This window comes from Sylvia atricapilla, chromosome 17 (genome assembly GCF_009819655.1).
Source record: "Sylvia atricapilla isolate bSylAtr1 chromosome 17, bSylAtr1.pri, whole genome shotgun sequence".
In the NCBI taxonomy this organism is placed as follows: Eukaryota; Metazoa; Chordata; class Aves; order Passeriformes; family Sylviidae; genus Sylvia; species Sylvia atricapilla.
Window position 1 is genome coordinate 12,370,507 of NC_089156.1, and position 126,985 is coordinate 12,497,491.

The following is a 126,985-nucleotide window of genomic DNA, read 5'->3' on the forward strand; positions in this document are numbered from 1 at the left end:
ATTCGGGAAAATAAAGATCCTCCCGCAGCAGCAGCTGTAGGAACGGTGAGTGCAGAAGGAAATGTTCCTGCACTACCACTGCAGCTATGACACCACCTTCAAGGGGATAAAAACGAAGATGAAGTTCCCATCCCCAGCCCAAAGGATGGCAAGGGAAGGCACAGCTTCTGGGGAAAGGGAGAAAAGCGACCTGGAATTTCCTGGGGATGGGAAATTCTCCATCAGAACTGCGAATTCCTGGCAAAGGGAGATGCTCTCTCAGAACTGCTGCCCAGAGTCGTGCTGGGCTTGATCCTGCCCCACCCAATAGGCTCCAGATTTCTTTCTAAGAGGCAGAAAAGCCTGTCCTGCTCCTTATCCCCCTTCAGCCTGGCTTGTGCTGCCCCTCACCGTGGCCTCTTGGCACCAGCAGCCTCCTTCCTCTTCCTCCCTGCACACTGCACCTAGCGGGATTGGGAGCTTTCATTCCCACCACAAAATGATTTAAAAAGCAGAAGGGGCCAGCTCCTGCTCTCAGCTGCACAAAGGAAATTCCTGTCTGTCTCTCTGGGGCTTTATCCGTGCTGGAGCTGCTCCCACCAGCACCTTTTAATCCTTTCTGACTCTTACTTCCTCCAGCTCCTCATTCAGCTGCTTCAAGCAGCGAGTTTCACCATTTCCTGAGAGCAACTACAACAAATAATAATAATAATAAAAAAAACCCTATTAATGCTGAAAATAAACCTATTTAAGGGCTGCAGCTACAGGACTGAGTGGTGCAGAGCAGCAGTGGAACCAGCAGAGCTCCTGGCCCAGGGAAAACCCTTTGAAGTCCTGGGCACTTTGGCCAAAAATTGTAACCACAGAGTGGAGAGAATTCCTGAGACATGGGAGGCAGCAGGCAGCATTGGAGCAGGGATGATTTGTGCATCAGCCTGGATCCAGCTGCTGCTGCTCCGGGGTGGAGCCTGCAGCTGTGCCAGAGCCCGTGAGGGATGTTAAAATGATAAAATTATTGGTGCTGCTTTAAGTGATCCCAGCCTGGCTCTGAGCAGTGTGGTGTAAAATAAGGGTAATTGGCTCTTTGGGGGAGTTTTTGCTCTGAATTCCTAAGAAAAACAACTACTTTGGCATCCCACACAAGGTGAGGATGTAAAAAATCCTGAGTGGACTCCAGAGCATCCCAGGGACCACGAGGCACAGCCCCAGGGTTAACAGCTTGCTCTGAATAAGGGAGAAGCTTTTGATGGGGAAAAGAACTTGGGGGCTTTTAGGCACAGATCCAACAAAGGTGCAAAGCGAAGCAGGAGCCCTCCAGCCTCTCCCTCTCCCCCTTTTCCAAACGGAGGGATAAAAACCGGTGGGGAGAAAAGCCAGTGGCTGGATTGAAGAGGAAACCTCTGACCTCACCCATTCCCCTGATAAAGACATCAGCTGGGGATGAAGGGGGAAGGCAGGAGCTGAATCCAGACCTTGGGGATGGTTAAGGAAACATCAGTGGGGGCTGAAAAAGCTCCAAGCATGGCTCTGGATGGAAAACTTGGAGGTTGACACCTTGGGGTTCCTGTCTCTGCTTCACGAGCCTCCTGCTGCTCTGCCATCACCTCTGGAACATTCCCACCTCTCAGGCAGTAACCCCTGTGTGCCCAGCAGGAATATTTTACAGAGGCCTGGCCCCAAGGTGCAATCACACACGGAATTATGGATGGAGGAATCGTGCAGGAGCGATGGCACACGGAGCACTCAGCAGTGCCAAACGTTTCAAGGAGTTCCAAGCTGTAGGAACAGGGTTTTGGTGGTGGAAGAGTTATTCTCTGAAGGGATTTTGGCAGGTCAAATGGGCAGCCTGGTTCTGGGACACGAGCTGTGCCTGGCAGAGGTGTCACATAACCCCCTTGATTAACACACATAAATATTTTTGGCTTGAAGTTTTTATCATCCCTTTAGTAGCAAAAAAAAAAAAAAAAAAGTTTACAGGACCTGGAGATGTTCAGGGTTTAACTGTCTGCCTCAGGAGGTCTCTACAGGATCCTGCTGGGGCTGTGACCTTTGTCTCACAGCCCCCTGGCCCCTCTGTACCCACACAGGACCATCAAGGGCTGTCACACTCACAAACACGCCTGAAAAACTTGTCAACAGCCAAAGTCCAACCCTTTGGCTTCTGGGGACCCGACAGGTCAGTGCCCCTCTGGCTCAGCCCAGACTCAGAGCCCAGGAGAGTTAAGGAGAGGCCTAAAAAAAGCAGCTTTTGGAAGGTGAGGTTCATTTTTTTAAAACCTCCAATAATCATCAGACTTTTACCACAGCTTGGTGACTCTCTGTGACTAGATGCTGGGGGTGAGGGGACATCAAGATGGCACTTGGAGGAGCCCCTGAAGGGTGTCCCAGAGCTCCTGTCACCTGGCCAGGTGTGACAGAAAGGAGAAAAGCAGCACCTGCCTGGTGACTGTCATCCCCCATGGACACACCTGCAATGGGAGCAGCTCCTGCAGCAAAGACCCCCAGAACTCAGGCCACATCTTCAGAGAAATCCATTTAAAGGCAGCATCGGGTAAAAACTGAGATATCCTTGGCAAGAATCAGTTTCTGTCTCTTGGCTCTGGCTGAGCTTGTGGTGACACTGAAGATATCACCTGTTATATTAAGCAGGAGATGGAGCTTAATGGCCCAAACCCACACATCTGACCTTCAGCTCCTCACCCAGCCCCTCAGCAATCTGCTCCCTTTGATGTTTTGATGGGAACAGGTTTCCAGGCACGGCAGAAATCCACCCTGAGCAGAGAGAAGGAGACAGGCTGAGCAGAAATGTTTTCTAGACCCAGGAAAACCTTGTTTGCAGGTTGAGGTAAACAGGCACCACACAAACAGAGAGCCAAGGGATGAATCCTTGGCTTCCCACAGCTTTGGGATTTCAAGGACATGACTGGGGCCAAGCCACCCCAAATCCATGCCAGTGTTGGGGGGCACATGAACCCTCCAGAGGGACAGAGACACAGCTCCCGTGATATACCAAAAATCAGGCAAAGGCACGAAAAGCTTTTTGACTCCCGTGGAAAAGGGAAAATTCAGAATTCGGAGGCTCCACACCAGGCTCCCCCACGCCACCCTGCCCCAGGAGGGCGAGGAGCAGCCAGGGGCTCACACCAATTAATGGGGAGTGGAAATACAAATTGTTTAAGCAGCAGCCGAGGGAGTGCCGTCCATCTCCTCCCAACACCCGGCGGCTTCGGGCTGACAAGAGCTTTAATTGCAGCTGGGGGGAGAGAGAGAGAGAGTCACAGCCGAGCTGAGCATCCCCCGAGGCATCTTCCCCTGCGAACGAGCTGCTTATTTAATAATGTGCCAGAGCCAGGCACGTTCCCAGGCCCAGGAAACACCTCTTCATTAAGGGGAGGGAAAACAGGAGCTTTCCCAGCTCTAGCTGCCACCAAACCCCTCACCTGTGCCGTGCACAGCGCTTTTCTCACCCAGGGCACCAGAGCAGCTCTTCAGCACTTTTCAGCATTTCCCCGGGGTGTTTTGGGCAAACAACGAGCCAAGAGCATCCGTGCCATGTCCCACCACATTTGGTCCCCAAAATCCCTGGAAGTGTTCAAGGCTGGGCTTTGAGCATCCTGGTGCAGGGAGTGCCCTCCCTGCCCACTTGTAGGTGGTTGGAACTCAATCCTTGGGGTCCACATGGCATCAGTGCCAGGTCCCACCACATTTGGTCCCCAAAATCCCTGGAAGTGTTCAAGGCAGAGCTTTGAGCACTCTGGTGTAGTGGGTGACATCTCTGCCCTCTGTAGGTGGTTGGAACTCAATCCTTAGGGTCCACAGCAACCCAAACCATTCGGATCCCTTTACCCCAGCCCTGCTCCCGTTTTCCAGGGGCATCCCTCCCTGGCAGCTGCCGCTGGAGGGGAAGGAAGCCAAGGGGAATGAAGCTGCATTAGTGATTTAACAGGGAGAAGGAAAAGGACTGCAGATAAACCTTAACGATCTAAATGTTACCTATAATTAACAATTAACACGCAGGGGGGAAGATAGCCCTCAGATGGAGCCGCTGCTACCGAGGAGAAACGTGGTCATTTATATTCCATGTGGGTCCGGGAGCAGGGAGGGAGCTCCCACACACACACACACACAGCCAGCACTTTGCATGTGTAAATAAGGGCTCCTTCAAATGAGGGAAAGAATTTAGAGCAAACAACATTCCGTGCGCTTGCTCGAGTATCTTATGTTTAAATAATAGGAGCTAAGTGATGCATTTCTGCTCAGGCACTAATCACTTCCAGCTCCGGTAGGGAAATTGCCTTCTTCAATCATTTAGGGCCATCCGTGGCTTCTCTGGACCCAGAGCTGTTCATTATTTGCCTCAGTGCTCTTCTTATTCAAGCATGGGGGGGGGGGGGGGGGGGGGAAATCTTATTCAAGATTTTTTGGGGGAGAAGGAGAAAAAAAAATGAGAATTGGAGGGGTTTTAAGAGCCCATGTGTGGGTTGCAGCCAGCCTGACAGCTCTGGGAAAGATTCTCAGCATTCCCTGCCACAACTCTGGGAAGGAGGAGACGCAGAGGAACCTTCATTGCCACCTCTGTGACCCATCCCAGCCTGGGCAGCACTGCAGGGACCGGCAGTGAGGGTTCCCAGAGCAGAAATCAGAGAGCAGAGCAGCTCCCAGCAAGTGCAGCAGTGCCTGTGCCCTAAAAGCACGCTCAGGGTTTGCCTTGCCAACCTAAACATTATTTTAACTGCAAAACCGAGTCTGTAATCCCCTGTCACGCTTGGAGGCCAGCGGGGTTTGGTTTTTTTTTTTTTTTCCTAACCAAAGCTGGAAAACAAAAAGGCAGAGTTTAGTTTTGATGCATCCCAGCTTTGGGCCAAGCAGGTAAGAGGAGGAACTCCTTCCCCCAGCCCTGTGGATCACCTGGAGAGGGCAGATCCCGGAGGGATCAGGGCCAGGACAGGACATGGAGCTGCTAGTGAGGCTGTTGTGTTTTCCCAACTGCAAAAATCCCAAGTAGGCATTAAATATCTTATTGAGACTATCAGCACATACAATTTGTGGTCATTAAATGCATTTCCTTTATGTTTCCCCGAGGCCAGAACAAACCTTATTTTCAGCTCATTTGCAAGAAAACTCTCTAAAGACTATAATTTACCTGCTACCAACACCATAAATCTTTAAAATTAGTTACTTAACTGTTTGCTAATGACCGTGGATGTGTTCACTAATACAGCTACTTTTCAATTAGCTCACAGGAAGAAATTTGAGCAGAGAGGAATGCTCGGATTTCTTAAAAATGTAAGTTAACGCTATCCCAAGATAACTGAGACAGCACTAAAGGACCCATCCTGCCACTCCAAACCCTGCAGTTTGGGGACAATAGCCCCAGCCAGGCTTCGATAGGGGGGTTCAGGCTCATTTCAGCATCCAGGGCTGGCGGCACACACAGGTACAGCAGAGCAGCAAATAACCCAGTGAGTTAAGGAAAAAGAGAGATATCTCCATTATGAGCAGGCAGATGGGGATGCAAACAGCAAACTGGGTCAGCAAAGGGACCGGAAGGACACGGGGAGAGGCAGTGGGATGAACAGAGTTCCCCTGAGCTGTGCCTTCCCTGCAGCATCCCCTCCCCTCCAGAGCTGCTCCACTGTGGTTACTCTCCCCTCCTGCACAGGGCAGCAGCTCTGCCTCAATTCCCACATTTATTCTTAATTACCTCGTGAAGAAGTCAGATATATTGACTGCCACCTGTTCGATACATAATTCATGTGCCAGGAGAAGCAATTTTCCAAAAGTTCACCTTGCTGGATCCTGCCAGGGGAAGGGAAAGCAGCGTTTTTTCGGTGTTGTTTTTTTTTTTTTTTTCCTGGGTGTCAGCAATCAGATGCTGTTAGCAGAGATGGATCCCTGCACGTGCTGCAGGGGCAGTGGATTTCCAATCGCTGCTGCAAAGCACGGGGGGCTACGAATATTAGCGCTCGGAGGCATTTTGCAAGGCAGACATTTTAATTTAAATCGATGAGTTATTGATTCATTTTTCATGCGGGGAAGGAGAGCTCAGTGTGTATTTCTGCCACTCCGTCTGTACTTGTGATGACCTCAGGCATACAGTATAAACCTGATGTAAAATATTTCCTTTCCTAATAGGGAAGCTTTTATGGCCTTGGACCTGAGCGAGCAGAAAGTCATCTGGGGAAGGATGCCTGACTAGGAAACCATGGCAAGGGAAGGTAATTAATGTTTAGCACATACTCTCGAATTAGCCTATCCCCGAATAGGAAGGAAATGAATCACGAGCTGAACTTTTATATAGCCTCAGGGTCTTCTCAGACACTTACAGAATTTCCTGGTGTACAGGAGCTGATAAAGGGCTCAGATCCCCACACCTACAGGCTTGGGATGAGCAGAGTGAAGCCGGGAGGGAGACACCCGACTGCTTTTGGGAAGCTGCCCTATGCCCAGAGTTTCCTTTTGGGAATAGGGAAGGTGGTCGGGGAGTTTTTAGGGATGTTGTCTTCGTTAGGAAGCTCAGGGACTACAAGGAAAGCTGCCTTTTGAGCTGTGACCCTTGACTGCCTAATCTCCGTGCAATTAAAACAATTACCAAGATGTCATTGATCCTGGACACTTCCTGATGGGAACCAGCCCCACACCCACCACCAGCACTCAGGCAGGGTCCCCTGCCACCTTCAGCTGGCAGCAGGATGGGGAGCTGGCACCTTTCCCTGGCAATGCAGAGAGGGAGAGAATTTGGATACAACAGTCTGCCTGCAGCAGGAACACTGCCCAGCTTTTGCAGGTAAAAAAAAAAAATCTCTTTTCCAGCCATTTTTGCTCTTTTCTGAGATGACTCCCTGGCAATGGCTCTTTTGTCTCGCAGAAGTTCATGCTCTCCATCCCCAAAACCATCACCCAACATAATGCCATGGGAGGTGAGGGTGCCCAGCCAAGGAACAAATAACCACAGTCACCAAAGAACTTGTCTGGCTGCCACCTCCCTCAGAAATCTGCAAATGCAATGAAAATAACAGGAGTGCAGCCTGGCTGTGGAACGAGCTCTGAAGGGAAGTGGTTTTCCACAGATTTCCAGGAGATACCAGCAGGTCCTCGCCCGGGCTGCACAATTGAATTCTTTGAAGTCTGGCTCATAAACCAGCAACAACAACAACAAGAAGAAAAAAAATCACTTTCATGTCTCTAATAAAGCAGAGCTATAAACCCACGAGCCAGCTTCCAAGGCAAGCTGACCTGTGCAAGTCAGGACAGCCGGCAGGGTTTGGGCTGAGGAGGAGAGGGAGAGAGCAGCAGCCAAACCCAGCCTGAGCAGAGGGGCTGTGCTGGGGCAACACCAAGCCCTGCCCCGAGGACGTGCCTTTACACAAGTGCAGGGAAAAAGTTTTGCGATGCCCCTTTTGTGAATTATTGTGTTTTAGCCCCAAAAGCAGCTCCCACATCCCACTTCTGGCTCAGTTCCCTCCTAGCACAGCCCACATCTGGGTGCTGGTGAACTCCAGCAGGAGTTTGGGACCATCAGGATCAGCCCTTTGTGCTGCACCAGAGGGGTCTGACCCAGGGCATCAGCCCAGGTTCCTTGTGTCCTCTCTCTGTGCCAGCCTTGGGGGACAGATTTACTTTTCCCCAAGTGCCAAGCAGCATTTCAGCTTCATCCTAACTAAAAAAAAAAAAAAAAAAAAAAAAAGAGCAAGCTGCCACCACTGCGATGAGCAAGGTACAAAATTCTTTGCTCCTGGAGCCACAGCATCCCCAAACCAGCCCCCTCACACCATCCAGGCACCACGGTGGGTTTTAATCACCCTTTTTGGGTGATTAAAAAAATTAATTTGGGTGATTAAAATCTGGAGAAACATTTTCCCCGGCTGCCTGATGAGAGATGCCTGAAAGAGTCCCTAATGCAAAAATCTTCTGCAAGAGCACAGGCACAGGGAGCTGCTGCCCTCGGCCAGGAGTTAATCAAGGCTTTTTGGGGAAGGAGACATCACATCAAGGGCAGTTTTTCTCCCCAGCAGCACACGGACAGAGCAGCAAACAGACTCCAGGAGGTTTTTTGCAGGTGCAAGAAAAAGCTGCCTAAACATCACCTGGGTCAATCATTCGCGGGATGTCGGCACAAGAAACCCTGGTGGCGCTATGAAATGATAAATGATACGCCAATAAGCGCCTCAGCGGCGATCAGGAGGCATTTTCAGAGACGAGCAGGAGATGGGGCCGCTGGTGACAGTGACAAATTGGAAGTGCTGAAGCCACAGCGCCCTTCCCAAGGAGCCGGTGAGGAAATGCCGAGTGTCAGCCTTTACAAATGGGACCTGCGAGCCTCACAACAAATCCCTCCCAGCCCCTCGGGTTCAGGGCCGGCTCTCTCCGAAATTAGGCTGCCTACGGGCTCATCTGCAGGGGGAAAAAAATGCAAAAGGCACATTTGTCATGCCCCGGTGTCCCCAGCTGGCAGCAGGGCTCTGCTTTTAACCCTTTGGCTTTCCTCTCCAGCAGCTTCCCAAGGGATGTGCTCCAGGCAAGGAGTTTTGGCTGAGACCCTGACGCTGAGGATTTGATGCTAAAGGACATTAAAAGATTTAGTGCTATATATATATATATATATATAAAAAAAAAAAAAAAAAAAAAAAAAAAAAAAAAAAAAAAGAAAAAAAAAAAAAGGACATTTCGAGCCCAAAAACTCAGAGCATTGCTGCCACTGAGAGACAGTCAGGGATCAGCCCCAGGTCCCATCCCTGACAGAGAACAGGGGCACATCTCACTGTGGGAAACTCCGGGCTTGCGATTAGACCGAGGAAAAAGCAAGAAAAGAAAACCCAAGGCGTGCTGCTGGCAGGGACAAAAGGCTGCTCCAAAGGCACCTGCGCTTGCCAGCAGAGCAGAAGGACCCTTGGCAAAGCCCGCAAAGAGCTCCAGAAGCAGAAGTACCTCGCCAGAACACGGATTCCGGAGCAAACAATGGCTCTTTGTGCGGCTAAACCACACCAGATGGGCCGCGGGGTGAGCATCCAAGTTTGAGGATGCTGGAGAGGAGGAGCAGGAGCAGAGCAAGGCCAGACTCAGCAGAGCAGCAGAGGAGCAAAAGGGCTGCTCAGGTGACGGGGTGTGACATCCCCACCTGCCTCACCGAGACCTACAAACACATCCCAAACCCCAAAAACGGTCTCCAGAGAGACCCAGGGATGAAGCAGAGCCTCAAAGAGACATCTCTGTCTCACAAAAAAAGCAAGATGTAGGTGTAGGAAATAGGAGAAAAAACACATCCCAAACCCAGACACCTCTCCTGTCTCACAAAAAAGCAAGATGTTGGTGTAGGAAATAGCAGAAAAAACCAGCCAAGGCTGATGGCTGGCGTGCTGCAAAGAAAATCCTCTCCCAGGGAAGTGTCCTGTGTGTGCTACCCCCTGTACAGCAAAGGGGAGCTGTGCCAAAATCAGCAGCCTAAAGGGAGGAGAGCACGGAGCAATGAGTCAGAGGAGGAGATTTTGCCTATAGATGGTAGAAGAGCAGCAGAGAGTTGGGAAAAGGGCAGATGAGGAGTGAAAAAGGCCACCAGAACCAGCCATGGAGAGAGCCACGAAACCTGAGCCGAGGCAGGATGAGCCTGGGGCTGGGCTGGAGCTCCTCTGCGTTATGCAAGGCTGTAAAAGTGCAGCAGCCCAGGCAAAGGCTGCATTCTGCAGCGCTGCTGTCATCGTCCCAGCGGGCACCATAAACCATGGAACAGCAGAGGGAAGGCACGGGAGGAGGAGGAGGAGGATGTGAGCAGTGGAAAACCAACAGTAAGCTATAACCGGGCTGAATTCATGAATCAGATGAGCCCAAAGCAGAAGCCAGCGGTTCCTGCAAAGGGAAAATAAAAATCTGTGCCCACAGCTGTTAAAACCCCCAGGGAAATCTGCCCTCGGGTTACCAGGGCTGGAAAGGACAGAGAAGCTTCTGAGCACTAATTTGTGCTGGAAAATGTGAAAGCGCAGCATCAGCTCTGCGGATGTGCAGGTTGAACCCTCGGGGCACATCTGGCACCCAAAGGGAGGAGACACCCTCCAAGGCTCTCCAGGCACAGCAGCAGAGCAGAAACATGCTGTTTTCAACCCAAAACCCCTGGCAGAGCTGCCCAGGGCAGGTGTCAGGGGCTGGGCACAGTGTCCCCAGCGGGGTCTGGAGCACAGCCAGCCCCAGGCTGTTTCCACTCCCTCACACCCAGCTGAGCTCACCCAAAGCCTCCAAAGAGTTTCACATTTCCCTCAGCTGCCAAAACCCACAACCAGGAGTTTGCACCCTCACAGCCCCAGGGACAGCAGCACCCCCTACTCCTTCTTCATAAACCCCAAGTTGTTCTAAGCCACAAAAAGTTGGTTTCCTGTGGATTTGCACAATTTATCCTGGCAAGCTCATCCAGAGGGTCCAGATGCTGCTGGGATTGTCGTGGAGCAACAAAATAAATCTCCTGCAAACCCCTGACTTCCACCTGTGCCTCACTTTCCACCCCCCAAATCGCACATTTTTGTCACTTTTGCCAAGCTGAGCTGTTAGGACAGAGGAGGGGGAAAAAAAAAACTTCTGGGGATTTATTTCTTGGACTCAAAGCTATCCCTTTTGGAGGAGGCCTTGCATGCCAAGTCCTAACAAAAAAAAAAAAAAAAAAAAAAAAAAACACACACACACAAAAAAAAAAAACAACCAAAAAGAAAATAATAAAATCACATTCATTAGTCAGCTCACTTGGCTGGATCTGTAATAAGAACGTAATAAACTTTCCATATGTCTCTGATAAACTAGACAGCTTAAGTTACGAGCAGAAAAAGGCATCAATTTTTAAAATGTCAGATTTTGCCACGAGACTCGGGCCAAGCACTTGTTCCTAACGAGATGGTGGAAAGAGTCAGCTCCAAGTTTAGAGACAAAAGAGCTGGAGGAGGAGGAGGACAGGCCAGCTCAGCACTCCTGGCTCCTTTTAAAGCCCTTGTTTTCCCCAGCAACACCCTTGGTGAGCTCCTTCCCCTGGTGCTGTCTGCTGCCTCTCCCCGCTCCCAAACCAGGACATCCCTCAGCAGCTCTGGGATGGAGGGTGCTCCAGGCAAAGAGATTGGTGAAAAAACTTTGTTTTCCCAGTGTGGGCCTCGACACTTTGCCCTCCAGCTCCAGGAGTTTGATATTTTTCACTGCCACCATCCCACTGCAGGAAGCAGGGAGACAATGACCCTCCAGGCTGACACATGAGCAGGGTCATCACCCTGAGCCCAGCTCTGGTGAACCCCAGCAGCATGTACCAAAGCAGCCACACCGCTCTGGTGAACCCCAGCAGCGTGTACCAAAGCAGCCACACCGCTCTGGGAAAGGGTCTTGAGAAGTTCTGATGCTCCTGGGTACGAGCCAAACCTCCTCTGCTGGTCAGAGTCCCACACAGCCCCGGAGGAAGGCTGTCCCCTGCCACCTTCCTGAAGTCCAGCCCTGTGGGTGAGCTGTTTGAGGGACGGCCAAACCTTCATTTTATCCCCAAACCTCACCTTGACCCTCGATGGATGGCAGCACGAGGGGTGTTCAGTGGGGCTGTGGATTTTCTCAGACACTCCCGAGCCCCCAGCCCCATTCCAGCTCCTGGCAGCAGCAGGATGACAGCAGGCTGGGACCGATCTATAAATATTTTCCCTCTGTCCTCCTCGCAGGTAGGCACAGAGCTCACCCCGGGGTGAGTGTGAGCAGAGCAGAGTGATGGCCTTTCAGCACTTTAATTACAAAGCAGGAGGCGAGAACAGCGCGCCTGATGTTCTGCAGGAAATTGAAGTGCCCCAGCACAGCAGACATATTCCTGCACGGCTCCCCTAGCAACTCCGGGAAAGTTTCCAAATTCCTGCACCATTAACATTTAAGGAATCGTCTCTGAACCCTGGTAGTTAAACAGCGAGGAGAAACAAGACACTGTAAATGGATTTGTTCGGCGGAGGTCAGTGACTGAAGGGGCTGCTTAAATCAGGGCTCGCTGCTTCACACTGACAGCAAAGGGCTGCCTCAAAGCATTTCATCATTTCAACTTTGCCCCCTATTCTTTTACTCTTTGGCCACCCTCAGGCCGTGGCAATACCCTCCCATGGCACAGAGGGAAGGTGAGGGGACACAGAGCCTCAGGTGCCCACCCTGAGCTGCTGGTCCCATCCCAAATTCCTGGGTGGATCAGGCCAGGGGCTGCAAGCAGCAGTGGGTGGCACGAGCAGCCCTCATTCCCAGCACGGACCAGACCCAAAAAATCTCCTCCTGGCTTTCCCCTGGCTCCCCCCTGACGCTGCACCAGAACACACCTCGGGAAAGGGCAGGGAAAACAACGCTGTGATTTATTTCCCCACAGCCTGACATCTTTATTGGGGCTTGCAGCAGGAGCAGCTCTGCACACCCAGAACCCTGACAGCAAACTGTGACCCTTCAGTGGCCAGCACGAGGTGCTCCAGGGGGCTCAGGCTGCCCTGAGCAGCCCTCTCTGGGCAGGAATCCTTTCCTGCCTAAATCACCGTCTGGCCGTGCTGCAGGAGCTCCTTGTGCCTACAGCGAAGGCTCTGGTTCTGTTCTGTGCCCTCCTCACAGCAGAGCTCAGCCTGAGTGCCCCCTCTCTGCACATGGTGGTAGAAATTCCTTTTCAAACAAGTCTGAGCTCCCCTGGCCTCAGAGCTCACCACCAGCCCTGACGAAGGGTTTCTTCCTCCCCTCTTTTAGTTTACCTGCCCAATTTTACAAGTGTAATTATAGTTACAAGCTCCTGACTCAGTGCCCTCAGTCCCAGAGAACCAGTTCTGCCTCCACTACTCCTCTTGCAAATGCATGGATTTGGGGGTCTTAATTGAAAAAAATTTTTTTTTCCCTAAGTCTGGGTCTGTCCTAGTGCAAGCTGCTGGGCAGCACAACCCAGTCACGCTCCAAACCATTCCACCTCTTAAAAGAGGGAGTGTTTTCCATGGCCCCTGCCCTTCCTACAGGCAGCAAACCAGAGAAAACAGGAAAAAAACCTGACCAAAAGGTGCTCCTGGCCTGGCTGAGCCCTGTCCCTGCACCCAGCAGGACACACTGGCCCTGCCCAGCCCATCTGAGGTGGTCAGGCACATCTGGGAGTCATCACCCTGCAGGGAGCCCAGGACCACCCAGAGCTTCAAAAAGCAGCATCTGCACCCAAAAGTCCACGTGCAGCCCAGTCCTTGTCCTGCCCCGAGCTGCTGATGGCCTCTCAGTGCAAAATGCTGCACTGGAGCATTCCCAGCACCAGTAAATTGAGTAAAGTGTTTGTCTGGACACAGCCTGCTGCCAGGGGACTTGGATCCCTTCAGAGTATATAATTGTTAAGTTTACAGTAAGTTTAAGAGCATATAATGAGTCAAAATCACCTCCAATCAGTTCTTTCGGGACTGTGCATGAAGGAGTTTTGCTCCAGCCTAAGGGCTCTGCCTCTCCTGCAAAAGGAATTGTGGAGAGCACACCGGGAGAGGGGACTGTCCCCTCCCAGGTCTCACAGACCTGGCTGTGCTCCTGCCAGCTTCCGTGCCTCAGAAAACCAGATCTGGCATTTGGAGAGAGCACAAAGTTGTGCTCCTCTGCAGCCCAAACGTTTGCTGGACGTGTGATTTTCTCCACTGACAAATACAGGAGGGGAAAAGAAAACTAAATCCTGATAGGATTTATGCACACCCTCCCGTTTCAAGGCTAATTGCCACTTAAATATATTGAATTTCCAGTGTTGACCTCACAGTTTCTCCCAACGCAAGCTGAGGAGGGGGAGCAGAGCAGCTCCTCTCCCCAGCCCAGAGCAGCAGCAGTTGCAGTGGGTGCTGTGTCAGACAGCAGCACCTTTCCCAGCCCTTGGTGGGTGCCAGGGATGGGGCTGAGGCTGAAGGACCTGGATCCACAGGCATTGCCCCCGTCTGTGAGTGTTTGTACTCAGCAGTATTTCAATAAATGCGTGAAGCCAGTGAGCTGCTCAGCCCCAGTGTCCAGAAGGAGATCCTAAAATCCTCCAAAGCAGTGTAAAACTGGGCTGGGAGCAGGTAAATGGACCAGCAGCCCTCCCACAGCTGCAGCAGCGAGGCAAGCACAGCCCCCAAACACACCCTGGTCACACACAGCCCTGCTCTCCCCTGGAAGGAAAAAAATCTCACTTTTGGACACTCCTGGATTCGCTGTTCTCTATTCCCACAAGTCCAAAACCCCCCTGATGGGCAGCAGAGCCCATCACTCAGCCGCCCTGGCTCTCAGGCACGATGATGCACTGGCATCAATCACCAGGCAGGGCAGAAATAAAAGCACCGGAATGTTGTTGTTCCAGGATTAATGCCTCTTGCTGCGAAAACAAACGTCCCAGACCTGCCTCAGCACTCGGGTTTGATAAACGATTTGACTTCACCTTGACGCTCCTGTAGCGGCGGGAGACCATTATCCCGAGACAATGTTTTATTCTATTGACATTATCTCTTAATTATAATGTGAGGGATAGCAAAGAGAGCAGGAGCCCACCAATCCCTCAGGCAGCGGGGCTGTAGTTTCTCCTGTCAGGATACCTGGGAGAGGTTTTTTACAGCCCTTCAATGACCTGCTCCAGTCCAGCCTGCAAAGAGGACCCTGACCCCTGAATATATGTGGGCTTTATCCAGGAGCAAGAGACTGCTGGCCTGGTTTCTTCCTTTTTCTTTTTTAATTTCCAGAAGCAGAGAGCTTTTCAGAAAGACAGAAAGGTCGCTTGCATATTTTAAACCGAGATTTTTTTTTTTTTCCGCAAGATTCCAAAGGGATTTGGCATTTACTATACGTCACTTTAACATTCGGATGCAATTTTTGGAAGGGATCACAAACCTTATGCTTTCAAGGCGTTCTGCCAGTTGCTAACTGCTGCAGGAGAGTGACGGGGTGAGTTATGTGCTCACCTGTGCTATTTTGGGGTTATTTTTCCCTGCAGAAGCCTCGATGAACAAAGCAAAGCCCGGACAGAGCTCAGCCCACGCTCCGGGGCTGTCAGAGAGGCTGATTGGCGTTAATTGTTCCAAAGACTTGGGTTTGTAAAATCCTTCTGCAAGGCAAGGGGATAAACAAGAAGAGGTGGGGAACCGAAGTGATGGCTTGAATCCTTATTTATTAATATTGAATAATATCGTTGCTTCTGCCCCAGAGCCCTGCAGAAGGTATGGAAGGGGAAAAAAAAAATCAAACACTCCCCAAAAAATATAAAATAAACAAACCCAAACAAATCAAATAAAACCCCCCAAAAATTAAAAATGAACCAATCAAACAAAGTAACTAACCCCCAAACAAGCAAAATAAACCAAAAAAAAAAAATCCCCCAAAACCAAAAAAAAACCCCAAACCCAGAGAAACCCCTAAAAACCAAAAAACCAAAACAAAAACAAAAACCAAAAAAATCAAACAAAAAACCAACCAAAAAACCCAACAAAAACAAACAAAAAACCCCCCAAAAACCAAAACAACCCCCCCAACCCCTAAAAAACCCCAAAAAACTCCCAAACCCACCACAACAAAACCCAAAAAAAAGACCCCCAACCCATCAAAGAGCACGGTTTAACATTTAAACCCATCCGAGTGCCTTAACTCAGCAGAGAGACCGAGGGGACGTTTTGCAGCAGGATGAGCACAGGGAGCTCCGGGGTGGTTTTGGGTGCCCCAAAATCCAGCTGTGACACGTTCAGCCCAGCAGAGTCACAGTGAGGAGGAGGAGGAGGATGCTCACAGTGACATCTTCATCCCTGCCTCTTGTGCCAGTGACAGGGGAGTCCCCAGAGAGCTCCGGGGGCAGAGCAATTAGCAGCACCCTTAATGAGCAAGCAGAGCTTGGTGTGCCCACACAGCCACGAGGCTGTGGCAGCTGGGGACATCCCCGAAGGGTTGGTGGCCCTATCAGGGACACGGTGACGGGGACAGCGCCGTGTCACAGCCCCACAGCAGCGCTCCAACCCACTCGTGCCCATCAGCAGTCGGAAAGCGGAGCATGAAACTCTCCCTCCACAGGGAGCTTGTGTTGATTTGTTTCCCGATTTCCATTAATTACCAGGTAAATGAGATCCCTGCACACTCCTTGGGCACCTGGCCCCATCTGTCGGGGCTTTGGCAGCTGCTGGAGCAGTCGCTGTGTTTGCAGCACACGGTGGCCTGGCAGCGCTGCCTCTCTCTCTGACCTCCAGAATCATCCCATCTGCTTCATTGCCAGCATCCGCCCCTGGAGCTGGTTCTCAGCAGCTAAAAATCCATCCCAGGGCAGTCAGGAGGCCTCAATTAACACGGGGAAAGGACCTTGGAGCCTGGCTGCAGGTTGTTTTTTGGGGGAATGACACCCAGAGGTGCTGAATTTGGGAGCTGGCACAGGGCTCACGTCAGGCTGAGCTGCTCTACACAAGGAATCAATGGCTGGTGCCTTCAGCTTTCCCCGGGAAACCTTTCCTGGAAAGCCAATTAACAGCACCTAGTGCCTGCTCCACTGCTCTTAATTTGTAATTAAAGTCAGGCCACAGCTGAGAAATAGCAACCTTTGAGGAGAGGCGGTGGGGGAGAGGAGAATAATCTTGGATTTATTACAAGGGAGAGAGCCACAGCCTGGCTGCAAGAGGGACTGGGGGAACCACAAGGTTCGATGGTTTAAAGCCCTGTTGACCAGCAGGGGCTGGAGGGGAGGCAGATTCCCTTCTCCACCTCGGGAAATTCCAGGCAAGGAAAGCAAACTGAGCAGGGCAGGGGGTGCAGGAGATGCCACAGGGCTCAGGGAGGCTCTGGGGGACACAGAGCTGGGAGCACCCAGAGCAAGGAACACACAAGGAAACACCAAACCCATCCCCAACCCTCTCCAGGTGAGCATCCTGCTCCATTCCCACATGGAAACACCCCTGGGGGGCCAGACACGCTCCCACCCCACTCCCTGTGGCCATCCCAAGGCAGCAAGCTGCAGCTCTGATTTCACAGGGAGGATTTTTCTGGGCCAGGGGGAGGTTTTGGGGTCCCATGAAGGGGTGGGACACTCTCTCACCCCGCTCATTTACAGCCTGTGACATGCCCCAGTGATTTACAGGCACGAAAGAGCCCACTGGGCTTTCGAGGGATTACTTAGCACAGGATGAAGTAGATCAAATGCAAACGGGTGGATGGTATGTGAACCACTCGAGCCAGCCGGGGCTGCTAAACCCTCTGGTTTCTTTCACAAGGCTTTGAAATGGGGAAACGGAGCTTCAGATAATTTATTTGCTAGGGGCACCCAGGAGGGCAGGGGAGTAGTTTTATGAGCTGAAGAAAATGCACAAGGTATGTCTCCAGGGCTGCAGCCACCAGGAGACACTGAGGGCTGTTCAGGTGGGGAGGGGAAATGTGATCCCTGCCCTCAGCTCTGGCTGCCAGGGAGAGGGGTCACCTCCTCCAGAGCCCCCAAACTATTCCCTATTCCCATCAGGCCGTGAAAATTAACCTTGGCATTGTAGAGAGAGAGGGGGAAGCACAGCCATGAGCTGTCTGGCAGCTCTCTGCAGGCTCTGCCCTTTGGTCTCTGGGGGCAGAGAAGCTGTTTGGTTACCCACAGGGGATCCCCCTGCACCCCTCCAGCATCCTCAGCACATCTGGAGCAGCTGGGACGGGACTGAGTTACCAACACCAGCAATTGCTGTTTGCCAAAGCAGTGCCCAAAAAAAAAAAAACCCCAAAAACCCTAATCACCATTAATTTTTGTCCTCACTGAATGTAGTTTTACTGCTGCTGGTGGCATCCAGAGCTCTGGAAGCACAGTGCTCCCAAGGGAGAGGCTCTCTGTGCAGGAACTGGGGACACTTCGTGCAGATAAGAGCCATGGCCTGGAAACCTGGAAAACACCAACTCCCAGCCCCGGATGTTCCCATGGATCTGCTCTGCTCCAGTTACTACAAAAATGGCCCCGAGCCAGAGGATTACTTGGAAAAGCAGAGGAAGTCTGCAGCGAGGGGGAGAGAGGGTAATTCCTTGAAATGCTGCTGTCTTTGGGGATGCATCTGCAGTTGCTGGAAATTCCTTCCCTGGAAGCTCAGCCCCTGTCCCCCCGATGGCTCCCAGGGCTGTGCAGTGCTCAGTGCTGTGGATGAAGGGACACAAATTCCAGCTCGTGGGCACAAGGTGAAGCCCCCTGTCTGTGGCACCTCTTGCTCAGGAGGCAATTCCCTACAGGAACCAGTCCAGACGGAAAAGGCAGAAAGCAGCTGGGGGATTTAGGGAGGTGGGGGTTTTAATGATGCTACAAACGGTGTCATTGAGCCCAGAAATGCAGCTGGATACCCCCAGGAACACTCAGCACAACAGCCACAGTCACGGGGGCAGACAGTGAGGGTGGGAACCAGGCAGACAGCCCTTGGGTTGTTGCCTGATGAAGATTGTCTCCTCCTGAGGACAGCCACCCTGTGGGGCTGGGAAATCCCTGATCAAATCCCTGATCAAATCCCCCTGATCTGCTGTCAGCTGCTGGGGAAGGTCCCTGGTGCTGCAGAACCCATAGAGCAGCTAGAGAAGGGCACAGCTCTCAGACCCTCCTCATCCTGCAGACACCACACACATCCAAAGCAGCATCTTTAACCCTCGGCATCAAATCTGAAGCCAGTTCATATCCGGGAAAATTAGGAACTTAAAAAAGGCAGGAAATAATAAACTTTTTTTAAAAAAAGAAATTCCTCTGAAATAGCGTTATGTGCCTCTGTCCTAACCCCCAGGCACCAAACCTTGTTCCTCAAGGGACTGATAGCACCATTTGGTATCAATTTTCCATCTGACTGCTCCTTTTTAGGGATTGTTTCTCTTCCCCACAGAGCCAAGGTTTGGCACTTGAGCAGCCCCGGGAAGGCGGTGCCGGGGTGATTTGGGAATCCCTGTGCCCACAGCAGCAAGGGTGGAGCATCCCAAAGTGATGCTCTGCGTCTGTGGCTCTCGCTGCCAGCACACAGTAAAAGCAAGAAGTACAGGGGGTTTTGTTTCCCGTTTTGAAGGGCAGGAGAATTTCTGGCAGCCCCGGGTGGAGGAGCTTGCACAGGCACAAGCTTATTCCCAGAAATGGTCCAGCCTGATTCTGGTGACTGGCAAGGCAATAAAATTAAGCTCCCGTGTCCTCAGGAGCAGGAGGAGGTGGAAGGACACGTAGTCACACTCTCAGTGAGGCTCTAAGCACCGTGAAGTTTAACACCGACCTCCAACCCACCCTGCAGAGCCTGGGTTTATCTGTGCCACAACAACACACCCAGTGTGAGCCCCCCATTCCCACCAGGGCAGGGGACACCCAGGGCTGGTGGCTGTCCCCAGGAGGGGACACAGACAGAGATGTCCCCAGTGCCCGGGCGGGCTGGGTGACAGCCAAGGCAGCAGACGCTGCACAGAGCAGAGCTGGCCAAGCACGGAGGGCACAGCTCAGGGCCAGGGCTGCCTGCACTGCCCGTGCCAGCACTGCAGCTCCTCCAGCTCCGGGGCATGCTGAGAAAGGGGCTCCAACAGCACAGAGCCCCACACGCAGCCTGGAGAGCAGGGTGCAGGCTGAACCCCGAATTGCACACAGGAGAGTGATGGGTTTAAGGTGCACGTCCCCATCCAGGGCCTGAATCTGCACTACAGAGCCTCCAAAAGAGGATTAAACCCAAGCAGCACAGGAAAACCCTGCAGTGCCCTGGCACAGTCCAGGCTCTCCTCCAAACCACATGAGCTGCTGGTCTTCCTCCCCTCCAGCTATTTTCTTCCAGACAGAGAGGATCATTGTGGCCAAATGCCAGAGAAACCAGGTACCACAAGTCACTTCATCTCCTCCAAGCATCTCCTGCCTGGATTGTGGGTCCTGCAGCCCCACTCTGCAGGGACATAAAGCTGGGTACCCTATAGCTTCCAGAAAAAACCCACCTCCCCAGCAAACACCACCACTCTATACCTGCAAGAGTTACACACTGCTCTGTTTGTTTTTTTGGGTTTCTTTAAGCAACAAGAAGCAGAGCTCTGCCCCAAGAGATGTGTCTGCCCACACCCACCCCAGCCCCACTCACCGTCCTGCAGCACTGGAGGAGTTTTACACACAGGAGACCAGAGCACAGCTCAGGAAAGGAGCTGGGTGTGATGAGGAGGAGCAGAGCAAACACAGAGCACAGCAGAGACTTGCTGGAGCTCAAACCAGAGCCTTTTCTACCCAACGGGGTTTTAACCCAGCACAGCTAATGCAAAACTCCTGGGAGCAATGAGGCAGAGGTGAAGGGGATAACACTGATTTCTCCTGGTGTGGGAGGGTCTAAACCATCTCCTCGCCTCTGTAATCCCAGAGGATGGCCAGGGTGGGGGTGCTTCAGGAAAAGTGGGATGGAGATGGATACAGGGAATGGGAAAAGCCCCTGTGCTGCGTTTATAAAATGCCCCTACCCCAGTGAGGATGGAGAGGGCTGTGTTATCTCTTTCCTCTGTTCCAGAGGGGACAGTGGAGCCTCTGTCACCTCGTGGGGGACGCAGACCCCAAGCCCTGACAGCTCCCCGTGGGTGATGAAGTGCCTGGTGGATGGAGGTGACTCCTTCATTTCCCACGGCTGTGCCAGGCCCGGGTGAAAGGCGGCTCCCACAGTCAATCGAGATGTTTGTGATGATAACCGAGTCTGTGGGGACCAATTAAAATCCTCGGGAGAGGGAGAATGACTTCAACCTGGCCTGGCACAGGGGACGGAGCGCTGGGGCTGTCACAGCCCTGAACGGCGTGTGCAAAGGGAATTGGCAAGGGACAGTGAGTCAGGGCCAGGGAAGGACTGGAGCTTGCGAGAAGCATTTGAAAACGAGTCGGGAAAATTGCATACAGCCAACAAGGTGACTGAAGTACAGGGAGAGAAACAACGGGAGCGCTGCTGAGGGACAGACACACGGTGTGCTGGTGGACAGACACACGGCGTGCTGGTGGACAGACACACGGTGTGCTGGTGGACAGACACACGGTGTGCTGGTGGACAGACACACGGCGTGCTCATGGACAGACACACGGCGTGCTGGTGGACAGACACACGGCGTGCTGGTGGACAGACACACGGTGTGCTGGTGGACAGACACACAGTGTGCTGATGGACAGACACACGGCGTGCTCATGGACAGACACACGGCGTGCTCATGGACAGACACACGGCGTGCTCATGGACAGACACACGGTGTGCTGGTGGACAGACACACAGTGTGCTCATGGACAGACACACGGCGTGCTGGTGGACAGACACACAGCGTGCTGATGGACAGACACACGGCGTGCTCATGGACAGACACACGGTGTGCTCATGGACAGACACACGGCGTGCTGGTGGACAGACACACAGCGTGCTGATGGACAGACACACGGCGTGCTCATGGACAGACACACGGTGTGCTCATGGACAGACACACGGCGTGCTGGTGGACAGACACACGGCGTGCTGGTGGACAGACACACGGCGTGCTCGTGGACAGACACACGGCAGGGATCCCGGGGCAGGGATCAGGGCCGAGCATCCCTGACCGTGCCCCGGAGCCTGCTGTACCCCGGGATCAGACCCCGAACCTCTCTGCTCCCCCCGTGCCCAGGTCACTCTGTCCCGCAGGACCAGACCCTCTGTCCCCCAGGATCACACCCTGGGTCCCCCTGTCCCCCAGGACCAGACCCCCTGTCCCTCTTCTCCAGAATCAGACCCCCTGTCCCTCTGTCTTCTGTCCCTGTGTCCCCCTATCCCCCTGTCCCGTGTTCCCCTGTCCCCGTGTCCCTCTGTCCCCTTGTCTCCCTGTCCCCGTGTCTCTCTGTCCCCGTGTCCCTCTGTCCCCCGGTCCCCCTGTCCCGTGTCCCCGTGTCCCCCTGTCCCCGTGTCCCTCCATCCCCGTGTCCCCTGTCCCGGTCCCTCTGTCCCCGTATCCCCCCGTCCCTCTGTCCCCGTATCCCCGTGTCCCCCTGTCCCCGTGTCCCGATATCCCCTATCCCCCTGTCCCGTGTCCCCGTGTCCCTCTATCCCTGTCCTGTGTCCCCCTGTCCCGTGTCCCCCTATCCCCCTATCCCCCTGTCCCGTGTCCCCGTGTCCCTCTGTCCCCTGTCCCGTGTCCCCCTATCCCCTGTCCCCCTGTCCCCGTGTCCCTCTATCCCCCGTGTCCCCGTGTCCCCCTATCCCCCTGTCCCCGTGTCCCTCTATCCCCCTATCCCCCTGTCCCCGTGTCCCCCTGTCCCCTGTCCCCCTGTCCCCGTGTCCCTCCATCCCCCTGTCCCGTGTCCCCGTGTCCCGCTGTCCCCCTGTCCCTCTGTCCCCTGTCCCCGTGTCCCCCTATCCCCTGTCCCCCTGTCCCCGTGTCCCTCTATCCCCCGTGTCCCCGTGTCCCCCTATCCCCTGTCCCCCTGTCCCCGTGTCCCTCTATCCCCCGTGTCCCCCTGTCCCTCTGTCCCCCTGTCCCCTGTCCCCGTGTCCCCCTATCCCCCTGTCCCCGTGTCCCTCTATCCCCCTGTCCCTCTGTCCCCTGTCCCGTGTCCCCCTCCCGTCCCGCAGCCTGCGCGGCCCCACAGCGCCCTCGGGTGGCCGCAGGCAGCGCTGCAGCGCCGCGTTCCCCCGGCGGGGACAGGAGCGAGTTCTTCTCCTAAAGCCACACAAACGCCACCCGCCGGGGCCTGTGCTCAGGGCGATTTGCCGTGTTTTATCGCTGCTCGGCTGCAGGGAGCACCGTCACATCGTTAAACCTCCCGCGGGGAGCCCACGCGTGGATATTGCCGCTGACATCCTCTGGTGCCCCAGAGCCTGTGCCCCACGGCCGGCCGCCGTTTGCCCACGGACACGAGGATTCGAGGCCGGAGCGAGCTCACAGCCGCGGTTTAACAATCACTCTGCGTGGGGATTTGTGCCACGGAGACAACCCAGGAGTGGCCACAAGAGGGGACCCGGCCGGTCTGTCGTACCTGCAGGACACACTTCAGGCTCGTAGGGGAGTGGTGCCACCTCTCCCCGTGGTGACCTGGTTGTCACGGCTGTTCCCAGGCCCACGGCAGGACCGGGACATGGCCAGCAAGGAATGCACTGGCCCAGCAAGGAATGCACTGGCCCAGGAAGAATTTGGTTTAGGTCCTGCACCCTTCCTGCCCAGTGAGAGGAATGGAGGTATAAAAGTATTGCTTACCCAATAGAAAGTCACAGGCCTGTCCTGGACAATGTTTTCAGACCCCCAAGAATATTCATGTCACACAGAAATCCTCTGCTCCAAGCCAGAGCAGAGATTCCCCCTCTCTGTCTCATCCCTGCCAGATGCTCCAGCACTGGAACTTTTGGTTTTCCCAAGCTCCTGGCTGGAAGTGGCCAAGGCAGGTGTGGTAGACAACTACACACCAGCAGTTTTCCAAAAATATTGCTGGCCTTTGGGGTTCCTTCCCACCGAAGTGTGACCCAAGACCACCCAGGTGACATCCAGCCCCAGGTCACCCAAGACACCGTTTCAGAAATCTGCAACACTTTAATCAAACCCTACTTAAGGCCATTGTTACTTTCACGATTGCACGTCTTCCCTCTTCTCAGGAGCACAAATATCTCCGTGAACACGCCAGGACAGGGTCAGGCAGTGTGACCAGAGCCACTGACAGCCTCCCAGTGCCACTCCAGAGCTGATCCTGGACAGCAGGGACACCTGCCAGGAGCTGAGGGACAGCTCAGATGTACCAGCCAGCTTCTGCCAAGGCTCATCTCACACAGTCACCTACAGCCAGGAGAGACTGAGCACCAGGGCTGAGAGCTGGGATCGCTGTGGAGGTCATGGCACACAACTGGGGCTTTAAAAGTCACCACTGCTCTCCAACACATGCAAAAGCTGGAGCAAGCCCAGGCAGGCTCCAGGTACCGTGGGAAGAGACATCACTGAAGTGACAGCACCCAGGAATGATTTGCAGGGCAGTCCAGCGACATCAAGTGGCAATAAAACCGTGAGTGGCTCCAGGACAAGCGCGTGCCCCACTCGGTGAGATGAACAGTGGCTTTTAAAAAGATCACTAAATCCCAGCAGTGCTACCTACACAAACCTCATTTATTTTAAAGGCTCCCATTAAAGTGCCTTTTATCCCTAGCAACAGGCAGTTCGAAATTGCAAATAACTTCTCAGATCAGTCAGCAACAATCTTCATTCCACCGGAGAGAAGGGCCGCAGTGGCTCAGGCTGGTCCTCGGGGACCTTTAAGGGTTCTTGTGACAAGGGGGCTCTTGAACACTGTGTGGAGGTCTCTGGAGGAGCAGGAACATCCCGTGCTGTGCAGGGTCAACGCCGAGTTTGTCCAGCGCTTCACCTTCCAGAGAGGATCTGAAGCAGGTGTCACGCGCAGGGCGGCCGTGTCCCTTGGGAATCGTGTCCCTTGGGGACGCCTGTCCGGGTGGGAACTGTGCCAGGGTGGGTGGCTCAGGCCTCAGCACCGTCCTGGCTCGGGGGCTCGCTGTCCTGCAGCAGCGGTGTGGTCTCAGAGCAGGACTGGGGAGGTTTGTTCTGCCTGCCCGGGCCACTGGGGCTCTTCTCAGCGCCGCTTCTCTGCAGGGGAGGGACAGAGGTCACAGCCCGGCCACACCCCGAGGTGCCACCCTGTCCCCACCACCCAGGCCATGCCCACCCCCAGCCTCCTCCTCAGACCAAGGACCTGGTTTGGAATTTTAGACTTTCTGGGAATTCCAGACTCTCTGTGCTCACACGCACTGACCCCCAGCAAACACTGCAGTGACCTGAGACCATGGAAAAGGCTCCCAAAATTGAATGATAGAACTGGGATTGTGGGTGTGGGGTTTGGATAGAATGTGGGATAGCACAGGGTGGAAAACTCAGAGTTTAAGATTTTAGAATATAGTAATATAGATATAAAGCAAGATGGAGGTTTTAGGGTGGAGGCCAATCCTTTTTCACCTTCTCCATGGGTCTGGGTGGGGTTTTGTAACTGGGTAGAAAAATTCACATTGTGGCCACAGGTGGCTGATTATTGGGTTAAAAGTAAAAATAATTTAGGTGTCATTTCATAATTGGACAGTTTATTCTTAAAAGGCCTTGTAGATAAAGAGACAGGTGTCATTTTTTTTTACTTTGTTAGCTTGAAGTGCTGCAGAACTCAGGGGCTGCGAGACTGTAACATAGATAATAACTAACAAACATCTGAGTCTGAACACGAAATGCCATCTTGAGCATTTAATCCTGACTCTGGCAGAAAAGAAGATAAAAAGCAACAAGGACCCTTTCCTTAAATGGAAGATTTTTGCACCTCTTGCCCTACCAAAGGGAGGTGAGTCCCACCCCTGCCCAGCAGCACCTGTGACAGCACCCAAACACCCAACCCGAGGAGCTGTGGGGCGGTCAGTGAGCTGCACAGATGGGACAGGGACAGGGACATCCTGCTGAGGGACAGGAGAGCCTGGAGAGCCCCAGCTGCTCTCATTCCTAGGACAGAGGTGCAGCCTCTGGGGCAGGGTGGAAGCTGAGGCTTTCCGGCAGCTCCTCCTCACCTGAACACTTTCACACCTACAGAACAGGTTCAGCATCCTCAGAGCCGAGCAGGAGCCAGCCCTCAAACAGAGCACGTGGGCCATGACCCTCATTAGTGCAGGAACCTCAGGAGGAAGCAGCAGGTGACAGGAGTGGGTCACTTCCTGCTGCTGGGGACACAGACACCAACCTGCCCCTCACCCAGAGCCTTCTGCTGCTGGGGATGTGGATTGGGGTGCTGTGGGGGGACAGTGAGGCTTCTCTGACCCTTTGACTACTGCCCATTGCTGCTCCAGGGTGGGCACCAGAGATACCACCAAGAACACCCGGAGACTCTCTGGGCATTGGTGGTCTTTGGGTGAACTTTGGGCTCGAAGATCTCGGAGGAATTTTCATCCTTAATGCGTCTAAAATGATTCTGAAAGTGCCTACAGACCTCAGGTGAGGGAATACAGCAAAAAAAAGGATGGTTAATATTCAAGGCTCGCCTCCTCCAAGTTCAAGAGCAGTCCATCCTAACAAGCATCCCAAGCCAGGAAAAAAATGCCACGGAGGCAACACAGATGAACCAGGAGCTCCAAAGACAAATGCAGAAAGGAAACACATGGAAGGTGGGAGCAGGGACAGGGAACCTGGCAGGAACACAGGGACACTCTCCCAGCATGCAGGGATGAAGACAGGAAACCCAAAACCCAACTGAACTGAATCCACCAAGGATGTCAGAGGACGAGGAAGGCTTCTCTAAATACCCAGGTGACAAAAGAAGAGGAAGGAACCATTCAACCTGGGGCTGAATGAGGCAGGGGACCCCAGAAACCAGGGGAAAGTCCAGAGCAAGGAAGATGCACCTTTGGTGGAAGAGGATGAGGCCAGAGAACACTTGAGGAACCTAGACATGCACAGATCCACGGACCAAGGTGGGATGGGTGGGCTCATGTCACAGCAAAGCCAGGCCCTGTTGTCTCTGACCAGTCCTGGCTCCAAGACTGAAGGAAAGGAGATGTCATTCCTCTCTTGAGAAAGATCAAGAAGGAAAACCTCAGGAGCTGCAGAGCACTCAGCCTCCCTTCATCCCAGAGAAAGTGATGGAGCAGCTAATCCTAGGAACCACCTCCAGGGCCACGAAGGACAATTCAATCATCAAGTGGAGTCAAGGGGACACTGTGCTGGATCCTCTCTGGTGAAATGACTGGTTTGGTGGCCCAGGGGAGAACAGTGGATAGTGTCTGCCTGGACTCCAGGCTCCTGGCACCATAAAATCCTTCCTGGGAAGCTGATGGAGTAGGGGTTGGATGAGCAGGCAGCGAGGTGGACTGAAATCTGCCTGAACAGCAGAGAGCTGAGCTGGAGGCCAGTAACCATCAGTGTACACCAGGGCTCAGTACTGGGTCCAGGCCTGTTTAACATCTTTATTAACGATCTGCAAACCCTGGGGCAGTGGCTGGTGCACCAGAGGGACCTCAGCAGGCTGAGAGACGGGCTGGGAGGACCCTCATGAGGTTCCCCAAGAGGATGCACAAGGTCTTTCACTGGGGGTGAACAACCCCACACAGCAGCAGGCACTAAAGGTCACCCAGCCCTGCAGCAGAAAAGGACCTGAACCTTGGGGACACGGAGCTGAAGGCAGCCAGCTGGTTCCTGGGCTGCACTGGGAGTGCTGGCAGCAGGTCCTGGAGTGATCCTTCCCCTCTGCCCAGCTCTGGTGAGGCCACACGTGGAGTGCTGGGCTCAGCCCTGGGCTCCCCAGGACAAGAGAGATGGGGAAGAGTCCAGCAAAGGAGCACTGAGGTGATTGTGGGACTGGGCTGTCTCATGTGAGCAGAGGCTGAGAGAACTGGGAGTGTTCAGCCTTGAGAAGAGAAAGCTCAGGGGGATCTTACCACTGAAAACAAAGTTCTGAAGGGAGGGTGTAAGGACAGAGCCAGGCTCTTCTTGGTGGTGGCCAGGACAAGGGCAAAGGGGCACTTTAAATACAGGGGATTCCATCTGCACATTTTAAAATACTTTTTTTTTTCCCTTTTTTTTTTTTTTGTCTTGTGAAAACTGTAAAAAAACAAGACCAGGTTTCCCTGGGAAGGGGAAAATCTCCATTCCTGAAGACATTAAGAGACATCTGGACATGGTGCTGAGCTAGGTGACTCTGCTTGAGCAGAGGGATTGGGATAGATGAGCTCCAGAGGTCCCTTCAACCTCAACGACTCAGTGATTTTGTGCTCCTGTAATACAAACCCAGATATTTTATACATCAGAAATTCCCTCCTGAAAGCCTCTCTCTGTGCAGGGAAGGGGCTGACACCCACCACTGGACTCACCTCTGTTACCCCACAAGCTTTTTCACCCATCCAAAAAAAACCACTTACCTCTGGAACTCCAACACTCAGAGATGGGGGGAAAAAAAATAGGCCAAGAAAATATTTCCTCACACCAATCCTACTTTTCCCCCAGTCCCTGCTGACATTAATTAGGGCTGCAGATCAGCTACACCAGGAGGAACAACAAGACCACGTGCTCACAACTGTTAAGTGCCAGCATTAAGACATCTGAAATTGCCCCAAATAAATCCATGAGACAACACCATTCCATCAAAGCTCTGCCAGGAGGGCACGTCTGGGAGACGTGGGCAGCAAACGTTTCATTTGATCGGTTTTAAGTGAGGTTGAATCAGATGAGGAGCAGAGAAAAGCGAGTTACCTGGACTGGGTACCCACCTACAGTTTGGCTTCCTGCAACACCGTCCCCTTAACCGCAGGCAGATTTTTGGCAGAGATGGCCTGGTTTGCCTTATTACTGTCTGAGCTCTTTTTATTGCTACTCCAAAATAAAGAGCATTTCTCCTAGAAGACAATCAGTCTAGTTTATGGTGCACTCGGACAAGAATTTCACGAGGGTTCCAATTTTCAAGAGGTGATTTCGGGGGGAAAAAAAAAAATCATCGCTAACTAGGATTTGACTACAATCCGGTTATAAATGAGGATTTCGAAATTTAGATTCAGCTAAGTCCTATTGAAGATTTCATTCAGTGTCAAGCCAGTTTTAAAATGCTCTGTTTTTTGCCTTTTGAAAGTGTCACCACGTGGGCTTTTTGGGCACAACAGCAGTGCTGCAATGTCTGGGAGGGACAGTATTTTACAACTGTACAAGATGATGCTTTTTTTTTTTTTTTTTTTGAGCCCAACAGATGCATTTCAAACTGGCTCCACTATCAACTAGACTAAGATTGAACTATTAACTAGACTAAGATCGAAGTGTTTTGCAGCAGCAGAGGCACAGCAGAGGGAGGAGCTGGGCTCAGGGAAACCTTCACGCTGCCAGACACGTGAAGGTGCGGACAATGTCCCCGCTCTGTGTCCCCTCTGACATGGCCTGGGACTTCGGGAGGCAGAACTGTGCACGATTAAGCAATCAGGGCTAGATCAGCAACACTTCAATCAAATGAGGAACACACCTTGGCTGCAAATCGCAGCTGGCTTCCAGTTTACAACCTCTTATCTGCTCATTAGGTGGAGACAGTTCATGTGTTGTGGTACAGCTTTCTTAGAGATTTGTAAGGTCACTGAGGCTTTTGACTCACTTTCCAGGTAGTCAGGGCACTTCCTGCCCTTCATTTTATGTTCATTTTTTTTTTTTTTTCAAGTTCTAACACTTCACGACTCTTTTGGCTGAGCACAGAAATAGAGCTGGCTGTCGCCTGGGTTTGGGATATTTCACAAGGAGATATTCAGCTGGTTTGAATGAGCTTAAATCCAGCTTTTTTTTTTCCTGACCCTTTCTAGCATGGTTAAACCTCTTTGATACCAGGAATTAAGACTTGCACAAAGCAGGGTGAGGAAATGCCAGCTCAGGGCTGCAATAAGGCGTTAGAAATAGATGCCCAGCCCTTTTTGCAGAGCCCCTGGGGTCATGGAGCAGAGTGCAGCCTGTCTGTCTGTCTGTCTGCCAGCAACCACTCACATGTGCTGGAGGAGAGCAGTTCACCCCAGGACCACTGCAAGGCTTTGGTGCTGAGCTCTGGGCTCCAGCATCACTCCCAGCCTGCAGGGAAGAGCGTGGAGCAACAAGGGGATTTGGGGATCATGTGTTTTAAGTCACTTAAGTAATTGTACACTTGATTAAAATCCAATTACGTGGCGCTCCGAGAAGCCTGGCACTGTTTGAGGTGGGTTTGGTGTTTGAAGAAGGGCAGGGAGCAGCTGAGCAAAGGCTGGCACAGGCTCCCCCTCCTCTGCTCTCACCCCAGGCACTGCCTTTTCTCCCCACCAGCAGCCCCTGACCTCTGCAGCTTCAGAGCCAGCCTGACTGCAGGGCACAGCTAAATCAGCTCCCCTTGGTACAGGGTTAGGGTGGGAATCCACTTCCAGAACTTGAGTTTGTACAGAGCTCAGTGTGGCCAGATCACTGTGGAGCCAAAGATCCCCCCAAACTGGGTGTTTTGGGCTGGTTTCCATCCAGTCCCCAAACTGGGTGTTTTGGGCTGGTTTCCATCCAGTCCCCAAACTGGGTGTTTTGGGCTGGTTTCCATCCAGTCCCCAAACTGGGTGTTTTGGGCTGGTTTCTATCCAGACCCCAAACTGGGGGTTTTGGGCTGGTTTCCATCCAGTCCCCAAACTGGGTGTTTTGGGCTGGTTTCCATCCAGTCCCCAAACTGGGTGTTTTGGGCTGGTTTCTATCCAGTCCTGAGAGCTCAGCTCAGCCTCACCCCACTGCCTGCCCCACAGCCCAGCTCCCAGCAGCCTTCCAAGGTCCACAAAGGCTCGGAGGGTTTCACTTTCAGCCCCTTTGGAGCAGTTTGCACAGGAATCAAGAGCGTTTCAGGGAAACACAGAAGCTGTGCTGGGCTGAGAAGGAGCCACAGCGGCTGTGCTCCCTCTGTAAGAGCACAGCAACTGCATTTCACTTAACAGGCTGCGTTCAGAGAGCTCCATCCTCTGGAGAAGGCTCTGTCCTGACTGCAAAAAATGCCGGGACCCCGCAGAGATGCAGATCTGAGCAATGGCACAGACCTGCTGCTGCCTTCTACAGGGGCTGGGCTGAAAAAGCAGGATTTTTGTCAGCTGGGTGAGCTGAGGAATACCCCCTCCTCCAGGAAGCCACTTTCACCACTGCTGTGCACCAAAAAAAGCCAGAAATGCTTCACTCTTCTCTATTTGCAGCCCGATTTCAAGACGGCTGAGGAAGTCCTGCTGCTCTCTGCTGGCACCTGGCCCCATCAGGAGATTGCTGGCGGCATCAGCCAATGTTTCCTCAGACATTTTAAGATTGTCAGCCCCAACGACACGGTCTGATTGAGTCTGATTGGACTGGCAGCACTTCCCACCAGGCGTCTGCAGCTCCTTACCTGAGTCATTGCCATGAGAACAGCTGCTGAGACAATGAGTGGGACACTCAGCCCAAGGAAGATGTACTGCAGGTAGTCCAGCACCGAGGGCAGCAGCACCAGGTTGGTGTAAAACTGCTTTAGGACTGAGCCTTCGATGGATCCGCTCTGCTCAAAAAAGCGGAGTTTGTCAGTGCCATCTCCCTCCTGCCCAGGGCCTGAGACAGACCAGCTGAATGATTCCTCTCCCACCACCTCCCAGCAGAAATTTAAGGGGTTTTATGCAAGATTCAGTCAGGCTAAAAAGCTTTTACTGAATAGTGGGAGTCAACTGGATGTGCACCCACAGCTGGAGGCTGCACTCCCTGGCCCACACGAGCACAGGGATGGTGGCAGCTCTGTCCAGGGCCCTATTTAACCCCACATCTAGGGCAGAGCCAGAGATTTACCCAGTATAGTGCAGGGTTTGTTCAGCTCAGAGGGATTAATGGCACAGCCAAGTATTGTAAAGCCTTCTGTTGGTGCTTAATTAGTCTGGCTGGCTTAAAGCTTTATCCAAAGTGGAGTTTCCCCAGCACTGGGTGATGGGGAGGCAGGAGAGGCTCTGCAGAACCTCAGAGGAAGGCAGCTCACCTCTGCAAACCACAGCAGCGGCAGGACCACTGGCTTAATATCCCCTGTTTGTCTGGGGGAGGGAAAGAAAATTGAAAAAGAAACACGTTCACGGTTGATGAGGTCACAATTAGCACCATAATCCTTCCTAAGGGGACGTGTGACAGACTGACAGTGGCCAGGAAAGCAGCACAAGGGGGTGGCAATCCCTGCTGCTCCCACCTTGGGGGGCTTTTCATGCCAGAGCAGAGCTTGTGCTTCCATGGGGTTGAACTGCCCGAGGGCAGCAGTAAGTGCCATCCCAAACCTGGGCTCCAGGGAGGTGACAGTGAGTTTAGAATGCTGAAGTTCCTGTCTCAGCCTGGATGGCACCACGGGGACAGTCTGCAGGTGTGTGCCCCTCAGCCCAAGCAGCAGAGCACACTCCCACCTTTGCTGGTATTTAACACCCGGCAGCACAGGGATTGGTGACACAGACCTCCTGTCTGGCTTTCCCAGAGCTTTGGGACACAGGCTTCACTCTCCACCCCGCAGGCAGACAGGGTTTGCCTTTCCACGTCACAGGTGACTCCTGAGAGTGTGGGTGAGCAGCTCCTGCCTCACCAGGAGGAACAACGAGCTGTCTGCTCAGGGACAGGGACACTGCCCCAGCTGAGCAACCAGGCCACTCTCTGCACTGCTAAAGGATGGAACTCGTGCTCACTGAACAGCTGATGTTCCAGCTCCAGCAACAAGGCAACTGGTGATGGTAAAGCTGCTTCATCTTTGAGGGGGTAAACTCTGCAGTGAGCTCAGCATCAGAGAACTCCCTGCCCAGGGAAGGCAGAAGGACATCTCCAGGAGGTGACCACTTACTTTATACCAGCCACGTGCTTGATGTACAGGTTCAGCTGGAGCTTGATGGAGCAGTTCATGGGGATGCCTGTCATCTGCAGAGGAAGAGAACCACCAACCAGTCCATCAGTAACTTTGCAGACCCAACAGACCCCGTCCAGCAACACTCAAAGACCATGAAAACATCCCATTTCAAAGCTGGTCTTGCTGACACCCATTAAGAGCTTGGTTTCTCATGACTCTGCAGTTTTGCAGCAGATTTTTTACAAGCAGAGAATTTTTGTTGGACTGTCCCTGTTTGGAGTCAGCAGCCTGCAGCTAGATAATATAGTTAACTGTACTGTTATCAGTAGCTGTTTGATACTGTAATAAACTTAATTAGATTTTCATAACTGCGATAAGAAAAGCAATAAGAACCCAATGCCTAGATAAGACACACAGTTTACCTTACCTCAGGAGGGAAATAGGGTTGTTTTTTTTTGCTTGAGTAAACATCACTGAACATTTGGAAAAAACTGACCACGCACGATCCAGGCTGTGGGTGGGAAATCCCAAAATCTCTTTCCCCTCAGCAGCTGGGACAGTGATACCTCAGGACACCCCAAATGCCCCACTCTGGAGTGAGGGTGAATCAGAGAATTCACCCTCAGGCTGCAGGGGTGTACCACAGCAACAGCCCAGTGCAAAAGCAGTCAGTCCCAGATGGGCAGGTGGAGAGAGTGGGAGAAGCCAGCCCAAAAATGGAGGTGCCAGCTTGAGCCACAGCATGGTCTTCAGAGTTTGCCAGCCAGTTCTCATGGCAATGAGCATCTGCAGCTTTGGGGCACAGCTGGGCTGCTGCCAGATACACCTCCTGGTGTTATAGGCCTGAGTCAGTGGAAAGAGCTTCACTGTGCTTATCGAAACAATTATGTTTATAATTAGTTCTGCAACTCTCCAGAAGCCAGGCTAATTATTCAATTAGTTTATGGCTTTGACATTTTTATCTGCACATGCCCTGGCCCAGTCTTTGCACTCTGGAACCTGCTGCAGTCAGCGCCACGGGAGCGGAGCGGTGCCAGCACGCAGCTGGTGGCAGGGTCCCCCCACAGCCTGGGCTGCTCCCTGGGGCGAGGGGAGCACCCCGGGGGGGTCACTCACGGGGTGCACATCGAGGAAAAGCCCGTGCTGCTCCTTGCTGGGGTGCAGGCCCTCGACTGCATCCACCAGGGACGGGTCGGCGTTGTAGAAGTGAGGGTGGGAAATGAACATCGGCGCATCTGGATGAGATCAAAGACACCTTGAGCTCCTCCCCACACCCACCTAAGAGCTTTGTTTTTATTATTATTATTATTTTGAGGGTTTTAAGCCCTTGCAGTACTTGTTCTGAACAGGCTTTTCTATTTTTCCCCTCCCAGCCAGCAGTCTCCTGCCCTCCCTGCAGGTTGTTCTGTTGATTTGGGAGGGTTAAGGAGTATTCCCTCTCTCCCATCACTGTGCAGGACACAGTGTGTGTGACTCCTGCTCCCAGACACTAGTTAGGACACCCAGGCTGGACTGCCACTCTTGCATGACACTCAGTGTCCCAAGTTAACACTTAATTTGGCAGTTGCCAAATTGAATTGAATTAAATTGGGCTGCCCCTTCCTTGCTCCCACACTGTATCCCTGGGCATTCCCACAAATGCCAGGCTCTCATGGGGCTGGGCACTGAAGGAACTTTAGGCACAAGAGTTCTCCCTCTTTCCCTCACTGCTGAGAGGCCTGTGGGAGTGCAAACAGAGCCCACCAGGAAACTTCTCAACACCCCAACAAACCACTAGAGCTGGGATTATTTTTTTTTTTTTTGGACAGCCAAGCTCATGTAGCATCTCCAATTTAACACTGGTCCATTAGAGGAGAGCCAGGGGGGAAAAAGGACTTACTGAGCCTGCAGGTGCTGACGTTCTGGATGCCAGACTGCATGCAGGGGCAGAAGCCCTGGTTGGGTGGGTAGTCTGTGCCGTTGGCAAAGAGGGTTTTGGGGGCCACGAAGCGATAGGTGGGCACACCCTGGAACTTCCCAGACTGCTCGTACACCAGCGTCATGGATCTGCAAGGGTTTCAGTGGAGAGGGAGCAGGGTTAGCCAACAGCTTTCCCAGCCCAGAAATGGGTTCTTATCTTGGCTGGATAAGATGCAGTTGCAATGTAACTTAGACTTTGAGATGAAGATAAACCCTCAGAGCAGCTCTTTGGGGAAGGAGGATTTAAGCCTTTTGCTTTCCATGTTTTAAGCACATCTAAAGGGTTTGGTCAGGACTAGGCAGGGAGAGAAACCACAGGCTTAGAAGTCTGTTTGCTATATCCAGGTGAGATTTGTTTAAAGGCATGTAGTAATCCCCAGGGCTGCTCTCCAAGAGATAATACCCACTTTATGCAAGCCCTGGCTCCGAGGTGCTCCGTTACAGGGCAGGGACATTGGATAAATCCCTTTCACAGGCCAACTCCAGCAACAGGCTGCCAGAGGAGTGGAAAATTTCCCTACATGACACAGCAAGATTTTTTTTTCCCCTTTGCTACTAGAAGCTGTTGATGTTGTGCTGCAATATTGCTGGCCAGGTTTGATGCAAGTTTCCAGGACAAAAAAAATTGCTCCCTTCACACTCGAGTGAGGCTTGCAGAGATCAGAGAATCACAGATTGTGTAAGTGGGTCACAGTGGGCTGCCAGGACAGGCCAAGGGGATGCTCATTCCTACAGAAGCCTTCTGATGGGGGATTCAGGGCACATTCTGCAGTTACAAATGTGCCTCTTGCCTCTGCTCACCTTCCAGCAAGGAGGCAGAGACTGCTGGAGCACATCAGCAGGATAAAACCTGTCAGCACCAGCTGCACTTTGTGTGCACAGAGCACAAGAGATGGGCCCTGCAGAAAAGCAGTTTGTGATGTTTGTGACCCTGCATGAACAGAGGCTGAGGTCTGGGGAGAAGACACAGCACTGCCTGAGAAGCTGAGCCACTTCCCCACAGCAAACCTCCTGTGCCAACAGCAGACCAAGCTTGGTTTCCTCCCCTTCACTGGAAGCCTTGCCTGGAGGCATGCTGTGTTCCAGAGGTTTCTGTCGTTTTACAGGAACAGGGATGTGTTTGAACTTTGGTTACAGGTAAACTTCCCTGTAAACTCCTGGCTCGGGGTCATTTTGGTGTCCCTTGTGCAGAGGAATCCCTGTGCTGTCGCCTGGCTCAGCTGTCTGTTTGTTCACTGAAGAGGTCGTGGTTCTCTATTCGACATCAACACTTGGCTTGTTTTGCAGCACTATCTACAAAGCTGGAATTCTCTTCCCCAAGCTAAGGACAGGGGTTTTGTGCCTGCTTCTCCTCCTTCCAGCCTCAGGCACAGAGGCCAGTGATGTTTGCTTTTACCCCTGTGTGATCAGCTAAGGTCAGGGTGTCTTATAAAACCACAAGGGGAAAAAAATGAGAAAATAAAACAAAACAAAAGAGCTAGGAAATGGTGGCACGAATTTCCCCCCTGACATAACTTCTGAAAGAGTTTAGTCAGCTGAAAAAGTCCTGCAGTTACAGTTGCATTTCCCTCTGACAACCCTTACTTCTCCTTCCAGCTGCCCACATCTTATCTCCAGCAGATAACCACATCTGTTATTTTGTACTGATTCAACTGGGCAAGATGGATTTCTCCAGTGATCTGGAAGGTATTTATGGACACCAGAAGATGCTGATAACGAGGCAGCGACACGCAAACCCCGACTGCAGCTGAACTTTAGCTACAGAGACAAATCCTGAGCCCTGTGCCTCACTGCACGGGGCCAGTGTGTGTGTGTGTGTGCAGGGTGTCCTGCCACCTGCGTGGGGACAGGCTGGCAGCTGTGGCCTCTCACCTGCAGGCATCAGGGCTGTAGAACTCCAGGGAGGTCGGGGACATGAAGGGTGGCCACATCTCTCCTGCTGTCCCGTTGATCATGTTGCACTGGCTGCTCTGCCAGTAGTTCACCTGTGGGACAGGTGTAGAGAGGAGAACCCATAAGGAGGGGCTTGCTGCAGTCAGCCTGCACCCTGCACGGAATGGCCACCGCCCCACACTCCTTCCAGAGCAGCTTCAGACATCTTTCCTGTCTTTAAGCACGTTATTTTCCATCCCCAGCGATCCCCTGAGCCAAACATCCACCCAGTTAACAGCCAAGATCCACCTGCCCCCAGAAGCTCATCTCTACATCCAGCTGGGTTTAGCTGGGAGCAGAATTCCACAAGGGAAGGGTGAAGCATCCCTTTAGCAAGAGTATTTAACAACTTCAAAACAAGCCACAGGGGAAACTTGAGCCATCAGAGGCAACCAGCTCCAACAGCACTGCAAGGGAGGGCACTGAAAACCAGGAGGAGATGAATTTCATCCTGAAAAGCCCCTTAATCACAGAAACTGTAGAAACTTGTCTTCAAGCCTGACCCAGCACCCAGAGCCTTCAGCTCACCCTGTTTTCAATCAATGCCAGACACTGACCTGCTTCAGCCCGTTCCAGGAATCCACCATGTGGACTTGACTGATGTTCTTCATGCCCGTGTTGACCGTGAACAGCCCGGAATCAGAGTTGTTGAACTGCAGAGACAGAGAAGGAACGGCTCTTCCATCTGCTGCTCACAGCAAGGCTGCAGCCTGATGCTGCCCCAACCCTGTCAGCTACTCAGCTTCTGCTGGGCTGAGTGTCTGAGCTATGCCCAGGATCAATACTGCTGTGATTTCAGCATTTCCCGAGCCACATTTTACTTACGTCAATGAATAAGCCAAACTTCCCCTTGAAAGGGATGAGGCCAGGAACAATCATGTTTATGGCGTTTACGAGGGGGTCTTCGTAGCCCCACATGATCTCCCCCACCGTCCTGTTCATGAATGCCTCCTGTTTCAGGAAGGTCAGGGCTGTGCTCAGCAACTTCCTAAAAAGATCTGGCAGTTTTTCCATCATCACAGCCGCTCCCTGAGAAAGAAAACAAAGCTCTGGGATGAGAACCCCAACTTGACCGATGGTGAAGCGTTTTTGGTGCTAACCAAAATCCCTCTGCTGCTCCCACATCTCTAGCCCCAGAGGAATCCTCTGGACAGACTGAGGGTCTTCATTTATTCCCCAGCTGGGGAAGAAAGCAGTTGAGGGCTCACAGGCTTGATTTCCCCACAGGATGCTCAGAGGAGGTTGCAGACTCAAGACCAGCTGCTCTGCACACTCTGGTTTTGGAACAGCAGCAGCAGCACAGAACAATTAACACCAAAAAAAGCAGAAAATTGTATTATATAAGCTTAACCACCTCGCTGGCTGATCAGCCTCAAGCCCTACAAGAAAATGATTGAATAATTCAGTGCTGGATATCACCACCCTCCCCTCAAACCCAGAAGGTGGAACCCATCCCAGGCAACAAGCAACTTACCAGCATCAAAATGTTTGGCACAACAATGTACTCATCTTCCGTGCCATTGGACAAGTGGGGCTGGAAGAAAAGGTTCCTGTACTCCAGGTAGGACACGGTGTCATTGTCATGGAACGTGATGTTGGTTTTATTCCTGTACTCCCTGCAAAGAGATGGGAGATCATGGGAACCATCCCCAGGCAGAGCCCCTGCAGCCTGTGGGGCAAGAACGGGCTGCACAGGCCTGGGCTTGCTGCTGGGGGAGAACAAACCCCTGGGAAGGTGTGAACAGATAGAAACCTCCCACCCCAGCCAGGCTTAGGGTCTGACAGGAGCAGAGGGCATCCCCGAGTCTTGCAGACACAAAGTGGTTTTTCTTCCCAATTCACGCCCCAAGAAAGTCAAAACAAAACATAAATCTTCTCTGTTGTTTCACCTAGAGCCACTGGAAGGCCCCAGCCACATCAGAGAGGTGCGCAGACACGCAGAGCCACAGCAACCCACACACCAGAACAACCTGCAGGCAGGGGAGGACCAGCCAAGGTGCCACATGTTCCACACTGATCTGCTCCTGAGCTCAGGGCAGCCTGACCTTCCACACCTTCTGCTCCTCGGGGCTAAAATCACACCACCCTCTGCTCCTCAGGGCTAAAATCCCACCACCTTCTGCTCCTCAGGGCTAAAATCACACCTTCCTCTGCTCCTCAGGGCTAAAATCCCACCACCCTCTGCTCCTCAGGGCTAAAATCCCACCACCCTCTGCTCCTCAGGGCTAAAATCCCACCACCCTCTGCTCCTCGGGGCTAAAATCCCACCTTCCTCTGCTCCTCAGGGCTAAAATCACACCACCTTCCGCTCCTCGGGGCTAAAATCACACCACCCTCTGCTCCTCAGGGCTAAAATCCCACCACCTTCCACTCCTCAGGGCTAAAAATCACACCACCCTCTGCTCCTCAGGGCTAAAATCACACCACCCTCTGCTCCTCAGGGCTAAAAATCCCACCACCCTCTGCTCCTCAGGGCTAAAAATCCCACCACCCTCCGCTCCTCAGGGCTAAAATCACACCTTCCTCTGCTCCTCAGGGCTAAAATCACACCACCCTCTGCTCCTCAGGGCTAAAATCACACCACCCTCTGCTCCTCAGGGCTAAAACCACACCACCCTCTGCTCCTCAGGGCTAAAACCACACCACCCTCTGCTCCTCAGGGCTAAAACCACACCACCCTCTGCTCCTCAGGGCTAAAATCACACCACCTTCTGCTCCTCAGGGCTAAAATCACACCACCTTCTGCTCCTCAGGGCTAAAATCACACCACCTTCTGCTCCTCAGGCTGCAGTGCTCTGCAGTTTGAGGTTGTCCCCAACATCACAAGCCTGTTCCTGCTCCTGGAGGAGCTGAAGCTCAGCTCTAACCAGCACAAAAAACAAAGTCCTTCACTGTGGAGCCTCTGTTTTACAGCCCACATTAGGGAAGGGCACTAATCTTGCTCAGCAGGAACACAAGGACACTAATAAGCTTTGCCCCTTTGTTTATTCTTATTTCCAGCGAGTGAAGCTTTTCCCCAAGCCGAGAGAGAGACGAGATGGCAGCGTACAGAAGGCACAAGGGGGAAACGAGGGCACACACACTGCACCCACTGCAGGCTGCATACTGCCTCACACTGCCCCAAGAGCTCTGGATTAAGCTGTAATCTCCCCACATGAGCTCGCTTAGGCTGCTGATTCAACCCGACCACATCACTGCAGGCACTGAGAGATTGAAGATCACTGTTCATGGGGAAGCTTACGTGCTCCACTCAGCATCAGTCCCTGCTTCCTCTTTCAGGTGCTGAAACACCTGGGCTTCAGCCCCAGCCCTGCTGTGTGTGTGGGGCTGGCCCAGGGGCACTGCTCCAGGCTGTTCTCCACACTCACCAGACATTCTGGGTCTCACTGAGATCAGGACTCAGGCTGACCCCATGAAGCTTGATATTGAGGCAGCTCCAGCTCAAGAGTTGGGCTTGTGAATGCATAAAGAAGATAAGAGAAGAGCACTCTGAAGATAAGGTCACCCACCACCACACCAAGACCCCCTCACACCCACATTTGGTCAGGTCTGCCTGCCCAACAGGGAGAAAAACACTGAGCCCCACAACCCCAACCTCACTGTCTCAATGGCCAGAGGTCCTACGTGTGTCTTTAGCAGCATCAGAGCACATTTTGGGTCACCAGTGTCCCCCTGGGCTCTCAGCAGGCCTGCTGATGCCACGTCCTGCTGCCAGGGGAGGCAGCCAGCAGCCTGGCAGGCAGCACAGTGGCCAGGCTGGACCACGAGTGATACCTGACCTGTACACGTAGGGTCCACGCTGCCTCAGCACTGGTTTGGCTCCCTGGAGGATCTCCTTGGGGTTCAGCACCTCGAAGAAATGCACTGACAGGTAGAAAGGAACAGGGATGTCTTTCCACATTTGGAAGGAGATGCTGCTGGGGTTGATCCTGACGTTCTGTAAAGGGAAAAAAAAATCAAAAATAAAAAGGGGGGCACAACTGCAGAAATTTTTGGGCTCTGTGGCTGCAGATGAACACGTCCACACTCAGCTCAGTGAAGGTGGCAGCTAGAACAGAAGTTCTCCAGAGGATCCAGGTGTGTCTGGCAGACAGAAACCCAGCTAGAGCCACAGGGAGAACTCCTGTGTGGTGCAGAAGCGTCAGGTTTATGCCACAGGATAGATATGCTGGTTTATTTATTCAGGCTTAACTCTCCTAATCCTACCCAGAGGCTTTCTGAGTGTTTTGATGTGCTGGAGACTTGGCTCTGAATTATTCACTGCTCTGTTTTACTTGTCTGGCAGAAACAACCCTGTCCCAAAGGCCTTTACTCATGGGTTTGGCAGCTCCACGCAGCTAAAAGCAAGCAAGCAGAAGTGGCACAGCTAAATTCACAACTAAATTCCCAAAAAAAAATAAGAGGGAGAAGTGGGATGGCAAGCCAGCTGTGTCCCACCAGCACAGCACAGCACACCTCTGAGCTGCCAACCTGCATTGACTCACAGCTGATCATGAGGCAGGTCAAAGGCAAGGCACAATCGTTCCCATATCACTCTCCTGGGTGCTGGGAAATGTCTGCGGGAGCTCAGAGACAGCTTAAGCCCTCCTCAGCTCAGGGCCTGGCACATCTGCCTCCACTCCCTCCCTGCCCCCGGGGCTCTGCAGGAGGGGAAAGAGCTTGTTCCTTCTTGAGCATTTACTTTGGGTGTGTTCCACCACAACAATTTCTTCTGCAAATACAAATCCTTGTCCCTGCTGAGGTGATCCAGGCTGTTGGAAGTGGGGTTGATCCACCAGCAGGAGAGACATGGGTTTGGTGCTGGTGCAGCTCCATCTGACCGGGCATTTATCTGCTGACACAGGGAGCAGAGGAGGAGAGGTTTCCTCATAACATCTCACCTTCTAACCCTCCCCACCACCACTTCCATGCCCACATGCTGCTCTAAGTTTGCCAGCCTCAAGGATTTCATGGCAAAGAAGCAGAAATAGGATAGATTTTTATTTAGTCTGCTTTTTTACAGCCCTGACTCTCGGGTGTCAAACTGATTATGACCAAGAACATCTCATTTCCTTTAATTGCCCGTTCTGTCTCACACTCCCCTGACCACTTGTTGCATATGCATTTGTTTTTATAATAAGTTCCCAGTCAGATGGAGCTGCATCCCAGCTCCCTGCTGCCTCTCCCAGCTCCATCCCACCTGGGCACAGCAGCTCAAGGTACTCCACAGTGCTGCTAAGGGCTACCCTCAAAATTAACCTGCTTTTAGGTCAAAACAAACACGGCCCCTACGTCTGAAATAAGAATAGAGTGTTAGTCAACTAGCTGGTTTGTAAAGGGTCATTGAGCTGTCTGACCCCTCCTGACCAGGCTGATCTTTGTTCCCCAGGAACTGAAAGGAACTGGTTACTCCAGATGGGGCCAGAAGAGCAGCAGAGGAGCACCCAAATCCTGCTCCTGCAGGAGGGAGGCACCCTGCTCAGTAAAACTGAGCGCTGAGGTTTCCCCTGCAGACTGGGAGGAGCAGTTTAGCCAGGTATCAGCCAGACCTCACCCTGCACATCCTCTCAGCAGCCTCCTCCTCACCCTGCTAACATCAGCAAGGACAGGATGGCTCCTGCCACCCAGGGCAGCATCAGAGGTCCCGGGTGGAGCAGCCACGGGTGGCAGAGGGATGAGCTGATGCAGCCTCACTGTGTGCAAGCTCGTACCTCAGGCAGCAAGGTCTGTGACATGCCAGAAAAGCAACGTCCCCAAGTTCTGCAGGGCCAAGCCCACAGTGCAGATGGGCCAGGAGACAGGCTCCAAGCTCCCTGCTTCCCACGTCTCTCCCTGCAGACTTCACCCACAGATATCCTTGAAACAGCCAGCTCTCTGTAGCTGAGGGCTTTTCCATCAGGGTACACCATCCTGACAGAGCTCAGGAAGCCAGGATGGGCAAACCAGCCTTTACCAGCCCCTCAAGCTCCTCTCACCCACACTACTCTGAGGACCAACCCGGGAGTTTCAGTGAGGGCCTGAATGCTTCTCCTCACCCACCATCACTCAGGCTTATTAGGCTCAATGTGAAATGGAAGAAATACAAGCTCAGGGCAATTTTGCATCATGTTGAAGATGTGGAGATCAAGGGCTTGAGGTGAAGCCCTCGTGGCTCAACCAAGGGTTAATCTTTGCCTCATCTTCTGTTCTCACAGCCAATTACCAGGACTTAGCTAATTAGGCTGAAAGAATCAGGACTGGCTAAAAAGAGAGCAGAAAGGTTTTTTGCACCAAAAAAAAAAAAGTCATTTCTGTTCCACAGGGGCCATTCAGCCTTTCATTTGCAGGCTCCAGTTCCTGATGGCCTGAAACCCAACAAAGACTTTCTGCTGTTTAATGGACAGGACTGTCAGGCTCTGCCCAGCCAGCAGCACTTCCAAGGGGGATGTTTAAGTAGGTCATTTTCGGCAGAGACTTTGCGCCACACACAACGCCAGCCATTGGCTCTGGGGTGTTTGTTCACCTCTTTCATCAGAAGCAAATTTTCAGGGGCTGATTTGGGTAGGTGGAAGCCTGGAGAAAGGCCAAGGCAAGGGAGGACATCTGCCCTGGACAGGGACAAAAAGGTTTGGTTAAATGTGGGGATGAGCTCTATGTTACAGCGGGTGTCCCAGGAGCAGGGACAGGAGTGCTGGTTCATAAAACTGTGCTGCAGCCACTGAACAGACCAACAACTCCATCCACAGCCCCACACCGTGGGGACAAACCCTCCTCAGCCCCAGGACCTCTCCTGTGGATAACCCAGGTCTTCAGAGAAGTAACTCTTCAGGCTTTCAGTCTAGGAGAGAGGATAACCTGGGGGTGCTCCATGCACAAGGCTCCTGCACATCACCCTGCTTCCAGCTGGGAAAGCATCTCACCGGAGCGTGTGCGAGCCCGGCAGTCTGCTCACATACTTATGAAAGGAATAACTGGTGCTGCAGGTAGAGGCAGGAGGGAAGGGAGGGTGCTCAGGGTGATGCTCTGCCAAGCATCCCCAGCCAGTTCTAGTGATGCAAAGAGCGCTCGTTAACCAGTGGGGCTCAGGTAACCTGCTCACTCCGGGCACATCTGCTGCCACCAAGGGTGGAACAGCCCGAGCCCGGAGTAAGAGGAGCCTGAGGCTGCTCAGAGCTGCAGCAGCGACACCGCCACTGGAGAAACCTCCAGCGCTCGGCTCCCGGGACCGCACCAGGCAAACACGCACCGGCCCCGGCCCCCGACCCCGCACCGAGCCCCGCAGGCACCGACCCCGCACCGAGCCCCGCACCGCACACGGGCTGCACCGACCCCGCACCGAGCCCCGCAGGCACACGGGCTGCACTGACCCCGCACCGAGCCCCGCAGGCACACGGGCTGCACTGACCCCGCACCGAGCCCCGCAGGCACACGGGCTGCACTGACCCCGCACCGAGCCCCGCAGGCACACGGGCTGCACTGACCCCGCACCGAGCCCCGCAGGCACTGACCCCGCACCGAGCCCCGCAGGCACTGACCCCGCACCGAGCCCCGCAGGCACTGACCCCGCACCGAGCCCCGCAGGCACTGACCCCGCACCGAGCCCCGCAGGCACACGGGCTGCACTGACCCCGCACCGAGCCCCGCAGGCACGGACCCCGCACCGAGCCCCGCAGGCACGGACCCCGCACCGAGCCCCGCAGGCACTGACCCCGCACCGAGCCCCGCAGGCACTGACCCCGCACCGAGCCCCGCAGGCACACGGGCTGCACTGACCCCGCACCGAGCCCCGCAGGCACTGACCCCGCATCCCACACCGAGCCCCGCACCCGGGCTTTACCAGACCCCGCACACGGGCTGCACTGACCCCGACCCCGCACATGGGCTACACTGACCCCGCATCCCGCACCGCACCCGGGCTGCGCCGAGACCGCATCGCGCACATGGGCTACACTGACCCCGCACCGAGCTCCGCAGGCACACGGGCTACACCGACCCCGCATCCCGCACCGATCCCCGCACCGCACACGGGCTGCACCAGACCCCGACCCCACACATGGGCTACACTGACCCCGCATCCCGCACCGCACCGTGCCCCGCACGCACATGGGCGGCACCGAGCCCGTATCCCGTACCGAGCCCCGCACCGCACACGGACTGCACCAAGCCCCGCACCGCCACCGAGCCCCGCACACGGGCTGCACCGATTCCGCACCACCCGCACCACATCCCCGCTCCGCACCGCCACCTCGCCCGCATCCCGCCCCGCGGCCCCGCGGCGCCCCCCGCGCTGACCTTGATGACCTGCTGCCGGATGATGACGGGCCCCAGCAGCAGCAGGCAGCCCCCCAGGAGCGCGCAGGCCACCCCGGCCAGCCCCAGCCCCACGGACAGCCTGCGGCGGGCCACGGCCATGGCGGGGCGGAGCCGAACCGGGAAAGGAGCGGCACCGGGAACGGCTCCGGGGGCCGCGGCCGCTTTATGGCCCCGCGGGCCGGGCCGGCACTGGGGGCGGGGCCTCGCCGGAGGGGGCGGGGCCTCGCCGGAGGGGGCGGGGCCTCGCCGGAGGGGGCGGGGCTTGATGCGGAAGGACACGCCCCCGGCCCCGCCCTCCCGCGGCGGGAAAGGGAAGCGGAGCGCGGCGTCAGTGCGAACGCGTGTGCGGGCGGAAAAACCCGCAAATTGCTGAGATACGGAGAGAAAGGCCATAGGGGAATAGAGAAAATATCGCTCAGTCAGACGGGTTGTAGAGCAGAATGGGTTTGCGTTGGAGGGCACCTCAAAGATCATCTCGTTCCACCCCCTTCCATGGGCAGGGAAACGTTCCACTATCCCGGGTTGCTCCAAGCCCCAGTGGCCAGCCTGGCCTTGGACAATTCCAGGGATCCAGGGGCAGCAACAGCTTCTCTGGGGACCTGTTCCTATTCCTCACCATCCTCACAGTAAAATTTCCCCCCCCTAATACCTAATCTAAACCTATTTTTTTCCAGTTTGAAGCCATTCCTTGTTCTGTCATGACATGCTAGAAAAGAAAACATACACAAAAACCACATAAAGGTGTTTGTATTCATGTGTGTATGTATATATTTGTATACGTCTTGCCTGAGGAGTAAACATCCATCACCCATTAACCTGCCCATTTTTTCATTCAACCCAACTCTGCTTTTCCAAGGAACTGGGTCTTCTGTCTGTCCTGTGCATCTGAAAGTGGCCCTGAAGAAAAACCTTGTTGATTGTTGACTCATCCCCAGAAGCATCTAGAAGGCAGCAGGAAATAAAAGGCTCCAGTTTGTGACAGCCTGCTTTAAATCAATCACGTGCAACATCCCACTGTCCCAGCTGAGCTAACACATCTGGAGGTTGGAATGCTTCCACCTGCACAAAGAGAGGAGACAATCTCATGGCTGCCACCAGGCCCAGCACAGCACAGGACCTGCCTCTTGCCATGGCCCCACCTCTGGGGAACATCTGCATTTGTATCTTTACACTTAATTGTGAGTTTTATTTTTTCCTTCTACACCTTTTACCCTGATAGTTGCCTGTGTTTAATGACCAATTAACTCTGTTTAATTATCAATTAATCCTGGCCGGTTTCTGCTGTGGGATGGGCCCCCTCTCCCAGCAGCAACGCCTTCAGAACAGCGCAAAGCTGTGTTCTCTTCTACTTTTTAAAACTTTTTTTAAACAAAAAACCGCTGTGAAAGGAATTTTTCTTCAAATCCCAGTAAACCCCAGTAAAATCCAGGAGATTCCCTGAGGCTCTGCGGAACAAAGCCGTGAGAAGATCCCCGGGAACAGGATGTTCTGCCATGGTTAGAACAAAAGATGTCCTAACAACCTTCAAGTTTCTGCCACGCTTTGCTGTTCTCATCAAATTTTGCTGTTCTGTGGTTGATCCCACCCCAGCTGTGGTATCTGCTCACGGGTGCTGCCACTGTGAGCCCTGAGGTTCCTCAAACCCAGCAAAGTGACCTGCAGAGGTCACAAAACCATGGAATGTCCTGGGCTGGAAAGGGACCCGCTAGGATCAAGTCAAAAACCTGCAGGGAACAGCTCCAAAACCCCACCATGTGCCTGAGAGTGTCGTCCAAACTCACCTTGAACTGTGGCAGGCTTGGTGCTGTGACCACTTCCCACCCTCGGGGCAAAGAACTTTTTCCTGACACCCCTCCTAATGCTCCTGACACAACTTTCATGCCATTCCCTTTGTGAGAAGGGAGATGAGACCCCAGCACAGGTTTCTCCTGCAGGTCTCCTGCTCTGCCTGGCTGCAGCCTGCTCCAGGGCATTTACACATCTGTCCAGCATCGTGGTTTTTTAAAATATGCATTGTAAAGGGTTTTTTAAATTGAGATATTAAAAAGAAAAGGATTACTTAGAGCACAGCTCTGCAGTGATTTGTGGAGGTTTTTGACATGATCTTTAAATCAGAAGCGCTTGCAGTTATTGTCCCTGCATTCCTGACACCGTGCCCTGGGCTGAGCAGGGACAGCTGTGTTTAAGGAGCTCTGCTGAGATGTTCAGTTTGTGAATTCTGACATCCCCAGAGGACAGGGAGCCCACACAGTGGCCAACTGTTCCTTGCACTTGTCGGGGTTCAGCTGGGGGAGCCAGGGCAGCGTGGGCAGAGCCTGGGGCACTGCAGTGGGAGAGGCCAGGATGTCCAGGATGGCACAGCACCAGTCCCACCCACACGGGATTTAGCTCCTTAGCACTCAAATGCTTCCCCCAGCAGAGATGCTGGCGCTCCAGACTTGCTCCTCAGGTGCCACACTACTAAAGGTGTTACTGGGGCACACCCTGTGACCCCACCCAGGCACTGTAAGATCCCCTCTGCTCCCCCTGAGGCCAGTCACCAGCTGAGACCATTATTGAGCTCCCACTGTGTCCCCTCCCACAGGCGAGGCCATCTCGCCACTCCTGGAAAGGGCATTTGTTTTACTCTCCCTTTTCCCTCCCCACACACCCACGGTTAACTCATCAGCTCCTGCTGCAACCTCCACCACAAATACTTCAGAGGGAACTCCCCTTCTGCCAGGGATTTTACAGCACACACGGACTGCTCTGGGACAGCTCAGCTCAGCAGCATTTCCACTTGGGGCACAGCTGGAATGAAGCACATTCAGATTTCCAGTAAGTACATCCGAAATTGCTGCTTGCTTAATGCCATTAAGCTTGACAAAAAAACAAGTCCGCCCCATAACTGATGAGATCTACATTTCCCAGCCCACGGGCTGCAGGAGCAGCAGTGACATCCTGTAACCCCAGCCTGTGACAGAGCTGCAGGATCACCCTTCTGCTGCCAGCCCCACAATAAGGGCAGTTGCTGAGCAACCAGGAGCTGTTTCAAAGCCTTCCGAGCCCGAAGCATCTACAGCTTTCCCTGCTTACACAAGGCCCACAGCTGCACAACATCTGCAGGCGGGCACTGAGCTGCAGCCAGGTATCAGAACACTTATACAACCCCGGGGAAACCACGGCTGAGGGATTAGCTACAATCACCAGGCATGTGCAAGCCTTGCATAAGGCAGTTTTGCAACTCCTCTGTCTGTGGAAACGACATAATTATTGTTTATTCGAGAGCCAGGGTCTGGCAACGTCAGGAATGGCTGTGCCACGTAACTTGGGACACAAACTTTTTATGGATGCAACAGCTTTATTGGAATGAACAAGTGCAGGGAACCTTTTATTTGGAAGCAACAACCTGCTGGCTCAGTTACCACCCCGCAGGCGCAAGACAAGGTGCAGAGTTGACTCCTTCTGGATGTTATAGTCAGACAGGGTACGGCCATCTTCCAGCTGTTTGCCAGCAAAGATCAGCCTCTGCTGGTCGGGAGGGATGCCCTCCTTGTCCTGGATCTTGGCCTTGACATTCTCAATGGTGTCACTGGGCTCGACTTCCAGAGTGATAGTCTTGCCAGTCAGGGTCTTGACAAAGATCTGCATCCCACCTCTGAGGCGCAGCACGAGATGCAGGGTGGATTCCTTCTGGATGTTGTAGTCAGAGAGGGTACGGCCATCTTCCAGCTGTTTGCCAGCAAAGATCAGCCTCTGCTGATCAGGAGGGATGCCTTCCTTGTCCTGGATCTTGGCCTTGACATTCTCAATGGTGTCACTAGGCTCGACCTCAAGGGTGATGGTCTTGCCCGTGAGGGTCTTGACAAAGATCTGCATTCCACCTCGCAGGCGCAGCACCAAGTGCAGAGTGGATTCTTTCTGGATGTTGTAGTCAGACAGGGTACGACCGTCTTCCAGCTGCTTGCCGGCGAAAATCAGCCTCTGCTGGTCAGGAGGGATGCCTTCCTTGTCCTGGATCTTGGCCTTGACATTCTCAATGGTGTCGCTGGGCTCCACCTCAAGGGTGATGGTCTTGCCCGTCAGGGTCTTCACGAAGATCTGCATTTTTGCCTGGAAGAGGGAAAACCCGCCGTGCTTTAGTGACTGTTCCCTTTTTCCCGCACCCAGGCCTGTGAGCGTCCGTGACGTCACAGAATACGCCACGCCCCCAGCCCCGGAGGGGCGGGGCCTCCACGCGCTTCCCCTTCCCGCCCGAGGCGCGCGCCCGCCGCCATCTTGAAGCGCCGCTGCGCCTGCGCCGCCGCCATTTTGCCGGTGGCCGCTCGCCCCGGCCCTTCCCCGCCAGCGGCTCGCGGTGCTGCCGTTAAAGGCGAAGGCAACGTCCCGGCCCTCCCCCCGCCATCACTGTCTGCCATCGCCCCCAGCCGCAGCTCCTCAGCGCACACAGCCCTCCCTTCCGCGCAGACGCCCAGCCCGTGTCGAGGCCCGCTCCCCGCCGAGCTCTCACCGCGGCGCTGCTCGGCTGACCGGACACCACAAACCTCACCCAGCGCCAACTGCGCCACGCATCCCCCCGCTCGGTGCTTATATGGCCCCCCGGCGCCCCGCCCCCGCGGCCGGATCACTCCGCCGCGCACTATTTTCCTCGCGCCGCGCGCCTCCGCTCCCGTGCGTGGGTGAGAGGGGCGGGGGGCCGGGCGGCGCGGAGGGATTGGCGCCTCGCGGGGCTGCACTGCGACCCCCGCGCGCGGGACGGCGAGCGCCGCGTCCGGAGCGCCGGTAAAACCCGGCCCGGAGCCGCCGGAGCGGGGCCGTCACAGTGACCCCGGCTTGGAGACGCAGCCGCATGTAAAAGCTTCTGTCGGAGCCTTTCATTGTGTTCAGGGGTTTAAACCTTGCAGTTGTGTCTCTGCTTGAAAAACACCTCCTTGGCTTCCACTCCCGTGGCAGAGCGAGGGTCGGTTCTGCGCACGGCCACACCGTGAGGGGGTTCCTGAGGGAAGGAGTTCGTTACTTTACCCTGAGGCGTCCCTCGAGGATTATCTCTGTGAGAGGCCTCCGCATGTGGTGGGGCAGGGTTCTCTGTGTCACCCACCTGGGCACAGCCACGCTGGTTGGGGACCACCCCAGGAAAGAGGGCTCCTGCTTGGGATGGAGCCTGGAGAGGGGCTGTGAGGGACAAAGAAAGGCCTGATGGATGAAGAGATCAACTCCTGCAGATGGTGTGCCTGAGAGATAATCAGTGTGTGTGTATGTGTACACATAAAGTGGAGTATGCATCTGAGCTGTAGTGGAACTTACAACTCATTAAAATCCGGGTAAAATTAGAAATAATAATAATTATTATAATAATGCCTATTTGTTATTCTGCTCTCAAAGAGCACCTTGTGATAAACCTGTGCTCCCCGAACTGCACGGCCATTCCAGGCAGCAGCCGGGAACAGAGCGGAGCTTTGTCTGCAGGACGCAGGCAGTGCCCTTCAGCCAGATCTGCCTACAAAATCCTTCATTTGGCAGCACCCGAGGACGCTGGAAGGGACACTGATAACACCAAGAGCGGCTCAGCAGCAGGAAAGGAGCAGAGCTCCAGCAGCAGCTTTGTGGTTTGAGGAAAAGTGCCTCTGTGTGCCTGACAAATGGAGCTGGTACAGGAGGGGAATGCTCTGGGAAGCTCTGTACCCTCTGCTGTTTTGTGTTTGTATTAACACTCACCACAACTGTAGTGATAATGATCTCAGAAATTTGTGTTATTTAGATGGGAAAAAAATGCCGCAGAAGTCTTTTGGGTGCATCTCAGTGCTCAGTGGCTGACACTGTATGCACTGGGAGTGTATAAACACCCAAAACTGGAGGAGCCTTCCAGGTTTAGGTCTTTCCTCAGCAGAAAGAGAATAAGAATATTAAGCTTGTACTTTTAGTTACAAGATAAGCACTTAGGACTGGGCAGAAAACCATCGAAAAGGCACGTGGGGAAGTATTTTGTGACAAAAAGTCTGTTACTTCATGCCTGTTACTACAAACCCTCTCTTACATTCACACGCAGGGCACATTCCAGGAGTACAGCTGCCAGGGAGAAATCTCCAACAGCGATCTTCACACTTCGCAGCGCTGCAGCCAAACATTGGCTCAAAATAACAACTGGAAGTAAGACGAGTAAATAAGCAGCACAAGGAAGCCTTTTCAGCCACTGTGGCAGGAAATGTCACTTTGCATTTGTCAGCGGTCATCTCCCTGCTGCTGTTGGTAACGGGGCAGTGAGACAGAACAGCTGCCACCGAGCTGTGGAGATCAAAGCTGTCTCCGGCTCTGCGTGGGTTTTGGGCTCTCTGGACCAAACCTCTCAGCTTGTGTGCCGTGGCTCTCAGCCCTCCCAGCCCCGCAGTTTCCCCAGTCACAGAGTTCCCCATCTCTCTTCCCCAGGAGATGAAAGCAGGGCGGTTGTTTCTCTGCTCAGGCTGCCGAGGGGCCGAGCAGGACAGCGGAGGGCAGCGGGCAGGGGCAGGGAGAGCAGCCAGCCGTGGTGTCCTGGCTTCTCCCCTTCCCCTTTGGCTCTGGCAACGTGGAGAGAGCACTGCCAGGGTGGGATGAGTCGCCTCTGTCCCCCTGCATTTTGGGCTTTGTCCTTCTTTTTGAGCCTCCTGTGTCCCTTGGTGCACGGATGGGACACCCAGTGGGACACAGAAGCCGTGTGTGTTCGCACAGGCCTGAGGAGAACCAAACGGAAAAATAAAAATCCACTTTATGCCGCTTGGAATTGCCACTATGGGGCCCATTTCGGCCGAGCGGTCACTTTGCTGCTGCTTAAATGGACTCGGTGACTTCAACTGGATAAAAACATCACCGAAAAGCGGGGGAAAAAAAAGAGCAGTACACCCGCGTGGAGATGCCGGGGATTGAACCCGGGACCTCATACATGCAAAGCATGCGCTCTACCGCTGAGCTACATCCCCCTGCCCGCATTCCGCCTCCTGCCCGCCGCCCAGGTCCGCGCTGGGCCCGGGGTCGCACCGAGCGGGCTGCGGGCGCTCCTGGGCACAGAGCCCCGTGCGATCCTCAGGGAGACAGGAACGCGCTGGATCGCACACAGAAAACGGAATGCTCCAGCGGAAATCAGAGAAATCCTTGCGGAAGGTAAAAAAAAAAGAAATGAGCAAGGAAAATAAAAGCATTAACAACCTCCCCGTCGGGGAATCGAACCCCGGTCTCCCGCGTGACAGGCGGGGATACTCACCACTATACTAACGAGGACGGCTGAGAGGCGCCTCCCCACGGGAGAGGTCATTCCCGAGCGCGGCCCCATGACCCGCTCCATCGGCACCGCCTCCGGGAAGCGCTTCCCGGCACTAAAGTGCCACACACGGGAGCGCCTGCCTTAACACCGGCTCAGCCGCCCGGCGCAAGGCCGGCAGCCCGCACCCGGCGGCAAAAGGAGCCGTCTTGATAGTAAAGGAAAAACGAAAAGTAAGAGAGATGAAGAATAGGAAAAAAAAAAAAAAAGCACAACCCAAAAAAAGCTTTTGCCGAAACCCGGGATCGAACCAGGGACCTTTAGATCTTCAGTCTAACGCTCTCCCAACTGAGCTATTTCGGCGGGCGACAGCGCCCTCACTGGCCGTGACTACGACCCCGCCCCGCGCCCCCTGCGCGCCGCCGCCCGGCCGCTGCCGCCGTCCCGACTGGTTCCGTTCTGTGCCGCCCGGGGGTTGCCACCTTCCCGCAGCCATTCCCGCTCCCAGCATCCCAGGGAACCCCGCAGCTACCAGCAGAGGCGGGGGGTTCCGCACGTTCCCCTGTCCCGGCACAAAAAGCGGCTCTGCCGGCTTTGTCCCGCCCCTCCGGCGGGGGTTCCACGGCAGCGTCACGGACAGACCCAGCGCGGGGCCAACCACAAAAAATGGCACCCGGCGACAAAATATAGAGCACCTCCCCGTCGGGGAATCGAACCCCGGTCTCCCGCGTGACAGGCGGGGATACTTACCACTATACTAACGAGGACGGTCACACTCAGTGGTACTCCGCCTTGCTCTATGAAGGTGCGGTCCCGCTGAGGTGGAGCTGCAGTATCCCGCTCCCGCCGCCGGGCCCAGCGCGGGGCTGTGCGGGCCGAGGGGACACGAGGTGACCGCACTGTCACCGCGGTGTCACCGCCAGGCCCGGCCTGCGCTTTTACTATGGCTTTAAAGACTTCCACAACCCTTCCCATCACAAGGGGATGTAGCTCAGTGGTAGAGCGCATGCTTTGCATGTATGAGGCCCCGGGTTCAATCCCCGGCATCTCCACTTTTTTTTTCTCGCCCCAAAGCCGGTGGTTTTGGCGTTTTCCTGCCGCATTTTCGAGAGGATACATTTCCCAGTACACTCGATAACTGCCTGCTGGTTTTTAATTCCTTCCCCTCAGCAGACTTTGCAGATTTGTGCTGCAATTCCTGCTAAAGATAGGAGCCGTGCCAAGATCCCCCAGCACCCTGCTGCCTGGGGCCATCCCAAACCCCGCCGTGCTGCAGTGTTGGATTGATAACACACAGTTATCAGCCTTTCCTGCAGCCTCCAAACCTACAGGGGCTGTTCCTCCGCTTTGGATATTTTTCATGTTCCCTCGTGTCCTGGCCTCAGCCCTGAAGCGAGGGAGTGGAAGCCCTGAAGTGGAGGGAGCAGTGGGAATTATGGACACACATCCAGCCACTTGGGCTGCACCAGTTTCCTCCAGAACACAGGGACAGGAGGGGCCCTGTGCAGGCTTTGTCCTGCAGCAGTCCATTAGCACGGTGTGAGCACTGGGTTTACTAGGATGCAGAAGGAGCAGGGGAAGGTGAACTCAAGCCTTTTCCCTTCACTAATTAAACCATTCCCATCCCAACCCACAAGTTTCCTCATTTTTGTGCAGGTTCTGGCTGCAGCTGGGTGTGCTGACACCCGTGAGGATGTGCCTGCACAGCTCTGATAGTCTGCTCATTGCAGCATTCCACACAGCAAACAGTTCTCCCATCCACACCGAGAATTTTACATATTTATTACAGTTCATATGACTAATATAGTCCAAAGAGAAACTTCAGGTAAAAAAAAATAAATCCGTAAAATACAATGGATAAAATTATCCATTATCATTAATATTATGAAATATTAATACATATCATTATCATTAATATTATGAGATACCAGCCAAACAGGTGGCAGGACTTGTGGGGAAAACAGAACAACACCTGGTTTGCTTATAAAAAGGTATTGCTACAGCTGGGGAATCCATCTGGTTCAGGTTTCCAAGGAAACCCTTGGAAAATTCTCAAAACATCCTGGAGAAAAGGAGTCCATCAGCAGCAACAGTCACAGGGCCACTGGTGGCCACTCCAGGGCCAGCTGCTGGTGCATGGCCTCGGGGACCCACTGGCAATAGGCTGTGAGCAGATCTGCAAGGGAACAGGATCACAGTTAGAGTTTGCCTGGAAAAATCCTCCCCTGTGGGCTCAGCCCCACTGGGAGCCAGCAGCAGCGTCCCACTGCAGGGGTGGGGCTGGAGCTGGGATGATTCCATGCACAGGGATTTCTGTGGGCCACCACTGCAGCACTTGGCTGCTGCTTCTGGGAAGGAATTTTAGGATCTGCCACCCAATATTGAACAAAATTCATTTTACCAGGAAAAAAAAATTCAATATGTTCACAGACAGTACCACCATAGCCTAATACATTTTAACTGTGGTTACAACTACAGAAAAAAATCTTAGAATACAAATAACTGTTGCTTTCTGAAGTGCTTTCTGTCATTTTTCACAAGAACCAAACATAAGGAATTACTGCTTCTGGTAAGAAAATGGGAAATATGTGGCGCTTAAGAAGTGAAATAGTCGATTTTTGAAATTACAATTCAATAGTGCTCAAGGTACTGCACTTGATATGATTGATAATTAGGCAAGCAGAACACTTACATTTAGGATTTTTCTTCCATGCAGCCAGCAAAGCATCACGATTATCACAATTTTCTTGAACCAGAGCCTGCAGGAGGGCTTCTGTCCTGGGCTGAAGCCTGAATCAATGAAATAAAACAATGCAATAAATAAAACAGTGCAATAAAACAGTGTTTATTAGCCCAGTTTAGCAGAGCTAGAGTATTCAGCATTTAGGACCTCTACATCTTTTGAAAAGGCTAAATAGAGATGCACAAACACACAACCTTGGCATACAGAAATGTGCCAGTGGCAGAGGAAAATTCACTTCAAGCAGTTTCTTCCCCCCACCACAACTTCTTGTGGTTCAAAGCAGCAGCAGGTTGCTCTTGTGTCTCCTCTGCAGCTGCAGAGCTCAAGGGAAAGCAAAAAGGAGTCCCCAGGGGCCAGGCTGAGCTCTGGGCTGACTAAAACAGGAAAACACTTGGTCACTGTAGGACCCTCAGATAACATCTGTCATCTTTAACAAAGCCCTCCCAAATCCCTGTGCTTGTCAACTCCAGGAAAAAGTCAGAGCAGACTCTGAGAAAGTTCATTTTGGTAAATGAGAATTTATTAAATGAGGGGAGAAGAAAGGGAGTGACAAGCTACAGCCTTTTGGAGGGCCACAGGCCTAAAAATGCCATTAAAAAAAAAAAAAAAAAAAAAAAAACAACACCCCTGTGGTTGCTGGAAAGATGTTTTAGAAAAGAAATAAAGGCAGAGTGAGCAGCCAAATTCCAGAGCAGAGCAGGGAGGGCAGCAGTGCTCCCCTGTCACTCCTCACAGGGGTGAGGAGCAGAGCCCAGCAGTGGCCACAGTGGCCAGGAGTGACCAGCAGTGACCAGCAGGCTGAATGTCCTGCACTGTCCTCACCACCACCAACTCTCCTCAAAATTCATTTTCCTGCAGCTACAGCCAAGATCACCACCTCCAACACCCTTCTCACCACTGGATGTTTTTTTAATGTAGAAGGAAGGTGAAAAGTGTCTGGTGGAGACAGCGACCTGAAGTTTGTTTTTAACAACTTACTTGGACCATGTTTTCAGCATTATGAGGGGGCTGGACAGGAGGCAGCGGCTGTAGGAACTCAGCTTCTTAATGACCTGCAAGATTTGTTACAGCAATTACCTAATGAATAAGGTAAATTAATTGTTACACGGTAACAAGCATCGATGAACTTGTGCTACTACAAATTTCCATGTTGTATTCTCCATCACCATCTTCCTCCTCTCCACGTGTCCCTAAGTCTTGTCCTGACTTGCTGGACAATTCTTCTGTCTCAGAGTGGACAAAGACATGGGATATTATCTTTTTTTAATTTGAAAAAACAGGACTTAAATTTGGGGGTGTCTTTCACTGAAATATTGATTTTTCATGCTTTTTTTTTTTTGTGTTTTAAACATACCTTCCCCACCTCATCAACCACAACGAACTCTTCCATCCACCAGCAAGAGACAAGGAACGGGAAGAACACAAATAAATGAAGCCATAAAGCTCATCTCCTCCAAATATTGGGCTAAAAACTCATTGATAACCTCAGGGAAACGATGCAGGTGGAACACACTCACCTTTCCTTCCAGCAGGAACCTGGCAAAGTGTTTGTAGCGCTCGATTCCTGCGGGGTAATCCACCTCCACAGCAGGGAGCTGCCAGCCCACACGGTCTGGAAACAAAGAGCAGCCAAGGTCTCCTCCCTGCTCCTTCAGGAGGGCACATTTCCAGGGAGGTGACACAACACAGGTGCCAAGAGAAGCGAGGAGGACACTGCCAGCCCCACCCAGCCCTCCCAACGAGCTCCACAAAGTGCCCGTATCAACGGGAAGTGCCAAAATTTAAATGCTGCAAACCCCATGGAGGTGCTCCAACCACTGCTGAGCTCCTTGGACAGCCCAAGCAGAGCTTGACCTTGTTACAGCAGCATCACAGGAGCTGCAGAGCAGACAGAAGCCCTGAGTGACACTTACAGAAGACACTGGGTCTGTGACAGAGAACTCGGCCTGTGTCGGGGCAGTAGGAGGGAGGAGGGTTTTCCAGAGGCTTCCCAAAGTGGCAGTAGGGTGGCAGCAGGACAGGGATCCACTCGGGTTCCACTGCAGACACACCTGAGGAAGGAAAACACAACTGAAGGCGAGGTTTACAGCCCCATGGGTACAGGGCATGGTCAAGGTCTCATCTCCACAGATTTTTTTCAAGTCAAACTTTTTCTGTTGTAAAAAATCTGTTCAGAGATCAGCAGCAGGCAGCTGTGGCTGGCAGGGCTGGGGCAAAGCAGACATTTCAAAAGCTGAGCTTTGCTCCAGCCAATTCTGCCAGATAAATTAAAAAAAAGGCCAATTTATCTCCTGATCCAGAGCTGGGAAGCCTTAAAGATCCAAATCCCAGGAGTCACAAGCGTTCAGTGAGGAGAGCACTCAGCACAGAGGGGAAACTCTCTGCCAAGGCATTTTGAGCTCCTCACCAGGGCTGCAGCACAAACTGGCCCACAGCACTCACCTTTCATGTACAGCTTCGTAGTCTCAACAATTTCTTGATACACCACAAACTCTGGGAGCTCTCTGAAGAGGACTGAGCTGGGGTGGATGAACACTGGGTCCTCCAGGAGTGCAGTCTGTCAGGAGGCACAAAGATGGAAGCAGAGTTAAGAGCAGTTACTGACAAATCAATTTCTTCACTGCATCTCATTTCAGTCTCCCTCAGATGTGCATTTGTCAGCTTTCAGCTTTAAGTGATGGAGGTTTTTAACAACCCCATCATTTTCTGCTTCACCTTCTCTGGAGACACCAAGTTCTCTTTAAAAAATGAACTAATGGTACTTCTTAGCTCTTTTATAACATTCCCTACGTGAGCAGCAGGAAATGGCAACACTTAAATTCCACAGAGAGGAGCTGCAGGAAGCCAGCACAGGCATCCTCAGTGCTGCACCCAGCCACAAACCCTGGGCTTGGCACAGGAGCATCTTTTTGCCACGCAGGGGAGGAGGAACTGAGCCCAGCCAAGCTGTTCACCTTGTAGGCATTTTTCCACTTGTCATCCAGCAGCTCCTCTGCCTGAACCCTTCGGGCAAGGTGATCCCCCAGCCCTGCCAGCACGATCTGCCTCAAGTAGGTCACTTGAGCTTCTGTCGGGGGTTTCATCTTGGGGTCAACGTAGAGCCCGGCATCGGTGCACACCGAGTTCACTGCGGGCAAAACGAGGTCACAGGAGATTCACCAGGAGGGAAAATCAGCTCAGTGGACGTGCCATGCCCACCAAAGAGGACACAGAGAGCAATTCCTCCCCAGCCCCAGTCACCTGCTGTGGTCAGCTGTCCCCTGAGGCGCCGGATCTCCAGCATGGCTTTGTTCCGGAGCCCGTTCTCCTCGCAGAACTTTCGGGAGCACCCGGCGTATTCACAGGCGCCCACTGCTCCTGGGAGTGCACAGACAGCAGCTCAGCAGCTCTCCTGCTTAAACCCAGCGCTGTGCCAGGCAATGTGTGCATTGCAGTTTGCTCTGGGCGCTGGGGGAGTGCAGGCTGCCCCGGGAGCAGCCTGGGAAACACTGCTGGAGTGTTTTCCTGCAGTCCTCCAGCACAGGGGAGCCTGTGGCTGTGCCAGGCTGAGGGTGACAGGAGGACAACGGGATGAAGGGAATGGCACAGGGAGATCAGGCTCTGTACCTAACATCACCATGAGGTCCCCCAGCTTCTGCATGGGCCCCTGCCCAGCCCAGACCTTCTGCATCTGTAAAAACCTGGCTCTCTTCCCCTTCAGCTGGGCTGCCTCCTCCTCACTCACTGCTGGCCTGGGAGAAGCACAGAACAGCATCTGTGAGTGCTGGGCTGTACAGGCACAGGGACACAGCTGTGACAGGGACACACCAGGCTCAGCCACTCACCTGTCCAGCTCCTCGAAGAGCTCCCTGACAGTCATGGCAGACACGATGGTGATGGTGTAGGGCAGGCAGTCGTGCTGCCTGCTCAGTGCCAACATCTTGGCATAGCGAGGGGCCACAGGGAAAGTGGCCATCACTCTGCCCAGGGGACTGATGGGGCAGCTCAGCTTTGCTGCCAGCTGCTCCTTCAGCCTGGGGGAGGAGAAAGAGAGCTCATGGAATGAAGGAACTTGGAATTAGAACACGTTTGTGCTCCTGGTTCTGGCAGCCCGACTGATTTGAGGTGTTTTTCTCAGGTTTTGTTATGTGCTGGTGCCAAAGGCTGGGGGAAAGATTTTCCCTTCCCAACACAATTTCCCTGCCCAAACACACGCAGGGCCAGTGAAATAAGCAGAGATCACCCAGAGACTGAGCTGATGCCATTTTCTATGCCCAGGGACGTGAGGGCTGAGGAGGAAGAGGAGGAAGAGGAGGCAGAGCAGAGCCCACAGGCTCAGCAGGACATCAGAGGGGGAGCACAGGCATTACCTTCCTGTCGTGGGGGGCTCCTTTAAGGCACCCAGGGCTATCAGCAACTCCTCAGCTGCTGCCAGGGCTTCCGTGGGAGGGGGAGTTGGGAAGGGGAAGTTGATGACCTAAAAACAAGAGAAAAAAAAAAACCCTCAGTCCATCACTGACACGGCCCCCACTGGGGAAGAGTCTGAGCAGAGCAAGGAGAGCTCTGGGAGGGAGGGGAATCCTCCCCTCTGGTTCCCTGTACCGAAGGAAAACATCTGGGATGTTTGCCAGGAGTGAAAGGAAAGGACACATAATGGCAGGAAATGCCCAGAACAAAACCATGAGGAAACAGGAATACCAGAATCACCCTGAGCTGCCAGTGACTGCAGGCACCGCCCAGGGCAGGCTGCTTGAGGGGCTAAATTTAAGTGTTGTGCTTTCTGAAAGTGCTCCTGTATCTCCAAAACACACACCCTGTTCAGACAGGGTTGTTTTTTTTTTTTAACCTCTAAGAATATAAGCAATCATTTATTCCTTGAACAAACATCTCTGTTAAGGCCTAGTGGAATTCAGAGCAGCTTCTGCAATGTGCAGAATCCAAATGGACTCTCAGGGTTTTAATTTCTACCATAAGGCACAGCTTCAAGCAATGACAATAAAATACATTTCTGCTGGTTTCTGGCTCCTAAGGACAACCACTTGAATGGGAGCTGTAGTACAAAGCCCTTTCCAACTCACCTTTTCTATATTTAATGCCTTCATCTGCAGAATCAAGTCCTCTACTGGTCGCTTTGTTATTTCTGGAGCAGAAAATTTCTCAAAGTCCATGAAAACTGCTGAAGAGTATAACCTAGTGGACCACAAGTGTTATTTAGATTCTCAAAAGAAATCTTAACTCAAAAGATACACAGGAAAAATTAGCAAGGGATCAAAAAAAAAAAAAGGCAGCTGTGGATAGCATTTCATTAAAATCATATCATTAAATTGTATCGTTATTTACAGGTTGGGGCATTTGCCTTATTCACAACAAATTAACTCAGCTCAGAGTTAAATCCATCTGGCCATGGTGAAATCTCATCCAGCCATGAAAGAAAAGAGATTTCAGCTGGTTTGATAACCAGGATGCCATGGCAGGAACAAACAGAGCTCTGAGATTACAGAAGATGGGATTAAATCTGCTTAGGGGAAGAGGAGAGATTCAATCAAGCCCCATCACCCCGATTCTTTAACCTTCTGATGTTTACATTCTTAAAATGGAGTTTCTCAGGCATTTAGCACAAACAAAGTCGATTGTTTTTGTATTTCTCTCTGTGATGAACTGCTGAATTGACCACTGGGCTCAGAGAGGTGTTCCTCTCATCTCCCAATCCTTAATCAAATCCTATTTAAACCCCAAATCATAATAAACTGTTCTCCTTTCTCTGCTCACCTCTCAACCTGAGTGAGTGCAGCTCCTTTGTGTCCCTAACAGCCACAACACCGTCATTAAATGCCCAAACTGTTTGTACAACCTTTTAACCCAACTACTGCCGTGGAAACTAGTAATTATTATACTGAAATAGCATATTAGCATTTAGAAAAAAAAACAATGGAGTAAAACAGGAATCCTGATCACTGAGGCAGCCTTGCCATCCCTGGACAGTGGTGAGTGCAGCAGGGCTGTGTAGGTGAATCCGTGGACGGCTGGGACAAGGAATTCTGCCAACCTGGATATTCCAGAACATGTGGGTTTATTGCAGGGGTCACAGGTAAAAGGATCCTGCCTTCAGCCCCCAGCCTGGGCTGGAGGGGAGTCCCAAAGAGAGAGGGAGAGAGAACAGCAGGGGGAGAGCTGAGAGAGAAGGGAGAGAGAGCAAAGGGCAGGGGGAGAGAGCAGGAGAGAGCAAGAGCAGGGGGAAGGGGAAGGGGGAGAGCGAGCTAAGAGCAGCGGGAAGGAGAGGAGGAAGAGGTAAGAGAGTTAAGAAGGAAGAGGTAACAGAGTTAAGAAGGAAGAGGTAAGGGGTAACATGTAAGAGAGTGAGGTCCTTGTTACAATCCATTAAATCTCCTTTTGTGATGAATATTCTAATTTTCAGTGACCAACCAACACAAGACACAAAATCCTATAGAATCTACATACAGCCTGTAAGAACTACTACATCACCACACTGTGTTATATTTTAAACTCTAAAAACTAATCTTTAATCTTCTGTTTTGCTACATCGACCTTTGGATCCCTCAGCCAGCAGAAAGGGATTGTTCAATCCAAAGGGATTCTCCTTCAGCCAGACCATTGTTTTCAGGTTCTGTAGTAACTAAGACTCAGTATCCTACAACTCACAGTCAGCTTTCATTTCTATTCCGATTATGGGTTTCATGTTTTCGGGACCTTTTGCTAAGCCATGCCATTGCCATGGTGTCCCTGAGTGCTCTCCCCAGCAGGGCTGACCTGTAGCAGTGGCCGGGCTCGGTGCGGCCGGCCCGTCCCGCCCGCTGCTCAGCCGAGGCCTGAGAGATCCAGGTGACCCTGAAGGACGAGACCCCCGTGATCCTGTCGTAGAAACGTCTCTTCACCTTCCCGCAGTCCACCACGTACTTGATGCCCGGGATGGTCAGGGATGTCTCGGCCACGTTGGTGGCCACCACGCAGAGCCTGGTGCCGGGAGGAGGAGCCCTGAACACCTGCAGGGGACAGGAGGGTGAGAGGCACTGGGGACAGGGATGGGGACAGGGATGGGGACGGGGATGGGGACAGGGATGGGGACAGGGATGGGGACAGGGATGGGGACAGGGATGGGGACAGGGATGGGGCGGGGAAGGAAGGGGAAGAAAGGGGAAGAAAGGGGGAAGAAAGGGGGAAGAAAGGGGGAAGAAAGGGGGAAGAAAGGGGGAAGAGGAAGGGGAAGAAAGGGGAAGAAAGGGGGAAGAAAGGGGGAAGAAAGGGGGAAGAAAGGGGGAAGAAAGGGGGAAGAAAGGGGGAAGAAAGGGGGAAGAAAGGGGGAAGAAAGGGGGAAGAAAGGGGGAAGAAAGGGGGAAGAAAGGGGGAAGAAAGGGGGAAGAAAGGGGGAAGAAAGGGGGAAGAAAGGGGGAAGAAAGGGGGAAGAAAGGGGGAAGAAAGGGGGAAGAAAGGGGGAAGAAAGGGGGAAGAAAGGGGGAAGAAAGGGGGAAGAAAGGGGGAAGAAAGGGGGAAGAAAGGGGGAAGAAAGGGGGAAGAAAGGGGGAAGAAAGGGGAAGAAAGGGGGAAGAAAGGGGGAAGAAAGGGGGAAGAAAGGGGGAAGAAAGGGGGAAGAAAGGGGGAAGAAAGGGGGAAGAAAGGGGGAAGAAAGGGGGAAGAAAGGGGGCAGGGGAAAAGGGAAAGGGGAAGATAGGGAAAGGGGATGGGGAAGAAAGGGAAAGGGGGCGGCAGGGGACAAAGCGGGCAGCAGGGGACAAAGGGGGCAGGCAGTCATCTTGAATGGGCTGCAAAGGAATAGCAGTGCATATGGCACTGCAAGGGGAGCCCAGGAGTCAGAGCAGAGACCTCTCTCTGTGTCCCCAGCTCTTTGTCCAGCTTGGTTAAGGCTCAGAAATGACCACGGGGGCTCCAGGTGGAGCCCACACCAGCCCTGAGCTGTGTTCAGACACTGCTGCTGCCCCCAGAGACAGGGGGAACACAGGAATCTTCTGAAGCTGTCTGCTGGCAGCAGCACCTCAATGTGCTGGATGGATTTAGAGATCCTGCAGGGCTGTGGATGGTCACCTCTCCCACCCTGGTGAGGTGGCACATGAGGGACACCACAGCCCAAGCCAGGCCTGCCCTAACCCCATCCCAGCTGGGCAATTCAGGCTGACAGCCAGTCCCAGATGGGGATTTTAGCTCACTTGTGGTTTCAGACAATGATCACACAGATCTGTAAGATCTTCTGCTCATTGTGACAACAAATCCTTTACCTTTGCCTGTTTCTCTGGAGCCAGCAGGGAATAGAGTGGGAGCACATACAGGGGCAGGGATGAATCAGACTTCTCATCTGTGGGGAAACAAAGTTCAGTCCAACTTCCAGGCTCAGTCCCAACAAGATCTGCACAAACACCACCTCATTAAAACCAGCAAAGTAATTGGTACTGGAGCTGGAAAACCTGAACAGCTTCCCCAGGACACTGGGGCTGCTCTGGTGCCACAACAGCTCAGCACAGGACAATCAACTCATGTCACTCATGTCACAGGTGATTGTTTCTTTCATGTGTGCAAACCTTCTTCCGAGTCTCCATCTCCTATATCCAGGTCGAGATCAGAGCCTGCAGCATCCTCATCACTGTCAATGTCTCTGTCTTCATCTCCTTCATCCACTGGTACCACAGAGTAACTGTTCAGATCGATTTTGGGGAGTGTCTGAGAAAGAAAGGTGAAAACACATTAAGAGGGGGACACAAGCAGCACTTTGCATTGCTTTGAAGGCAAAGCTGAGCACTGACTCCAAAGGTGTGTTGACCAGAAGGTGGCAGAAGGATCAGTGTATCCCCTGAACCATCAGGGTATCTGGAACATCAGCATCTCCTGCTAACAAAGTGCATCAGCACGAGGCAGACACCAGCCTCGGTAACAGATACACCAAATTTTGGGTAAGAAATGAAGAGATGAGGAGCAGCCCTGGTGCCAGCAAGTCTGGAGCTCCTTCCATTCCAGTTTTAGTGGTCAGTACTCAATCTAAACCAATCTCCTGGCCATGACATCCAGAGTTTCAGCACTCTGCTGAGTGTGAGCAGCACTGCTGGAACTGCTGAGGGGACACGTGGGGGCTACAAGGCTTCAGGCAAGTCTGGAAAAGCCAGTGAGAGGCAGAGCTCCACAGAAGTGCTGCTTGCAGGGAGGCACCTTCTGTCTCTTGGAAGAGTTCTTTACCCATCACACATTACCAGAACTTTCCTCTGCTTCCTCGACTTCTTAAATTTCCTGATTTCTTCCATGGAGTCTTCTTTGTCATCCTCTCCTCCTACAAAACCAGCCAGTGGAACAGCTGTGAGCTGAGCATGCTTTTGCTCCTGGAAAAGGTGCTGGGAGGAGTCTGGTCCCACTCCCACCTTTCTGGGGATGCACAGTGTGGAAGAAACAAAGGATCACACTGAAGGCAGAGGGGAACTGGAAGGGACCTTTTCCCAAACTCCCACCAGCACAAACTTTAACATCATTTATGACAGTCATCCACAACGAGCCCTTTCCCCAAATCTTGTTTTTTGTGGTTTTGAAACAAAAGTTCACATTTTGAAGTGCAAAGCAACTTCATCCCACTTCTCAGCGGGATAAATTTGTAGTTTAACACTTTCCATAGCATTACCTGCAGTGCTGTGTTTTTGGTATGGGAATGCTTTCCTTAATCTTCTGCAGAGAGAGTGAACTTCTGCCTGGCCTGTTAGAAACACCAAAATCCCACCTGCAAGAGGAAAAAAAAAGGGAAGGGGAAGGGGACAACCCCACAAAAACTTTAGACATGTTCAGTATGAGGAATTTGAGAGGTTCTCAGCAGTGAAGTTCTCTTACCTGCAGGCAGCATCCGATGGATTTTACACACCTTCCTGAAGCACTCCCCACTGTAATCATCCAGGGGGGTTTTCTTGTTGAAATGAACAGTTACAGGGAACTGCCTTGCATCTACCTGGAGAGGAAATAGCAATTAAGGGCGAGTTTGCTGTCAGAACTCCACACAATCATCACAGTGTTCATGAGAAAGAAAAGCTCACTCTGGATTTCTGTTCACCTCTTGGGGTTTGGTACCCTACAAAACACCAAGCCCACAGAAATTACTGGTGTTGTTTGCTCTGAACACCATAAAATCATGTAAAAACCAAACCCCTTTCACATCATCAACTCAGACTGACGCTTTCTAGATCTCCTTAAGACTTAAGAGTTTCTAAAGATAATCAGATTCTGCCAGGGCGGTTTTCTGATAAAAGTGGAAAGAAAAACACCAAGTCCCAGCAGAAACAATAGCCTAAACAAAATGCCTGGTTTTAAACCAGTATCTGAAAGATTTCAGAACCAGCTGGAAATTAAATTAGAGTGCTGCCTGTTTTGTAACTGGTTTTATAAGGGCTCCCAGGTTTTAAAGGTTTTATTTAAGGTTTACAAAGGTTTCATTTCAGCTCCCAGGGAGGGGAACAGTACCTGAATGACAGGAGGTTTAACAGGGAACAGCCTGGTGTTGTCAGTGAAATCCTCCACTCGCAGAGTCGCCGACATGATGATCAGCTTCAGGGGCAGCCCCTTCTGCAGGGACACAAATCTGTCACCCTGTGCCCCAAACACCTCCTCCCCTGAGGCTGCTGCTGGCAGCCTCAGCCACTGCAACAACAAACACCTTGATTTCTCCCAGGCTGCTGGTATTCAACTAGCTACACATTGAAAAAGAAGTGCAAGTCTCAAAAGAACTGGATTTTACCAGAGCTCCTGGAACTGATGTGTACCCTCTCCCCCTTGTAGGCTCTGTGCTTCTTCAACATTCACAAATGTGTTAAACTAAACTGAGTGTTTCTGCCAGATTTCCAGGGAATTTCACATCACAGGTGTGAGGTTATCTTCTTTTTGTCTTCGTGTTAGAGCAGGGATTAATACATGGGTATCACAGTTTTGTGTTCAGACTCAGTGGTTATTAATTCTTATCTGTATCACAGTCTCACGAGCTGGGAGCTCTGACTAGCAAGGCAGAAAATAGAGGTAAAATGGTTGCCTCTGACTCTTTCAGAGGTTATTTAAGCACTAATCACCTAATAACGAGGTGACACCTATATAATTTATATTTCTGACCCAATAATGACCACCCAAGGCAATGCAGACCTTTTTCACCCAAATAAAAAAAACCCATCCAAAACCAAGAAGAAGGTGGAAGAAGGGCTTGGCCAACACCCAAAATCCTCCATCTCGCCCCATATGTATTACTATATACTAAAACCTTAAATATAAAATTTTTCACCCTGTGAGATCACAAATTCTACTCAAACCACACACACCCACCCAGTGCCATCACTCAGTTTCAGGAGCCTGTTCTAGTCAAACCTGGTGCTTGCTCGAGGGTCAGCACCTTCTAGCACAAAAAAGGCTGAAATTTTCAGCCTGCAGGGTTCCAACAAGAGGGAATCCCCCCTCACAGAGGCTCCCCATGTGTGCCAGCCCCTCTCACCTTGTGTCGGAGGGGCACGATGCGAGACAAGAGGCCGATCAGGATATCTGTGTACATGCTCCTCTCGTGGGCCTCGTCAATGATGATCACCTTGTACTTGGAAAGCAGAAAGTCCTGAGGACAGAGATGGATTTCACCACAGGAGGCCTCAGCCAAGGATGTCTGAGCCAGGACATCCCCACAGCTACACAAGCACTGATCCCCATCCACAGCTGGATTTCTCACACAGTTGAAGGCACTCATCCTGCACAAAGCAGCCTGCTTCCCAAGTCTCTTCTTGCTCTCATTTTATAATATATATTATTTTATACATACTTCATATTATTTATATTATATACACACTTTATATTTTTATACACATTACATTATATTTTATATATACATTTTATATTACACTACATTATACTATACATTATATTACATTATCCTATACTACATTATATTATACTACATTATACCACACTACATTATTCTATACTACATTATATTAGCAATTAATAATAGCACCACAAACTAACATTTAGGGACTTGGGCAGGAATATCAAGGGTAGAGGTGAAACAAATCCCTGGTGCTGAAAGGGATTCTGATGTGAAAAACTGGCAACAAATCCACACTGGCCTCTCTTCCCAAGCTATACAAAAAATTTCCCTTTTTATAACACTGAGGAGAGCAACTCACCTTCTGAATCTCTTTGAGCAGCACACCATCCGTCATGAACTTGATCTGTGTTTCATCTGTGACATTCCCTTCGTATCGGATCTGATAGGAAACCTCCCTGTGGGGAAACACCAGGGCACAGGGAAAAACAGGGAGAATGAGAAAGTCCATGTCACTCACAGTGGGAAATGGAGGGAATTCCCAAAGCCTGGCAGAAGGCTCACACAGTCTGGATCTGTGAGGAACTCTGAGATAAAGTGTGCTGACTGAGAAAGGCCACGGGATGGGACAGGGAAATGGAACTGGAAACAAGTTTCAAATGAGGACTTTGCAAATAAACCAGATATTTTGGAAAAACAGAACTATGAAAGATGTATTGTAGCAAGACCCATGTGGGGTAATTTTAGATGATTCATTCAGAAGCATTAGCAGCATTGTGTGGCAAAAACTGGTAGGCCAAAAACCACTTATTGTAATCAGGAAATATTTTGGCTTCTGATTGTGATGGTGTGAATTGTAACATCTGCACTGTCTCACCCTTCACATGAGAATGAGAATGGAATAAAATCCTTTAAAATACCTCTCAGGAGCCCCATCTCTGGGTCAGAAAAAAGGCTTTTCTGACCAATCACACAGAGCATCTCAGTGCCACTTTCCAGCAAGACCTCAAGGTGTTTTTCAAGCTCACCTGGGTGACAGGTTCATCTCCTTGGCCACTCTCTGGGACATGGACACAGCAGCCACACGCCGAGGCTCCGTGATCCCGATGGTGCCACTGGAACTAACAGGGGGAGGAAAAGAAAAGGATGGCTTGTTCCAATTAAACTGAGGAGCAGCCCAAAAAAGGGACAACAGGATTTCTCACTAATGGCTCTGGATTAAGTGGCATTAGTCTCACAGCCACACTTTTAAGTTATAGCTGAAATAAAACCACAGACAGGAAGCTTTGGGATTCCCTTCTGTTATATCTGTACTGGTCTGAAGATGAATGGATTACAGCTGAACTTCTCCCAAAATGTTGTCTCTGCAATTCCATCTGCTGCATAAAACCCAATTCCTACCTGGCATATCCAGCTTCATAGAGGAACTGAGGCACTTGGGTGGTTTTGCCACTTCCCGTCTCTCCACATATGATCACGATGGGGTTCTCGTTAATGGCCTCCATGACCACTTGCTCTTCAGCAAGGATTGGGAGCTTTAGTCTTGCTTCCTGAACAGTGTAAAACACAGATTTTAGGTGCCTCGTTTCTCACTCCTTTTTTGTTTTCCTCGGGATTGAAAACTGTTACCTTCCTCAGGGCATAAAACCCACAGACAGGAATTCTGCAAGCCCGTGACTCAGAAAGCTCTAAAGAGTTAATACACCACAAACATGTCTGAGAGCCAGAGCCACCAGAGCAGCTTCTCAGAGAGCAGAGGGCAAGCCCTGCACTTCAACTTGTGAAACTTCAGAGTCCCTTGAGTTTCTTAATACAGCACTTCAAGGGAAAACTCATTTCACAGCTGTCTGGTCTGCTCAGAGCCGTGCAGAGCTTTTCCTGTTCCTACACGATGCTCTCCCTACAACAGATGGGACAAAACCATCCAGCATTAGACACAAAACAATGGAGAGCTGAAAGGGACTCCAGAAGATTTTCCAGCCAAGGACAATAAAGGACTGTTAATAGATTCTGTAAGTAAAACTAAAGATAAATGTTTCCACCCTAAAACAAACAGAGTTTTGCTGCTGCTGGAGCACATTTGGAGCTCAGACTGCAGCAGCTGCCAGAACAAGGCTCCTGAGAGCAGCCAGCTGCTGGAACACACCTCCCTCTCCAGCCCCACTGTGCAGAGCCTCACCTGAATCTCAGGAGTCCTGTCCACAGGGATGAACACTGCAGGTTTGCAGGGTGCCCTGCTGGCGGCTGCCTGGGGAACTGGGGCTCTGGGACCAGCTGGAGGCTGCTCAGCCCCTGCCTTCCCCACTCCTGCCTCTGCCTTCTCAGCAGCACCCACAGCACTGCCTGAGGACTTCTCAGGGTCTTGTTTCTGCTCTTCCTCCTCCTCAGAGCTGCTGGGCTCTTCCTCAGGCTCTGATTCTGAGCCTGAGCTGTGCCTTCTCTTGTTGGCACCGCTGATGCTCCTGATCTTTTCAGGGACATCAGCCCTCGGCTCCTGTGTCACCCTGGAAACAAAATATCTCCATGTCAGCTGTGGTTTGGGCCTCAAACCAGACAAGATTCCCCAAAAACCAGGATCTCCACTCCTGGAGGTTTTCACAACTCTGCCAGGTAAAGCTTTGGCTGACCCAATTGATGGATTTGTACCTAAGCATTTTCTGTCCCGAAGTTTATTAATTTCTTCTGAAGGCATCTTTATAGTTTAATCTATAAATGCAGCTCCTGATAAATCCATCTCTTGATAAATCTACCAACTCTGGTCAACATCAGCAGATGTCCTCCAGTACAAGAAAACAAGTAAATATTTATCCACCAATTTTGTAGTTTAGCATAACTGCCAAAAGCCTGCAGATTGTGTCACCCACCTCACCTTGTATGAGAGACCACGTTCTTTTAACTAAATCCTCTCATAAAAGAAAATAACTATCACATTATCAAATAAAACCAGGAAATTATTAAACTCCGTCCATTGTGAAGAATCTGTTTGCACCAAGAAGAAAAAAAAAAATCAAGGGAAAGCTCAGAATGTTGCTGCTCAAATACAGGGATGAAATGCAAGATTCCACCCCAAAATCCCTTTACCTTTTAGCCTGATAGATGCGCTCCCCAACCCCCAGTTTGGAAGTTGTGAACAGGAGTTTCATTTCTGCCTCAGAAGCCTGCACCTCGTTCAGCTTGCTCAGCAACTCAGCTCTCTGGAAAAAAACAAAAAAACCACCAAAATCAGGGCTTGTTTGAACCAGGAAATCATTTTATTTCAAGATTTGACCTAAGAGCATTCCAAGGTGTGCTCTGGCAAATCCAGATGTAAAACCTTCCTGCTGCTCCAGGGTCAGCCCTCCCTGGTGAAGGTTTCAGCACTGTACCAGAGCAAAAATAGAAATGGGGACTTGACATCACTGCAATGAGCAGCTCAGCTGCACCCTAAAAACAGCAGCAAAGAAAATAGACATGAACTAAACCACTGGAATGAGGCCTGGAGCAATGGGAGCATCCCCTCAAATCCCTCAGGTGGGACATGGCACTGGCAGGTCAGGCAGCCAGTTTTAAACCCCCTCCAAAACCAGATTTCTTTGTGAAAGCCATTCTTCAGACATTAACAGGACCAGGAATTTCACCTGGAAAGGTTTTACCAAGACAGAAAAGCTCTTATTTCCATACTGAAAACACACAGTAAGCGTTTCAGAAGCACTGACAGAAGTGTTAGGGGTCCATGGAGGTTTGCAGGCCACAGCTCCTGCTTCAGAGTGCTTTAAAATGCAATAACTCACTGACTGCCAGTGATTTACTTCACAACACCTGTAATACCTGGTCAGAACAGGAACCTGGAGCCAGAAACCACTTGTGTTCTGCACCACTAGATCCACTGAGAGGGCAGGGAACCCCTTTCCCCACTGGAGCTGCAGCTGTGGGTGGTGCATCCTGGCCACAGTGCCCAGCAAAGGGGCTGGATGATGCTGCTGTAACATCACCCTGAGAATTCACACCTGAGAGCTCACAGCCCTCACCATCACCCACCTTCTCTCCACACCACCAAGACCAAACCAGCGTTTCAAGAGAAGAGCACAAAGCTGCTGTTGCCACAAGCAGCAAACATACCTGTTTTTTCTTTTCCTTCTGCTCCAGAACTTTCTGCAGGTTTTTCTTCTGCTTCTTGCTCAGGGGTTTCTTCTTCTGCTGTTGCACAACACACGAGGCTTTTTTCTTCTTTGCTTTTCTTGCTGGCAGCACCAGGGCATTGCTTTCATCAATTCCCTTCAGCGTTGCTCCATCTGAAGGCAAGGGTTTGATTATTCACCCGTGCCAGGTGGATTATTTTCAGCACACTGCTTAGCAGGCTTATCGAGCACCAGGCCAGATTTAGCTGTTTTGAACAAACACAACCCTCATACCCAGCCCAAAAGAAAAAATCCTGCAACATCAGCAAGGGCAAAAGACCTCGACACTGGGGATTCAATAACCCTGAGCTTTCTATAGCCCTGAGGGCGATTTTCCATGATTTATGTAACAGCATTATGCAATTTTTGCCTTTTTACTCAATTCCCCAGGGTCAGGACACGGTGTGGCCTGGGGTGACTCCCCAGCCTCCTGCCAGTGGATTTTAATACTAAAAAACCGCACTACTAAATTCCGAATAATAAAAAAACAGAATGATAGAAAAGTTTTTTTTAAAAAAAAAAAGTAACATTTGAAAAAAGCGAATATTTAACGTAAGAAATATGTTAATAGTTGCTTTAATAAATAATGGAAGCGCTGAGTGTCAGGAGTGAGCTCCTGAACTCGCCGGAGGCGGTCCCTGCTCTAACAGAGCTGTAAATGCAGAGATCACAGAACGAGGGGATCAGTTCTGATGTTAAAGAGCTCTGAGATCACCGAGTCCAGCCTGTGACCAACAGCACCGAGTGCCACATCCAGGGACGGCCGATCCACCGCCTCCCTGGGGATTTTAACAATAACAACACTGCTTCCAATAAAAACGTAATAAATATATAGCAAGACACGACAGCAGCTCTGCCGCCCGTTTCAGCCCGATGTATTCTCGATACTGAACCCGCGGGAAGAGCCGCGCCGGGTCCCGCCGCACCTCCCAGCTCCAGCGGCAGCTCCAGCGGCTCAGCGGCGGGCGGCGGCGCGGGGCCCTGCGGCAGCCGCGCCTTCCAGTTGTGCCGGCGGCGCGCCCGGCCCATGGCGGCGGTGACAGGGACGGTGACAGGGACGGTGACACTGACGGGGACACGGCGCGACCCGAGCGGGCCCGGCCCGGCGCCGCCACACGTGCGGCCCGCGCTGCCGCCACTTCCGGGCTCGCGGATCTCGCGAGAATAGGGCGGGGAAGGGGCGGGGAAATGGGCGGGGCGAGAGGAAAGGGGCGGGGCGAGGGGAAGGGGCGGGGCCAACCCGCGAGATGGGGACGCGCTCAACTCACACCAGGACCCCCGATTCCACCCTGCTCCTTCCCATCCCGTCCCATTCTGTCCCATCCCATTCTATCCCGTCCCTTCCAACCCCATCCCACCCCATCCCGCCCCTCGCAGCCTCACCAGGCACTCGCAGCTCAGTGCAAAGTCTCAGTAAACATTTATTCGAAGCTTTGCCACAATACCTTTTTAAGTTGATTCGTGAAACTGGTCTACAAATACTGAACTACGCAGTACATGGTTTGGATGGTCCGATAAAGGAATAAATAAAGGCATGTAAAGCTCTGTAAAAAATAAGTCTGGTACAGTTGTAACTACTTAACAGTATTACCAGTAGGATCTCGTATGTGTCTAGGGATCAGAAGTGAACACACAGCACCTCTTCAGACCAAATCATTTTTACATAAACAATTGTACAAACTTAAACACTGTAGTCATGAAACCTGATGTACAAAACAGGATGTGAAATCACTACCATCAGTGCCAACAACAAGTGCTACCACAGCAAATATAACTTCTGAATAAAAGGAAAAAGATCGGTTTGTACATGTGCTGTCATCACAGGTCGATGGAATTATCCAAAAAGTTTAAAATACATGCGGATACAATAAAACCTTTTGTTTCCCAACCCAGACAAAGAGAACTCATGGTCACTTAACACCATTAGCTGCCAAATACAGATCAGTATGTGAGGCAAACCACACTGAGAACACTTCCACACCACCGAAGAGCTAAGGTTGATACTGGTCTATTTTCCACACCGACGATGCAACGAGTCTTGAGAAGCAAATCACGAAGTGAAGGACGCGCTAGAAGTACAGCACTGAGCTACACCAGGTTTGTACACTGCACTCTGACACCCCAAAACCACTGGGAAAGCGGCACAATCCACAGGACACATGGGTTATCTACAGGCGTGTGCGTCCGCAGGAGCCGCCCGGGGGAACGCTGCAGCGCTGCCAAAGGCTGGTCCCAAAGCAGGGAAAACCCTGGGAATTCCAGGGAATTCCTGATCCCGGGCAGCCAAAGCCCCTCCTCAGCGCTTGTCACACAGTGATGGTGTCTCCAGAGGCTGCAGGGAGGTCCAGCAGCGGGATCTGTCCTGCAGGAGCAGCCTGACGCTGTCCCCGTGTCACCTGTGTGCCAGCAGCGGCTCCAGGCAGGTCGTGGCTGTGACAGAGCTGCTCCTCAGCTCCAGGAAGTCACGGCAAAAAGCAGGAGCTACCAGGGCTGTCCAGTGCCACCCCAGTCTGGGGCAGGTGTCACCTGCTGGGATGTCCCGTGTCACCCCAGCCTGGGGCAGGTGTCACCTGCTGGGATGTCCAATGTCACCCCAGCCTGGCACAGGTGTCACCTGCTGGGGCTGCACAGTGCCACCCCAGCCCCAGGAAAGTGTCACCTGCCAGGCTGGGTTTGTGCACAGGTGACACATGTCTGGGATGCTCTGTGGGATACAAAAGCAGTGCAGCCACTGGCACGGGTTTCTAAAAAACAGCAAAAACCTCCATGGATAAACTAGATGGCCCAGTATGGAAAATACTTGTAAAAGGTATTTACAAAAGTTGAAAGAGGTTAAATACAATACCACATTCATGTCCCCAAAAGCGCTTTCACTACAGTGCATGTTTAAAAATACAGAGCATTTTTAAAGTATATATTTATATATATATATATTTATATATTGAAGATTAGATTGTGCTTTAAAAAAATCATTACTTCTGAATTTGACTAATGTGAAAACTGAGTGCTGGGAAAAATACTGATTAAAAATACCCAATTTTACATATACTGCTTTTCACATAATATTTTGCTATACATGGGATGCAAGTAAATATAAAAATACCATTTTTCAAGCAGCAGGGTGATCGAAATTAAGAGTATTAATATAAGAGGACTGATTTTACAAAACTATGATAAATTATTAGAGCGAGAGAGGGAGAAACTATAATCCAAATTAACTTTTATATAATACTTTTCAAGAAATCTTTCTCCTAGACAACTCTTAATATAGAAATGATTCAGTGTTTTTAACTTCAACGTTAAATATGGATTAGACAAAATACAATCTATGCAAACTGACCCATGCACGTTGTCCTAAGAAGGCAATGGAGCTGCTGACATGAGCAAGGTTTGCAAACTTTGGTCCTCAGGTCTCAAATTTGACAAAACACATCAAGACCTGACAAGCTTTACTAGTCAATTCCTAACTTCCAGGCTGTGTGTTTTTTAGCCCAGTCCTCTGTGCTCAACAGCAGGGAGAACTGAGCTTACAGGGAAGACTCTGTAATACTATGGAAAATGAGCTGGAAAAAGGAATTCACTGTAATTGACATTTTCAGCTTGACAGAGTGGACTATTTGTTGCCATAGTCCCTATCTGTTCACAGGAAAGATTTTAAGTTGTGATAACCAGTTATTTAACAACTCTGAACCATGTACTTGTTAACAAACGGGGTGCAGGGAGATTTACAGGTGACATAAAAAATTAAAATGCATTCCAACCGTGCCAAGTGCATATGAACTTCAACCGTGTTGAACCGAAGTGATCACCAGGAGTCAAGGCCATTAACATGGATTTAAAAACAACCTCCATGGAAATGTCACACACAGACCCAAAGAGGTTAGGCAAGTAGCACACACATTTCAAGAAGAACATTAAACTTCAGCATAAGAGAGAAAAAAAAAAAAAAAAAGAAATTCGCCCCACAGTTACATTCAGTGAAGCATCACATCCAACAAAAGCTTTGCCCAGTGGAAGAACAAGCTGTGCTCAGCTGCCCCAGCCTGTCCCACCAGAGCTGGCACTGGCAGGCACACCTGGGGAACACCCTCCTCCTTGTTCCCTTGCTTTGTAGCCAGGCCCCATCACAGACCAATTCTTGTTGCGTTTTTTTGATGCAGTTGTTCGTTTGGACCCTATGGAATATGGAGTGCTCCAGATGTGCTCCATCTCACCCCTCGTGGTACCACAACTGTGCTCATCACTGGGGGGAGATGGGAGATGCTCCCTGCACACATCTGTGGCCTTGGATGCTGCTGCTGCTCCCGGGTGAAACCACATTCCAGACTTCCTTCCCTGAGCTTACCTCTGTTTTCAGTAGACCAGCACAGCCAGTGATACCCTACCAAGCTCGTGGTTAGCTCTAAGAAATCCTGCAAAATAAAATCGTTTCAAAGCTCCACCGCTTTGAAAGAGTTTCCTACACCCTCCTCTGAAAGGTGACTCGCTTTTCCCAAAACCTCATGAGGACACAGACTTCAAGCAAAAAGCTCCTATAAAACTATGATCATTTTAGAAAAAAATCCAGATCTTCCTGAAGGTAATTTATTGCCGCTTATTGGTCCTGAGAAAGCTTTAAGCAACGATACATTTGCACGTGTTTTAACTGCTGCCTTTTCTGAGAGCAAGTACGTGGGTCCTGAGATTAAAAAAAATCATGTTTTAGTCTATGCACTTAAGCTTGGGAAATGCTCCATTGTGCAGATTGAATGTGAACTACAATTTGTCACGCTACAGCTTCCTTCTGTGCCAATTTATTAAACCAGATTTCCTTCCAGACACTATTAAATTAAAGTTCTCGGGATGAAATGCAATGATAAAATGCCACACGTGCGCTTCCTCACATTGGACTGGCATTTAAGGACTTCAGATCTTCCTTCTCCCTCATTCCCCACCTCCTGTTAAAAGCTATGGTGTGAATTTTTTGGCCTGGATACCAGAAAAATTCCTCATCTGATACTCTATGAAAGGCAACTTCAAGGCAATGAAATAAGCCAACAAAAACACAAAAACATTCACAACGCTGAAGAAAAAATATGGACCCACAGCAGTTACTTCTCAATGGAAGTGCTTGGTAGCTTGAGATTTTTTTTTTTCTTTTTAACCATTAAAGTGTCAAATTTGCATATGTTTAACTCAATTTCAATATTTGAAAGACTACTCAATTTGCTCTTATAAAAACTTTACAAAAGATGTTTTTAAATGCTTGTAAAAGTAAGCGTTTTTATCTACCGAGAAAACTCTAGTACTGGATAAAACTCTGAATATACAGCTGAATTTCGTAAATGTTTTTTTTTGTTTTGTTTCTTTCTTTCTTTCTCCTAGAAGTCTAACCGGCTGAGTGTTTAACCTAGACAAATTAGTTCTTAGACACGATGAAAAGTTATAACTCTGCGCGCTTTTTTTTTTTTTTTTTTGTTTTGTTTTACCATGTGACGGGTTTTTTGTTGCTTTGTAACTTTCGGGCTGAGACAGTGCTTGCAGGAATTCTCCGGCGCTGGTGTACAGTGGTGGGGCAGAGCGGCACCGCCTCATTGCTCGCTGCCCCTATCCAGGTTCTCGATCACCCTGGAAAGACGGATGTTCAGCAGCCTGATCTGGCTATCCAGGTGGTCCATCTTCTCCTCCAGGCTGCTGTTGCTGTTCCTCCTCCAGTAAAAGCCCACGGGGCCCGTCATGAAGTAGACGGCCACCACGAAGCAGAGCGGCAGCACGGCGTGCTCCGGGTCGCCCTCGTATTTCTGCAGGATGTAGACGCAGGACAGGGTGAACAGGGCCACCCTGGCGATCCAGAAGAAGCGGCCGAACAGCATGTGCAGGAGGTAAAAGAAGAATCCCAGGAAGAGAGATAAGAACCAATAAGCCAGTAAAATGGCCCCGATCAGCAGGAGGGCGCGGGTCGGGTTGTTGGCGATCGCCGCCGGGCTGAAATAGTGAGTCAGGTTGGAGGCTGGAAAACAAAGGGAAAGGGACAGGCTGTTAATGAGAGAAGGTGGCACAGGGGCAAAAAACACCAGCACAGCTCCAAAGGGTCAAACCCACACAGCAGTGGGCTCACGGCCCCGTTTTCTGAAGTTAGGGCTAAAGCTGGATCACCGAGTTCTGCATGAACCTTCCTCAAATCCCTGGCTCAGCTCCAACAGCCGACTGAATTCATTCCAGGAAAGGTGCACAAGGCTCTTTAAAGACAAACAGCTCTAGAGCCTGAGGTCAAAATCCATACTGGGGCTACATGTAGCTTTGTAAAAGCAACATTCTAAAGGCTCTCAGCTGCATCTTTCCTTTCACTAGTCCTGATTGATTTCCCTGCACTGTTCCCTGGCTGTGTGAATCCATTTAACGATGGCACCAAGGAACCAACAGTGCCTTGGAATTCATTCTAGACACATCCTGTAGATGCACATGCAGAAATGGAATGGTGGGGTTCAGTCTTCTTGTTTGAAGCTACTAACAGGAAAATCAAAGCCATGTGAAGCAGAGAGAGACGCCACTGATGGATGTTTAAGCAGCATGATAAAATGTAACTGTTTTCCCATTCGCTTGTAAACACTCACACAGGCTGAGACAGTTCAAGGGTGAGCAGGCATCACACTTACCATCAATTCCAAGAACATCTAACAAATCAGTCCATATTCTCCAGAATGTGTCCATTAATACATCCACCCCATTCACAAACCTCTCTGTCAACCTTGAGAAAAACTGAGAAATAAAATTGAAAATTAAAAAAATCCTCAATTCCTAAAGTAACACTTCGAGACTTATTCGTCATGAGTAGAATTATAATTCATTAAGCAAGAATTGCAGATTATTTCGCAGTCCCCACGGGAAAAAAAAAATGTAAATCTGAAAATTTTTTCAACTCTGTGAATCATGATTTTATGCATTGCAATTATTGTTATTGTAGATATGTAAACGTGTACGTTGGCAGGATTTAAAAAATGCACTTTATTTGCTTTACTATCGTTTTGAAGTTTAGAGAAAACACTATTACCAACAACTGGTAAAGCAAACCAAAGATTTAGTTTTATCAAGCAACTGAGAGACGTCCCCAACATCACAGGCAAAAGTCCCAGGTGTACTCAGAGATCAATTCAACAGAATTTCTTATTTCCTCCTCCAGCCCGCGGAAAGCAGGAGCAGAGGGATGTACAGCTCCCGCAAGTTCCGACGGCCCTGCAAGCACAGGATGCTCCGCTGATGCAGACACACCGGATTTCAGCCGGAGGGCCCGGCCCTGGCCGTGTCCCCCCACCTAAACCCACCCTTATTTAAGCGTTTAGCCGTAATTTCTCCCCGCTCGCTGCGAGCCTGGCCTCCCGCTTCGCTCCCCGAAGCAGCGCTCCGGCCGCTCCGGCGCCGGGCAGCGGGACGAGGCCACGGCCGCTCCAGCGCCGATTCCCGCACCGCGGGGCCACGGGGCCACGGGGCTGCGGCCCAGGAGCCGCCCGCCACCATCGGAGCACCGAGGAGGAGCGAAAAGAAGAAGCCAAAACGAAGCGGAAAGGAAAAGCGTGTGCGTGGGGGGGGAAGAGGGTGGGCGAGCAGCAACCGGCGCCTCACCTTCTGCAGGGCCCGCACGTTGTCCTCGCCGAAGAGGCCGCTGACGCCCTGGTAGAGGCCGCTGGCGGCGCGGCGGAGGCTGTTTTGGCGGTCGGCCCCGCGGCTCCTCGCCGCCTGAGCTCCGGGCCCCGCCGCGCCGAGCAGCAGCAGCAGCAGCAGCAGCAGCGCCCGGAGCTGCACCCGCCGCGCCGCCGCCGCCGCCGCCATGGCCGAGCCGCCGCCGCGCCCGCCGCCTCCGCAGCGCCGCCCGCCGGCCGCGCCCCGCAACAGCGCCCGCTCGGGCGGGGCTCCGGGCCCGTCACGGGAAAGCGGGGAAGCGCTGAGGGAAAACGGGGAATTGCTGAGGGGAGAACGGGAAATCGCTGAGGGGAGAATGGGAAATCGCTGAGGGGAAAACGGGGAAATCGCTGAGGGGAAAACGGGGGAATCGCTGAGGGGAAACGGGGGAAACGCTGAGGGGAAACGGGGAATCGCTGAGGGGAAAACGGGAAATCGCTGAGGGAAAAAGGGGGGAGTCGCTGAGGGGAAAACGGGGAATCGCTGAGGGGAAAACGGGAAATCGCTGAGGGGAAAACGGGGAATCGCTGAGGGGAAAACGGGGAATCGCTGTGGGGAAAACGGGGAATCGCTGTGGGGAAAACGGGAAATCGCTGAGGGGAGAACGGGAAATCGCTGAGGGGAAAACGGGAAATCGCTGAGGGAAAACGGGAAATCGCTGAGGGGAAAACGGGGAAGCGCTGAGGGGAAAACGGGGGAATCGCTGAGGGGAGAACGGGAAAATGCTGAGGGGAAAACGGGGAATCGCTGAGGGAAAACGGGAAAATGCTGAGGGGAAAACGGGGAATCGCTGAGGGGAAAACGGGGAATCGCTGAGGGGAGAACGGAGAATCGCTGAGGGGAAAACGGGGGAATCGCTGAGGGGAAAACGGGGAATCGCTGAGGGGAAAACGGGGGAATCGCTGAGGGGAAAACGGGGGAATCGCTGAGGGAAAACGGGGGAAGCGCTGAGGGAAAACGGGGAATCGCTGAGGGGAAAACGGGAAATCGCTGAGGGGAAAACGGGAAATCGCTGAGGGGAAAACGGGAGAGCAGCGACAGCCGAGCCTCCCTACCCTGCTCCTCCCTAAGAGATAAGGAGCTGCTGGACACGCTCCAGCGGAGGCCACGGAGGTGATTTGCGGTTTGGAGCGTCTCTTATGAAGAGAAGAGTGCGGGAGCTGATTTTATGCTCCTTGATCTCGACCTCAGGCTCTAGAGTGATTTATCTGTAAAGAGCCTTTCGCACCTTTCCTGGAATGAATTCAGTCGGCTCGCTGGAGCTGAGCCAGGGATTTGAGGAAGGTTCATGCAGAACTCGGTGATCCAGCTTTAGCCCTAACTTCAGAAAACGGGGCCGTGAGCCCACTGCTGTGTGGGTTTGACCCTTTGTGTTTTTTGCCCCTGTGCCACCTCCTGTCCCTTTTCCTTTGTTTTCCAGTCTCCAACCCGACTCATTATTTCAGCCTGGTGCCGATTGCCAACAACCCTGTGGCTCAGCCTAAGCCTGGTAGTGGAGTAGATATTTGGAATATAGACATCTCTGCTATGGCGTTTTTCCCAGTTTTAGTCTGGCCAAAGCACTTATTTTCACATTTAGGAGAATGGCCTAGTCCTTTCAGCATTGTTTTTTCTATTTGGCCCTGGAAGGTTTGGGCCCACATCCAGGAAAGTACTTAGGATTCGATTTCAGCGGGATATAGATGCTTTATGTATTTATAAAGGATGCTTTCATTTCAGATTTGCTGATCTGTTGATAACTGTGTAGAGTCTGAAGCATCATCTTCTTTCAGAACAGATTGGTAACTGATGACAGGTATTTTTGAGATTCTTAGGAAGTTTCTGGTTATCTGCCCTCAATTCCACATTGTGCTTAAACTCTGAGCAGACACTAAATGTCAGCTTCTGGGTCATTTAATGCATGTAAAGAGCCCCATGATACAAAAACCCCCTTGATGATAATTAACTGTCATGGGTGTTATTTTCTGTGCCTGGTATAATTCTTTGATTTGCTTCCAGGTGGCGTGGCCTTCTCTGTGTCCCCTTGCGCTGTTCATGGCCCAATGGGACTTTTTCGTGCAAATTTAGGAACATTCCTGTTTCTCTCTGTGAATTTCCACAGTGGAATCCCCTCAAAATCCCTTCTCCAAAGTGCATGTTGTCTTTTCCCATCTGCTCTTCACAGAGATCCAGAGGCCTGTGGTAGTGGCTGCCTTCGAAGGCTGTCCTTTGCACGAGTTCAGGATAATCTGGGAAACTTTCCAGGTATTTCATTGATGTCCTAACCTGTCTCAACGAGCCTATTTCAGGTACCTTTATCTGTCCAACTGCCCAGCTCTTATGAAATTACTTGGGATTTCACTCTCCTGGTTTAAATAAACGAAATAAGCGTCTGCTCAAAGAATACATTGTGTCATGTCATGAAACCAGCAGATCTCAGCCACACTGAACTTCTTAATGAGGAGAGCTGGAATAGTTATAGAAAGGTCTTCTGCTGTACAGAGGAGGCATGAGTGTCCTTCTCTATCTCCTCAGTAAAATAACTGGTTAGTCTTACTCAGAGATATGGGTTTAACAGCAATTTGAACAGTGTTTAGAAAAAAATTGGATCTTCTAGATGTCTGAGTTTCAGCAGATCTCACAGTTATCTCTTTTAAAGTAATTGTGCTCAAAAAAGTGGCATGGCATTTCTTTTTTTTTTTTTTTTTCACTTTTCATTTTCCTCTTATTTTCTTTCCCCTTTCTGCAAACATCTCTGATTTTGATTCTGGTTACTTGTACTTCTGACACCATATAGAGGTTGCAGAGATCATGGACATCAAACAAGCCTGAAAGTCCTTATTCTTATCCAGACTCATTAACCAGCTGGACAACACTCTGAATATAGGATTTCTTTAAAAATCTTTCCAAAATCTTTCAATTTCCTAATCCAGTTGTTGGTTCAACGGATCATGGTCAGGCCCCAGTGTATTGCAGAGCTCACCCTGAGGTATTATTACAAAACTTTTATCTCATAGATGCAGGCATTTCATCATTCAATTTATTCTTCCAGGTGACTCCAGGTTACCTCCGAGCCCACGATGGGGTAATGCCATCAGCAGCATTATTGCTGCTCAGCAGCTCTGAAGCATCATCTGAATGGCCCCTAATTTAATCTGAGGCAGAAAACATGATTTCATTTCTACCCTGTTATTATATTACTATTAGCAGGCATAAGGCAAAGCTTAACAAGATTTGAAAATGGACAATTCCAGTTAATCTTATTCAGGCTATTTTCCTCTGGTTATCCTAATCTAGTCTCCAAACTAATTGTAATGGTCACAGCAGTCCTCTTAATGACCATTTTCTCATTAAAGGTTTGTTTAATTTTCCTTCTTTTACTTCCCGTTTTTCCAAAGAGGGAAAACTGCTTTGGCTAAGGGAAACCTGGAATTAAGACAGGGAGCATGTATGCATAACCCCTCTTAAGTAAGGATACAATAGTAAAACTGCTTCTAATAAGTGAGAAAGTGCCCAAAAGCCCAGTTTTATCAGCGATTCCATCATATCCCTGCCTCCTTGAGCTGTAACTGGGTCAGTCCTTTCTAAATTACACCTTTTTCAGCTCAGTGAGAGGATTTTTGGGTCCCTTCTCAGGTGATTTAGCTGCTTATTTTCTTTTTAGGAGTACAGGTTACTTTGGGTGAGAGAAAGCGGCAGTTTTCCTGCTGCTTTTAAGGAGGAAACAATTCAAAGAAAAAGTGTTTTAGACATTAGAATGAGCAGCCCTGGAGGTGTTTAAGGAAAGGTTGCGGGAGGCATTCAGTGCCATGGTGTGGTTGACAGGACGGTGTTGAGTCACAGGTTAGAATCGATGACCTCAGACGCCTTTTCCAGCCGAATTGATTCAGTGATTCTGCGCTTTTTTATCTTAAATGAGGCAATTTCGGCATCGCCTCGGCGCTGAGGGGGAGTCACGGAGGGACCCCTCCCGCCGAGCGGAATAAGAGCGCCCTTCTGATTGGGCACACCTCCCCCTGATCCGGCCGCTCATTGGTCGGCAGGGAGGGGAGCTTAAGAAAGCTCTGCGCCGATTGGTCCCTGCTGGCGTGGGCTCTTCCCCCGTCGGCCCAGCCGCGAGGAGAGCGGGCTCTGGGCTGATGTGGGGCCAGGCGCGCCGCAGCCAATCAGAGGCGGTAACGTCACGGGCGCCGTGCGCCGCGCCGGATCCGTCCGCAGAGCGGGCCCGCCCGGGGCTGAGGGGCGGCGGCGGGCGGGGCGCGGGGTCACGGCGCGGCTTCGGCCGGGAAACGCTGTGCCGGCATCGGGTCCAGCGTGCCGCCCAGCCAGAGCAGAGCCCTCCGTGCCGTGCCGAACCCTTCCTTAAACACCGCCACGGACGGTCAGTCCACCATCACAGTATCTAAGTACGCTTTCTGGAAAGAAATTCTGAATGTCCAACCTAAGCCTCTCTCCTGGTGCAGCTTAAGGCTCTGTCATGGTGTCCTGTCACTTGTTCCCTGGGCGTAGAGCCCGACCCCCTGGCTGCCATCCCCTGTCAGGGAGTTGTGCAGGGGCAGAACCCCCTGAGGCTCCTTTTCTCCAGGCTGAGCCCTTTTCCCAGCTCCCTTCTTGTCTCTGGACTCTCTCCAGCACTTCAATGTCTTTTTTGAACGGAGAGGCCCAGAACTGGGCACAGGACCCGTGCTGTGGCCTCATCAGAGCACAGGGGTCAGTAGGCGGCCTCACCCTCCTGAGCTGTGACCCCTCGGGACACGGGGTGGCCTCAGTAAAAATAAGAAATGACAGCTTTGCTTCCAGTCCGGGCAAGGAGCGTCACAACCACAGATGGCATCCTCCAGGTGTTTGCTCAGGTGTCACTCTGGATCTGTCCCAAAGCTCACCGCGGAGCAAGGCAGGCTGTTCATCACTGGGGGGAAATGGTACGGAGGGGCTGCCCGGGGGTCTGTGCTGCTGTGGAAGGCAAAACCCTCCTGCCCCTTTTGGGTTGTGAAGGTGTTTATGAGACCAACAGAGCATTAACCTACGTGGGTACATCCACCGGTACACGACACATGCCTGATATGAGTTATCTTTGCAGATTGCAGGGAGATGGATTCTCCAGGCAGCTTCCCCACCACGGGCTGTGGATGCCAAGCCCATTGAAGCCTCCGGGACCTGGACACTGGCACTGTCATCCTGCCTTGTCCCTTATCTCTGTGCTTGGCAGGTGTCCGGCCGTGGATTTCACACTTCCAGTGACCTCCGAGCGCTGCCAAGGCGAGGGAGGAACACTGGCAGATAGTGTGTTCCCATTCCATCTCCGCCTCCTTCGGTCCCTTAGGCTCTGGGGAGAGCTGTTTAAAAATACGCCAGATTTAAGGTCTGTCTCGAGGCAAATAAAAACTGTGAGTTATTTAAATCACATTTCCGTGGCCTTCAGATTTAATAAAGCAGTTGTATTGTGTTAGCACAAAAATCTAAGTGGCATGTAGAGCAAATACACAAGCTATTATACATATTTTACTTTCACAGACAGTACACCTGCATAATTTCCCATCAAATTCCTATTTTTGAGGTTTCCATGAGTTAGAAGCAAAACCATGACCTTGAAAATAAGTTACATAAGCAGCATGAGTGAACCGTGTGAATCGTGGAGTCGTTTTGGTTCTAAAAGACCCTTAAAGATCAGGGACTAGAGCGAATTGCAGGTTGTTAAGTGCTTTAGTACCACCAATTCCCGGCTGAAATCGGTTGTCACAACATCTCGACGGCCACCAGCAGAGCCTACATTTAGAAAGCAGAGCAGCAATAATAAGTTTTAATCCGAGGTGTAAACTGTGTATGCTGGGAGCTTTACACAAGCGCAGCTGGGACGGCGAGGCCACGGAGAAACGCGTTTCTTGCCTCATTTTTGGGTCAAAGACACTTGTTGCTACTTCTTCAGCCCTCCTTGGGGGGAAGAAAAAAAAAAAAAACCAAAACAGAGAGGCGGTAATTTTGGGGAGATCCGATAAAAAAGCGCAAAGCGATGGTTCCTCCCGCTGCCGACGCGGCGTCTGGTGACCTTTAGAGGTGACAGGGACCGGGTGTCCGGCGCCGCCGCTTCCCCATTCATCCCTCTCAGCGGGGCCGGGTGACCCCGCGCTGTCCCCGCTGTCCATCCCCGCTGTCCATCCCCGCTGTCCACCCCCGCTGTCCATCCCCGGTCCCCGCTGTCCCCCGTGTCCCCAGCGCCCTCCGGGCGGGCGGGGCGGGCCGCACCTCCGGCACTTTTCTCTGCGGCGGAAGGTTACGGAGCGATGCGATGCGCGGCGGCTTTAAAGCGCGCGCACGGAGGAGGGGCCGCAGTCGGCGCCGGGGCGCGGCGGGAGCGGTGTGCTCGAAGGTGCCTGCGGGACGGACCGTGCTCGCGTCGCTCCACTGCCGCAGCCATGTCCCGGGAGCCCGAAATCATGGAGTCGCAGGTGATGTGGGAGCCTGACACGAAGCGCAACACGCACATGGACCGGTTCCGCGCCGCTGTGGCTAGCAGCTGTGGGCTCCGCCTGGGTGAGCGCTGGGCGGGGGCAGGCGGGCGCTTCCCGGGGCTCAGGGGCGGCTTTACCGTGGGCCAGCGGCCGCTGTGAGGCCCATCCGTGTGCCGCTCAGCTCTCGGTGCCTGTGGGCACCCCCGGGGCCGGAGGGCAGAGAGCTGCGGGCGGGATGCTCTGCCCGAGCCTCAGGGAGAGGCCTCCGGGGCAGCGTGGGCTGGTGTGAAGGGATGTAGCGATGGGGAAGGCAAACAGCCTTATCTGCTGCTGCGGCTGGACCGCGGCCCGGGCAGCGCTGCCTGCGGAGCGCCCGGCGTGCGGGGAGCGGCGCTGGAGTGAGCCGGGCTTTAAAGGGGGGATCGCTGTGGCTGAGGTCAGGGTAAGCCTCAGCGTGAGCCTTCAGCAGCAGAGGCGTGGGACAGTCGAGTTATGCTCATGCTTATGTTTCATTACAGAGAGTGTGTGTCTTGTAATTTAGGTATACGGGGAGGTGAATGGTGATGCATAAACGTGTTTAGTGGTGGAAGGTGAAGGGGTTTTGCTTTGTGGCACCTGCCGCAGCTGTTGAACTGCAGCTCCTGCTTTGTGCTTGTTCAGAAATACCTGTGTGGCTGTGGAGAGGTGTGTGGCTCTTTGACTTGGAAACGACTGAGATGGGACCTGCTTTGAGCAAGGGTTTGGTGTCCAGAGGTGTTTCCAGCTCAGGGTGTTGTTTTTTCCATAACTGCAGGCTGTGGATGGTGTCTCCAGGCTGTTAGGAGTCAGTGCTGCTGGCTCTGTGGGCTCAGCCACATCACGGACCAGGCAAACTTCAGTGGAGGTCAAACCCTTCAGTTCTGGCTAGTTTGTTTTATATCCTTCTCACTAAGTATTTGGGGCCCAAGTTACTAGTGTAGCTTTCCTGTCCTCATCTCTCTGATGGAGGCTGAAAGGAGCAGTTTTGGCACGTGGCTTGGGGGTTTGTCAGCCCAGTATAGGTCAGTGGTATGAGCAGACACGTTCTGGAGTGGTAGCAGTGTCAATAGTGCTTCTGGCAGCTCATGTCCAGAGAACAATTCCTCACCTTAAAGGTAAGTCGTTATTTTGGCTGCTGGTGATTTCCCATTGGAATCCAGGTGTGTGGTGTCTTAACTCTCCTGCTGGACAGAAAGCAAATTAATCCAGGGTTTTAGGCAGTGAGTGGCATGATGGAGCTGGTACACATGTGATCAAGGGCAAATGCAGTTTCAGACAGGGCTGCCTGTGTTTATGGCTGAAACAGCTAAAACTCTTCCCAGCCCACTTGGAAGTGGCTTTCTCTATTGGAAGGTGGGTTCCTGTGTGTAACTAGGAGCCTTTGGCAGCTTCCATTAGGTTTGCCCTGGTGCTCATTGGCATCAGTGCTCTGCACAACAAAGGATGGCTGCTCTCTGTAACATTAAGATGTAGACTCTCTGGGGAGAGCTGAGGGCAGTATAGTCCCTTAGACAATGGCTCTGGAAATGTAACAAAATGTAGTGTTTGCTTGTTGAGTAACAGGCCTGTGCCCTGAAGGACTGATTGCTGAAGTTTATTTGGAACAAACTGTATAGACAAAGCAGAACAAACTGTCCGTGCTGTAAGAAACCAAATTAGCAGTGAGCTGTAGCTTCTTGCATGCATCAGATGATTTGGAGCAGGTGGTACAATTGGGTTTTGAAGGAGGAGATGGAAATTTGAGTTCTTGTGTCAAGTCTCTGTGCAGCTGATGTGTGGAGGATAGCGATGAGTAACTCTGGAGTGTAAAAAGGAAGTGTAGAGGCTGGGATTGGGGCAATGTGCAGACAAAATCTGTGTTATGGAGAAGAGCCTTTGCCTTGTCTATCAATAATTCCTAGGGGATAATCTCACTTTGATGGAAAGGATGGGTGTGGGAATGAGACGTGGAAGGGACTGAGTGGGTGGGGAAAGGGTTAAGTGGCTGTGAGTAACAGTGCAGAGATGGTTTTGAATGTTTTTCTTTCAAAGATGTCCTCCTTGTAGAAGGGGGATTGCAAAGATGACTTTTGCAGCAATTGCTGGGTAACAGGCTGAGAAATCAGAGATAATTGGTGAAAATGCCTTTGAATGGTTTAGCTGATGGCATTGAATAGGGAACAGTTGGCAGAGCAGGAAACTTACTGTCACTGATGGCAGAAATATTTAATTGGTTGCTGGCACAGCTTCAGATATTGTGGACATGATGAGGAAATGTCACTTCCAAGCTTGCAATGAGGAATTTGCTTCAGTTATTCACACCTAGAACTGTTTTACACTAAATTTCAGCATTTAGTTTGAATTATGGGGTTGGTTATGTGTGCTTCAGGTTATTTCATGTGTTTCACAGTCAGGTAATTGCTTCAACTGCTGATTTCCATGTTTTCAGTGGCAGGTCATGGTTTTAATATCTAGCTAGTAAGCACCTTGTTTGACTTCATTCATGCTGTCTCAGTGTGAAAAGGTGAGCTGCAGCCTGTCTGACCTCATATTCCCTGAGAAAAAGCTGAATTTCCTGTGACAGTGATGTCGAGCCCAGGGTTGGACAGCGAGTATCTCTAATCTCTGTATCACTGAGCTATCAGGGGCCTTTGGCCCCAGCCTGGGACCTTACAGTAAATGTCCCTTGTCAGGAAGCTGTGTTTATCTTCTGCTGTGTGAAAAGATCATGTTGATAGATGAGGAGTGTCAACAAGCAGGACATGTTTAATCTTCAATTGCACTGATGTGTGTAGGTATTGCAGGGAGTTCTTAGAAAAGGTCACTGTCTGTGGTGACAAATGGCTTGTAATACAGGTGAGGTGATGCCAGCTGTGCAGGTAGAGTCTCTGTTGGCTCTGTAGGCACTTGCTTTGAGCAGAACTGAGCTACTCTGTGGTCAGACTCACCTTCCTAATTGTTTTAGCCACAAATTTTCCTCATCTGGGCTATCCCTAATTGTAGTTTGTGTAGATCCTTGTACCTCTCTGCATGATGCTGACACATCTCTCCTCCTTCCAGCCAACTATGACGATTTATACCAGTGGTCAGTGGAGTCCTACTCAGACTTCTGGGCAGAGTTCTGGAAGTACAGTAACATCGTCTGCTCCCGCCTCTATGACGAGGTAAGTTCAGCTCTTATCTTACAGCAAGTGCAGCACAAAGAGGAAATAAACTGATGTTACAATCAGGCTTTCGACCTCTTCTTGGATCTCTGACAAGTGATACAAGGAATTGATCTAGTCCCGAGTTTCCTGGTGTGGTTGATGGTGGTGTTGTGTTGCCTGGTACACTTTAGGACAGTGAAAGCCTCGAGGTTTGTTGTCCTAAGCAGCTCTGCTGTAGTGTCCTTGTGCCCTTGTGCACTCCTTGTCCTTCCTGGCTGCTCAGGGGGAGTCTGCCAGTGCCTTCTGCCTTGGGATTGTGCTGGTGGAATATCGTCCTGGGTTTGTAAATGCTGGCATTTTATCAAGTTCCTGTTTGCCTTGCCTGAGTCCTTTTCCCTGATAAGCTCGCCTGTTACACTCTGCCTTTGCAGAGCTGGTTATGGAAGCCCTGCAGTCAGGAGCAGAATATCTCTGAGGGGACAGTGGTGGTGGAACACCAGACAGTGCCACAGAGTGCCTTTGCAAGAAAGGTGACTCTGCAGATCCTGCAAATGGAGTCCTGGTGTAGGACACCAACATCACCCCGTGGTTTTCCATCTGAGGGAGGTGTTGGGCTAATCACCTGAAAACCTTGATGCAGTGGGAACCTTCCTGGGATTTAGGAGGGAGGACTGGACCTGCCTTAATGCCTGGAGTCCATCTGTTCCCTCAGAGTGCTGCCAGTCCTGCAGAGGGGACTGGTAATTTGTTTTGCCTTTTCCTGTTCTACTGATTTCTGTACTGATATGATAGACCAAGTGTTGCTTCCTGGCGTGGAGCTGCTCTTGTGTGTTACTTAATGTGACCCACTCTTCAGAAGAGTGAATGCAGCAGGAGTTTAAGGACCACCCTGCTTGGAAGTGTGTGATCTGAGCACTATAAACACTTAAACTTGGCATTTTCTGTAGGTGCTAGCTCAAACTCCGGGAGCTGTGAGAGTGACTGAGCTGGCCTGTGGTAGCTAGAGGGCTGAAAAGGTGGATTTGAAGTGTCTTACAGCTTGATCCTGGCTGTCTGCTGGAAGGAAACATTGTTTTGAGGTCAATAAAAATTTTAATGGAATGGAGTTCTGTTCCCAAGCAGAGAAACAGCTTCTACTTCCACAGGTCATCCTAAGAAAAACAAGGAAACCTTGTGTACATAGACTAAAACCAGCCAGGATTTTATTTAATCCTGGTGAAGGCTTTAAGTATGTGATGTAGAGGTGCAGATGTCACTGTGTAGCAGTTGACATCTGTGTCACTCCTGAAGTGAACAGAGACATTTCAGTGTGCAGAGCTGTGCTGGCAGAGCAGCACTGCCATTGGAATGTCAACTTCAGGCAGCTGCTTTTACATGAAGGATGTGCCTGGATTTCTCCTTTTGCTTTTGAGAAGCACCTGACACCTGTTGGTCCTGTGGAGGGGCCTCCAAGGGAGGGATCACATTTGCAGTTGTATTTTGTCAGATGAACAAAGATTGAGCTTAACTGGGGGTCACAAATGTTACCTGGGCAGAAAACTGCAGTAGGAGTCCAGCTCCTGGTGCTACTGGAGCTCTTACAAGTTCTGTGAAGGATATTTTTTTTTTCCACTTCAGAAAAAAAACCAGCCAGTTATGTTGGATCTTGTCCTGGAAAATGTTGAAAACATTCTGCTCGCTTTTCTTCAAGCTGAGGAAGTCAGAAATGAGTCAGTTTTAAGAGCAGCTTCTAATTGCTGCAGTGATGTGTGTTTGTATAAAAATCATTTGTGCTGCCTGAGTTGATAAAGTATCAATGTTATAACTCAGTTCTTGCCAATTGTTAGGAGCAAAGAAATCAGTGTTCCCTTTTTTAGAAAATACATTTGAAATAAAATAATGCAGTAGTGCACTTCCACATGAGTTTTAACTCAGAAGTTAATTTTAAGATTGCCTCCAGTAATGCACACACTGCTCTCAAAGCACAAAACCACTGAGTTTTCTGGAATGGGATGTGTTTGGAGGCTTGCTTGGCTTTCAGAGGAGCCTTTCACTTGGGCTGGAGGAATGCTCTTTCTGTAATGAATGTGCAGTCCAGGAGAGAGAACCTGAGGGTATAAACTGAAGCTTTCAAAAGCACAGCTGTAAAATAAAGTTTCTATTTAAAGGTTTTTCAAAGAAATGTGCTGCTGAATCACTAAGCAGAGGGACATTTTGGAAGGAAATTAGACCCTTGACTAATGCTAAGAGGCTCTTTACCTATTAGTGTTATTAAAGTTAATCTTAACTGTGACTTTATGAAGGGGTAGTTGAATGATTTTGAGGCTTAATTAGCTCAAGATGGGGGGAGTTGCATTACATTTTTCAGTTCTTTGCATTTCTCAATCCTGAGTGTGGGGAGTTATTTAATACAGGTTTATTGGAGCCTTATTTACAGGTTGATGGATCCTGTTAATCCTAAAAAAAAAAAATGGAGAACTCGAATAAAAAGCTGGAAGTCTTCAGTTACATTTGACTGTGCAATTAATTATTTTGAATGAGCACTGTGTGAGTTCCTGCTGTTGTCTCTGTGCCCTGTGAGTCCTGCTCACACCTTCCAAAGAGGGAGGCTGGGCTGGATGTCCTGGCACAGAGTTAGAACCTGCTCAGTCCCAGGGGCAAACCCCCAGTGTTCCTGAGCTCTGGGTGGAGTCACAAGGGTTTGTCTTATTTGTGTGGTAAAGGCTGGGCCAAAGGTAGAACTCAGCAAAGGAACTTCCCCTGGTTTTGTTGTAATGATGTTTGCTTGTGACAGTTAACAAATAATTCAACTTTCCAGGCCTCTAATTACAGGATCAGTGTCTCTTGGCCATCTGTAAGCTGGGAGGAGTGATTCTTGCTTAATAAAATCTACAAAGAGCTTGGAACTGATGAGCTGACTCGTGTCCAAAGCTGTGAAAAAATCATATTCCCTTTTTCCAGGAATGAATGATGTGTTTCTTTCAGGTGGTGGATACATCCAAAAGTATCTCCGATGTCCCCGAGTGGTTCAAGGGCAGCCGCCTGAACTATGCAGAGAACCTCCTGAGGCACAAGGACAATGACAAAGTTGCACTCTATGCAGCAAGTAAGGAGAATTAATGCCTTGTGTTTGTTTGCTGCCCACGGGGCTAAGCCTGATGAAACAGCTCTGATGAAACATGGAAATAAACTGGTTTGGATGAGGAGGAAAAAGGGTAATAAAGTCAGTAAGACTGTGCAATCTCTGATACAGCTCTGCAAAAAAAAAAACCCAAAGAACCCAGCAAAATCATACTGTGGGAATATAGAGCTGGAAAATCCTTTGCTGCCTAAATGAGGCTTTCTTAGAATGAGCTCAGCTGCATTAAAGCAGTGGAGGTCATGCTGTGTTTAACATAATTCGGTATTTGAGGTGTTATTTCACATTTGTTATAAGTATTCACCTGCTGCTTGCCTTCAGGAAGTTTTTTTGGCACTGTAGCTTGATAATGTTCTTCCCACCCTCTTCCTATGGCTTTTATTTTAGGAATACTGAGAGCTACATGGGGTTTGGGTAGGCAATTAACTCTGCTTTTGCTACCACAGAAACAACAGTTGTGTGCCTGGAAGACTTGGAATTTTATTTTTCTGGAGCACTATATCTGAGCCTTAATTTTTGTTATGCTGAAGGTTTGAAACATCTAGGATTTGAAAAATCCTAGTAAAATCTGTGTATACCCATAAGGATGGTCATAAGACACAGAGGAGAGACTTTTTGTTGTCTGCTGACTTTGGTAATTTTAAAAACCAGTTCCAGTCTCTGTTGGGTGGGATTACCTTCTGTGCAGGTGTGAGAGTGTTTCCTCAGGGAGCTGCATTTGGGGTTTCCCTCCTGCTGGACCTAATCCTTCCCATGAGGCTGACCAAGCAGTGATGCTCCTTAATAGCTCATCAATGAACAAGGAGGACTTGCAGCTCCTTAGCAGAGAAACTGGTGCTGAACTGTGCATTGATTGTGTAGGTGTTAAAAAATCTTAGTTTCTGAATTGAGCTACATGGGAATCAGCTTTTGAGTCACAAATAAATTGTTTTTAAACAGCTGTGTGAGACAACAATCACCTTCTGCAAGCTTATTGCTGGAGAAATATTTATCAGTTGCGTTTCACTGGTTAGAAGTGTTGAAAGAGACCTCTCTGATCTCATATATATAAAGAAACCAGCTACCAGTTCAAAGGGAATGGTGAAATCTGTGACCCAGTTTTGGTGGGGTGAGAAGTGATTTGGTGAAGTCTGATAGAAATGAAGCTTGTAACCAAAAGCTGGCTTTAAAGTAGTGGTAGTGAGTCATCACTTTCAGATTTTGAGATCATTAGAAAAGCTTCTTATGTATTATTTAGTGGAGGAAAAAAAGTCAATGTGGTTGAGAGCATCTTGTGGAGCACCTGAAAGCCAAACATTGATTGATCAAAGTCAACTCTAAATGTATGTAGAATTGATGGGATTGATTTGTTCTTGTTAAAAGCTAAACATGGGACTTGAGAAAGTGGAGTGAAATACTGTCACTTCAAATTATCACAGGAATTATCAATTCAGTGAGTGGCTTGGTTTGATATGTGATTACATAGTTCTGTAGGTCTTTTTGTTAGGAGATCATGGGGTGTATCAGAGACTGCTTTGTCACAAATTCATAGGTGGTGACAGCAAAAGGAGCAAAATTATTTCCTAGTTGATTATTGTATGAGTGCTGGAATGACCCATTGGTTCCTCTGTGGTGAGCAGACTTCCACCTGCATTTCTTTCATGACCTTCTGCTGTGTTTAATCTCCTTAAGACCTCTTAAGTCAGAGTATTTTTTGATGACTCCCTGTGCCAGGTCAGAGTGGTGGTTTGGGGGCCTGGGTCAGGTTTGTGGTCACTGGGGATGATTCTGTGGGAGCCATGTGGATGGCACAGGGACGTAAAAACAACTTTCCTAAACTGTTTCACTCGTCACTGGCTCCCACGGTGAATCTTTTTTGTGATCCCCTTCTCCTGGGGCTTCAATCCTGGAGCAGATCAGTGTCTCATTTCCTGTTGTTGTGTGGGAACCCAGGCTCTGCTGGCAGCCTCTGCTCAGCTGATGGACTGCACACAACAGGGACTTGGGGTCTTTGGCATCATGACCTGCTCCCTTGCTCTGTGCAAGTCCAGATTTATTGGTGTGAAAGTCCAAAAAGAAAAAGAGTCAAAAATGCCATCAGGCTGAGGACAGCTGCTCAGAAAGGAGCAGGGAGTGCAGCCCACCTTTCCTGTGGCATCCCTGGCATGTGTGTCCTCATGAGAAGTGCTGGGTAGTGGAAAAAGGACAGTATTTCAGCAGTCCCACTGAGGGAAGGGGCTTCAGGGTGACAGGTTCTTACTTTCATAACAATTAGGTTTGTTAGTTTTGCTTCAGGAGTGATTTATTAACAGCTTATGTAACAGCTGGCATTCAGTACAACGGGGAAAACACCCTGCAGATCCTTCAGAGGTGAGTGGAGTCCAGTTTAGTTTGTTTGCTTTGTGCTATGTTGGCAAAGGCAGATGAGCCAAAAGCACAGTGAAAATCAGGCCTGGACATGCAGGATTTTCTAGTCACTGACTTGCTGTAATACAACTTGAACTTGGCAGCTTGTGCTGCTTTTTAGACCTGATGAGAAAACTGAGCAAAAAGGGAAGAGGAGGTTCTTACCATGTTAGAAATTAGCCTTGCTGAGTGCAGTCTGTTTACCATGAAGAGCACACCTTTCTCCAGTGGATCATTTCTGCTTCTGCAGATGTGTTTATCTTTAGAAATGTCCTCATGCCTCCTGAACAAATACCACTGATTAATACTTGATTCCCATTAAAAAGAAGAGGTTTTGGTTGCAGCATAAGAGCAACTTCAAAAGCAAAAATATAAATATTAGTGGGAGCTGCTCTCTTAGGATTGCTTTCCATTCTTCTAAGATTAGTTGTTTGTACTAGACTCATGTTGCAGTGCCTGATTTCTGACTGATTGCTTTAATTTTCTTTCCTCAGGGGAAGGCAAAGAAGAAGTCTTGAAAGTTACTTTTGAAGAGCTGAGACAAGCTGTGGCTCTGTATGCTGCAGCCATGAGGAAGATGGGAATAAAAGTAGGAGACAGAGTTGTAGGTGAGTAATTTTTTTCAAGGGACAGGAGGTGGAAGGTGGTTTTTTTTTTTTGAAATGTGCAAGTCAGTAGTCAGAGTTACAGAAACATGACTGTGAAATAGTGTTTCACAGAAAAATCCATATAAACATTCTGAAGAAAAGGCTCTTGTGCTGCTGTGTTTACATTTGTAGGAAATGCATTTCTAGAGGGAAGGAACCTGGATTAACCTGCAGGTTCTCTAGCACTGAAAGGGGAAGGGAAATACTGCAGGTCTGGAGGAGAGAATGTGTCCTGCCACCAGAATGGTGACAGTCAGCAGTAACTCCTCAAGTCACCAGTGCAGAGGGTGGAATTCCAGCTCTGATCCTTTCAGCAGCTCACCACATCTTCTGCAGCAGTATTTCCTGTCAGGAGGTTGTCTTGTGTGTTTTTCTGTATGAACAGGCTTTTGTCCTGTGAACAGCTTGTCCAGTGTGCAGCCCAGGCTTGAGAAGGAGTCACATTTGTTTTGAAATTGCTGGGTTTGATCTTCCAGCTGAGCTGCTTCACCTCTGTTTGGTGTGCTTTTTAATTTGTCAGTGAAGTGCAATATCCTTGAAGCTCCTGGGGTTTATATCATTGTGCTGCTGGAATCCCACGTCCTTTGAGCAACACTTGGCCATTATCCTAAATAAGTGTGTGTAAAATCTTGTGATGCAAACTCAGTGATGAAACCCTTGATTTGTTTTCTGCATGCTATAAACTTGAACCAGTGTCTTGAAAACCAAATTTTAAACCCACAACTATGACCTGGAAGTGGAAATCTACTCAGTAGAGCTCATTTCTTGCATATGGTATGAGTATGCTCTGGAACTGGCAGCCAAACATGAATTATCACAGCTGGTGACTTGGTTTTGACATAGAATTAGAGCTAAATCCTTAATTAGGTATGAACCATACAGTGAAGTTGAGAAGGCTTGTCTGAAGGAAGATGCTTTAATTTTATCTCAATTTTCAACCTTAATGCTGTCATGTTCATATCTGACCATTTCTTGGGCAGCAACAGCAGGGAAGATGTAGCTGAAGAAAACCTGGTTTTGAAATCTAGCTGTAGCCTGTGCTGCTAAAAATGCTATTACACTTTTAGTAACAATTCCTTTTAGCTAATGACTGTCTTATTTAGCACTGCAGCCTGGCTGACTTTTGAATATTTCTTGTTTTGGTGGCTGGCTCACCTCTCATTTAAATTAAAAAGCCTCAGTGATACTTTGTTTAAAGTTTTAAAGTCACTTTAGGTACTTCTGTGGGGTCTCAGCTTCTTTCCTGTGTTTCTCTGCTGTGCCAGGGAATGTTTGCAGTCATTGACTTTGCAGTCAGAGGCTGAAGCTTCCCAAACTGAGTTGGGGAATTAAGTGTTGATTGGGGAAGCTGGAATCCCTACACCCTCTTGTGGTATCAAAAATCAGGCTCTGCAAAACTTACCAGAGTCCCCAGGGATGTCATTTATCCCAACATTTAGAGCAGATGGCAGAGGGAAAAGCAATTCTCACTGAGGTTCGTAGTAGTAACACAGGGCATGCTTCTACTGCTGCTGAAAAATCAGTTTTAAATAGAAAGGAGACATTCTATGAGCTTCATTACAGCTGCCTAACATGCAGTCAGCCTGTCAGGATCTGACACCCTTTGTTGACACTTTCTCTCAGAATGTGAGCTGTTAGAATTACACATGAGACTATTACTGTTGTTTTCCTATGAATTTCATCTCCAGGCTTTGCTGCCTCCAAGACAAGACTGCTTTAACTTCTCATTACACTTAACATACCCCCTAGTTTGTTCAGTACAATTTCTGGTTGCATCATGACAGTAATAGCATGTTGGAGCTGGAGGTGGGTGAGTGTGGGTGGACAGGCAGTGGTGTCAGCACTTTTTTTTCAGCTTGATTTTATTCCAGGCTTCCCTTTCCATCACTGAGAGCACTTAATAGTGAACGTAATTGAAGCAGATGTGTTGTGAAACATATTTCTTCCTCTAAGGATGTCTTGCAGTGCTGTCAGCGATGCTTGAACAGTTGGGGAGAGGCATAGAATACCTCCTGCAAGCTGCCCAGATCCATGTGTGAGCTCCTCTTGGTCTCCCACTGGCCATCTGTTTGGCAAACAACAACTAAAATCAAATAAAACACAACTGGGAGGATGTTCCTCCTCTCTGGATAGGTTGCTTCTCCTCTACCCCTGTGGCACAGCTTTGCTCTGTTACAAGTCAGCAGTTAAAACCCATCTGATCTTCCCCAGGCCTTCACACAAAAACACATCCTCAACAAAACATCAACGAGTTACATTGTCTGAAGCTGCTATTTTATCTGTAGCTGCTGTATTAGCCCTGGTTGCTTACGTGGGTTTTAAAGCCAGCTTTGTGAGGAGATTAGGGGGGTGCTAATAGCTTCAGGCCACAGCAATGTTGGGCAGGGTGGCCACTTGCAGGTCCTACAGGAGTGTGGAATGCTGAAAAGGGAGAATGGGAGTCTGGTCTCTGAATTCTGGTCAGTTTGGGAGCTGGTGGAGCTCAATAATGTAAAACATTAGGATATTTTAGTTGCTGCTCCCTATTTTTCTTTTTCTTGATCTATTCTCTCAAGGCTCAAACAAAACCTTTGATGCAATCAATCAGTTGTTGATTTTTTTTTTTCCCCCACATGCCCATAACTGGATGTTTGGGTGCCTCTTTTTCCTTTCCAAGAGGAAACTTTAATTAAACTGTATGAAGGCGTTCGGTGCTTTCATGGAATGTGTTCTCAGCACTCTGAGGCATCAGACTTTTGCCACAGTTTTCAGCATAATTATATCAAATTTTTGCACTCCAGTTTTTACCTGTTCTGTTGAAGAGCTGCAGTGTAAATGAACACATGTAAGTGTAATCTTGGTGTGTGCTAGATTAAGCAAATAGCAACTGACAGAAAATGCTGAGGCACTTAGTCCTGAGCAGATCAGGCTGTAAGTGCCTCTTAAAAAAAAAAAATAAAATCCAGACAGTGTTTTTAAAATGCACTTGTCCTGCTTAGAGACTTCACAGGTTTTATGTCAGGTAAAGCTTTCATTTCTCTGTTTTTATGGAGATTGTATACATTTTTATAGTTCTGAAGTGCTGCTGGGACCCTTGTGTCTTACTCTGATTTTCCTGCTTGATGAATTCCCAGTTCCTGTGTTTTGAGCCCTTTATTCAGTTGTTTTTCTAGTTCACCCAAAGAGGAAGGTCCTTTTCTTGTAACAGAAGGTGGTTTCCACCTTTCTTACCATCTTCAAGAAAGAGAAATACCTCCTATGGCCTTCCCTGTGCTGACAAATCCTGGTTTTGATCATTTGCTAAAATATTATCTTAAGGAGCATGGAGGCTCCAGTTAAATCTATGAGCAAACATGATAAATATTTAAACCAGCAGTACCATTATTTCTCAGTAATACAGAGCTTTTGTGCATAGGTCACTGCTCTGTGACTCCTGCCTGATGTTAATCCAGCTAAAGAAGTTGCCTTTTTCCATCCTCTTTGTCAGCAGCATTCCTGTTTCTCCAGTTTTAGGCACTGGGGACCTGTGTCAGCCCACTGGGTGCCCTGAGGAGTGTGCTGCTGTCTCCAGGGGCACACTCAAATGCAGGGAGCTTTACATACATGCCAGTTGTGATCAGCTTGAGAATCTCAGATGTGGGAGGAAGAAAAAAAAAAATAATTTACTTCTAAATGAGAATCCAGTTCGAATCAGACCTGCAGGAGAAGTAGTTTGTGTCGTTTAGCTGTTGAGAGAAAAGGAACATGAGTCCTTACACTGCTGTGTTGGGAGGATCTCCAGCCAGAACAGACCCAAATTTTTATCTGTGATGGTGTTTGGATAAATCTGTGAGATCCCAGAGAGCAGCAAGGCTCCTGGGATCAGGTGGAGGCACAGAAATGCAGAGTCAGTTGCTGTGTGTGTTTTGTACCTTTGGGCACTTTTGGCTGGTATCCTCCAAAACTCAACCACCACCTCAAAGGCAGCTGACAAATGAAAGTAATGATTTAATTGTCTGGCTCAAAATGATCACAGACTTTGCCTTGAGGGCTTTTGTGTGGAGTGTTGAAAAGGAGAATCCTTAAAACAGAACTGAAGGTTATAAGTAAGTAACAACTGCTCCAAAGCATGAAGAGATCTTTCAGTTTTCCTTGCACTCTGCCCTCCTGGTGATCCCATCCAAGAAATGCTCAGTGGAAATATTTGGCATCAATTTAAGAATTGCTCTCGTCACACAAAATGACATTTTGGTCTGTTCTGGTTCATGTATTTCAAATTATTTAGGGAGGAATATTTATCTTACAAGAAAAATCACTGAGATTTTGGGATACTGTGCCTTCCATAAACCTTGACCCCAAGGGAAAAACAGCAAAATAAATAATGCTTTTATGGGCATGAGCTTTTGCTGCTCTTTATGTGCTGAAGAACTTCACTGAACAAACCACCATAAACTGTAGGCAGTTCTAGGGAGTCTTTTGTATCTTAACATGGCATGAGGCTTTTATTCACAGTTGTGTGTTTTCTAGAAATTGTTGGGAATAAGTAATAGTGCTGTTTTAAAACTTACTGCTCCCAAAAGCCCAGCAGCCTGCAGTAACTGCAGTGGCACTGCTGGTTTAAGAAACTGATCTCACTGTTTTGGTTTTTTTTTTTTTTTTTTTTTTTTTTTTTTTTTTTTTTTTTTTTGAATGAGGAAGAATCTCAGTTTAAGAGATTAAAATTAAAGTTCACTTTTTACAAAGTTGAGAAAAGATGGATTTTTTTTTTAAGCAATGTAGAAAAACCTCACAAAAATCCATCTTATCTCCTACTTGGTAATATTAACATAGCAGAAATTGCTGTTAAGATTTGTGATCTCAGTTCCTGTCCTGAAATATCCATCCATAAATATCTTTTTTTGAGAAGTGCCTGGCACTGGTGAGGGTTTGCTGCCTCTTGATACTTGGGGTGCACCTGCAATCCAAGATCTCAGTGCCCACCACTGTTGGTGAACAGGTTGGGAAACATTTTTATTGCCATTTAAGATTTGCTTTCAAATGTAGACTTGTAATTAGATGTCAGAGTACTGCAGTTAGGCCCATCCTGTGCTTTTTTTAAAAAGTACTTGGATGTGTTTTTGGTTGCTTAAGAAAGGTGATCTGAAACTCCAGAACTCTGATCCACTTCAGTGTAGTTTGTGAATTCCAGTTGCATGTTTTCATTTGTGGGCTGGATTCTGAGCAGTGCAGAGTCAGACTCAGCCACCCAGCACCTTCTGGAGAGTTGCTCAGATTGAGCTCACTGAAACTAAAATCTGACTTCCTTGACATTAATTTATTCTGCATGTTGTGATAAATTGAATTGAAATCTTGAAAATCTTGCTGCAAGCTAATGAGAGAAACCTGAAGAGCCACATTTGTGTGGGAAGGTTCCAAGGCTTGTCCCACTCTATTATTCCCCTACCAGCTGATACACTGGTTTTGCTTGTTTGTGTTTGAGATTCTGGCAGTGTCTACCAGACAACATTTAGCTTGGTGAGGCTGAATCTCTGCTCTTGAGCTATTTATAGTCTTTCCTTGCAGAAACTGGTTCTTTCTCTAATGGCTGTTCCTGCAGTCTTGTTCCATTCCCCTGCATGCTGCTGTATTCTTAGTCTTTGTGTACCCCAATCAATCACTAATTCTCTCTTCCAGTTACTCTCTTCACTGTGCTGCACTCATATCCTGAAAGGCTTATTAATTAAGCAGGAACATTTGTAAATTGGGAATAATACTGTAGATAAAAACCCGAATGCAAATATTTTGATAAACGGATTTATTACTAATTCTTCGTGTAACTGATTTGGCTTCAAGGTACAACATTGATTACGTGCAAAGCCTCAAAAGGTGCTTCAGTCTGGGATTTTATATTTTAAAGCCTGTTTGCTGTATATATTATAATTCATTGTATTATTTAGAGGTTTTTTTTAAGTGTTGGTCCATCTGTAACCATCCCACCTCTGCCCTAGGTTACCTCCCCAACAGCATCCACGCCGTGGAAGCGATGCTGGCCGCTGCGAGCATCGGCGCCATCTGGAGCTCCACGTCCCCAGACTTTGGCATTAACGTGAGTAACCTCGGTGCCTGCGTTGCAAGAGCAGCCCTCGCTGTGTCCCAGACACACTGGAGGGTGATAAATTCAGGTGACAGATGGGTTCTGGTCCCTTCAGCCTTGCTGCCACCTCCTGGCACAGCCGAGCGCTCCGCGGCTGTTCCAGCTGCACCAACCCGCTCACTCCTGCTTGTCACTGCAGATTTTCAGCTCCGTGGTTTGAGTGGCCTGAGCTGCTCGCTGTTGAGATATTTTTAGATGGGCTCCATGGTCTTGGTGAGCTTTTATTATATTAAGTATGCAAATGAGCAGCAGTGCAACAGAGTTGTCTGAGGCTTCTTCCCAAATCTCACCCCAGGCTGCTCAGGCACGCTCAGGTTTTCACATTCCAATTTCTTTGCCTTGGTATCCCATCCTTTGCCTCCTGTCAGGGTGAACTCAGCACCAACCCTGGTTGCTCTTATTCACAAGACTTTATTTATCAACAATGAGGAATTCCATACTAATACCACTAACCCAATTAACTCTTTTAATTAGTGTAGAAATAAATGCTGTGTGTGAAAATATGACACCCAAACAGATACGTCCTGGAAGCTTTGGGAATATATTCTGCTCTGTTTGGAAAGTCCTTAGCAGACATCAGCAGAGCTAAATGATTTCTAAGGGGGTTGTTGAACCTTTCTCGTTCTTCTATCTAAAAGTTTTCATGTGGAAAATGTAACATTTTTGAATTGCACAGTGTAGAGAACAGTGTTTTTAGATAAACCCCTCGATTTTGGTGTTTAACCCCAGTGGCTGGGAAAATGTATGGAATAATCATTCCTGGATTAGCACTAGAGGGCAGCAGCATTCCATGTCCTTACACTTGAGGATGTATCGTTGGGAAAAAGAAAATATTAAAAAAATCATTACAGCATGTAATGATCAATCTGTTCTACAAATATTTTCTGCTTGCTCAGAAAATGATGGTGTGGAGTATTTTCTGTGCAATGTGATTCGATCTCTTATCTGGGGGAAGATTGTTCACTTTACTTGCATTACAAAGGGCTGGTGTGTTTTCTGTCCATGTTGGTGTGCTATTGTTTTCAGTGCCCAGCTTTTAGTTTTTTGTGATAGTTTTTTAATGAAACTTGGCCTTGGAGCTGCAGTGCCATCAATATCATTTATTTTCCTTTTGGCAGTGCGTGTTGGCATGAATTCAAATCCTAAAATCCAGAGGGAGATCAGCAGAGGCCCCCAGAAACATTGGCTTCCACCCTGAAGAAAAACTATTCCTCCTCTTGTGAAGTTGTATTAGTTCTTTATTATAAAAAAGAATTGTGCTGCGAGAAACAGCGTAGCATTTCCACCATTTGAAGTCCAATTGTGTGTGTGTGTGTGTTTAGTGAAGCTCAGAAATGTCACTCCTCTGAGCTGCCTACACACTGCAGGCTCTGAATGCCATCCCTCCCCAGGCTTCCAGCCTTGAGGAAGTCTGCTGTCAGAGAGCCCCCGAGCTGCCTCCCACGCACCACGCCACTCTTGGCAGCTGCTGCCTCATCTCTCTACTCCTTGTTATCCCTTTTCCATAAATTAATGGCCAAGTGGTGGCCTGTGCATGAGGGATGGTTGGATTTCAAAGTTTATAAAGGAGCTCTGCTCACAGAACTGGGTGAGGAGCCTTTGGTGAGCTCAGTGCAGCTCCGTTTGTGGAGCCCTGCACAATTTTTTGGACAGAACTGGAAGCTCGTGGAGTAGAAGGAGCCATATCTGCTACACCTGAGCTTTTTGTGGAAGGAATTCCTTGCTGAGCCATCTGGTTGGATTAAAGTTCCAGTGTAGCAATTACATGTTCCATCTGTTTGTATTGCCTTTGTATCATCTCAGGCTGCCCTGTGGGACTGGAGCCTGCCAGTGCTAATGAATCTGACTGGGTGTGTTAGCAGCTTTGGTAGGACCCTGAGAACTGGAGCCATCCCTGCTTTTGATTCACACTTCTCTTCAGATTTGCCACTTCTCTTTACAGTACCCTCAGTGCTCATCAGTCTGAATTTTTAAACATCAGGCAGGGTGGAAATGGGCTGTGTGTGCTCTGCACTCAGCGTGAGGGTATGCACACACACAGAAATGCACACAGCACGTGTGTGGCTGCTTGGTCTGTTCCTGGGCAGTGGTAAAAAGGAGGTGTGAGAATATACCAAAGAAGCAGGAAATTTAACTTCATGCTCCCTTAGAGAGTAACTGTAATGTATTAAATTAATCTCCATTTCTGAGTTTGTTAGGTAACACACTAGGAACTTCTTGAAAACCTCTTCTGGCACTTCACAGATTCTGGTGATTTTTTTTTTTTTTTTGCTTTAAAGTAATTGATAAATTTGAATGTCAGTGCATTGTCACTGTATTTTCCTATAATGTGAACAAGAAAAAGGAGATACATCTTTGATAGGAGGGAAAGCTGTTAAATGACATTCTCAGCTAATTAATTTCTATTTAGCCGTATTCCTATACCTTAGCTGTGGTTTCCTGAGGAGACAGCATGAAGAAATTGTCAGGACTGGGCTCCTGTCCTTTTGCAGCAGATTTTTTTGCAATGCTGAGCAGCCCAGCTTGGGAAGGAGTTGAACAGAGATGAGTTGATTGTGATGTTTTTGCTTTCATCTTCTGATTTGCTACTAATTTGTTTCTCATTTTGGCTGCAATGTAGAGGGCAAAATAGAAAACAAGAAGAAGAAAGAATGCTGGGAAGAATATGCAGATGACTCAAGTCTGATTTCTGCAGAATGATCTAGGAGATTGTTCTTGAACACTTAGCTGACAATTTTACAGTATTGTGTAATCTCGTAGTTCTTAATGCTCCAAGTAATGGAGCTAGAAAGGTTTGAACATCAGTGTGCTGAGAGCTTTTATTGAAAGGATTTGCTTCTTGCTGTTGAATACAAAAAGATCCATTTCTGGTAGGCTGCTGCATGCAGTGTACATGGGGAAAAAGTAAATGCCAGAAGGGTTTTAATCTCAAATAGGATGATAGCTGTGGTAAATTGGTGAACACAGTGTAAGCTGGAGGAGACACCTGAAAATTTAGCATTTGAATGTGTTGTGCTGCAGAGATTCTAAAGGAGCTGTGGTGTCTTTTGTTGGTAGTCTGTGTGTGTTCAATATCAATTTATTTTGCTAAAAACCCAGTGGCTTGGTTTCCTTTGTTAATGGTGGCAGAACAAAGCTGCCAGTTCACGTGGGGACCCACCTCACTGTCCCTGTTAGGGCCACGAAAGAACCAGCAGGCAGCACAAAGGTCAGCATGGAAAACTCTCTCAACTTTATTTTTCTGGCTCCATCTTGTACACACTTTGGCAAGGGAAAAGATTGGCTGCACAGGCAGCCACCTCTTCAGCTTTGTTGGTGAACATCAATCCTCTTTTTCCTCCCAGAGGAGAAATATGTAAACAAAATAAGTTCTAAGAATACACATTGTTTTCTTGAAGCTACCCGAGAATAAAATGCAAACAGTGAAAAGCAGGTGAACCTGGGGTGACACATCACCACAGAAATGCATCTCCCCAAGGCTGGTGTTTGTTCCCCCAGCCCTGGTGCTGTCACAGCAGCTTGGGGCACGTGGAGCTCCTGCTGCAGGTGCAGCCAGGGGTCCTGAGCACCTTCATGGACACCAAGTGCCCAATTCCTGCTCACATCAGTCCTGGTGCTCTTTACAGGAGTCTAATCTGACTTGCAAGGGGGTTTTTTAGCTGTTTAGGACTTTGTGAGCTTGTCCTGTCCGTAAAGAATGTTCTGTGTCATGGGTTGATCTGTTTAGGGGTCATGAGATAGATTGTCACAAACCTGTTGTGCTTCAGAGATCTCCTGTAAGTGAAAGACAAGCAGGCAGTCTTTTAACAACTCTCCTGTTAATCTTTATCCCTTGCTTGTTTTGGAATTTGCATTTAGCCCCCGCTGAAGTTTCCTACTGTAGTAATAGTTAATTCCATGTTTTTAACACGGTTTTCTCTTCATCCTTAGGGTGTACTGGACAGATTTTCCCAAATTCAGCCCAAGCTCATTTTCTCTGTGGAAGCTGTTATATACAATGGCAAAGAACACAACCACTTGGAAAAGCTGCTGAGGGTGGTAAAAGGTATTTCACTGCATCCCACCTGCTCTGTGGCTCTGTGAGCACTCAGCCTGCACTGCCACTGCTTGTTGTTGTCTTTCCTTCTTTATGGTGGCCACTGAGGTTTTCAGAATAGATTTGGGTAAAAGCTGAATGGTCTTTTCTGTAATTTTAACAGTTTTCTGCTTGCTTAACTTTAATAGATCATCAGAAATTAGCCAGCAGTAGAAGCAGGGGAACAGGGGCTGATGATGGTGTTTTTAAGCTCAAGCAAAGTGCTGCTGAAGACAAATGGAGAGGTATTACAGCACTAAAGCTTGCAGATTTACACATAAAAAGCTGGCAGCACTGAGGAAATTACATCTCGGGTAACAATTCAGTCCTCTGGGGTTTCAATACTCAATGCATCAGAATTATTTCTGTTACTTAGTGCATTGCACTGTATGATTCAATCAGGCAGAAAAGACCTTTGCTTATGTAACTGAATGTAGGAAATAATTTTCTTCCTTCTTCCAGGGCTTCCAGACCTGAAAAAGGTGGTGGTGATCCCATATGTATCTTCAAGAGAAGCCATAGATATTTCTAAGATTCCAAACAGGTAATGGGAGCACTGCTGGGTACAAAGGTGATCTTACACATGGGCTGGGGTAATGCTTTCAGAAAGTTTTGAAATGTTCCTTTTTTTTTTCCCCCTCCTTCTTGTGCAGTGTCTTTTTAGAAGACTTCCTTGCTACTGGGAAAGGAGAGCAACCTCCTCAGCTGGAATTTGAGCAGCTGCCTTTCAACCATCCTCTCTTTATCATGTATTCCTCAGGCACCACAGGGGCACCAAAATGCATGGTTCACTCAGCAGGGGTATGTCCTCCCTCCTGGAGCTGCACTGGCTGTGCTTGACTGCTTGGGTTACATTTTGCCTTTAACAGCATCACTCCCTGATGTATTTTAAGGAGAAATTGATTGCTGACAGTTTTTCAGTAACTTGACAGTGAACCGTTTTTATTTGTTAGTGGCTATTTGAAAGCAGGGGTATGGGTATTTGAAAGATGGATAAGGATGTTAAGGACATAAAATATTTTGGTTTAGAAATCAATGTGGAGACCTTTCAGATTCCAGGGGTTTCCTGGGAGCAAGTGTCACTCACAAAAGCACCAGAAGTGGCCTGACTGACAATTGAAAAAGAGAGGCCAAAGAACTTGAATTGGGTGTTTGCAACTGAATTTTGGACATTGTTAGCTTGAGGCCCAGAGAGAGCTTGCAGCTTTTATAGTTTCTTACCTTGAACATTCCTTCATGTCTGTCAGTTTAGAGTATGTCATCCTCATCAGTCCTTTAAGGAAGGAAGCCAGAGAGGTGGAATTTCCTTGAGTGTAGGTTTTGCATTGAATGGAAACTGCCTGAGGCAGTGTCTTGTTGTGGCTATAGATAATCTGATACTGGTGCCAGAATGACCCTTCCTCATGTGCTTTCCACTTGATGTAAGGAGCAGTGTTGAAACTTTAATTCTGCTATAATTAATAATAATTTCCACTGAAGCAGTGTTGAAACTTTAATCCTGCTATAATCCTTAATAGAAGGCAGGGTTTTTTTTCCCCCATTTAAGGCAGGCAGGATGTGTTTTTAGAGCACTTTGTACCGATGTGGATAAATGGAACTGCACAACTCTTAGCCAGGGTCCCTCATTGCTGCTGTTTGCTCTGCAAGTCAGGATGAGCATCCTGCAGGGCTGGGTGGCCTGAGGGCAGGCTCCTTTGATGCTGTGCCCCAGTGTGTGTGTGTTCTTGCCTCTCTTTGATGGCAGGGACTGGAGGATTTGCCCACAGACAAATCCCCTGCTGCCTGTAAACACTCTGCTTTATATCTTATCAGTCAGTAGGAGAAGGTACCAGGCAGCACGTGGATGTACAGAATGGTCCCTTTGGGACACAAATCCAATGTTTGTGAAGAAGAAAGGAGGTGGGTTTTGAAGTTTGACAGCTGTTTTGAAGCTGTGCTGGCTTTAGACTGGTTAAATACTTGCAGAGGTGGATTAGCAAAAAACAGGGGAAGGTGTTTTGTTCAGTGATGGGTGATAAACACTAGAGATGAAAAATAGCTGTAGATCAGACAATAGGCCTTTTCTTTTGCAAACTTTTCCCATGTTACCTGTGTTAGCTTGCCCTGAATCATGACTCTGCTTTCCAGCTGAGTCATGTACAGAGCTACCTTAGAGTTTAGGTCAGGCTGCTCATCCTTGCTGGGGAGGAGAGCAGGGGATGGATGGATGAATAAAATCTGTTATTTGTGGTTATTCTGTTCCCACTGAGCAGCTCTGTAGTTGTGGTGCCAGCACATCTGGCCAAAAAGCAAATGGTTGCATTAGAGACCTCAGTGTTTGAGTAGGACCTACAAAGTCCATGCAAATAAATTCTTAGATGTCTTTTACACACTTTATTGGGTTTGGCTGTTTGTTGTAGGCTTAATCTTGTTTCCACTGGAATTAATAGGATGATTTGCATTGATTTGATTTAAAAAAAAAAAAAAAAGGCAAAATTAGCCTACTGTCTTTGTTTTATTTTCCAACCTTAGTTTAAACCAAGTGTGATTCTGGTAGTGAAGACAGCAAGAAGAGATGACATTTTGGTGAAGACATTTCAATTACTGTATTTATAGTATGTTCCAATGCTGGTTTGTTACTGTACTGATTTTAGATGGCAACAGGCAGCCTACTTTACATTCACAACTCAGTTTATCTCATTCTGCAGTATGTTTCTGGTCTGTTTTCTTGCTACACAGTGAAATGACATACATAAATAAAGAAAATGAAGCCAGGTCATGGGAGATGATTATTAAAAATGGTGGCTCAGAGGAGTAGGCTTGGTTTTTTTGATCCTGGAAGCAAAGCTGTATGGTTTTGACCAGCTGGGTGTGCTGCAGAAAGATGTTCTTTAGTCCTGAAAATATTGGTTCATCATCGTGCCTCATTCATATCAGGCCCTTTTGCAGTTACTCCATACTCCCAGCTACCTAAGGAGAGAATTTTGACCTAAAATCCTCTTCAGTTCATGTCTATCCATCTCAAGGACTTGCAGGGCTTGGTCTTAAACCTCTGCACTGCTGCAGATTCCTCGTGTGGGTGCAGGCAGATCCCTCTGAGGCTGTTTCCTGCTCACATTCTGCTGGAGAGCACTGCTGCTCTGAGCCCAGCCCTGAGCTGCTGCTCCTGCCCCTCTCAGTGCTCAGCCCTGCTTTGGGGATCCCTGCTGAGGATCCCAGCTATTCCTGCTGCTTCCTGACTCTCCAGATGTTCAGCACCTCACCAGCCCTGCCTTGGGTCCTGAGGAGAGGAGCAGTGACTTTTATCAGCTGCCACATCTGGTGGGAAGTGATAAATGCTTGGGGTTTAGTGGGAGGGGCATGAAAGTCCTATAAATAAATTTATAGGAGAATTAACTCAGGGGAGCATTTTGGGCTGTGAGTTTAGAACAGCTCTGCCTTCTCCCAGAGTCCTTTTGTTTTCAGCCTGAGATAGAATTTACCAGCTTTTGCAGGGGAATTGTTCCTAGCCTATACCTAAAACCATTGTTAAAAATCCCCTTTTGGTTCCAAAACTGTGAGGTAGTGAAAACTAAAGGAAAGAAAAAGGAAAACCAGTATTTATATAATTGAATATGACTTTTAATTTTTGCTGTTTTGCGGGGCTCTATCAGAATCTCCTGCAGGGACAATGTGCTTTCCTTTATAAATGCAGTAATTATGTAAACACCTGCAATTCTTTTGGCAACCTTACCGACTCAGTTCGATGCAGTGTTTCTAAATCCCGATTTTTCCGGGTGATTTTCAGCTGCAGGAGGTGGCAGCTGTAGCTAGATGGCAGCGTTGTGACACCTGAGGGCGTTCAAACAGCAGTAGGTGAATTCAGACCTGCTTCCTTTGAGCACTGAAGTGAAAACAAGATTTAATCCTTTATTTTTATTTAATGTTTTCTGCTTTTTTTCTCCTGAAGCATGTGCCAGTTTTTACGACTCTCCTTTTTCATTTCGAATGTTTATCTGTAATCTGTTTTCTTTCAGTGTAAATCTTGTTTCATGCTTATGAGGCTCTTAATATTTTCCCTATGACTCCTTGCATAAATGCAAAAACCATTTTTTATTTTAACACTGGCTACATTAATTTGCCACTGCAGTGAAGTGACTTAATGAAGTTGTCTGTAAATTTATTTATCCAAGCAAGTTATGCTTTAATGATGAGCAGGAAGGTGGTTTAGCAGCATTTCCAACAAAAGGAAGTCATACATTTCGGGCCATTATTAATATTGATGCTCTGAGCAGCGAGACATTTCACATTTCTAGTCACTGCAGTGTTTACAAGAGATCTCTACTGTCAGCTCTTTTGTCTCCTAGATGTTAATAGATCAGATAATTTGGGCTCATGGTGCTAATGTTTAGCAGCTGCTGCAGTTTGTGGCAGCCCTCAGTCCTCCCATTGCCCAAATGCATCCAGAATGAAACTGTCAAAGGGCCTCTCTTGGCAATATCTGATGGCTGAAAGCCTGCTGTTAAAATTAGGGTCTGCATGGAGAACTCTGCAACTCTGATGGCTGTAGGGAGTTGTTTATTCCATGGATTAAAAGTGATGTGCAGTGGGAATTGCTGAGGTCTAATGAGAGAGGCTGAAAAGTTATGTGAGAAAATGGAGAATGCAATTGCTGCTGCTGTAGCTAGGCCCTGGGATTTACTTCACTTGTAGTTCAAGGAAATACTTGCTTTAATCCTGGAGTACATCCTGCAAGCTATTGACTGTGCTGGTGTTTTTGAAGCCTTAATGTGCTGTCAGAGTTTTGCTTTTGATTTATGTGATCTCGTGTTTTCCTTTCCCTCTTTTTGCAGGGCACCCTCATCCAGCACCTGAAGGAGCACATTCTTCATGGCAACATGAGCAGCAATGATGTGATTATGTACTACACAACGGCAAGTGGGGCTTAAGGCATTTTTTTAAACATTGTAGCATCTTTTTCCTGTAAAGATGGGACAACTTTTCATACAAATCCAAAAGTACACTTCTTTGTGTGTTAAATTGACTGCAAGGGGTTGTCCCATCTGAGTTTCAAAAAAAAAAAAAAATCAGGTGAAATAATAAAATGCAACAAGGACCTTTCTGATGAAAGGTCAAACCCATGTTAAATGTTTCTGACCTAAGTGCTGAGGAAAATGGATTGATTTTTAGTCTCTTAGGTTTATTGATCAAGCTGCCTCATCAATAGCACCTACAAATCAGATTCCACCTTCCTGCAGGGCTAGGTCATACTGAGGATGAGAATTTGTTATGTCTGTGTTTTGATTGTGAGGGAAGAAGCTGCCCAGCTCTAAGCTTGATAAAGGCAAGGGGCTAAACCTCATCTGAGTTCAGTTCTATTGTGGTGGGGGTGTTTTTTTTTTTAATGCTGTGATGATGAAAAATGATTCCTGAGCCTTCTGTGACTGTAGCAGTTTGAGAAGGCTGATGCCTTTCCTCATGAGCTCCCTTCTGAACTTTAACATGACGAGTCAGTTTGCAATATCTCCATGGAGGGATCATGGTAATTGCCTTGTCTCGGAGTTGTCCTGTCTCCTGCCTGCTGCTTTAGAGCCGTGTGTGCAGGGAGGTGTGGGATCCCCACCTCATTAAGGCTTTGTAAGGAGCACTTAGATGAGCATCCATCAGGAACAGGCAGCTGAGGCAGGCCTGGGACAGGTGAGAGGATGAGCAGAGCTTCAGCTTTATTCCCTGATATGATCAGACAAAATCAGCGGTGTGGGTTTAACAGCAGGAGAACTTCAGGCGGGGGAAGTGGAGGGGAAGGTGGCACCTCTTGCATGAGGGCAGGGATCCTGCTGGGGTCCAGTTTCTCCCAAGATCTGCATCCTTTGAGAGTTGCCTGTAGCTCCTGTGGCAGCAGCCAGCCCTGCTGGGGCTGCCAGGACTGCAGGCTGTGACACTTATGGAGGTTTCTTCTCTCCTCCAGATCGGCTGGATGATGTGGAATTGGCTGGTGAGTGCACTTGCTACAGGAGCCTCAGTGGTCCTGTATGATGGATCCCCTCTAATTCCTTCCCCCAATGTGCTCTGGGACCTGACTGACAGGCTGGGGTATGTATCCAGGGTAAATGGCACTGCCACAGTGACCCAAACCTCCTCACTGAAGGTTCTTCTTGGTCAGGAACTCTGCACAGCCTGACACAGTTTATCTTCTGGCTCAGCCTCGGGTGTGGAGCTGCTTTTACAAATTTGTACTGAAACATTTTCTGAGAGAGGAGGAGAGACAAAGAGCTGATTGTTTCAAATGGGAGTCAGGTATTAGAATTCCAGGCAAACAAGGACTTTGGGTTCAATAGTTGTCAAGAGCAGCCTTTTCAAAAGGCAGTAATTGGGAGCAATCTGAAGAGTAATTTCTCAGCACACTCAGAACTTAGTAAATAAGAATTCTTTTTTCAAGCAGCTCAACCTAAGATTTTAATATGGAACTCTGACTTAAAGGCATAAATTGACTGGAAGGGCTCAGCAGGGCTGCTTATGTTTTCATATTTTGCTTTTTAATCTATAATGCCTAGTTCATGCTGATAAGCCGTTCACTAAGTGTTTTATGCCATTTTTTGTGCCTGAAAATGCTCTCAGCACCCTTTCTTGAAGGTTAGAGAAAAGGCAGGTAGCAGATAAACAGCTGTAAAACCCTGTGATTACATTTAGCTTTGTACACTTTGTTAAATTTTGGTTTTTTTAAGTTTATTTTGCAACTTTCCTATTTTGCCAGCTGCACATGAGGAGTAAATTTGAATTTTATTACCAGTAAAAGGAGTGTCATTTTTAATTGATAATTAAAATTGTTTGTGGTGGAAAGTGGATGACAAAAGATTCACTCTCTGACTCTGCATGATTAATAATTTAAACTTCACTGTCTTTTGTGACATGTAATATTTAAAGACTGACATTTTCTCTCTGGCTATTATAACTGAAGCTTAATGCCAAGTCAAAATTCTTCCAGTAAAAAAAAAAAGGCACAAAAGAAACCCACAAACTTCAGCCATGCTTCACCCCTCAAAGAAACCCTGCTAGAACAACAGGCAAAAAAAAAAAAAATTGAGAAACAACCCAGCTTATTTTTAAGCATTGTTTCCACATGCCAAAAGCAAGTGAAGATAAATGTGTCTGCATGTCTCACTTTTGTAATCTGGCGCTAAAAGCGGTGGCCATCTGGGTGCTACTTCATCATGCAGTCTGTTCCCAGCTCACTCATATGTTAAATATGTTAAGGAGAAAAAAAGGCTCCAACATGTGAAGATTACCTTATTCTCTGAAGAGGCACCACACTCTGTTCCTTCAGAGAGCATATTCTCAGGGTATCATCAGGATATCTCATCCTGCGTGGCAAGAATGACTCAAGTGGACACATCCATTAATGAGCTCTGCAGGGGAATTGGTGGATGGTGACTAAATGCAGTTATGTAGCATTTGGAAGGAAATAAAGGGAGATTTGGCTCTACATGTGCTGTAGAGGAAGTGTCAAAGAGCTTAAAATAGAGAAGCATTTTGTATTCTAATGTAAAATAAGCGCTGGTTTTGAGGCATAGAGGGAAAGTGAGATGTTACACAAGAGTAAAAATAGTTCACATGATTGGGGTGCAGGGGAACTGAGGAGCTCTGGGCTGGGGGCTCTGCTGGTGGGGGGTTCCCTGCTCATGGCAGGGGTTGGAACTAGATGATCTTCAAGGTTCCTTCCAGTCCAAACCATTCTGTGCCTCTCTGGTGCCCTTCCCATGTGCCTGATAAACTGCTCTGTGCACTGCTGCCTTTGTGCAAGGAGCCTGCTCCTGCCTGAGAGGGGAATCTTCCACCAGCCTGGCAAAGGCAGAGAGCCCCTTGATTGAAATACTGCCTTCTCCTTGCCTGGAACAGTGTCCTACCTCCCCTCCTGCCTTTGGAGGAAAACCCAACCCAGCAGGATCATTTTTAAGCTCTGCTGGTGAGGAAAACCCAACCCAGCAGGATCATTTTTAAGCTCTGCTGGTGTTGTCCATGCTCTGTGCACTCAGGCTGTGTCCCTTACCCTCATCCATCTCTGCATTTCCTTCAGTGAGTTTATTGCTGGAATGTAAAATGAATCAGTGGAAGCCAGGTATGAGGATTTCCTGAAGGTCAGAGGGAGCATTAAACTGGCACTTGCATTGACAGATGGAAGCACACACAGCCTTTGTTTCAAGTTTTAATTCTGTTGTATTGGAGAGCTCCAAACACACTTTGCAAGGGCAGAATGGAATTGTTTAGTTGGGCCAAGTTTCCTGTTCATTTAGGCTCAGGCTTCACCACTGGAAACTGAGCAGGTATCTCCAAAAAATCACTGGTTGCTGTCCCACAGTGAAGTAAATTTTTTTGTCAAACTGTGCCTTGAAATGAAGTTTCTGTGTAAGACTCTACCAAGGCACTCTTGGGAAATTATGGTCCATTAATAAAGTAAACACTGTAACATTTTGTGATGCCTCTGGAGTGTTCTGCAGTTACAAATTCCTGTAAATGTAAGTGAATGTCTTTGTGAGGTGGGAAAGCTTTGCTTAATATTTCAAGATGGAGTTAAAAGTTTCAAAGCTGCAGAGATGACATTTGATCTGACTGATTTTGATAGTTCAAAAGGATGTGCCTTGCACTTGGAAAGCTCTAAGAGGCTGCATTGTTTGTCTAATCCACGTAGAGTGTGTACCAGCCTCTGCTCACTGCAGTGGGAATTGCAGGTCTTTAGCATCTTTGCATATTTAAATATGCAAAACATGTAAACCTTTTTTTTTTTTTTTTCTTCTCTAGGATCACCATCCTTGGAACGGGTGCAAAGTGGCTGGCTGTGCTAGAAGAGAAGAATTTAAAACCATGTAAGCTTCAAAATGCTGGTGATTCCCTTCTGTCCTCCCTCCTACCTTTCCTCTCCTGGTTCTGACTCTCTGCCTTGTCACAGTCCTTTATGTAATTACTCTGGATTGTAGTGACAAATGGTTCCAAACACTGGGAAAAATTCTGCCTTAACCTGTGTTGCTTTTCTCCTTTTTTTTTAAGGTGAAACACACAACCTCCAAACACTCCACACTATCCTGTCTACAGGATCACCTCTCAAATCTCAGAGCTATGAGTATGTCTACAAACACATCAAAAGCAGTGTCCTCCTGGGATCCATTTCAGGTGAGGCTTTTATGCTGCAGCATCTCAGTGATTCTCTGATTGCCTGTGCAGCTCCTTCCTGCTTGTTTGGGAAGCTTAAGCCTTTGGATCATTTGGGATTGGTTATAGTTAAACTGGAACGAGCTGTCTTTTTAGTGCTGAGCTTTTTCTGCATAATTCACTGTGCCATAATGAAACTCAGGCACTCCAAAGTGGTTTTTGGTGGATGTTTTGGATTTTAAGTATGATCATTTATTTTGACTGGCTGTCCTTAGGGGTGGCAGGGTGAGATCAAGCAAAGAGTCTATTAACCTACAGAACATACTGTTCTGCATATAGCTGACTTTAGCAGAAAATACCTCTTGGAGAGTTCCCATTTCAGTTCTTTTGTGCCAAGTAATTGGCACTGCAGATGGGATTTTTTTTTTTGTAGATTATATAATTAGAGAAATATCAAGCCCCCATGCTGTGCAGTTTGTTGTGAGCAGTGCTGGCTGAGGCAACTTCTGCTCACGTTAAGGTCCACCACAGCACTCCTCATTTTGCTTTGTAACAAGGACTGACTTTTTCAAAGGGCTTTTTAACTCAGTTTGATTTTTTTTAAAATGTAACTTTTCTGCTACTGAAGTTATCTTCAGACTCTGGGCTCGGTAAGAGTAGTGCTGAATCTAGAACTTGCTACTACAGACATTAATAGACTCAAATGCAGAAGCCTATTTTTGAGAAGAGCTAACATGATTGATTTGTGTCTTAATTCTCTTCCATGAAGTCCTAAAAAGACTATAAATATTCCAGTTAAGTAAGCACTTTGACAGTATCTATTTTTCTTAACTGTTCATCCTGAAGGCCTGGCTCCCCTCCTCCCGTGCTGATAAGGTATAAAAGCTGAGTAAATGCTGAGTGGAATAGCTTGACTGGTTACTTTAAACTAATGAAAACCAACAAGAAAACATTTCTAAGTAATTCTGTAAATATCTGGAATCTGTAAATAGGACCTGTTTGTTTTCGCTCTCCTATAAATGGAAATTTCCTTAAATGAGATTAAAGAGGCTGTTGAAAGGAGAAAAGTTATGCCTTAAGGGATAGTTCTGCATGAAAGACATACACATATAACAAGATCTATAAAGTAAGAAAGAAAGCCTTTTATTCAAGCCACAACATCCTGGAAAATGCTGTTTGTTCTATGCTGCTTAGTGTGGATCAGAAGCCTTTGGCAAAGGTTGGCATTGGCTGTTCCAGAATTCCTATGTAGTTTTTCAGGTTTGCTTTTTCCAAAAAAAAAAAAAAAATACTGTATATTCTCAATGGATTTCTTTTGTTGTAGGTGGAACAGATATAATTTCATGTTTCATGGGTCACAATGTTACAGTTCCTGTTTACAAAGGAGAAATACAGGCCAGAAATCTTGGAATGGCTGTAGAAGCATGGAATGATGAAGGTAACTATGGTCCAAAATACTGTGCACATGTAGAAAATACAGGAGCTAGATGATCTTTAACAACAAATGTGTGGTGATGCTCTTGGCATTTTTACTGTTACTTAGGAAATGTGGAAAATGCCTCTTTCTCTGTCCACAGGAAAACCAGTTTGGGGTGAAAGTGGAGAGCTGGTGTGCACTAAGCCCATCCCCTGTCAGCCCACACACTTCTGGAATGATGAGAATGGAAGCAAATACAGGAAGGCTTACTTTTCCAAATTCCCAGGTATGTAAGAAGGCTTTGCATGCTGCAGACTGAGAGGAGAGACACAGGTTTATTTGCTGCTGCCCAGTGGCAGCCACAGGAGCAGCTTTGAGTCCCAGTTTCCAGGGTGAGAACTCCACAATGTTCCATAACATCTCACTCTGTTTTCTCGTGTTTTGTTTTGAATAGAGATTCAAATAAAACTAATAAAGATCTAATTAGACCAGAGCTCAGCTTTGCTGCTGCTGTCATTGGGCAGATCTGCCTGTCCCAGGCTGCTTTGGCATGGCTGTGAGATGAACAGGTCAGGAGCAATCAGCTGTTGGTGACTGAGGAGCTGCTGCACCTCTGCCAGGCTGCTCCTGCCTGAATCCCAAAGGAGAAGTGCTGACCTGCTGCCTCATTAGCATGAGGATTAAAGATATATTAAATATTTGCTGCCTCAGACATGCATAGTCTGCATCCTTATCCTTCTACAGAATACAGGAACAGGCACCTGAGGACCAGAGGCTTTTCTTAGTAATCATGGAGGATTCTGCTCATCCAGGGCTCTTCCTGATGTGGCACAGTAAAACCAAAATCCCTGATGCCTCTGGGGCAGGGATTTTCTAGGAGCAGGATCTCCAGCTGCTGGTTTTTTGATGTGGAAACTTTTTTTTTTAATAGCAACAATACAGAGTGAATTCACAAGAAAAGTCAGGATGTGCAGCAGGAGATAATCATGTAGGAAAACTGAGGAATGTGAAAGTTGCAGTCTGTATTTAAGCCTGACAGCAGCAAATAGAAAAAAAAAATCTGTGTGACAGTTTTAAGATTGAAATCACTGAGGTTCTGTCTGGGACCCCTTTTCTGTCTTTCCTTGTAAATGGGTTTGAGATGGTAACAATTAAGTTGGAAGAATAGTCTTATGTGCAAATACTTGAGGTTGGTATTTTTCCTCAGAAAAACTTGAGTAGAATTGGGTTGTGCTTCTGGTTTTGGCAGGCTGCTGTGGCAGCCTCAGTCTTAAAGAATAATGAAAAGTCAAACCTGATTTTACATTTAGACAAATCAAGAACAGTAAGCACAAAAGCTCTTTAGGGAATTGTTGATACCTATTACACAAGCCCAGAAAGCTGCTTGTACAGAACTGTGCATAATAAAAGGATCAAGAAAGACAATGAATCAAGGTGGGAATGTTGTTACTTTTGTGGAAGATGCTTCCAGTAATTCAGAATGAGCTGTTCAGAGCAGCTATTCACTGGTTTTGTAAGGAATGCTGTGTAGTCATGCAGACAAGCAATCAGGTGATAACCTGGGGTTTGATCCTGATTTCTGAGCTGCTCCTGTCTGTGCTGGTTCTTCACAGTCACTGTGATTTGGGGTGTTTGTGGAGCTCAGTGTTGGGGGCAGCTCTGAGTGTATCTGTTGCATTTCTGTGCCTTTCACTCAGTTAATGCCAGTTGAGTTACTCAATGCTGTGTCTGGGTGAAGAAATCAGCTGCTTAACCTTTGCCCTTCCCCCTAGGTGTTTGGGCCCACGGGGATTACTGCAAAATTAACCCCAAGACTGGAGGAATTGTCATGCTGGGGCGCAGGTACAGTGTTCTGCTGGAGGAAACAAATGTTCAGATTTGCAGTCTTCACCTAGGAGTAAAATGCACATGATTCTGTCACCCTGTTGTTAGCTTTATATTAATTTTATTGAATCCCATATTACGGATTTCAACCCTGAAATTAGAGCAGCTGGATTTGAGGGAAAGGGAGCATATTTCAGTGTTCTATCCCACTTTTGTGTTTATGAACACAAGACTCTACTGCACTTGGTTCTGTGTTCCATGGCTCATAGTGGTGACAGGAGTTTGGATTGAGAGTTCAGCACATCCCAGGTTTTGGGATTTGGCTTTTCACCACCTTGTTTTTACAGCAAAACTTCCTTACAGCAGGTCAGGTATTAAGTCGTGCCTGTGTCAGTGATCAAAGACATTCAGGGTCACAACTGGGGCTGAATTTACTGTTTGCATTTCAAAGTTGCTGTTAGGAACAAAGTTGAGGGGAATTAATGATGTTGCTGTTCTCTGTGCAGATTCATTCTAATGAGTAAAATGCCTTTTTGACTCAAATTCGCTTAAAATTGTTTCTGATGTGGTTTTGCTGTCACTAGAGAGACTTGGTTAATTGCATCAAATTTTCCTCTTGATCAAGCTGTGATCATATTTTAATGTTTTGTTGTTTTATTTGCAATTTTTCAGTGACGGTACATTAAATCCCAATGGAGTAAGATTTGGAAGTTCTGAAATCTATAACATAGGTATGAAATCAACTTTCTGCCTCTTCCAGCTCTGACACTGTTGCCTTAAATCTGAAATTTAAGCATTAGAAGGTGTTTAGAAGGATTAAGTGAGAAAAAACTTGCTGTTTTTCAAATGAGACTGTACAGAGTATCTTAGTATCAGTAAAATTTGGTTTTGTAAACTGAAAACTGGCTGATTTCCTGAAGCACCTGTAGGGTGGGAGGTAACTCCTTGGGATGTACAAAAACAACATTATATGGGACAGGTTTTTTCTTTTCTCTTCCCCTAAAGGCAAGTTTTTGACACTGTTTTTATTGTACTTTGCTGATAATTAGAAGGAGTTTTCAGAAACTTCTATATTAGAGTTGTATTTCAAAGCCTGTGTTGTGACAGGTGGGGAAAACTGTCCCTGTAGAGGTGCTAATCTGAGACTCAGGGACCTGTTCCCTCCTTGTTCTTGTGTCACCAGGACTTTGAGTCTCCTGCCTGTGCTGCAGTGGGGAAAGCCAGAGAAAACGGCTTAGTGTAAAACCTTAACTGTCCCCAAAGTAACTTTATTATGGACCTGAATGATCCTTAAACCTCCATTTCCACCTGCGAGCTGAAATTCCAGAGCAGGCACAAGATGCCTGTTTCCCTTTACCCACCCAGGGGAGAGATGATTTATTTTATTGCTTGGCTACGACCCCAAACCCTTCGCGCGCGTCCTGAACCTTCCACGCTCCCATCCCCTAACAAACATCCCGTTTGCAGTGGAAGCCTTTGAGGAGGTGTCTGACAGCCTGTGCGTCCCTCAGTACAACAAGGACGGCGAGGAGAGGGTGATCCTGTTCCTGAAGATGGCCTCCAGCCACTCCTTCAGCCGCAGCCTGGTGAAGCGCATCCAGGACGCCATCCGCCTGGCGCTGTCGGCCAGGCACGTCCCCAGCCTCATCCTGGAGACCAAAGGCATCCCGGTATGGAGGGGAAAAAGGCTGCCTGCTGTTGTCTTTGTCACCTTGAATAGTAATTAAGGAGCGGTTGTCACTGCTCTTCAAACCCACGTACGGTGGAAATTTTAGCATCTCAAAAAGTGTATTGGAGCTTTATAAATAGTTTGGCTGTGTCGCCTAGCAACGGCTTTTCATCTCCTCTTCAGCCGAGCGTGGTTTTTGTTGTTTTTTTTTTTAAATGGGGTTGAGTTTTCTCAGTAATATGTACTTAAACCTCTTAAATTACCTTTTTAATATTTTTTTCTTTTAACTTTGGCTTTTCTGGCTGTCCATAAGCACATTTTGTTTTTGTTTTCCTGTTAAGAGTGACATTCTTAGGAAAGCTGAGAGCCCTCGGCGAATTCAGAGGATCATTTTGTAAACCATTTCACTTTTACATCTGTTTAGCCACTTAAACGTAGCTTTTTCACTGTCTTGACTGTAAGAGTCTTTAAAATGAAATTGTTGTGCTTGTTCAGGAGGAGAAATTAGTGTAGCTGAAGGTTCTGCATGCTCAGTCATTTGAAGGTGTTCTGCTGGAGCTCTTTGTGTGAACTCTTCAGCTGGAATGGCTGTTTTAGAGCCCTCTCTGATGTTACAGTCTCCTCAGTGACTCTGAGCAGGAAAATGGGGCTGCAGAGTGTGGCTTTTCCCAGTCCATTCCCACACAGACTTGAGTGTGTCTAGAGGAAAGACTTGAGACTTCAGAGCCATCATTTGGTAGTGGTGCCCCTTTCCTGGCACTGCAGGTTTCCATGTGGAAGTGCTGTAGGGTTCAGAATACTCTGTGTGGCCCACAGAGGGATCTGCTCCTGCTCCCTGGAGTTAATTTTGTTTCAGGATGCTGTTGGCAGGTAGTCCTTGGCTCAAAATGTCTGCATGAGTGTAAAATTCCCTGAAGTTGCCATTTTCTGGGCTGCAGCTCAGCTTCTGTGTGGAGTGTTGAACTTGTGAACCGTGTGAATCACCTGAATGTACTGCAGGGAGGTGTTTGGGATGGGCTGCCCCTCAGGAGAGGCTGCTTAGATCATTAATTAGTTCACACATGGACTGAATTGAGTGAATTTTAATTACCTTTCAGAAAAACCTGCCAGTGCTGAAGTGATCAAAGCTGTTTCCCATCTTTCTTTAAAAGTTTTGCTTGGAAGGGAAACTGCCTTTTCTCTGCTACTTTTGGAAATGTGTTTGAATCCTCATCTGAAAAGACAATTTGATCCTGACACTGGTAGAAACAGTCCAGCTGTGCTGAGGTGATTTAGCAGCACAAAACAGTGGTTTCAGCAGGATATTCAGCATTTAAAACATAGTGTGAATTTGTCTAGTTCTGTCCTGACCAGATTAAACATTCTGGTCATCATCCACAGGATTTACTGATTAAACTAATTTACTTTGAGCAGCCTTATCTTTTGTTAAAGGGGGCAGTTCCCTGCCAGGCCACTGAGCTCTTGTGGTTTCTGGTCACCTGTGAAAATTGAGTTTGCTGATTGTTGAGGAGACAGATGAAGGTGGCTTAGGAGAGTTACACGTGAATTCAGCAGATCTAATGAGGAGAAGTTTGGTTTTTGTATGGAGATAATGTTGTTAGAGTGTGCTGAGGATGATTTCAGCTGGCTCTGAGTGATCTCCAGTGATAAATGAGGGAGCTCAGGAGGTTCAGTCCTGGGTTCCCTCCTCAGCAGATTGAGCAGTAAAGCAGCTGGGTCCCTGTCCCCAGAGCAAACAGGAGCTTTGAGGAGGGATTTGTGTGTCAGCTTTTCAAAGCTGCCACCCCCAAAATGTCCCAGTGGTACCAGCACCAGGAAAGGCTCAGAAAGTGCCTCTGAGAACAGAAATCACCCAAGATGGGCCTTGGCTGTTCCTGTTCACACTGCAGCAGATCCTCCTTGCTGTGTCAGAAGTTACAGTGCTCTGATCCTGAGAGAAGAATTTGGAGGTTTTCCCCCTGCAGTGTCCTTACTTTGAGTCACACAATGTAATAGAATTTGTGTGATTCATGAGTGGAGGTGAAGCCTCTGTTGGTTACGGTTGATTTTATTTGTTATGGTTTGTTTTGAAACATTTAACTGTGGAGGACCATTTAAGCTGAGAGTTTCACTTCACCCTTTTAGAAAAACTGTCCAATTCAGATAAGATCATCATGGTTTTCTTCTTCCAAAGCCCTGTGCAGTTGGGCTTTGTTTTTTGAGCCCACCCTTAAAAATTAAAAATTTTTTTGAACATTGGATGTGTCAGAACATAAACCCCAAATATTTTTAGTGTTTGTACCATGATTCTGATCTGGTTTTGTTGTTTTCTAGTGGAGCTTGATCATGTTCTCACAGAATTGCCAGTAGGAGTAATAAACTGACACAAACTCTTTGAATTCTACCTACTCTTCAAGTGATTTTCAGAAGAAAGTGCTTCAAGTGTAACAAAAAAGACATTCTGCTAAATTTTGATAGAGCTCTGGAATTGGTGGTGGTGGGGAGGGATGTTTCATGAATATTTCCATAAAGCCACTGCATGAACAAAAAAAATGTAATTTTATCTTTGCTGGTTTTGTTTTTCAGTATACAGTAAATGGGAAGAAAGTGGAAGTAGCTGTGAAACAAATAATTGCAGGCAAACAAGTTGAGCAGCGAGGAGCTTTCTCCAACCCAGAGGCTTTGGACCTGTACCAAAATATTCCTGAGCTTCAAGACTATTAAAGTCACTTGTTTGGGTGGTTTTTATTTTATTTCTTTTTTTTTTGTCTTTGTTCTGTATTTGTTTTGTATATATCAATACTGTATGTAAAGAAGAAAAGCTCTATTTAATACCAGTGGTTCTTTTAAAAGGAAAAAAAAAACTATTTCATGAAGTGCATTATGAAAGGCTTGGGTAAAGCTTAGCTCCCTTTTTATTTGTTAAATATGCCATATATGTTTTGAAGTTTTTTTCCAGCCTGGAAGGAGAAACCTGCCTGTTTTGATTTTTCTATATATGAGTGCATCTTTTCTGGTTAGATTTACATCAGCAGCCCATCAAATGGGAGCACCAATAGTCGCAGTTGCAGATATTTCTTTCATAAAATGTTTGTGGTTTTTTTTTTTTTTTAAACTGGATTTTTAGCAATGTTTTTCAATCCCTGTGTTTGTCCCCTGTAAGGGAACACAGAGTGATTTTTAACCCTTTGCCCCTGAACCATGCAAGTGTTCTCTGTGTAGTGTGCATTAAAATGTTTTTATAAAGCCAAATCATAATGCACTAAGCTCATCTGACTTGACTCAGAATCATTTCAGTCCTGAAATCTCTCATGGTACCTTTTGGAGGGGAAATTGCTGCTTCATTTTGTGCTGGAGCCTTCTCCTCGTTTGAAGCTGTTGGCTTGAGAGACTTTTGGGGGGCTCAGGAGGTGAAGGGAGCATTTTCCTCCTCCTCATTCCTGGGGTAGCTCCAGGAATTGACTGTCATTACTGTGGATTAACATAATCGTGGTTGAAGAAAACATTTTGCTTCCTTGGTTGGAGTCCTTTGGCTCGAAGGTTAGCTGAGGAATTCCTGGGTGTTTCTTTATGAAAAGCTTGATGGGTTTTGTAACTTTTTTTACTAAATGTCACGTTGAAAGCGAGAGACCCCTTTTCTAGGTCTGTAACCCTCCGGTTTATAAAGGGAAAAAAAAATACTGTAATTAAAAAACTGAGCTTACTGAAACAGTGAAATGGAAGCACTAAAGTGTTTTGTTTTACATAAAAGACAGTTGCAGTAGTTGTACCAACCCTGGCATTCAGTGTCTCCTGCACTATTTGAATTTTGTGGGTGAAATATTATTGTACTTACGATTGTGTTGAATGCATTCAGCGATGATAAAGAGTTAATTAAAAGGAATCAATGCTTTATATATATAATTATATATTACATCTCTCAGCTGTTGCTGTCTTCATTTCCCTTTTAACTGGGTGTCATGAAATAATTTTCAGCTTAGTTTGTGACTGATTTTAATGGGTTTAATTCAAGTCCAACTTAGCAGAAAACTTTCTGTGCTGGTATTTTCTCTACTGTACCAAGTCAGGCCATGCTGGTGTGATAATAAAAGTACCAAGCACCCATTAGAAAAGTAGAAAAAGGAGTTATCAAACTGCCAATAACCTATGATTAAAAGTACTTTAAAATTCCTTCCCTTTCTGGCTTGCTATATATAAATTTTACATTAACTGTGACTTTGTATTCATTAAAACTTCATTATATTGTTCTTTAATTCATGCAAAATGTCTGAGGTTTACCAAGCCCACAGATCCTTATTAATAAGTAATTTTGGGTTATTTTCATTAATTAAAGATAGTTTAGAAGCAGAGATACATTAAGAACATATACAATGCCTGCTTTTCTTAATCCTTTACCATGTTGGAAACACTGGAGAAAAGTTGAATTAATGGATATAATTTGATCTCCTGTAATTGTCAGATGTTGCAAAGCTTTTCCCAGACATCAGTTACAAACAAAAATATAGATTTCATCCTGTGTTGCCCTGAAAATCACAGGTTTTACCCAGAAACACTGGATGGATGCCTTAGGGCTGCCAGGATGTAGCTGTTGTACCTTGAGTGAGTGCATTGCCTTCTTCCTTTTTTATTTTTTTTCCCCCTGTTGCCTATTTATAATTTGAGGTTCAGAGTGTTTTGCCTGGAAAGCTCCATGTGCAGATTTTAGTGGGATGTGTGGCATGCAAATAGAGCTGGCTCTGGAAATGGCTTTTAAGCTCTTGACTCAAACGTTCAGCAGCAGAGCAATTAGAGCAGAGGAACTCCAGGCTCGCTGCATTTCTCACTCAGTCCTCTGCAAATTTGAGAGTGACTCTTGAATTATGTGATGGAATCAGCCCATTTGCCCCGGGGAGAAGTGGTTTTATCACTCCCCTCTTAGAAATGTGCTTTTGTCAGCTCCTGTTGGAGCAGGTACTTCCTTCCTCCTGCCACTGCCTTATAATTTCAATTAATTTCCCTGGTTAGTGGTGGTTCTCAACAAAATAAAATGAGCTGCTCCACAGCAGCCCGAGCAGGGCAACAGCTGATAAAATTGTTTATTATGTGCAAGAGCAATGAGTTGTGTGGATTACTTATTCAGGGGCTTTAAAAACACAGGTAATTGCCTGATGGAATGCAACTTCCCCGAGGCTGTTACTGTCTCTCAGTGTAGTGCACACATGTTGTAAAAGTGTTTCATTTATGAGCTGAGCAGTCACTCACCCAGGTAAATGGGCGTTAAAATGAGGTTTAAAATGCAGTAGGAAGGAAGAGCAGGGGCTGAGACCTGGTGAGACAGAGCTGTGGGGTTTTGGGTTGGGGGAAATGGGTCTGTAGGGGAAGCTCTGGGCCACCTTTGAGAGCCTGGTCAGAGATGTTTCAGGAGAAAAAGGTTTGTTCTTCCTCCAGCTGCCCTCTGGAGTTGTGCACTGAGCAATTTCTCCATTGAAATCATTCAGCTTGTGAGTGCTTTCCTGAGGTGCCAGTCTGCTGCCTGCAGCTTACCAAACTGAGGATAAATCCAAGATTGCTGGGTTCATCCTTCTCCTTTCTAGAAGGGGAGAGTATTTTTAGCTCGTTTATAACCAGGTCTTGGAGAGCAACAAGCTGTAACTTAATTTTCTTCTACTTTTTTTTTTTTTTTTTTTTTGGTAGAAAGAAGCAGCTCCCTGTCCTAACCTGTGTTCTCCCAGAAATAAACCCAGGGTGGGAGTTGCTGTGAAGCGTGGCCACGATCCAGGGTGGCAGCCTGGGAGCTGAGGGGAGCACACACATTCTCCTTTCCTGGGAATTAGGGACCTCTTTAGGCTCAAATCATGAGATCCTCAACATCAGCCTGAGCGTTTTGCTCTCTGCAGGATCTGTGTGCCAAGTGGGAGTGAGGGTCTCAGGGGAGAGGGAAGCACCCTCTGGAATGCTGGCAGGGAGTCTCAGAACAATTCCAGCTGCAGAACAATGACATGTCCCAAAATCTCAATGCAGAGGCTCCAGCTATCCACACGATTTCTCACTGTGGCTTCTGAGTGACAGAGAAATTCTCCCAAAGCAGCAGCTGGAGATGAACTCCAGCGAGGACCCAGCTCTGGTGGGGATGGGAAAATCCTTGGCACACCATTATTTAACTGGGCTGTGCAGCACATTAATTGGGCCTTGTACTTCTTAATTAGAAGCCCTTAACAAATCCTTGTCCTGTTACTTTGGACGAGCGGTTTTGCAGAGTTCAAGAGGCTTATCAGCATTCAGCCTGAGATTCCAGCTGAAAGGAGAATGTCCCTTGGAAAAAAAACCCAACAAACCAACATCTCCAGGATTGGTAATTAGTTTACAATAGCATATTAAAGTGCACATCACTAATGTGAGAAGGTTCAGCTAATGAGGAATCTACTAGAAAAAAGAACCACACCTTTTCCAGTTTTCTTCCCTCTTCTGCAGATTTAAAGGGAGTTCAGTTTTGGCTGGTGGGGATATTTGCAGCATCAGGGAATGGTTTGGGTTGGAAGGGACCTCTCAAGATCCCCCCGTTCCATTCTGTTTTTGTTTCACAAAGGGATTGATTGCTTCAAGCATTCCCAGTCTATTGATCTACAGCCTGAGTATTTATCTGCACCTTCTTTTAGCTCCGAAGAGGTTAAAGCTAAATGGAAATAAACTGTGAAGGGAATGGAAGAAAATGTTGAGGATTTGTGCTGGTTTAACTGACTTGGTTTGAAAGGTGAGCTGAGTTGAAAGCAGTGTCACTTCAACCCTCGGCAGAGCTGAAGGAGGTGGCCTTGAGTGTATAAATGTGATACTCAGCTCAGAATTTTAATTTGTCTGGTTCTCATGTATAATAAAATATGCTAGATACATGACACTTCATGAATTAATGCAGGAGTATAAAGCATAGGAGAGGTTCCTGTACAGGATTTGTTCTTACAATGCAAATGCCAAGCCAGGCTTTAAATGGCCCTGGCTCTCCTGGAATCATGGAGCCCATTTCACGCTTCACTTCAGGGTTTGTTCCCGTTTCCTCAACCTTTTTTATAATTAGAGAGTGTGTGCAGGCAAGAGGGGAGGCAAATTAGGAAGGAAATGCCCAAACCAGCACAAGCCCATGGGAACCTCTGTGTGTGTGTGAGATTTGAGGGAAGAAGCAGGGCGAGAGCTCAGCCTGGCACCTCCTGCCCTCTGTCCTCAGCACAGGGGCTGGAAAAAGGCATTTTTAAACCACTGCAAGGGCTGGCCGTGGTCTCTGCACCTTCCTTGCCAAAACTGGGAGCAGCCCCAGCCCCTGGGTGACTGTGGCAGCAGCTCCAGGCTGGCAGGTGAACAAACACCTGCAAAAAAGCCCCAAACCAAGGCTGATGGAAAGGTGATGGAACATGGAGAGCAGCAGGCAGCTACAGCCTCCCACCGGTGCCAGGATCAGATCACTCCCCTGGTGAAACCTGTAATTACATTAAGAGGACAGCTGGTTCTAATGGCATAAAAATATTGAGACATGACTGCAAAACCAGAGGGTTTGCTCCTAATGCAGCTCCGATTAAAACAGGGGAGGAGAACAGAGATTTTGATAGCTCATAAAAAATGATTATTTTTTTTTCCTTGAGTCAGTGTATTATCTCAATCTTTGTGGAAGTAAAGCAGCTCTGTGAATTTACCCTCGCCGGGATTACAGTGGTTACAGGCAGAGAGTGGGATCAGTGCTGAGCTTTAATAACTCCAGGGTTGATTCTCCTCCTCTCCCACCCTTTGCTCCTCCAAGCCACGTGTGCTCCATCCCTGCCCTGTGCCTGTGGCCCTCGGCACCACGGGCTCAAACCCAGAACTTTCAGAGTGCCAGAACCACTGGGGACATCCAGGAGAAAAGGCTCCACACATTTCCTCCCCCACTTTAAGAGTTTCTGCCTTTATTCCCTGATGCAGAACCTCAGTTACCACGGAGTTCTCTGTGAACTGATTACTTCCATGTACAAACAGGAGGAAGAGAAGTTTTTAAGCAGCGCAGAGGCTGATGTGACAATTCTATTAGGTTTTGGTTGGTACCTGCTTGACCTGTAAATTGCAACTCCAAAAAGTCACTTTGTGTGACTTATCTTGGTATTTAATTTTCTGTGCTTCAGCAGGGGGTGAAAGGGGGCTGGACTGGGTTTATTTGGATATGAGACAGAAATAACTATTTTTTAAATGACTCTAATCAGAGAGAATTTTTCTTTCTGTTCTTTCTTCCCCCTTCAGCCTCCCTGGCTCCTGTGCCAGGTTTCTGTGTTGACAGGATGGATCAAACTTGCTGGGCTCATCTCCTCCCTGCCTGCTCCACATCCTTGTTTCTCACTTTTAGGCTTACAAACACATTCATTAATGGAAACCTTGATTTGTCAAGGTGGAGCTGGGGGTGTCACATAATGGCCACTCTGAGCTGCCTCACTCACAGGCTCATTCCTGCATTTAGCATCCTTGGAAATGCTTAAAAAAGTAATTCATAATAAAGAAAAAGGTAATTAATAATAAAGAAAATGCCACGTTGATATGGTTTGGGAATAGGTAATACACCAAGAACCTGGGAAGAAGGATTTTGGTGGGAGAGAGTGACATAATTCACTGCCCCCCTCCCAAACCTCCCGCACATTCATTATGCCTTAAATATTCTCACGCTGAGGTTTTTTTTTGCCAATGGTCTAATTATAAACTCCATTATAATTGTTCATTAGTTTTTATTTTGTTCAATTAGCTGAGCAAGTTGCCAAATGAAATACAAGGCTGGCAATTAGCTTGATCTAATCGTAATGAGCCACTCAAAGTGGGTCACCAAATATGTTCGTTTATAGCACTTCTCTCTCTCTCTCTCTTTTCTTATTTTTTTTTCCCAATTGGTGAACAAAAACATAAATATTCAGAGCATCTCCTGATCCAAGGAGTGGAAAATTCCCACTCATTTATTAGAATAGAAAATTAAAAAAAAAAAAAAATCAATTGTTCTGCTCCTGGTAGTTCAGCGAGCTGCAGGTCCCAGCTGAGCAGGGCCACCAGTCCCTGCCCGGCATCAGAGCTGCCAGGAGAGAGGCTGATCTCCTCAGAATTCCACAGAATTCCGTGTTGTGGTGCCTGGTGGCAGAAGGGACCTTGAGGGATCACCTGGATCCCCCCTGGATGATGCCCCAAGGCACAGCCATGCCCTGGTAGAAGCTGAAGCCTTGGTTCCCTTGGAGCTGCGTGAGAACAAA

At 48.9% G+C, this 126,985-nt stretch overlaps 5 protein-coding genes and 5 non-coding genes across 13 annotated transcripts; 2 read left to right on the top strand and 8 right to left on the bottom strand.

Annotated features, from left to right (window-relative positions):
- Positions 1-23,395: 23,395 nt before the first annotated feature.
- SCARB1 (scavenger receptor class B member 1) lies at positions 23,396-44,518 on the bottom strand. 4 transcript variants are annotated; one of them, XM_066331751.1, is made up of 12 exons: positions 44,333-44,518; positions 39,862-40,019; positions 37,557-37,698; positions 36,908-37,111; positions 36,640-36,735; positions 36,023-36,135; positions 34,071-34,237; positions 33,308-33,426; positions 32,189-32,262; positions 31,355-31,406; positions 30,743-30,889; positions 23,396-24,471 (listed from the first exon to the last, which is right to left on the bottom strand). In XM_066331751.1, exons 1-12 carry the CDS (start codon positions 44,450-44,452, stop codon positions 24,346-24,348), a joined length of 1,518 nt encoding a protein of 505 aa, XP_066187848.1. In that variant the 5' UTR covers positions 44,453-44,518; the 3' UTR covers positions 23,396-24,345. The 4 variants fall into 4 exon arrangements, with proteins under 4 accessions (XP_066187848.1, XP_066187850.1, XP_066187849.1 ...); XM_066331753.1 differs by lacking the exon at positions 23,396-24,471 and adding an exon at positions 26,641-27,623; XM_066331752.1 differs by lacking the exon at positions 23,396-24,471 and adding an exon at positions 27,944-28,241.
- Positions 44,519-47,673: 3,155 nt separating this feature from the next.
- Positions 47,674-49,012, bottom strand: UBB (ubiquitin B). The gene is made up of 2 exons (XM_066331767.1): positions 48,843-49,012; positions 47,674-48,445 (listed from the first exon to the last, which is right to left on the bottom strand). Exon 2 carries the CDS (start codon positions 48,437-48,439, stop codon positions 47,750-47,752), a length of 690 nt encoding a protein of 229 aa, XP_066187864.1. The 5' UTR covers positions 48,440-48,445; positions 48,843-49,012; the 3' UTR covers positions 47,674-47,749.
- A 2,201-nt stretch (positions 49,013-51,213) lies between these two features.
- On the bottom strand, positions 51,214-51,285 carry TRNAA-UGC (transfer RNA alanine (anticodon UGC)). Its single transcript has one exon. It is a non-coding gene; the product is annotated as a tRNA-Ala (tRNA).
- Positions 51,286-51,511: 226 nt separating this feature from the next.
- TRNAD-GUC (transfer RNA aspartic acid (anticodon GUC)) lies at positions 51,512-51,583 on the bottom strand. Its single transcript has one exon. It is a non-coding gene; the product is annotated as a tRNA-Asp (tRNA).
- A 270-nt stretch (positions 51,584-51,853) lies between these two features.
- Positions 51,854-51,926, bottom strand: TRNAF-GAA (transfer RNA phenylalanine (anticodon GAA)). Its single transcript has one exon. It is a non-coding gene; the product is annotated as a tRNA-Phe (tRNA).
- A 332-nt stretch (positions 51,927-52,258) lies between these two features.
- Positions 52,259-52,330, bottom strand: TRNAD-GUC (transfer RNA aspartic acid (anticodon GUC)). Its single transcript has one exon. It is a non-coding gene; the product is annotated as a tRNA-Asp (tRNA).
- Positions 52,331-52,543: 213 nt separating this feature from the next.
- TRNAA-UGC (transfer RNA alanine (anticodon UGC)) lies at positions 52,544-52,615 on the top strand. Its single transcript has one exon. It is a non-coding gene; the product is annotated as a tRNA-Ala (tRNA).
- Positions 52,616-53,312: 697 nt separating this feature from the next.
- Positions 53,313-71,361, bottom strand: DHX37 (DEAH-box helicase 37). The gene is made up of 27 exons (XM_066331744.1): positions 71,157-71,361; positions 70,172-70,344; positions 69,155-69,267; positions 68,253-68,577; positions 67,475-67,623; positions 67,102-67,194; positions 66,435-66,531; positions 65,756-65,869; positions 64,744-64,845; positions 64,120-64,234; positions 63,917-64,012; positions 63,498-63,574; positions 62,835-62,973; positions 62,535-62,611; positions 61,054-61,286; positions 59,364-59,475; positions 58,656-58,762; positions 58,131-58,319; positions 57,913-58,037; positions 57,547-57,663; positions 57,261-57,433; positions 56,749-56,863; positions 56,220-56,357; positions 55,824-55,918; positions 55,285-55,358; positions 54,256-54,353; positions 53,313-53,739 (listed from the first exon to the last, which is right to left on the bottom strand). The coding sequence occupies exons 1-27, from the start codon at positions 71,257-71,259 to the stop codon at positions 53,657-53,659; spliced, it is 3,432 nt and encodes a 1,143-aa protein (XP_066187841.1). The 5' UTR covers positions 71,260-71,361; the 3' UTR covers positions 53,313-53,656.
- Positions 71,362-71,627: 266 nt separating this feature from the next.
- BRI3BP (BRI3 binding protein) lies at positions 71,628-78,036 on the bottom strand. The gene is made up of 3 exons (XM_066331745.1): positions 77,830-78,036; positions 76,866-76,968; positions 71,628-76,219 (listed from the first exon to the last, which is right to left on the bottom strand). Exons 1-3 carry the CDS (start codon positions 78,034-78,036, stop codon positions 75,801-75,803), a joined length of 729 nt encoding a protein of 242 aa, XP_066187842.1. The 3' UTR covers positions 71,628-75,800.
- Positions 78,037-84,213: 6,177 nt separating this feature from the next.
- Positions 84,214-121,677, top strand: AACS (acetoacetyl-CoA synthetase). The gene is made up of 18 exons (XM_066331747.1): positions 84,214-84,396; positions 87,372-87,475; positions 90,422-90,542; positions 93,455-93,568; positions 99,553-99,650; positions 103,629-103,743; positions 104,236-104,317; positions 104,427-104,574; positions 108,585-108,665; positions 109,700-109,824; positions 112,528-112,592; positions 112,774-112,896; positions 114,200-114,313; positions 114,453-114,578; positions 116,065-116,134; positions 116,789-116,847; positions 117,584-117,786; positions 120,351-121,677. The coding sequence occupies exons 1-18, from the start codon at positions 84,279-84,281 to the stop codon at positions 120,486-120,488; spliced, it is 2,004 nt and encodes a 667-aa protein (XP_066187844.1). The 5' UTR covers positions 84,214-84,278; the 3' UTR covers positions 120,489-121,677.
- Positions 121,678-126,985: the final 5,308 nt, after the last annotated feature.

Bases quoted from the DNA above. Each gene is read 5' to 3' on its own strand.
- BRI3BP (XM_066331745.1), bottom strand. From the start codon at position 78,036: ATGGCGGCGGCGGCGGCGGCGCGGCGGGTGCAGCTCCGGGCGCTGCTG. The intron at 76,969-77,829 runs GTGAGGCGCCGG...TTTATTTCTCAG, and splicing joins ACGTGCGGGCCCTGCAGAAG to TTTTTCTCAAGGTTGACAGA. The intron at 76,220-76,865 runs GTAAGTGTGATG...TTTGTTTTCCAG, and splicing joins AGATGTTCTTGGAATTGATG to CCTCCAACCTGACTCACTAT.
- UBB (XM_066331767.1), bottom strand. From the start codon at position 48,439: ATGCAGATCTTCGTGAAGACCCTGACGGGCAAGACCATCACCCTTGAG.
- DHX37 (XM_066331744.1), bottom strand. From the start codon at position 71,259: ATGGGCCGGGCGCGCCGCCGGCACAACTGGAAGGCGCGGCTGCCGCAG. The intron at 63,575-63,916 runs GTAATGCTATGG...CTGGTTTTGTAG, and splicing joins CCAAAAACACAGCACTGCAG to GAGGAGAGGATGACAAAGAA. The intron at 57,434-57,546 runs GTGACTGGGGCT...TTTTGCCCGCAG, and splicing joins GGGACAGCTGACCACAGCAG to TGAACTCGGTGTGCACCGAT.
- SCARB1 (XM_066331750.1), bottom strand. From the start codon at position 44,452: ATGGCCGTGGCCCGCCGCAGGCTGTCCGTGGGGCTGGGGCTGGCCGGG. The intron at 37,112-37,556 runs GTAAGTTGCTTG...TTTCTTTCTCAG, and splicing joins TGCCAAACATTTTGATGCTG to GGAGCGGCTGTGATGATGGA. The intron at 31,407-32,188 runs GTAAGTGGTCAC...TCCCTCCCCCAG, and splicing joins AAGCACGTGGCTGGTATAAA to ACAAACAGGGGATATTAAGC.
- AACS (XM_066331747.1), top strand. From the start codon at position 84,279: ATGTCCCGGGAGCCCGAAATCATGGAGTCGCAGGTGATGTGGGAGCCT. The intron at 114,314-114,452 runs GTAACTATGGTC...CTCTGTCCACAG, and splicing joins AGAAGCATGGAATGATGAAG to GAAAACCAGTTTGGGGTGAA. The intron at 116,135-116,788 runs GTACAGTGTTCT...GCAATTTTTCAG, and splicing joins ATTGTCATGCTGGGGCGCAG to TGACGGTACATTAAATCCCA.